This window comes from Sceloporus occidentalis, unplaced genomic scaffold (genome assembly GCF_023333645.1).
Source record: "Sceloporus occidentalis isolate IW3139 unplaced genomic scaffold, rSceOcc1.0.p SCAF_5, whole genome shotgun sequence".
Lineage (NCBI taxonomy): Eukaryota > Metazoa > Chordata > Lepidosauria > Squamata > Phrynosomatidae > Sceloporus > Sceloporus occidentalis.
In genome coordinates, this window is record NW_028316985.1 from 155,996,203 (window position 1) to 156,140,080 (window position 143,878).

The 143,878-nt window shown below is 39.4% G+C and overlaps 2 protein-coding genes and 1 long non-coding RNA gene across 3 annotated transcripts; all 3 read left to right on the forward strand.

Moving 5' to 3' along the window:
• The first annotated feature begins 1,661 nt into the window (after window positions 1-1,661).
• On the forward strand, window positions 1,662-26,318 carry TNIP3 (TNFAIP3 interacting protein 3). The gene is made up of 9 exons (XM_089527061.1): window positions 1,662-1,758; window positions 6,932-7,006; window positions 9,515-9,580; window positions 11,339-11,470; window positions 12,233-12,340; window positions 17,165-17,287; window positions 21,428-21,553; window positions 24,080-24,133; window positions 25,895-26,318. The coding sequence occupies exons 1-9, from the start codon at window positions 1,711-1,713 to the stop codon at window positions 26,075-26,077; spliced, it is 915 nt and encodes a 304-aa protein (XP_089383187.1). The 5' UTR covers window positions 1,662-1,710; the 3' UTR covers window positions 26,078-26,318.
• A 13,583-nt stretch (window positions 26,319-39,901) lies between these two features.
• Window positions 39,902-70,816, forward strand: LOC149313011 (uncharacterized). The gene is made up of 4 exons (XR_016281450.1): window positions 39,902-40,119; window positions 61,471-61,530; window positions 69,704-69,738; window positions 70,549-70,816. It is a non-coding gene; the product is annotated as an uncharacterized LOC149313011 (long non-coding RNA).
• An 8,064-nt stretch (window positions 70,817-78,880) lies between these two features.
• Window positions 78,881-121,005, forward strand: NDNF (neuron derived neurotrophic factor). The gene is made up of 4 exons (XM_089527062.1): window positions 78,881-79,439; window positions 114,983-115,177; window positions 117,511-117,635; window positions 119,032-121,005. The coding sequence occupies exons 2-4, from the start codon at window positions 114,984-114,986 to the stop codon at window positions 120,423-120,425; spliced, it is 1,713 nt and encodes a 570-aa protein (XP_089383188.1). The 5' UTR covers window positions 78,881-79,439; window position 114,983; the 3' UTR covers window positions 120,426-121,005.
• The last annotated feature ends 22,873 nt before the right edge of the window (window positions 121,006-143,878 follow it).

The following is a 143,878-nucleotide window of genomic DNA, read 5'->3' on the forward strand; positions in this document are numbered from 1 at the left end:
AGAGGTATCCAGTGACTCTGTGGACTGTATTAAACTGGATCATTTTGAGTTTGTAAATACCGATGCTGTGGACAAGCTTCTTGGGAATATAAGGAAGATGACGTGCCCTCTTGATCCTTGCCCATCATGGTTGACCTCTCAGGGAGGGGATGTAATGAAAATATTATTAGAACTTATAATTAATGCATCCTTTCAGGATGGAATATTTCCATCTAAATTAAAACAAGCAGTAGTAAGACCACTTAAAAAAAAACACCTCTCTATATCCCCTGGTAAGAAACAATTATAGACTGGTCTCCTTCTTACCATTCTTGGGCAAAATGATTGAGAGGGAAGTTGCCTCTCAACTCCAAGCTGTCTTGGATGACGCTGATTGTCTGGATCCATTTCAAACCGGCTTCAGGGCAGGATACAGAATTGAGACGGTCATGGTCGCCTTAGTCAATGATCTCTGTTTGGGCATTCTACACAGAGGATATGATGGCCAGGAGTACATGGTACCAACTTCGGTTGATATGCCAACTGCGTCCCTACCTGGACCAAAAGGACCTTGAAGCAGTGGTACATGAACTGGTAATCTCTCGTTTAGATTTCTGTAATGCGGGCTACATGGGGCTACCTATGTACCAAGTTTGGAAGCTTCAAATTGTGCAGATTGCGGCAGCCGCATTGGTCACTGGAACATCTAGACCAGACCACATAACACCAGTATTAAAAGCTACCAATTAGCTTCTGGGTGCAGTACAAAGTGGCTATATGGCTTGGGCCCCAAGTTACTTGAGGGAATGCCTCTCCCTACACAATCTGCCCTGCACTCTCAGAACACAAAAAAAGATAATTAGAACAAAAAGAGGGGACACCTAACTAAAATAAAGGCCCTTTCTAGCTACCAAATTAGGTAAAAGTAAAGCTTTTAAATTCATAACCTAGCCAGTGATTTATGAGCTGCTAATTATTGCCATCTTGTCTTTTCATTAACAAATCAAGATCCAGTCATGTACACAAGCTCACATTTGTGTACTCAGATCCCATGTCAGTAACATTTCAGCAAATAATTGTAAGACACCTAATCTACTAGTTATGTCCCAACTTTCACTGGGAAAAAAATCCAAGCTGTAAATGTAACACAGTGTTCCTCAGGCTAGACATTTCCTTCCCCATTGTTTTTACAAGCATTCTTATTCTATATGAAGCATGACTCACTCGTTCCTCAGTCATGCGTAAAATGTACAGTATGTGTAAACATTCTTGTCAGAAAAGTTCAATGTTCATGCAAGGGAAAAGCAGCAGAGGGTGGAATCCAATAGGAAATGGTGAACTAGGGCTGTGGTGGTGGGGAATAAGTTTACTCTTCCTTTTCTTGTCTGTACCGCTTCCCCTCCCAGAAGAGAACTGGTTGACAACAGGGAAATTGCAGTTTACATACCACACCAAGTAGGCTGTTATCTTTTCATGTTACTCACGCAGCCATGTACTTGGGACATACTGGGAAGCCCCTTGGATGAATAATTCAAATACAAGTTCCATCACCTCCTATAGTCTACATGCAGAAAGAGCTGGATACATTAGTAGTGAAGTTTCAGGTGCCCAGCTCTTACCCTGCTGTTTCTTCTCTTGGATAAATTCTCACTCACAATATATGTGGTTTCTGTCCTTTTGTCTACTTTAAAGGCTTTTGGTAAACACAACACCCTTGTATGTTCTGAAGAGATGGAAGCAGACACGGAGAGCAAGAAAACCTCAGACAATCTCTTGGAGGTAAGTGAGTGCATTCCTTGGACAACCATTTCAGTTCAGTTCATCTTGGACAGTGATGCTGGTGGCAATTCACTCCTTTTATTTCAAGGTAGAATGACAAGTATTATAAATGCGAATGTGTCAGCATATGTTACTGTACTGAAGAAAATAGTTTCAAATATTTTATTGTAACATTAAAAAAAACCAATTGCATACTATAGAAGGGAAATCACAGAAGGCCTATTTCTATTATTTTAAATGACATATGCTACCCTAAAAGCATGTTAATAGGTTTAGTTTAATCATGAATAACATTTGTTGTTTCTCAACAGGAAAAATAATTCAATGTATTTCAAATATGTGATTTCAGTTATAGTTTCTGCTTCATGTTCAGTGAAGTCAAATCATATTGTCTTAAATTCAAGAATCCTGTAGTTTGTCTATCATTTTGTTTTAAGTAAGTAATATTACTCTTTCATCACACCATTTTTTAAAAAAGGGTAAGCCTGTTAACAAAAACAATAAAAAGCAAAAACAAAAAAAGTAGGTGGGCATTGCATGAAGTGGTTAAATGTATCATGATGTTGTTACTTTTTTCTTTTTTTTCTAACAGATTAACATAACTACATGTATCCCCTCTACCCCAATTTTAATTTTGTATTTGATAGACCAATGTTTCTATTTCCTATATATGTACAATATTTTAAATTGACATTCTGTAAGTTCATATATCTAGAGCACATCCTTCATTTTTGTGGGAATATATGTGTTGTATGTGTGTCTGTGGTTAGCATTTCATGCCCTGAACATTTAATATAGGTCACACAGTGAGCCCTCCATGCCCATAGATTCTGCATCCATGGATTCTACCATCCATGGCTTGAAAATATTCCCAAAAACAAAATCCCATAAGCAAACCTTGATTTTTCCATTGTATATAAGGAACACCATTTTACTACCCCATTATACATCATGGGGCTCGAGCACCCATGGATTTTTGTATCCATGGGAGGTCCTGGAACCAAACCCCAGCGGATATCAAGGGACCACTGTGCTATATATTGAAATTAGGAAAGAAGATCCAATGGAATATATTACATTACATAACTGTTTAATTTTAATTGATTTTTAAAAAGGATATGAGTACGCCAACCCAGTTCCTTTCTTTCAATGTAGCATTAAATCATCATTTAGAAATATGAGAATAAGCCACAGAAAGTCCTGTTAGGTAATGGAAGAAGAAATATGCAAACCCACAGCTCATTACAGCTTCTTCTTGAAATGCCATATTATCATTTAGCATTGGAACACAGTCAGTATAAGAGCTCTTACATTGCAGTTTATTGTAAATCTCTGCATGTGATTACCCATTGATTCTGCTGTGTGATCTTTGTCTTGAATGGCAATGTTGAATAACCAAACAACCAAATGTACAGCTAAAGGAACACAATCACCAATTTGAGTAGAGTGAACAAATTTACACCAGTGGAGCATATGCATCCACATGCACAGTGATAATATATATGCGACTTCACTCTTGTGGACTTGAATTGAATGCAGACATTGGACAAAAGATGTCCAGCTGCTTCAGTAGGGGGACTTATGCATGTGTAAGGCACTGACAGAAATAAAGTCAAGATAGCTACTTTGTTCCCAATTAATTCTATGCTAGAGGAAAGCAGCAAGGGAAAATAATAGTGTGTCATGGGGTGTGACAATGTGGGACTATGCCATGATCAAGGGAACTGGTAATGCTGGTTCTCTGTCTGCAGTTTGGTCTAACTGAGATTGTTAAAGTCTCTTTACAATTTTGGTCACACTGGCCCACTGGATAGCTTCTGATATACAAAATGACATTGAAAATAGCAACCGGAGTTCATCTTGCTAATGGTCCAATCCTATAGATATCTAGTCCTGAATGTAGTCCTGAAACTACAATAGATCCATTAAATCACTGGTGACTTTGGTAAGTCAGCACTTATATAAATTCTCTTGATTCTAGCTGGAGATAGCAATAAGACAGATCCTGTTCAGAAGTCAGTCCCACTGTGTGCAATCGGGGGCGGGTTATAGACCGCCACTTTGAGGCGGTCTGCTGCCGCCGCCGTTTGCTCCATAAGGGAGCTGTCGCAGCCACACCGCGCGGCTCCCTTACGGAGCAAAAAAGAAGCACCAAAATGGAGCTTCTTTCTGCGGCGCCTCTGTGACGTTGCGAGGCACCAGGGGTGCATTTGCGACGTCACAGGCGCCGCGACACGTTCGGACGCACAGCATCCGATACGTAAAGATGGCGCCGGCCGTATGGAACGGCCGGCGCCATATTGTACGGACAGAGTCCGTATTAGACCCAGGGGCATCTAGAAGAGACGCCCCTTTTTTAAAATGGGATGTCCTATGGACGTCCCAAGTGCCGGTTTGTAACTGGCCATAGTTACTTCAAGATAAGGTCTTATAGGGATACAGCCTAGCAAATATTGCTCAATTGCTATTTAGAGTTGTGGTTTGCAGCTGATTCATATACAATTTAAGTACAGTTAAGCCACACTTCCTGGATTTGACTCACTTTTTATTCATGTAATTCCCACTGGCTGGGAATTGCCAAGTAGTAAGTTATCTTGTGGTTGCAACCTCAGGGCAACAGGATTGTTGCCAATGTGTAAACCCTTAATTGAAATTAATGAAAGCTTTAGAATAGTTACTATCCACTGAATGAATTCCTGGAAAGCAGCATTGTCCAGAACAAGGCATTGGCAATCACTAATGAGAGCTTAATAATGACCACTTAATGGGTTGAAATGGCTTGCTAAGAATGAATAGCATTACAGTTGGCCCTCCATATCAGTGGATATGGATTCAAACTTCCACAGCTTGAAAATATTCAAAAATAAAGAAATTCCAAACAGGAAACCTTGATTATACAAGATTTACAAAGCCATATTACACAAGGGACACAATTTTACTATCCCATTATATTTAATGGGCCTTGAACATCCATGTTGGTATCCACAGGGGGTCCTAGAACCAAACCCCAGCGATATCAAGGGCCCACTGTATAACATTCTAAACACTTTAAAAGGTGTCCTTTTCTGATGTTACTTTTCATTTTATTTTATTGCCATGAGATGTTTAACTAGCTGGATCATTACTTAAGTCTTGAGATTGTTACTGAATACTCTGGAAATGTTATTTTGTATTGTGTAACTTTTTTCTGTTGGTAGATGGGAAGATAGACAAATGCAACTCAAAATAATGGCACTTACAACATTGCTTTTAAAGGTCCATTAAATTTGACAACATAGATAGTTTATTTCAAACTTTGGTCTGAATCAAAATAATAATCCAACTAGAATAGACCCACTGAATCAATGGGATGTTGAGTTACCATGTAGCAGTTAATGCAATAGGTTTGGTCTAGTTTGTGCTAGCAATTGGATTTTGGCCTGTTTTGTATTCAGATGCAGGCAAGCCAAAGCCAATTAAGTACTTTTTTGAATGAAAGTCAGATTTTGAATTGTGAAGAGATGACATATAACAGAAGTGGGCAAAGCACATCCATCTGGAGGTTGTTGGACTGCAGTTCCCAGCATTCCTCAGCATTGGCTGTGTTGGTTAGGGCTGATGGAACTTGCAATCCAGCAAGATCTGGAAGGCCAATCCTTATCATAGAATATTGGGAGAATGAAGTTATCTGTTTATCAAATTTTAATTGGACATTTGTCAGCCAACACAAGGAAATTAATTTTAAGGGCAAAAAGAGGGGAAAGGGAGCACAAATGCCTCACTCTGTGGAACTCTTTAAATTTACAGTAGTCACAGAGGAGAGCAATGTGTCCCCTGGTGGATCTGGCATAGTTAAAAAAAACCAGGACAAGTAGGCAGTTCAGTTATAAACAGGGCCAGATTATTAGTGGTTCAGTTGGTGCAATTGCTCCAACTCTGTCCCTGGCTGGGATCCCAATGCTGAAGGTATAAATTCCAGCTTGCTTTTCTTCTCCAGTCACTTTCTAAATCTCTCAATGCTTGTATTAATTATTCAAGTAACATATAAAATATTGATGATGCAGGAGAACAAACTGTTGGTTTCATAGAATTTGCAGGGTTGATTAGAGATTGTTGTGATGCTAAATATTGTGTTTCACATTTTATTATTTATCAGTGCCACCACTCCTCATATAAACCACACATGAACACCAAGGGGCCCCCAGTCACCTTATTCTGGCTTTGGCTAGACAGCTGTTTATCAAGCTCCCATCACTCTGTGGGTTTGGCTGGTAGTAAGGATCTGTACAATTTGCCCCCACCCCATATGGCCATAAGTCAGCCTGTGGGGGTTCCATTGCCAGTGGGGCAGTGAATCTTCCAGGCTTCCATCCATATACCAAAGAAATTACTGAAGATGTGTGACCATTCCCCCAAAATAGCTTCAGCTTGTTGAACAGCTCGTATAAGGGTCAGACTAACTTCTGATCTTATTGCTATTGGAATGAGGAACATCCATTTTCTTTAGGATTCACAGCAAGGCCATGGGATGGTCCCATAGACAAATGCTGCTGCTGTATTGTCTTAAGCATAGAAAAGTGCTTGGACTCTGGGATAGATAGATATTATGGTCACAGATCAGCATAAGAACAACAACAACAACAACAACAACAACAGCATACAAACACAATATACAATTTAAAAACTCATAAAAGAAATAAAAAATACACATAAATATACCTAAAAATACAGATACAGATTCTGGGACTTACAAACCAAAAAAGGAACTTTGGAAAACTCTACTCATAAGGGAACCTTTGCCTCCCTACTTCTATGCAGAGTCTGGGAAAGTTCCTTTCTGAAAAGAAAAAAAAACACAGCTCTGTTTATGCTGTGACTTCTTTTCTTTAAAAAGCCCCAGGTTTTGAAAATACAAAGTATAAAATGTTGCTAACATTGGAGACGTTTTATAGGGTTTTCTTTTTCTTTTGTGTAACTGCTGTTGAGTACTGTACCTATTTTTCTATGTTTAGTCATGCTTTTCAGGGACTACTAATTACAATGAATGCGTACCTAGACTTAAATACTGTAAGTTTTAGTTTCATACAAGTTTTGCATTTGTTCACTTGCAGCAAGCAGGTTAGCAACTGTCTTTTTTGATAGTATATGTTTCAGAATGGATTTTTGTTTGACAGAATTAATGTTTATTTTGTAGCATATGTTGTCAAAGAAGATACCAAGAGATGTGCTGGAACAACAAATTGTTTCACTGGAAAAGCAGAAGCAGGAGGTAATTTTAAGTAACCCATTTTTCCAACTCTCTGACTTTCCTGAATCTGTTAGTCCCAACTAATGTAGACCCATTGAATTAATGGGAATTTGGTAAGTTAGCACTTGTCCATTGATTCAGTGTGTCAATGAAGAGCATTGCAATCCAACCCCATGTTGCCCATTGCTGCTATAAATGGATTGGTTGGTATATTCCTAAATCCAGTTTCCCCTATATAGCAAATTGTTTGCCAGTGTGGAAGGATAATTTCACATTGGAATTGCTGTTCAGCACATGCTGGTCTTTGGATGCTACTACCAGCCATCCTGACTACAAACAAACCAGGCTGTTGACTGAGATAACAACACCTTTACAAATGCCAAGGAAAGCAACTTGCCATCCAGCACATACACTCTAGAATAATTTTCACAATGATCATAGACATTTCTAAGGAATAATGGTGGATTGCATCTATCTGTTAGCACTGTATCACTCCTAGCATTTTCTGTGATACTGTACGCATTTTACGAAGTTACCTAGTTGACAGTAAGAGGAAACCACTTTGGGAAGCAAAATATCTTGGACAAGTTGGCCGAGATAATTTTCATCTTTATGAACGTATAATGACAGTACACATGACTGTTCCAAATTATTAAAAGCAGTAGAGACTGATCAACCCAGAGAATGCCACATTTAGCTTTTTTCTGTCTGGCAGTTGTACTACTAAGATAAATAAATATCTGAATATTTCAAGAATGTTATGCAAATACATCTGTTTTGCTGTGTTACTACTGAATAGAGGAAAGTTTTTTTCCCCCAAGCTCTGATTTTAAATAACCTAAGTTAAGATTAATTTTTAAAAGCAAGATTCATAAGAAACAAACAAGCACCTTACTATTATTCAGAGGATAATCTAATGCTACATTTATGCAAATAATCAGCAACATGCATTGCCAATTGGTTTGCCTGGCCTTTGGATTTGTTTTTGCTCCTTTGTGTGTTTTTTTAAAACTTTGTTTTTGGTTCTGCCCTGACACTTCAATTTTTGATTTCATGCGTTGGCAGATTTAGTCACTTGCTTGAGCCCCCTGTTGCTATGCCTATTATTTCCACTGGAGGTGGGCATTCCTCACACTATTAAAAAAAGGCAAAAACAGAAGAATATGTGGGAATGGAGGCAGTCACTGGATGTACTATCAGTTATCTGCAGGGTAACCTATGTCTTAGTTAGATAGCTCTGTCCAATACTTCAGTCTGGTTGTGTTTTTTAAAAATTATTTAAATACCAGTCTCCACATTGACCAAAAAAAGACATAGGCATGAGGCTGGCTTATGCCTGTGTGTGCCACCAATAAGATGCCAGCCTACATGTGTTAATTTGTTTACCTAGAGCCAGAGTGTTCGTGTTCTCACCAGCAATTTGTAGATTCAGCAACATTATTAATAATCATGTTAATAGTGTAATTTTCACACTATTCTCTGCATTTAATTTCCCAATGCCTACATTTCTACCTGTAACCAAATATACCCTCTCTATCGTTGAGTTTATGGATAATAATTCATATAGCTGATGAAGTGTCCACAGTCCATGATTAGGAGACATTATTTTTGAATGCCTATGCGAAACCACAAGAATGGAGGAAAAAACCACATATAACACATGTGGGAACTAAATGGGCTTTCAGGACTGCAAGGGGACTCTGTACATCTTAGAATTCCCTGTGGGGGATTTTGACTTTAACTTTTACATTTGCACCAGTATTACGGATGAGTCACCTCATCTGCCACTTCCTAATTCATTCCTAGCTAAGACTGATGTCCTGCAAATGAGATAAAATGCTTTATGCTTTTTATGCATCAACACAGAACAGTATAGACAATATAAGGAAGAGGTTGAAAGCAGACAAAACTCACAAAGCTCTAAATGGCCAAGTGCCTGCACACTTCAATTACAACCTTTTTTCTGTGTCTGTTCCAGATGCTGGCAAGTATAGACCATCTAGGTAACTGCTCACACTGCCTTGAAACTTGTTCAGTCCAAGAGTCTGTTAAACAAAAAACAAACAAACCACCCCCCTTCAATATCTTCTTCAAATGCCAAAACATCTTATTCAGCATTTCATCATTACAGTGGCTATGACTAAGGACTTGATCACACGGTTTAAAAAAACGGCCAACACCGCTGGGTGGGTGCATCCCTGGTAACCTCTGGCAGGAATCTGAGTTCAGCTGGCCAGTTTGAAAAGAGGCTGGATGAACTTCGATTCTGGCCACATGATACCATCGTCGGTGGCAAAACATGTGCAATAAAATCTGGATGTATCCAGAATTCAAATTGAATTTGGCAGTGGTAATTCGGTTTTTCAAAACTGTGCGACAATCTCCTAAAAGAAAAATATTTATAGTTCTAGATTAATCTTAATTTAAATTATTTCTGCCCTGGGTGTTAAGAAGATAGGATAGGGTAAAATAAGATTTTAAGATTAATGTGAGAATGGTGTAGCTAAGATTTCTGACTATCCATTTTAGCTTTTGGCAGTAAACAACCAATGGGATCAACAGTTCAGGCACATGAAGCAGCGGTATGAGAAAAAGGTAAATAACTGAAACCATTTTAGTAGAACAAATGTTTTCTACCTATGTTTATATTGTGAAGTCGAAAGCTTTCATGGCCGGCATCCATATTTTTGGTGGGTTTTTTGGGCTACATGGCCATGTGCTAGAAGAGTTTATTCCTGATGTTTCGCCAGCCACAGATGCTGGTGAAACATCAGGAATAAACTCTTCTAGAACATGGCCACGTAACCCCCAAAACCCACAAAAAACCTATGTTTATATTGCTTTGCTATAAGACACAGAAAATACTGGAACTTGGATATGCTGTCCTGAGGATTCTGTGAACTGTCGTCCAAATGTATTTCATAGAATCACATATTCATAGAGTTGGAAGAGACCACAAAAGTCTAAGAGCTGTTGGCTGCCAATCTGTGGTGAATTTTCAATAAAGAAAGAAAAAGTTGTAGTCTTGGGACAAATATGGTGCTGGTCCTTAGTGCATTGAGGGAAAAAAAAAACCCTTGCCAGTTTCTAGCTTCAGATAGCTTAACCACTGCACTAGATAGATTAAGCATGGCACTAGAATTTATTATTATTATTATTAACCTTTATTTATAAAGAGCTGTAAATTTACACAGCACTGTACATACAATCTTTTTAATTGGACGGTTCCCTGCCCTCAGGCTTACAATCTAGAATGCTCTGTAGTGTTTTATCAGGGCCCATGTACACATAAATTGCTCAATTTGAGTTGGCACTCAATGCAATGAGGCTGACAATTCAAGGACAGGTATATGGACAGAGGAAAACAATTTGAAAATATTATTTTTCGAACTATAGTACCCAGTATCCTGTAGGGATGTGGTGGCAAAATAGTTAAGACACTCACTCTGATGATCGCAAGGTTGGCAGATCAGCTGTTCGAGACTCAGTTCAAGGGTGACACAGAATATACACAGAGTGCAAGGGTGTATGCCAGCTGTGTGTGCAGGGGTTAGGCTTATTCCTAAAATCTGTCCCCAAGGGATGGGCTATCTTGTCAGTTAACAAAGACTGGATGTCCTTTTCCAGGAACTGACAATGCGATTCCAGACTGGTTGATGGTGTTAACTTTATTATGACCAAAACAGCGATTGGCTCAGGTTATCCCCAGGAGGGATTGACAGGGAAGTTTGGATGGGAATGCAACAGATGACCTGAAAGAAGGAAAGAATAACTGATACACCCATCTAGATTTGATTGTCCCATTACCTGGATGTACACATGCCTTGGGACACACTCCTTTTCTCTTGAGAACCTGATCTAGTGTTCCTGGAAGGTAACTGAACTCTCACAAACATGCCAGCTGCAGATATGAGATATGAAAATATGGGGACCCCAAAATACAGCTCAGGGATGTACAGGGTGTGCTAAAAAGGTGGGACTTAAGGTGAGGATGAGAAGCAGGGTATCACATTACATTGAGACAATATTGGGAAAATAAAAGTGGCACCACTGAAAGAAAAAGATTGACTTTGCTACAATAGCCCTCCCTGGACTGTGTCAGTCTGGGGAGTTTTGTGACTTGAGGTGAGGGTTTTTCTCCTCACACAGTACATTATACAATCTCTGCTCATGATCCACTGGACAGCTCAACACATACGTCTGAGCATCCTGGTTATGAAATCTGCCAGCTCCAGTCACTTAGCTTATTATTATTATTATTATTCCTATGTGGACCATTGTTTTACCGATCTCCTGCATCCTGGGGATTTATTTTTGAAAACTTGCTCTGGTTTGATATATGTGACATTTCAGGTCACAGATGTAAAAGGGAAACTGGAAGCAACGCTGAAGACTATCAAGGAACTTGAACAAGAGAGGCACCAACTGCAGGAAGAATGCAAAAGGCTGGAAGCCCTGACTTCAAAGAGGCTAGCACAGGAAATGGTAGGAGACCTGTGTATTTTCTTGTGTCTGTGTGGTGTGTCTTTGCAATTGTAGGTCTGTATTGTAATATTCATTTGTCTGGTTTATATATTGAAAGTCTATCCCGTGGAAGTGGATAGTATTCGGTGGAATTCAGTATTCAACTGAAAAATAACAGAGCACTATAAATAGCAAGCTCTGATGTAGACCTACAAAAAACCAACAATCTGGTTTCCCAGGAAGATCTTCAGAACAGAACAGTGTCTAGAATCCTGAATCTTCAACCCTACTATTTTTCTCAGTGCAGTCTGCCTTGAAATTGAACTATGGTGCAATTTTCAAATGAAATGCAATAAAATGATGGTCTGTGATTTCCCACAAGATGTCATTGCTTTGGCTGGGGATTATGGGACCACTCAAACTGACTAGCTGTGACCTCTGCTGGCTGTTAGAGAGACACGTCATCCAACAACAAGGCCTTCAGGGTGGTATTTATAGATGTGGTGGGGTAAGCGCTATATTTCCTCAGCTACCTCATGCAGTTTCATGGTTTATATGTGTCACTAGAGAGTCCACAAGATAGTCAATAGAATTTCATCAGACTTTAGAGTATCTGGGCAGAGCCATCCATCAGTTTTGGTGCTGTTTTCTTTTGGAGGAGTTTGGTATACTTACTTGGAATCATAATAATGATAATAAAAAGGAACACATCTGTCAGGCTGGGGGAAAAAAGGCAACCATCTGTACTTTATCAAGATATCTATGTGGTTTTTTACATTCCAGAGAGAGAGAAAAAGCCTAAAGGAAGAGAATAGGCTTCTGAGAGAAGAAACTGCCTTAGCAAACACAAAGAAGATGCATTATGAACGTGAAATAAGTCGACTCAACAAGGTGCAGATTATACTTTTTCAGCATTTTTACAACTTTGTTTAGAAATCCAGAAACATCTGCACATAATCTTAGTGGGCAGTTGCTTAATGTGTGTCTGAACTATCCACTGTGTCAAAACATGTATTTACTAAAAGAATGTTTTCTTTAGCCATTTTAATTTTGAAGAGAAAGCATCTATGGTCTGAGAAAGTTTGCCACCAAACGTGAACTTAAACTGTCATTTAAAGTAAACAAAACCTTCAGTGGCAAATGGACTTCCATCTCCCACACCAAGTGTCTACTTTAGTCTGTGGTGGGCCCAGACAGACTCCATCTAGTTTTGGACTATAGAGACCCACAGATGTACCTACTGAGCTTGTGCACTATCCATTCTGTTTCATATCAGCTTTTAACTTAGTGGGGTGATCTTAAAACAGTGCTTCATAAACTGGATGATGTAGGGGACTGTCAGGGTAACCCCCGCCAATGTGCCAGGGCCATTTACTTGTGGCCATTGACTACAACTGTTTATTCCCCCCCCCTGGAAACTTGCCATGGACTGTCAACCATAAGCTCATGGGCTGGCACTGGTCCATAGAACACCACTTTGAGTAGCATTGGTCTAAAATATGATGCTGGGGAACCATTTGGAGTTTACATAAAGTACATTTAGTTTGGGAAAGTATTTGGGGCTTTTTAAAATTTTAAAAAATGAAACACAACACTTCCCCCCCCTGCAAATAACAACCCCCCCCAGACCTGAAATATGAACAATCATTAAAAAAATTGCAATTTTAGCCAGTGGAGAGAAAACTGGAAATTTATTGTATATGAGTACAAAATAAGTGCATATTGACATCCTGGATTTATATTCTGACCTGAGCTTCAGCCTAGGCTGCATCCACATCTACAGAAATGGTGTAGTTTGACATTGCTTTAACTGCCATGGCTCACTGCTATGGAATTCTGGGATTTGCAGTTTTGTGAGCTAGTTAGTCTTTGTGAGAGAACGCTGTTGCCACAACAAACTACAAATTCCAGAATTCCATATGGTGAAGTCATGGCAGTTAAAGCAGTGTCAAATGGTATTATTTCTTCAGTGTGGATGCAGCCCTTGATCTGCCAGAAGAGCATTATTATAATGGAGTCCCATTTTTAATTTTGATGAAATGCTATTTTTGGTTTACTCACCTGCTTCACACTTTAAGTAGTCATTGTGAATTCATGTGGTGTGCTCAAGAATGTAAACATTTTAGGAAGATATGAATATTTGTAAGCGTTTAATGATCGTACAACAAATAGATGCAAGCAACTGCCTTCAGTGTCTCAGTCTATTTCCACTACATATTTACAGACAGACATCTCCACTTAAAATAACTGTATTATTTATTTGTTTATATATTTCTCCCAACATGGAACCCATCTATGGGATCACAGCATAGATTAAAATAAAGTTTAAAAGCAACGACGATAATTTTGATAATAATTTTAAAAGCTTTGAAGTGATTAAATCCTATTAAAACACTAATTAAAATGGCATTTAAAACATAACAGTGTGCACAGCACATGCTCTCTCATATTTTTAAAAAGCATTGCAGAAATAATGCCATTTGACACCACTTTAACTGCCATGGCTCAATGCTATGGTATTCTGAGATTTGTAGTTTTCTGAGCTATTTAGCCTTCTCTCTCAGAGAACTCTTGTGCCACAACAAACTAGAATCCCAGGATTTTATAGGATGGAGCCATGGCAAGTATCAAAGTACATTATTTCTGTAGTGTAGATGCCGCCTCAGATAGTCAGATCACCTCCAGTCATTTGTTTGGAAAGAGGGGAGCAAAATATATATCCAAACCGTTTCTTCTGCTGGAAATATCATTGGCAGTATATTTAAAACATACAAAAAGGATTATTAATACACAACCTTGGAGCAGAGAAGAGTGCAATGCAGAACCCCCTTGTGCACTGAAATCCTCAGCCAGATTCTGGTCACAAATGGCCCCTAGCTAAAAATGAGCATAGGAGAGACAGAAATATATTTCCATTAAGAGAGGCTGCATAAACCAATGTGTGTGTGAGAGAGAGTATATGTATTTAAATAATGTCTCCTGGTAAACCACAAGCACTTCCTGAGGAAATGCATTTCTTTGAGAAATTGCACTATTGGGCTAGAAGGTAAGAGGCAAGACAAAAAACTTCGAGCAAGCAAAGTACCAAGTCACTGGTAGTAAAATAACATGCTTGCTCTTCTCTTAATTAACTATGAATGGGAAAACAAAATTAAATTTTAAGTGGTAGAATAGAAAAAAAAGAGACATACAGAAAATATTAACATTATTTGGTCTTTAATTAACTACATATGAGAAAACAAAATTAAACTTTAAGTGGCAGAATAAAAATGAGAGACACAGAAAAATTAATATTTCCAATCAAACGTTTTGTAGCATGACTCATACGTTATGAAAATCTGAGGATGGCAAAATTGCTGACAATTTTTGGGGGGAACGTGAAAGCAAAATATACTATAGACACTTTACTACTTTGGTGAGTTCTCTAAGGGAAACCTAATGCTAATAAAAAGGGCAGCCTGATACAAAGCAAGGGAAGAATGACAATTCAGGTGGAATTTGCAGAAACAGCAAAGATCTAATCTGCACAGCAGAAATAATGTCATTTAACTGTCATGGCTCAATACAATGGAAGTCTGGGATTTGTAGTTTCTTGTACCTGAGCGCTCTGATAGAGAAGGCAAAATATCTCACAAAACTACAGATCCCAGAATCCCATAGCATTGAGCCATGGCAGTTAAAGCAGTATCAAACAGCATTATTTCTGCAGTGCAGATTAGACCAAAATCAAGACTGAGCAGTTTTTATATCCTTATTCAAAACTCTAACTGATAATAAAGTCTGTTCAATATAGCAGGACCTATACAATGGTCTGAATCCTATTATTAATTACAAACAGACTTAGACCCACGGAATCAGTGGGATTTGGCTAAGTGTTGACACACCATTCAGCAATGGCTTCAATAGGTCTATTAAGGTTGGGTCTTGCAAACTGGATTTAAGCCATCCTTCCAAGCACACATAAATAGGCTTGTGCTTAAGACAGATGTAGACACCTATTTAAAATAGCAAGAAGGATAACATATGGGAAGGAAGGAGCAGGAGAATTCCATCATTGGGGGGGAAAATGACATATGGTCATCTTTGGAGAAGACAGCATTGTGCATAGCACGCAAATGTATTATCATTTTCCCAGGTGTAAGCCACATGGCAAGAAGAGAAGCCAAACCAGTTCTCATACATATTCACAGCAAATGTCTTTGGTTAGCAAAACATATTGAAGTCAGGTCATGAGTTGGAATTGATTTAGAAGCACATTTAAATTTGACTACACTTTCATTTTGTTAGGGCTTAAGTGTTTTATTCTTAATTTCATTTGCAATTCATTAGAATAGATTTACACCCAAATCCAGATCCAGTATTAGACAAATTGTTGCCTCTCAGGAAGCAGGTCTGGGGTGTCATGAATATTTTGTTGTTTCTCTATTATTTACTGGCAAGCAGAAGAAGAAGCACTTTTCAGTATTTCTGTTTTATGTAAAATGATAATATGACAGAAATCAGACATTATTGGATACTTTTCTGCTCTGCCATAGATTGTAAACTATCTTGGACTGCATCCACACTGCAGAAATAATCCAGTTTGACACCACTTTAACTACCATGGCTCAATGCTGTGGAATTCTGGGAATTGGAATCTGTCAGAGGCCCAGAGCTCTCTGACAGAGAAAGCTGAATGTCTCACAAACCTACAATTTCCAGAATTCCATAGCATGGCGCAATGGTAGTGAAAGCGGTGTCAAACTTTCCCTTCTCCTTTTGTGTTGTGTCTTTTTAGATTGTAAGCCTGAGGGCAGGGAACCATCTTATTAAAAAGATTGTATGTACAGCACTGTGTTAATTTACAGCACTATATAAATAAAGCTTAATAATAATAATAATAATAATAATAATAATAATAATAATCTGGATTACATATGCAGCCCTGGATTGGCCTTTCTTACATCTAGAAATAGTAGTTTGGTCAGTAGTAGTACAGGAGTTACAATTAAGTTTGTGACAGGTAAGACAAACACTTTTTAGAATAGATTTCAACTCCAAGTATTTATGTAAGACAGACAAACACTTTTTAGTATAGATTTCAACTCTAAGTATTTATGTTTGCATAAATTAGGTGTAACTGGAACATCAAGGTTATCAGTACCAGATTTGGTGGCGCAGCATAGGCATTACACTTTTTCATTTATTAATTAAAATACTTATATCTGAAGATCTCAATAAAATCAATTTAAAACAATAAACAATAATAAGAGTTTAAAAGAATAAAAATATATTCAATAGTTTATCCATTAAGATCAGATGATTTAAAACTTGTTAAAACAATTTCAGAGGACCAGGATGGGGTAATGGATTGCGTGTTGGACACTGGGAGACTAGGGTTTGAATCCTGGCTAGGACATGGAAACCCACTGGGCAAGTACTTGGGCAAAGAACACTCTCTCAGCTTCAGAGGGAGGCACTGGCAAAACCGCCTCTGAACAAATCTTGCCAAGAAAACCCTTTGATAGGTTTGCCTAAAAAAGAAAAGACATGAAGACACACAACAACAAAAACAGACATTAAGCAGGGGCTGTCACAGTTTGTAGAACTTTCTTATAAAGGCAAAATATTCAAACCTTTACTGATAATTGTAAGAAATTAACTAAGACTGTACTGCTTTAAAATGATTTGATGTAGTGAACTCCACACATAGGATTGTGTTTTTCTTGGTTACAGGCTCTTTTGGGTGCCTTGGAAAATCAAACTACATCTTCACATGTACCATCCCATGTGGATACAGTGGATACAAGCTGCAGTGAAGAGGAGATGAGGTTGCAAATGGAAGTTCTCATGCAACAGGTAAAGCTGGATTAAATTTGAACCAGTACAATAACATAGGTGTGCATTTAATCCTTCAAAGAATAGGTGAGCTCAAGGCCTGTTACAGACTGCCAAAATAAAGATGCTTCGGGTCTCTTTGGAGGTATGCTATTTAAATGATGCATGGGTCCTAAGAGTCCGGAGGTTGCGCCAAAGCCACACTCCATTCCTAAGCACTGGAGTGCAGCTTTGGTGCAGCTTCTGGATTTTTAGGATGCATGCATCATTTAAACAGCATACCTCCAAAGAGACCCAAAGAAGCTTTATTTTGGCAGTCTGTAACAGGCCCAAGACACATATCCATCCCAGGCCTATCAGTCTGGCATCCTTCTGTAGGTTGCTAAAATGAGTATCCAGCTTGTTGGGGGCAATTAGCTTACACTTTGTAAACTGCTTAGTACATCACTAAGTGGTATAGAAATGTACTTGCTGTTGTTATTGCACCCCACTTTTTCCTAACAGGAACATGTCATTACAGGTCCATAAATTTATATGTAGGTCAACATGATTGCAGATGCATTATAAATGAAGTTTAGCAATTTTAGCAGTCATGCAAAGTTGCCTTTTCAAGTATAGCTTATACTAGAAGTCTGTGAGAATGAACAATTGTGCTGAGACAGAAGGCTGGACACCATTTTACAGGTTATAAAATTGGCTACAACTTTAATGCAAATACTGCAATAAACATATAGTTCTAAAATATGCACATGTCAATAAGGAGGAGGTGACACAGGGTCCAATAGTTCAGGACTAGCTACTACTCTACATGGGGGAGGAAACCCATGTAGTTAATTAAACCTTAGGATAGGGAATTCAAATTAGGCAATAAATATATTATGTTCAAAATCTAGGTTGGGGTGTGATCTCCTGCATCTGCACAGACTGAAGGCTCCTCTTCCTTCCTCTATCCACACCCTTGGTTAACTCCCCTCCCCAATTTAATATGGGCCTGATGTCTCTTCCTCCCTCTCATATCTTTCCAGTTGACCTGAACTCGTGGTGACCATGTTAATGAGACATCTCCAAGATTTCCTGTCCTCCACTGCACTGCTTAAGTCTTGCATACTCATGTCTGTGATCTCCTTGAGTGTAGCCATCAAGCATGTCGTCTTCCTCTTTTTCTGCTACCCTCAACCTTTCCCAGCATTATTGTCTTTCCTTATGAGTCATCCCTTCTCATGATGTGGTCAAAGGACAACAACTTCAATTTGATCATCATGGCTTCTAGGGGTATTTCAGGATTAGAATCATAGACTCATAGAATCGTAGAGTTGGAAGAGACCACAAGGGCCATCCAGTCCAACCCCCTGCCATGCAGAAAATCTCAATCAAAGCATCCTCGACAGACGGCCATCCAGCCTCTGCTTAAAGACCTCCAAAGAAGGAGACTCCACCACACTCTGAGAGAATGTGTTCCATTATCAAACAGCCCTTACTGTCAGGAAGTTCCTCCTAATGTTGAGGTGAAATCTCTTTTCCTGGATCTTGCATCCATTGTTCTGGGTCCTGTTCTCTGGAGCAGCAGAAAACAAGCTTGCTCCCTCTTCAATATGACATCCCTTTAAATATTTAAACAGGGTGATCATATCACCTCTTAACCTTCTTTTCTCTAGGCTAAACATCCCCAGCTCCCTAAGTCGTTCCTCATAGGACATGGTTTCCAGACCCGTTACCATTTTAGTCGCCCTCCTTTGGACACGCTCCAGTTTCTCAATGTCCTTTTTGAATTGTGGCGCCCAGAACTGGACACAATATTGTCATCTGGACACAAGGCTTGATCTTTTCAAAGACTCATTTGTTTGTTTTTGGCTGTTCTCCAGCACCACATCTCAAATGTGTTGATTTTCTTCTTATCTGCTGTTTTCACTGTCCAGTTTTCCCATTCATAGTGATACAGAATACCATGGCATCGATGATTCTAACTTAAGTGCTAAATTGTGTATCTTTGCAATACTCCTCTTCCCCTAACAAATGCCAATGATAGGAGTTAATTACCAAGAAGTCATATGTCATTTTTCACAAGACTGTTCCCAGTGAAACATGCTCTTCTATAAGCCAGGTTTTTCTCCATTTCAGTATTTTGACAGGGATACATTCAAAGCAGGGGCAGACCAAGACATTTTGATGCTTGGGGCCTTCTCCCCATTCATATAGAAAATCCAATTAGGGTGGGAGTGGAATCTTACTTTAATACTAGAGATGGGATAGTGTCTATCCACAACACCTGAAGCAGTGAACTAGTTTATGGAGATCATGACATACCATGTGGCATGCTCCACTCTGTCTTCCAACAGAGGAGACCACCTAGAGCAGTGATTTCAAAACTTTAGTCCTCCAGATGTTTTGGACTTCAGCTTCCAGAACTGCTGACTATTGGCCAAGCTGGCTGGGGTTTCTGGGAGCTGAAACCCAAAACACTTGGAGGACCAAAGTTTGGGAATCATTGATCTAGAGTCTCAGTGTAGAGGACAGGGAAGGGGTGACTCTGAAGCAGCTGCCATTAAGCCTCCCTCCTCCTAATGGTAGAACTGGACTGATTAAAAGTCTATCAAGCATCTCCAAAGGCTCAAAAAGCCTGTAATATCTGCAGAACAAAAGGCCAATTTGATCTGTGTTGTACTCCTAAATTTGGGGGAAATATATAGTTTTCTTCTTGGGCTTCCTTTCCTACATGAACCAGCACATTTAAAATTATTTTCCAGTTAACTTTCAGTTTACAGTTTGTAATTCTGGATACTGTTAATAGTCAACTGCTGAAATGCAAATGTTTATGATAGGAAGGCCCATGGACTAAAATACTTGTTTCTGTCACGTTTGAAGGGCTGAGCCAGATTTTTTCTCTCATGTAATGCATGCCACATGCAGAAGGATAAAGCCTTGAAAGTGATTGTACAGTAATTGATTGTAAACACAATAAAACAGAATTTAGCATTCTTTCCCATTTGCCAAAGTCTTCTGAGGGCACTTAAATTTAGGTGCTTTAAAAATGTATTTCCTATTTTGTGCATCCATAGAGATATGGTGCTATATACTGGAGAGCAGAATATTGAAATTCAATCTTAGAAGGACACAAATGAAATGTCTTTTCTAACTGTCAGAGCCATCTTCATGACTTACCTTAAACTTGCAATAATCACAAGAGGGTGTAAGGATGAAATACTAGAATAGAAGGAAGTAATAGTGGGGCTAGTTGATTATTTTGTTTGTTGTTAACTGCCCTTGAGTCAACCTAGACTCATGGCGGCCCTGTGAATGAAATGTTTCCAAGCCCTGCTATCCTCTAATCTCCTGATCATGTCCTGTAGGCTCTTTAGTCTATCCATCTGGCAAGTGTTCACCCTTTCTACTGCCCTCCACCTTTCCTTGCATCATTGTCTTTTCCAGTGATTCATACTTTCTCAGGATGTATTTATAGTCCCTTTCTTCTTTTTAAAACAACTTTATGACATTTCTTTTGTCCTGGATTATTCAGTGGCACCTTCTGGCATCAGAAGAAACATTCCAATCCCTCCCAGAGAATCCCCCCCCCTTGGGGGGGGGGTTACAGGAAAACAAAAAAGCCCCATGGACTAATGTGATTTAATACTTACAGTTCACACTGGGGTCCTTGGCCACTTCTCCTCTTGGACAAATGTTTCTTGTTGTGTGCCTTCAGGGTGCTTCTGATTTATGGTGACTTAAATGTTTATTTATGTGCAATCCAGCACACAGTAACTTAGAAATAAGCTACACTACTTGTATTGGGCTGAACTCGATGGGTTATACTTCTGACAAAACATGCATTGAATTGTACTTTTAAAAGCTTATACCTGTATTAAAACATTTTGACTGGAAACTATAGAACCAAAAATGTCTTCAATTCTGTGACTATTAACTTTTACACCCATTTCTGTGCAATTTTTACAAATGCCCTTCTGTAGTTATATTTAAGTTATACTGGAGAAGAAACATTGCAATAGAATTCAACAGCAAGATTCAGATTCATGCTCATGAAGAGATTTCTTGATAAAGCTTTTTTCATACAAATATACACCATTCAAACAGACAGCTATGTCTATTTTATGGCTTAATTAAAATTTGGAACATTTGCAATGTAATACCAAATAATTTTAATTGTAGGTTCAAATATATGAAGAAGACTTTAAAAAGGAAAGATCTGATAGAGAGAGACTTAATGCAGAGAAAGAAGCACTACAGAAAATTAATGCAAGATCGCAATCTCAGTTGAACAAACTAAATTCCAAGGTATGTGTCAAAACATGTGCAATTACTCTTATGCTTACTTTCTCACTTTCTGTGCAACCCAGACTTCCATTAATTGACACTGGGTTTTATATGAGAATGAAATCATTCTGAAGTAATGTTGCTGGTGGAGTGAGGAATAATTTGATTTCTCCCTGCCCCATGAAGCAAATGGGATAACTTTTGGCTAATGCTCTTCAAACATTTTTTAAAAAGCAGAAGAACAGCTTTTGTTTCTGATTTTCCCTCCATCTCTCCCTGGTTTCCCCACTATTTCAATCTGTTTTGTGGATATGGTGCAATATTTTGACTAGCTCCTATAAATTTCAGAGTAGAACCTGGAGCAAATTCATCAGCCTCATGTCACTGAAGATATCAGCTGCCACTGACTGCAAACATTGGAACTTACTGCTGAATAAACAGAATTACATTGTTAATTAGTTAATGATTTACACTACTAGTTTCCTTGTTTCTTTTCAGAAATAAGTCTCACTGTAGGACATATTCCCAGGCAACTACATATGATTACAATGTTAGGAAATGACAAGTGAGAGCCAGCCAATGAACTGTACTTGGGAGTCTGAATTCAAATCCAGGGTAAACCATGATTTCATCAGTTAAGTTGTAGCTCTTTGTCAGGCAAGGTATTCTTAAAGAGGACTTGTGACAATAACTATATCAATGCTTCCTTGCTGCAAGATAGCTATGATCTACCTGTCTTTGTGTTCTTGTAATACAAGCCTTTGTCTGGCTGTATCAGAATTTGTCAGGCATGGTTATTAAATGCAGCCATTAATGTCAATGTGTAAAATGAGAACATTAATTAGTTACTGTTGTTGAGATGACTTCTTACCATTAATTGTATCTAAGTAATATATGTATCTGAAAAAAAGTTACCTGTGCTTCCTTCCTTCAACTCTTTTATGGTCTAATTTACCTGAAGGAAGAGTAACAGGGGGAAAACACAATGCTAAACTCCTCTCAGTTCTTGGTGTTGTCCTATGGGCTTATTTCAGCCAAGATGTCTTGAGGGAAGGAAGGGGATAGCAAATGTAGTTCTAGAGTACACTTCTTCAATTGTTCTAGATCGCTCAAGGAAACTGTCTACAGAGCCATAGAATGATGTAGGCCATGGATTCCAGTTGTGGCTTAACCTGGATTCCTTGTACGTAAAGCAAACTTGACAAATGTTTGTTCAGCTCTAACCTGAAAACTATGGCAGCTCATGCTATCACTGAACTGCCCAGTGCAACACAGAAAGTTTCCCATCAAATAGTCAACCTAATCTAATTTACCTCCTTTGCTATTCATCTAATCAATGGTGCCATGGTATATTTGGAAGTGCAGGCACTCATAATGGGAGTCTACTAGCCATGCCATCAAAGGGAATTGAAAAATTCAGGTAGCTGTATATCAGCCAAAAATTTCTAGTAGTTTTCAGCTTCACCAAGAGCAGATATTTGATAACACCAATAGGTATTAATTGGAATTCCAAGACAAACATCTCCCCCAAATACTTGGTACTGAACAGGAACAGTTTACAGCTAGATATTGCATTTCATTGGGCACAACTCATAACAATATATTTGTTGCTGGTAAAATTGCAGCCAGTTTCAGAAGAAACAAGGAACTTTGGTGATGGATGGGTTTACGATGATACCATTGTCCCTACTAATCAAAAAGTCCTAGTGTCTTGACACAGTGATCCCTGGTAGTTAACCAATGTGTGGGAATATATGCCCAATGCCTTGTCATTTAAAATAGCATTTAGAATGATCTTTTGGGAATAGCAAGGGATTATAACATTCCTTTTGCAAAATCATGTACTGGCTAGTAACACAGTTATTTTATCCATCTAAGAAGAAACATTTAGTTGTTACTTTTTCTTGTTGCTTTGTGGGAGTGTTGTGGGGAGCATTTTGAGGATTCTTTTTTAAATATAGGCATTTTTTCAACTTTTTAGTGTATTTTTTATTTACAAAGTAATGTAAAAGCAATAAACATCATTGCAAGTAACACAACAGAGCAATGTGTTATCTTTTTGGCATTCTTGCAACAAATAAAGGAATGAATTTATTTTAAAAAAACAAAACCCAAAACAACCAAACTCTGCTTTAAATTTAGCAAGGAAGAATCAGCATGACCCAAACAATTTTCCTCTCACGTCTTGGACTGGTTATTAAATGATGCAACCATACTGCCACAAGAGGGCATGAGTGTTCCTTTTTTCAGTAATTTATGAAGTTATTCACAGTGCTTTTCAAACATTTTTAAAAATACATACAAGTACCTTTTCTATGTGGTTTGTGCTATCTTCCTTTTATGTTACTACAGTAGTGGCATATCTCTCTGCATACTATGGACACACACTATTCTACGATGCATAAAGTTTATTCAGTGTTACCACTTGAGAACTGCCACAAGGGATGCAATATTTATTATTGCTCTCTCTAGATAAACAACTTGGCTTTTCACAGTTGCAAGACTTTCAGTATATAAATATGCCTCATATATAATCTTGTTTCATAGATTAAAGATTTCCAAGATCAAAAAGAACTACTACAGAAGCAAGTAAAGCAACAGGTTTGTGTTTTTCTTGGTTTATATTTACTTCTTGTAACAGACAAAACCTAAGGGTGCTTCAAGATAGAGGACTCACAGTACTACTATTGTATATCCATTTTGCTTTCAAAATGAATAACATGTTATTTATGTACCTACAATTCTTTTGTACTGCTTCATCTGTTCAGCATACAAGTTAAGCAGATAGGTGATAAAATGCAGCCTTGCTCAGTGCCCCTGCCAACTGGAAACCATTCAGTTTCTCCATATTCTGTCCTAAAAGTAGACTCTTGTTCCAAGCACAGGATATGCATCAGGGCAATAAAATGTTGTGGCATGCTCATTTCTTTAGCAACAATCAATAGTTATTCATGATCTATATAATCAAAGACTTTGCTATCAGGTGATTAATTAACCAGAACAATTTGTAAAACAAAGTCAGTATAAAAATTATAATCTGCCTCAATGGAAGGACTGCACACCCTGGTGAAATCACAGCTCTTCAAGGTAATGAAGGTATATGTCATCCACAGCAGAAATGAAACAATAAAAATCAAGAACAAGTTTTCAAACCATAAAAAGCCAAAACTAAAGTACACCCATCCCTCCACATTCACTAGGGTTAGGGACACATGACCCTTGTGAATGTAGAAAAACTGCAATAACCAAAATACTATGTTTTTACCTGAGATAATACCTCTCTAGGAATCTCTATGTTCTCCAGTGCAACTCTGTGGTCAACATCTGCCAGACATTGACCATAAAATTGTGCTGGCTGAGCTACAATTGCCTAGTGGAGTGTTCTCTCTAGGAATCTCTAGGTCCTTCAGTGCAACTTTTGGTTAACGTTGACCACAGAGTTCCACTGAAGGACCTAGAGATTCCTAGAGAGAACATACTAATAAAATCCACAAATAATCAAATCTGCAAAAGTCAAATCTGCAGATATGGAGGGATAAGTGTACTCAAAATCACAACAAGAATATTTGTTCTTGGGACAAGAATGGTTCCCAACTGGCAAGGGGTCAGGCAAGGCTATACTCTTATTACCCTACTTGTTCAACTTGTATGCAGAGAATATCATATGAAGAGCACTTTGGACACTGTTTGGGTGGAAAGGACATTTCTGGAACCACCTCTTTAGGCCTTGCGACATGGGGGCTGGCAGAAAGAAATTGCCCTTAGGTCTGGCTTGAAAGAAAAACTCTGACTTTAATCTTTGCAGATTGGGAAGGGGGCTTTTTCATTAGACTTCCTTATGCAGGCGGCCAACAAACAACCCAGCTTTTGGGTTATCGTTGATGGCTCAAGTGTGATCTTTCTTGATAAGTTGCAGAGGTGGTCTGGGGTAAGACACTGGATGTAGCTTTTACCACACTTGGTTTTTGTTAGGTATTAGTTGCAGTTCCGTTAAGAATTTAATAAATAGGTCAATAAATGGCTCGGTTTTATCCCATCTCTTGTGTCTGATCTCATTATTCCAGGAGCTGGGTAGCAAAATTACCCAGCTCCCTCTTCATAGGGCATAGTTTCCAGAACTTTCATCTTTTTGTTGGCCTCCTCTGGACACATTCCAGCTTGTCAACATACTTTTTGAAGTGTGGTGCCCAGAACTGGGCACAATATTCCAGGTGAGGCCTGACCAAAGCAGAATAGAGTATGCACACTGCAGAATCAAACCAGGAGCACATGATGCTCTAAGATATTACGATGATATCACTCTGCTATACTGTGAAGAGTTGATTTGTATTTTTAATTTGGTTTTTATTCCAATGTTTGTAGGCCCAAGATCTCCAAGCACTTGCAGAAAAGCATGGCTTTCCACATCACTTGGCTTCCAACATTATATGTCATCCTTGTCTGAGTTGTAGGAACTGTGGATTACATCACTCTTATCTTGAACCTCAAATAACATTGGTCTCACGTGGCATTAGCCCAAAGCAACAAGAGCCTCCAGTAAGTTAAGTCTCCTGTTAGCTTTCATTCCACAAAGCAGGAACACTCCAAAATCCAACAGTTTGTAACCATGAAGATTCTGCATACATACTGTAAATCAAAATAAAGTAATAACATAGAAACTGTTGAGGTATAGCATTTTCTACTTGGGAGCTGCTTCCACTGAACAAGGAAACTCACTTAAGCAAGTAACTCTGTACTAGCTTGATCCTCCTCACATGGATGTTCTCAGGAGAAAGTGGGAAAGAAAGTGAACTATGTGCACTGTCTTCAGTTCATTGGGAAAAATTAAGGATATAAATTTATTAAATAAATATTGTGAAACAATGTTTCTGGTTTTATTTTCTAGTTCCACATTTCAGTGCAGATATCATCTATTCCCACTCTTGCCTTTTTACTACTTTTCTCCTGTGATCTTTAAAAAATATTTTAAAAAAATAATGATGGAAATATTCATTTCATCTTGCAACTTGTTTCTTCTCTTGTACAATTATTAAAATGTCCCTTTGTCTTTGACAAAACAAAACAAAACATCCAGGATAATCATATGTATCTCTATGTACAAGTAAGTCTTGTTACATTCAAAGGGATTTATTCATAGCATCACAAGTAGATATGATGGCAGCTTTAATGTATATTTAATCTCTAATCTTATCCGACAGAATGCACTTGCATAGTTTTTTTAAGTGCTTTAACATGTTTTTAAAGGTAGTTGATGGTGAAGTTATTATATTAGAATAAATTATTAAAATAAGTTATTACCATGAAATAAGTATAGGTCCAGCTTATCTGTTTATTGTTTGAACCTTCTGTGATTCAACAGATCTTTGCCATGGCTTGCCTTGGCCTGAAAGTGATTCAGTTAGGAGCTTGAAATGAGAAATTGGTCACATACCAAAAGCAAACATAAAATATATTTACTTGCCTGGTGTTAGAGTCACCTGGAGCCCCCAAATTATTAAACCCAAGGAGTGATTCCAAGGTTGTGAATGTAAGGTGAATTACAGGAGCCTAGGGTTGATGTCTGTGTGAGCAATTTGGAGATGAGGTCCATCACAGATTTCTAATTCCCATCTCTGGCAGCAAGAAGTTATGAGGCAAGCTGATTTAGTTTTATTGCATATTTTATAAAGCAGATTTTCTTGTTGCCATAAAAATGCTATAATCAGTCAAAACAATAGAAAGAAAGCCCAACATACAAAATAAAAATTCCAAAACCCAGAGGAAAAACACAATTACTAGCATAACAGCTAAAACACAAATCACAGACTCTAAAACCACAGAACCAAATAACAGGAGCTAAAACTGTTATCACGTTTAATGGGGCTTGAGGTGAAATGCAGCTGAGTAAGAGTTTGGGGCCTAAATACCCTAAAAGCATCAGATCACATCTGATCTTGGAAGCTAAGTCAGAGTCAGTCCTGGTTAGTACTTTGATGGGAGGTCACTAACAAATAACAGGTGCCTGTAGGCCATATTTCAGAGGAAAGAATTAGCAAAAGCACCTTGGCTAAGAAAATTCCATAAAATTCATACAGTTGCCATAAGTTAATAGGTAGCTTGAACACACATGTGCGCATGCACACACACACATCAAGAGCTTGGAATATTTGTGTCTATATCAGATCTTTTGCTTTCAGAAACTGATTCAATCACTTGTGACTTGGTATGAGATTCCCCCCCCCCCCCCCAACATACATATTTTTTAAAAATACAAAACGGGTTAGGTTAGGCTAGATACTATGGAAGAAAGAGAAAAAGAATCACAACTAAACCTAGAAAGCACTTAACAAATTAAAACTGGTACATGACTAACAAATAGGAGTAGTGCTAACTTCACAAACTAAGTCCAGAACAGAATTCCCTCCACAGTCCACACACCATGTTCAGTAAACATGTGAAGAAGGGGAATGTTAATGTCACCCCTTCTGTCACTGTTGCTTTCTATGTATGAAGATCTTCCTTTGAATTTGGAACTTCAAAACAACCCCCAAAAGAAAATCAGCATTCCAGATGATACAGAGAACTATCTTGCCTAGCTCAAGGACATATAATCTGATCTCTGTTTGCCATGACTCCAGCACTTGTCTGGACAGCCACCAACTGCTGCTGCAGGTAGATTAGGCACATTGCAATAACGAATCTGAAGCTACCCTTAGATGGAGCTCCTGAGGAACATGCTTTGGCCATCAAGGAGGAAGAAGAGGAGACAGTGGCAGCCACCAAGCAGCCACTCAGCTGAGGAAGGCATTGGTGCCAGAAAATACAAGGAGGGATAACACCTCCACCAGTGGATTGCATATTTAAGGGCCAAGAGACATCAGTCTTCTCTAGAGTAAAAGTCACCTCAGGAATAGAATGCATTATTCCCCACTCCCACCCCATCCTTGCCACTGGTGGTGGACTAGGCAACTTAACCTTTCCTTCTAGTATTTCTAATGGTGCAACAATACAGATTCTACTGGTGTATAACCCAGCTGAATCTTGCTTGCTTACACTCCTAGTTCCCATTGCCCTTGGGTCTGTGGAGGTCCCAGGTTATGCTTCTCCTTTGGATAGTTGGGATCTTGATTTCTTCTTCTGCTTTAGACCCTTCCATCTGAGGCATATAATTCCAGTTCCTATCCTCTGGAGAGAAGCCCTCCTGGTAAGGCATGACAGTCCCCCTCCTCATGTACTTACTGACCACAGTTTGCAAAAAGGACTAGAGATGTTGTTAGAAAGGCCAATTATGTTCTCCTCTATAAGAAAAGTCATTGCTTTCACCACATTGCATGTTTCCATAACACTGCTCTACATAATTGGCTGCTATTGGCAGAGGCATCATATACTAGGCTATTTGGATATACTACGGGGGACACCTTGACAGGGAGCTGCTCTCATATTTCAGCAAGGGAAATTAATGATACACAACAAACTGGAGGGCTGCATGGTATGGTGGTTTGAGTGTTAGACTAGGACACTGGGAGACTAGCCCAGCTCTATTCAGTTAAATCATTACATTTCTTTTTTAAAATAATTTTTAAAGTAAAATTATATAATTCAGAATAAAAGTATAATAGACAAAACAGTCTACATACTAGATGGTTACTATCATTATAATAATGATTGCTTCTTGGCCTTTTGGCTAAAATCAAGTATATAGATCATACTACTTATCTTACATAACCTATAAGAGGGAAAAAAGAAAAAAGAAACAATAAAGCAAGAAAAAAGAATAAACAAATAATAAGTAAAAATAGAAGTGACTTCCAGTCTTTTCCTAGTTAAGCCTTTTCCATCTAAAAAAAGACAAAAATATACTTCTTTCTATAACCTACTAATATTTCATTAGGATATACATAAAGTGAGAATTACCATACAACATTCTTGCAAAGAGTTAATTAAAGGTTAGCTTTCCAGTATAAATCCATTCATAATTTATTTATGTGAATATGGGAAAACCGCAAATAACAAAAATACAGCGGGCCCTTACTTTACGCGGGGATCAGTTCCAGACTCCGACACATAAAGCAAATTCTGCCTATGCTCGAGCTCCATTTAAATGAATGGGGCTCGTGCACATGGTGGTATGCCATGGGCGCGCACCCCATTGTTCCCTATGGGACATGTCGCCCCTTCTCCCTGCACAGCTTTCAGCATATGCTGAAAGTCATGTAAAGTGTGGCCGCGTATGATGCGGGCGCACTGTACCATGTTTTTATCTAAGAGGACACCTCTCTAGGAATCTCTAGGTCCTCCAGTGCAACCTTGTGGTCAACATCCAACAGACACTGATCACAGAACTCCACTGGAGGAGCTACAAATGCCTAGTAGAGTATTATCTCTAGGAATCTCTAGGTCTTTCAGTGCAACTTTTAGTTGAAGTTGACCATAGGGTTGCACTGGAGGACCTAGAGATTCCTATATAGAGATTATCCGTGAATAATCAAATCTGCAAATATCAAAGCTTTAAATATGGAGGAATGAGTGTACTGTGTTATTGCTATTCTGAATAACATAAATCACACAATGATTCCAGTTTTTCAATTAGGAAATGGTTCTTAGAAAAGTCACAGGCATTTTTTTTACTGAAATCTTGTATGGCTTTGTAAAACCCAGTGTGTGTGTGTGTGTGTGTGTGTGTTAACAAAATCATTTTTAAGTTGAAACTCTGACCTGTTGCCATCATGCTGGGAGATTCCTTTAAAAGCATTCTAACAAATTGCAAATATGTTTCTTTGGAATACCTTTACCTGTCATGTTGATGCACAGCAGGTTCCTCTTAACAGCTGACGGTGACTGTAGTTAGAGACCTGTTTATGATAGCATCAGATGCATTCCATTTCACTCTGTCTTCTCCTGTTCCTTTTCAATGTTCACGAGGCTTTCAGAAATCTGATTTGTTAACATTAATAAAGTCTGTTTTGATTTGTGGGCTCTAACAGGTTTCACACACACACACATACACACACACACACACACAGTGCCCACCATCAAAAAGACATAGTAATAAAAAAGAAAAGCAGCTGAAAAACTTAATCAGAAGAATTACTTGATCAAAATAAGAGGGAGTAAATTACTTTGGTATGACTAATGAAAAGCTTCACAGCATAATTATATTTACCATGCTGCTATTCTTTTGTTTGAAGTGTCTATGAAGTCCATATTGCTGCAATAATGTTTTATTGTTCTGTGTAGCCAGACTATCAATGGTATGTTCCTGACCGGTTTCCGCCAGATGTGCAGCACAAGGCAAATGGTAAAGCAACAGTTGTATTGAACACACTTTTTAGGAGTTTTCTTTTTAATGGGGGCTTTTTGTGTGTGTTAGCCAGTAAACTTTCATACGCACCCTGTGCGTGATTTGTATACAACTCTATATTGTAAACTCCTATGCGTACATGTGGCCAAGGCTACAGATTCCAAATATGATGCATTTGTCTTAAAGCTGTCAATATTAGCAAGCTACTTTAAATATCTAATATACATTGAAGAACTGCATCAATCTCTTGGTGAAGAATCAAGAGGATTGACTGATCTTGGAAAAGTATTCTTTTTTTTTTTTCCTGAGAATGCACCATGCTCCATTCATACAAGGGCTGACTATAGGGAAAAATGATACTTGCTCTCTAGGTGGGATGATGCAGATGAAGATGAAAATGAAGATAATGTATATCCAGCTTTTGGGAGCTGTTAACAAATTAAAATAAAAGCCACCTTGAGTCCCATTTTGGAGAAAAGCAGGATCTAAATCCAATAAATAAAAATAAAAATACAGTTAAAACTTCAGCTCTGAGAATCCCCCAGCCAACATAGCCAGTGGCCAAAAGATAAGTTTCAAAGTTACTCTCTACCTGAACATCCTTTTTCTCTACTTGTCCATCCTGAAATGACTCCTAGCAAACAATGTCCATTCTCCAAAAGTTAAACCAACAGTTTCTGATGTAGCTACTTGGGTTCTAGAGTTCCTTGCAAAGATGCAATGTTAGGTGGACCTTGAACTGATCTGGGCATGTCTTCTGTTCTTAAACAAGAGTGTGGGCTGTTTGAAAAACATAGAGCATTGATGGTGAATGCTTAAAAAACATGAGTTTTGCCTTAAACATTAAAACAATCCTGACCCAGTTTGGGGTGGTGGTGGTTTTTTAATCCGCCCGTGAAGGCTGATGGAACCCAAAACGTTCCAGGAAGCCCTAGAGCAGTGGTTCCCATCCTGTGGGTCAGAACCCCTTTGGGGGTCGAATTACCCTTTCATGGGGGTCGCCTAAGACCATTGGAAAACACCTATTTCATTACAGTTATGAAGTAGCAACAAAAATAATTTCATGGGTTTGGGTCACCACAACATGAGGAACTGTATTAAAGGGTCGCAGTATTAGGAAGGTTGGGAACCACTGCCCTAGAGGGATATATGGTTGGGAATGACAGCGATTCTGTTGATGCCTTGGTTGATACCTGGAATAAAGATCTTACCAGGGCTATAGACAGCATCATTCCTGAGCGTCCTTTCCAGCCCACTCCTAATAAAAAACCATGGTACAATGAAGATCTTTGTAAAATGAAGCGGACTGCGCAATGACTAGAGCGCCACTGGCAGAAACATCAACCTTTATCTGAGATCCTATTGAAGGCTTATGGAGTGGCAATAGATGCAGCAAAGAATTCCTTCTATGCTGCACATATTGCATCCACTGAGTCTCGTCCAGCAGAGTTGTTTAGGGTGGTCAAAGAGCTAACTCAACCGTCTCCCACCTAAACGTATTATTTGAACCAACTGAAGCCTGCTGTGATGCTTTTAATAACTTTTTCGTGGATAAAATCTCTCGGATAAGGGCTGATCTGGACGCCGGCATAATAGCAGAGATGGGAAGAGAGATATCCAGTGACTCTGTGGACCTTGTTAGACTGGATCATTTTGAGTTTGTAAATACTGATGAAGTGGACAGGATTCTTGGATGTGTCAGGAGGACGACATGCCCTCTCGATCCTTGCCCATCATGGTTGACCGCCCAGGGAGGGGATACAACAAAAATATTACTACAATCTATAATCAATGCATCCCTCAGGGAGGGAAGATTTCCATCACAATTAAAGCAAGCAGTCGTTAGACCACTTTTGAAAACCCCCTCCCTGGATCCCCTGGTGAGAAACAATTATAGACCGGTCTCTCTTTTACCATTTTTGTGCAAGGTGATTGAGAGGGCAGTCGCCTTCCAGCTCCAAGCTGTCTTGGATGAAGCTGATTATCTAGACCCATTTCAAACTGGTTTCAGGGTGGGATATGGAGTTGAGACCACCATGGCCACCTTAGTTGATGATCTCCGTCTGGACATCGACAGGGGAAGTGTGACCCTGCTGGTGCTTTTGGACATCTCAGCAGCATTTGATACCATAGACCATGGTATCCTTCTGGAACGCCTGAGGGAGTTGGGTATTGGGGGCACTGTGCTCCAGTGGTTCTGTTCCTGCCTCTTGGGCAGATTCCAGATGGTGATGCTGGGGAACAGCTGCTCTTCCAAGATGGAGCTGACATCTGGCATCCCTCAGGGTGCCATTCTGTCCCCTATGCTTTTCAACATTTACATGAAGCCACTGGGAAAAATCATCCGGAGACATGGGGCAGGATGTTATCAGTATGCTGATGACACCCAAATATATTTCTCTATGTCTCAAACTGATGCAGTGTCTATGGATGGCATCTCTCCTCTGAATGCCTGTCTTGGGGCGGTAATGGACTGGATGAGGGAAAACCGACTCAAGCTGAATCCAGGTAAGACGGAGGTACTTGTTATAGGAAACCCAAGCCCAGGTATGGAATTATGTCAGCCAGTTCTGGATGGGGTCACACTTCCCCTGAAAGACTCTGTCCGCAGCTTAGGGGTGCTCCTTGACTCGTCGCTTCACCTGACAGCTCAGGTGGATGCGACAGTCAGGAGCACTTGTTATCAGCTTCGGCTGATACGCCAGCTGCGCCCCTTCCTGGAGCAGGGAGACCTTGAAACAGTTGTACATGCGCTGGTCACCTCTCAATTGGACTTCTGTAATGCGCTGTATATGGGGCTACCCTTGTGCCAAGTTCAGAAACTTCAACTTGTACAAAATATGGCAGCCAGGTTAATTACAGGTACTTGTCGTACCGATCACATAACACCGGTTTTGAAATCCCTTCACTGGCTGCCAATTAGTTTCCGGGCAAGGTACAAGGTGTTGGTGATTACCTTCAAAGCCCTACATGGTTTGGGTCCAGAATACTTAAGAGATCGCCTACTTCCATACTGTCCGTCCCGCACTCTAAGGTCCTCGGGGAAGAATCTACTTCAGCCAATAAAATCTAGGCTAACTTCAGTCACCCAGAGGGCCTTTTCCATCGCAGCTCCGAAGCTATGGAATGACCTGCCGAAGAAGATCCGTGACATTTCTACTCTTACAGCCTTTAAGAAGGCTCTTAAAACGGATCTCTTCCGGCAGGCCTTCCCTACCTAGTTCTACTCCCCATTTACTGTGACTTATGTCACTCTGTCCACCAATTCTTCTCTTAAATTTAATGAGAAGAATTAAATTAAAATTAATTAAAATAAAATCCTTGCCTCAAGAAGAAGAGCCCTTGGGTGATTGGGCGGGCTATAAATAAATCATCATCATCATCATTATTATTATTATTATTATTATTATTATTATATTATTGCAGTGACTAGGGATGGCATCTCTCCTCTGGATGCCTGTCTTGGATCGGTAATGAGCTGGATGAGGGAAAACAAACTCAGACTGAATCCAGAGAAAACGGAGGTACTCGCAATAGGTACCCCAAGCCCAGGGATGGAGTTCTGTCACCCAGTCCTGGGTGGGGTCACACTTCCTCTAAAGGACGAGGTTCGCAGTTTGGGAGTACTCCTGGATCCGTCCTTACATTTGACATCCCAAATAGATGCAACGGCCAGGAGTGCTTGGTATTAGCTTCGGTTGATATGCCAACTGCGTCCCTACCTGGACTGAAAGGACCTTGAAGCAGTAGTACTTGCACGGGTAATCTCTCGGTAAGATTTCTGCAATGCGCTCTACTTGGGGCTACCCTTGTACCAAATTTGGAAGCTTCAATTGGTTCAAAACGCAGCAGCCAGATTGGCCACCGGAACATCTAGGTTTGACCATATAATAACAATACTGAAATCTCTTCATTGGCTGCCAATTAGCTTCCGGGTGCAATGCAAAGTTTTGGTTATTACCTTTAAAGCCCTACATGGCTCGTTCCCGAGTTACTTGCGGGAGTGCTTCTCCCCTAAATAATCCACCCCGCACTCTTAGAACATCTGGGAAGTTCTTACTAGAATATTATAATACCAGGTTAATGACAACTTCACATAAGGCAGGGGTAGGCAACCTTTTGGAGCCAGGGGCCGGGTTGGTGTCCCTCAGACAAGTCGGGGGGCCGAAGCCAGGGGGTGGAGCTTCCACCCTCTGGGGCGGAGCCACCCTCTGGGGCGGAGCCACCCTCCGGGGCGGAGCCTCCACCGAAGCCCTGCAAGGAGGAGGAGGCGTGTGCCCGCCCTGTCCTCCTCGGTCCCTTTCTGGGCAAACACCCCCAACCTGCATTCCAAAACACACACAACAGGACAGTTGTGCATGGCTTTACTTAACATGGCCTCTTGCATATTTCAGAGGCTTATTTCATAACCAAACCCCTTGGGTTTAACATGGCTATGCATATTGAACATGTCAAGGTGGTTTCACCGTTCTTGGACCAAGTGTACTTCTCAGAAGTGTGTACTTGGTCAAGGGACTTTGGTTTTTCTTCACTGCGCATGAGTTTGTAAAAATCACAGCAACTTACATTGGCCTTGCCTCAGAGGCTTTCTGATATCAATATCACCATTAAAGAACCAAAAACACACAGAAAAGGCACTTTGGAAAGTCACACTCTCTTGGCTTCAGAAACAGTGCGTGCATGCCTCTCAAGCTGACTCATATCATCATCAACATCATCATCAACATCATCATCATCACCACACTATCATTGTCAAAGCAAGGGAGACTTGTTAGCATTAAAAGCACACAAAACACACTTTGGAAGGTGACACTCTCTTGGCTTCAGAAACAGTGCGTGCATGCCTCTCAAGCTGACTCATATCATCATCAACATCATCATCAACATCATCATCATCACCACACTATCATTGTCAAAGCAAGGGAGACTTGTTAGCATTAAAAGCACACAAAACACACTTTGGAAGGTGACACTCTCTTGGCTTCAGAAACAATGCCTCCATGCCTCTCAAGCTGGCTTATATCATCATCGTCATCATCAATATCATCATCATCATCACACTATCATTGTCAAAGCAGGGAGACTTGTTAGCAATTAAAAAGAATGCAAAATAAAACAACAACAAAAAAAAAACCCATGTGGCCTCTGGCCACTCACCACCTTCTCCTCTTCCTCCTCCTGCTGCCCCCATCTCCTCTTCCTCCTCCTGCTCTTCCTCTCTCCTCTTCCTCCTCCTGCTGCCCCAATCTCCTCTTCCTCTCTCCTCTTCCTCCTCCTGCTGCCCCCATCTCCTCTTCCTCTCTCCTCTTCCTCCTCCTGCTGCCCCCATCTCCTCTTCCTCTCTCCTCTTCCTCCTCCTGCTGCCTCCATCTCCTCTTCCTCCTCTTCCTCCTGCTGCTGCCTCCTCCTGCTCTTCCTCCCTCCTCTTCCTCCTCCTGCTGCCTCCATCTCCTCTTCCTCCTCCTGCTGCCTCCTCCTGCTCTTCCTCCCTCCTCCTCCTCCTGCTGCTGCCCCATCGCCTCTTCCTCCTCTTCCTCCTCCTGCTGCCTCCATCTCCTCTTCCTCCTCTTCCTCCTGCTGCCGCCTCCTCCTGCTCTTCCTCCCTCCTCTTCCTCCTGCTGCTGCCCCATCTCCTCTTCCTCCTCTTCCTCCTCCTGCTGCCCCCATCTCCTCTTCCTCCTCCTGCTGCCCCCATCTCCTCTTCCTCCTCCTGCTGCCCCCATCTCCTCTTCCTCCTCCTGCTGCCTCCATCTCCTCTTCCTCCTCCTGCTGCCTCCTTCTGCTCTTCTTCCCTCCTCTTCCTCCTCCTCCTCCTCCTCCTCCTCCTCTTCTTTCTTCTCCTCCCCCTCCTCCATGTGCCGCACGGCCTGGGGGCAGGACGGAGGAGACAGAGGAGGAGGTGGGCAGCGCGGGGCCGCGCGGAGCCCCGCGGGGAGGCGGGGATGGCCGCGCAGAGCCCCGCTGGGAGGTGAGGATGGCTGCGTGGAGCCCCGCGGGGAGGAGGGGAGGGACGCACCGGTCTTCATCCTTTGCCTCCTCCACCCCAGGCCGCGCGGCCCTCCTCTTCCTCCTCCGCTGCCATTTTGGTTTTTAAAATGGCGGCGAAGTCTCACGCGACCTTTCCCGTCCTGGGAAAGGTCACGCGAGACTTCGGCCACAATTTTGAAAAATAAAATGGCACCCGGAGCGGTGCGGAAACGGCGGCAATCGGCGGCAGGACTGCACGGGGGCCGGCAGAAAGGCCTCGGCGGGCCGGATCCGGCCCGGGGGCCGTAGGTTGCTGACGCCTGACATAAGGCATTCACTGCCGCGGCCCCAAGATTATGGAATGACCTACCAGAAGAGATCCGTCTCATTACTACCTTAGAGGCCTTTAAGAAGGCACTCAAAATGGATCTCTTCCAGCGGGCTTATCCACTGAATTCCATATAAAAAGGTTATGATGACTGCTCTTCTTTGACTCTGATTGTTGGCTAATGGACGAATTGTAATTTTTAGAGAACTAATAGGTATTCTTGGTAAATTCAGTGTTAGTATTTTATTGTTGTATTGATTTGTAAATTGTACTAAGTGTCTTTTAAGGTTGTAATCCCACTTCGATCTGTGGGAGAGGTGGGAGGTATAAATAAACTATATTTTTATTATTATTTAATCAGAATACAGTAAGACTTTTGTGAAAGTAAAAAACTTAATTGTAAGTTAACCCTTTCCTAAACACAGCCATAATCTCCTCACTATCGTTGCCACTACTTATTTTCTTACCCATTTTGGCTCAACTTGTATCACTTCTCAGAGACTTAGGGAAATTCCAGGTTGATATAAAAAGTCTGTGTTTTCGCAGTCTAGTTGCATGGGGTTTACTGTTTGCTGTTGTTCTTTTAGAGGGTGTTTGTAGCAATTTTTTGGGACTGCAGTAGGGATCATCAGGAGAGTTTTGGGTTTTCCTTTTTTAAACCAAGGTGTGTAGTTTGCTGAGGTGCCTTATGCTTTGAAATAAAATTTTATCCTCTCTTGATTTTTTTAAAAAATTCTTGGTGATTTACTGCAAAAATGTTATTTCACTGATGCACTATAACTTCAAAAAAAATTAAAAAGGGAAGGGAGAAGAGGAGAGTTTTCTATGCTTCAGAATTAAAAAGAAATCTACTTAAGGGTGGGAATAAAATGATGCTATTGGTGCTAGGAACTGCAAAAAAAATAGTTCAGAATAACAGAAACATAATTTCGATATGTTAAACACATTTAAGAACTGCAGCAACAAATGCTGCAATTTCCTGACAGGTTTGTCCTCTCAAGCCCTTAGTGAGAGATAAGCAGACAGATGGACAAAGACTGAAAATCATGTAGAGAGATTAGTATTCCTTCTTTCATTGCTTGCTTGAAGAGAACAGGCAGCAACAGTGAGGAGGGTAGCAGCAGAAATATGACCAAGAAACAACAGGGATTGCTAGTGGGCCTCCTATTAGGGTAAGGCCTTGACAGGCTCTTCATAATCTAACCTTGGGTCTAATCTTGCCACTCCTGCTTTATTTATTTGAAAAATGCCAGTGTGTCATGTGGGTAAGAACTGAAAAGAACATGACTGAAATCAACCCACCTGTATTCAACGCTGTGTGGCAAGAACCTTTTTTTTTTTTTTTTGTCCCAGATGCCTCATTGTAGTGATAAAGGAGGAAGATAAAACAATTCAATAGGCCTTACAGCTGCCAAATCTGGTTTTGGCCTTCATAGTTTGCAGTTTAGGTCATTGAGGGCATGCTTAGATCACTTTGAACTGGCAACTGGGGAATGGCAGCAGGAAAGGGTAAGAGGCAGGTGATGAAAGTCAGCTTATAAAGTTAGAAGTGCTTTGGAGAGATGGAAATAGAGTAAAACAAGATTTTGTATCACATATGTTGGTACTGCTAGTTTAAAATTTATTAAAATCATGCACATGGGAAGGGTTTCTGTAAAACTGTTTTGCCTCACTCCCAAAGCTTTTATGAACAATATGGAGTTTATCACACACGACGGCTCCCGTCATGCTCCTGTCACCCAAACGTCACCAAACTGCAATGGGAGCCTCCTGGTGGGATCGCTCATGGCGCTACGCTTCCGTTTTCATCATGGAAGCATCAGTGTATTTGTTAGAAAAAGGGCCCTTTTTAAATAATGGATCAAATCATTATTTAAAAAGGGCCCTTTTCCTAACAATTATGAGAACGCTTCCATGACGAAAATGAAAGTGTAGCCCTTTAATAGCGCCAGGTGCAATCCCACCAGGACACTCCTGTCGCAGATTGGTGATGTTTGGGCAACAGGAGCATGATGGGAGCCCTTGCATGTGATAAACTCCATTGTTTTCACTTGGTGTATGAACAACAGTAATGTTGGTGGTTATCCGGCCTCCAAAGAGAGTGTGTTCCGTTACTATTGTGCTATAGAAGAGAAGGCCCTGTTGTGTGGCAAACAGCATATTGACCTGACTGGGCATAGAGTTATCAGAAGTATGAGAAGTGTTTTCCTTTAAGAAATCCAATTGGGCAGACTGGCCAACTGAAACTTAATTCTGGACACTATCTAGTTTTAGCCCCCCCCCCCCCCCCACTGGTATACATGTATCACATTTGTCTCTGTTTGTGTAATGTAATACTGTATGGTTTTAACCTCCCTTACACATGCAAAGGTATCTTAATCCAGATCAGGGCCCTGCATGCTTTCTTGTAAATAAACAAAAAGCTGCTCAGTTGCACTCCATTTATCTAACAAATTGAGTAGTTTAGCTCTCAGTCACTCAGAATGTTATGTGTAAGAGTTCCTAGCAGATTAATGCACAAAGTGAGCTTGAGAGATCCAGAAAATTGCCTGTTGTTCTTAAAACTAAAGCTCCTTACACCTCATGAATTGTTTATATATAATATCAGCTGGTAAGCTCTCCAACTGAAAGGTCTGCAGCCCTTATAAGTACTTAATAACTTGAATGACTAAAAAGCTTAGTCTTGCTGAGCCCGCTAACCTAGAAGATAAAGCTGGCTGGCTGGCTGCACTTGAAGCCCCTAAATGCTTAAGAGCTTCAGTTCATAAAGTTGTTGTGGCTTTTGGAACCAGCTGTCCCCAAGGAAACACACAGATTTGATAGGGAAAACTAATCTTTATAGCCTTGGAAACTAATATTTGAAAAATGACAAAACTTCCTTCACCCTTTGATTTGTTTACATGCTCAGCTGGTGTATAAGAGATTTTGATGTCAGTTAACACCAAGGCTTGGAGAAGTTATATTTTTTTGGACTGTATTCCCACAGAATACCCCAGCAGACAAGGAGATGAGGTAAGGGATTTTATAAGTTGTAGTACAAAAAGTAACTCTTCCATGCGCTGGTTAAAACCAGAGGAAAAGAAACTCTAGAATAAGTAAACAAGTGTGATTTCAGATTTTATGGGTCAACTGCACAGCCACCTCTACAGAATTTTACGATGGGAGCACCTATAATTTGTAGCCCTTCCACATTTTCCCATTGCGAGTTGCTTTTGTGAAAATCTTTTAAGAGAAAAAAGAAAGAATATCTGCACTATTTGTTTTATTTGTGCAAATAAACAAGGCCACTCACAATAGTGCTCCTTGCTTATTGCCACTACCTTCCAGGCAAAGTACAAAGTGTAGGTTATTACCTTTGAAGATCTACATGGTTTGGGTCTAGGTTACCTATGGGATCACCTCCTCCCATATAATCCGTCCCATACACTCAGGTCCTCTAGGGGATATTTGCTTCAACCGGCTGGGATTAGATTAACAACTATCACCCAGAGGACCATTTTGACAACTGCCCCTGGACTGTGGAATGATCTGCAGAGAGAGATTCAACATTTAAACATGCTGTCTGAATCTGAAACAATATTACAGACCTATCTCTACCAACAGTTGATTTTAAACCTGTTGCTTTTAAACTATGAATTTTAAATTGGTATATTATTAATTTTATGTTTAGTGATTTTTAGTGTATCTTAGGTCTATGTGTTTTAACTTAATGTGTTAAAAGAGTTTTATGTATTTATAACTATGTTGTACCCCATTTTGAGTCATGGGGAGAGGCAGGGAATAACAACAACAATAATAACAACAATAATGCTGTTGTTGTTGCTGCTGCTGCTGGCTGGTCCTCATGGCACAACCTCCACATCCACTCTCAGCATCTCCAGCTTTTTGGTCATTGTAAAAAGTAGCCAGGGTATGTGTGTGAAGTAAACTGTATGACATCTTAAGTAACTTGGCTAATCATTATCTAGATCTCTTAACAGTGTAGGTGATGTGACCGATCATTAGTTGGATTTCTTCAGGGCCTCATCATTATTGGCTCTGGATGGCATGAGATACAGTCTGGGCATACCTTAAAAAAGAAAAGATCAGCAGTCTAGACCCTAACTCCTTGCTGCCGGTTGCATGCTCTCTGCTACTGGGTAGCAATGATGATGATGAGTTAATGGCCATGAGCTGGAAGTACTGAACCACACAAGTCCCATGGGGCTTATTTGTTCTCATATGTCCTTGAACTGAAAAAAACAAAACAAAACAAACCCATCCTTTGAGAGGAAATAAAACATTACTGCTAGTGCCAGGAATTGCAGATTAATAAGCTAGAACAATAAAAACATCTGGTTGTTCCTCCACTCCCAAGAACTACAGTTACGAATACTGCTGCCATCTACAACATTTACTTCTCTGGAGAAACCCCCTGGGGGGGAAAAGACATTGTATATTCAATAACTTCTGAGGAACAGCAACAACAAAAAAGGAATGTGATGTTGATGCACTCAGGGTTGAAGAATAATTCTGTTGGCATTGACAGTCTTCATAAAAGTAATCTTTTGTACCTTTTCACCTCGTGCTGTGAAGAACTGCATTTCATTCTGATCTGCATGCTAGGAGAGTTTACAGAGTGTTTTGGAGAAACAATGGGCCCATTTAAAAATATATAAGCTGAAAATACATGAAAAGTTAGTTTAGTTAAAGGTGGAAACATATTAAGTTAGGTAAAATGTGTAAATGTGCATTTTATGACGAAAGTATAAAGATTATGCATAAATTTCCCTGGTTGGGGAGTAATACAAAGTCTCACAAATCAGTATGAAAGGACTGGAAGAAAATGCAGGTGGCATTTGAGGAAATGCAACAGAATTTGGACTGAAGGATGTTTACTTCTCTAATCTTGCTGCGTGCAGTGTGAGTTTCTTTAAACGGGAAAGCAGATGCCATGGAGGTGAGGAGGATCAGTACTATAGTGTGCATGGAGTTACTCTTTCTCTCCTGCTGGAGCGCATGCTCTTTCAAAGCTTTTGTTAGCCCTAAGAATGAAACTTCCATTGATGGCAAGAAGAGCTTTCTTTCAAGCAGTAGTAGCAGCTTTGGTGCAGTATGTACTGTGGGACCAATGTAAGGGAGGAAAAAGTTTCTTTACCTCTTCTCTTTGTTGCTCTGTCATCCTGATTCTGCTTGGTTCCCTGTACATGCTATTTCTGGTTATAAAATCTCCATTCTAATAACATATTTGGCATTAAATGTAGTTTGCTCTAAAATGGGTTGGAACCAACTAGTCTGAATGTTGTTGGACTGCAACTCCTAGCATTCCTTGCTATTGAGAGTGCTGGCTAAAACTGATGAGAAGTGCTGTTCAGCAACATCTGGAGGGCTACATGATTCCCCTGCTTGCCCCAAAGGGAGGGGGGCAACATTTTTGGCTCCAAAAATCCACATTTGTGGGCACACCAAGGACTACACATAGGGTTACCAGATCTCAAGATGTTGCCCAAAGTCTCCAGTTTTGGTGGGTCACTCCAACAGGCAGGGGTTCATGTTCTCCAGTTTTCATGGATTCGGCTCCAGGCAACAGACAAGGCTGCAAGCAAATCTCCGGTCAGTAGTCATTGGTCATTTTAGCTGCCTGTGTAGTTTGCTGGACTTTGCAAGGGTTAATTGATTTAAATCAGTTCTAGCAATTTGCAAAGACACTTAATTTGCAAAGAGGAAAATAGATTCTGTCTATATCTGTGTTAGCATGGCAACTTTGAATAACTGTGGTTGCTACTTAATGTATAGTATAGAGTCTCAGTCTTCCTGACATCACCAGGGACTGTCTCTAGGGCTGCCTTTGCACTGCAGGAATAATCCAGTTTGATACCACTTTAACTGCCATGGCTTAATGCTATAGAATTCTGGGACTTGTAGTTTTGGGATACATTTAGCCTTCTGTCTCAGAGAGCTCTGGTGCCACAACAAACTACAATTTCTATAACTCCATAGTGTTGAGCCATGGCAGTTAAAGTGGTGTCAAACTGGATTATTTCAACAGTGTGGATGAAGCCTAGGTCTCATGTTTTGGCCTAGAAATTTTCCTTTTTCCTTCTCCCTTTCCCTCTGCTCCTGATCATATTGATCCTATTGGTATGCTTTTATTATAGTCACAGAAACTGTAATTGTCCTGGTGTGGCTAAAGAGATATTCTAATATTGAACATGATTTGTTTTGGGTTTTCCCCCCTGATCAGGCAGCCAGTACAATTTTGAATAGGTTGTTGGTAGCTCAGGGTGCCAGAAAAGTTAAGAGAAGCTTCCTTCTGAGATCAGTATCAGTTATTATTCATGTACCTCAACTTGTGGCCCACTCTGAACAAGTGCTTTAATAAGATCCAGAAATCAAATGCATGCCACCCCAGCAGAAAGTGTAGGAGTGAGGAGACACCACAGGCTGTCTCCAACTTTAAGCTATGGAGACAATTTAACAACCACTTAAAAGTTATGTTTTTTTAAAATAAATGACTCCCCTCCCCTTCTTCTTTAATGATGCATTTAATTCACTCCCTGCCCTGCACATATGCAGAGTATTAACTTAAAGGAGTTTCCATGAGTTTGGGTAGCATAGGACTAAATGCCTGCTGGACTGCATAATGTTAAGAGGTTCTTTAAAGGAAAGACATTGTGTGTGTTGTTGAAATTAAGTCATTAATCTCCTCCCTCTGTCCATCCGTTTATCTTCCCCATGTCTTCTTACTTCAGGCTAATGTGTCATAAAAAGAAAACCTCAAGCACATCCTGGTGTCTGGAATTTGGGGGACTGGGTGTCTGCTTGCGTCTTTCAGTTCACTGTAGCATAGACAGTCTTTCTTGGCTGCCTTCTGGTAGCCATGGGAGTATCTGGAAGAAAACAACACAGTCTGGACACGCACTGAGTCCCGATGTCTGGGTGTCTTCCTTCTATCTAACTCTTACTGGCAATCAGAATGTTTTTAAAGGGCTGTTTAAAAAAAAAAAAAAGAATTAAGGATTTTGTTTTTGTTTTCTTTGCCCAAAGGCCTCTTTTCCCCAGTGGGAACCTGCTGATGGTTGCCCATCAGCAGTGAGCTTGGTCAAACGCAATGTGAGTTAGGCCAGAGCTGGTACTGGGTAAGTTCATTCCTTACACATATTAGAATTGGAAACATCTGAAGGGGGAGGAAGGATGTGTATGTGGCTTCGACTCATCTGTCAACTTATGGCAACCTCATGAATTTCATAGGGTTTTTTTAGGCAAGGACACACAGAGGTGTTTTTGCCAATTCTTTCTTCTGAAATCTAACCCACAGCACCTGGTATTCATTGGCAGTCCCCCATCCAATTACTAACCAGGTCTGACTCTGCTTTTCTTCCAAGGTAAGTCAGGCTCTGGTGTCTTCAGAGTAGAGATGTGGGAGGGATGCAGGGAGCACCACATAACACTTTAAGTAGGAGTGATACTATTGCCACCCAAACATCTGCTTTTTGGTAGAAATGGACTGTGGAATTCGCCTGCATCCCTTTAAAATGCTGAAGAGATGGTGTGAGTGAGGTAAGACTCAGTGGGAAGAGAAAGGAGAGGCCCTGGTTTTTTTTTTTAAATACATTTTTAATTAAAAAGAATTATTTAGAAAAAAAATATTCTTTTTACATTTTCTTTTAAAAAAATCAGATCTCACCAAATTTTCACTTTAACCACATGAAGCTATGGGCATGAAAATACATTTGGGCTGATATTGTAATTTAAATGTATAATTTTAATTTTGCTAGTTGCTTTACATCACAACTATTGCCATTACATTCAGTGATATGTGGAAATTATTATGTATAAGTAACATTAGCACACACACAAAAAAATTACCAAGGATTCTGTATGGTGTGGTGACATCCTGAGTTACTGCACTGGGTGACACCAACCCTAGTGACCCCACTGGGTGTTTTTATGGTAATTGGGAGGACAGTGGGGAGCAAAGGTATTATCGAGTAGAAAGGGTACAGAGCAGAGATAAACACCCTGTGGCTCTCTCACCATCCCTTACCTCTGTGCTAGTTACGACTAATGGGACTTGAAATCCAACAACATATAGAGGCTCATATTAACCAGGCAGTGTTTCTGAAGTTGACTCTTTGAAGAAAAGGTAACAAAATAAGTTGGATTGTTTTGTTGTTTCTTTTTCTGAAAATATTACTACAAAAGTGTGAGATCAAGAAGATTAGATAAATGTAAAGATTAGTCTGAGAACACCACTAAGGGAAAGGAACATGGGGAAGAAAAGAGGCAGTGTTAGAGTAGTTTCTAATCATCCTTACTTCCAGCACTATTTTATTGGCTCTTTTTTCAGCATCTATCCTTTGCGGTGGAAGGATTGAGATGAAAGATTGAGGAAGAAAGATGAGAATTCCAACAAGTGCCATGAATATCTCTATCCTACAAAATCCTAGGATTTATAGTTTGGTGAGGTATTCTTCCTAGTCTGTCAGAGTACCTGGTGCCTCACCAAACTACAAATCCCAGGATTTTGTAGGACAGAATCATGGCAGTTAAAATGGTGCCAAATTCATAGAGTCATAAACTGCTTTACTTCTGCAGTGTGGTTACACCCAGAGGGGAATTAGTTGCCTCCAATCCCCCCACCCCATCCCTTTTAACCAGCTAGAGAACATTTTTGTTTCAATGGCAGGGTTGTCCATTTAAAAATTACATTGTACCGGAGAAATGTCCACTTATTTCCAATAGTTTGAATTAGAGCTAAAGTTCCAAATGCCCAGAACCTTACATTTCTTGTGCAGTGACAAGAAACAAAAAATGGAAACAATAAATATCTCCTTCTTTAGCCCCAGATATGGGATATAGCCCAGAGATCTGTCCAAGGATGTGCAAGGTTATGAAAAAGCCTCAAGAGTTGGAGGCAGCAAAAGACACATTGGCCTGTTACAGACAGCCCAAATAAAGCTGTTTCGAGTCACAGTGGAGGTATGGTGTTTCAATGATGCATGCATCCGAAGAGTCCAGAAGCCACACCAAAGCCACGCTCCAGTCTTTAGGGCTGGAGCATGGCTTTGGTGCGACTTCTGGACTCTTAGGACTCATGCATCATTGAAACACCATACCTCCACTGTGACTCGAAGCAGCTTTATTTTGGCTGTCTGTAACAGGCCATTGAGTGTCTAGAACAGATACAGGTCTGTAGAGGCACAAATGTGAAGCTGAGATTAAAGAGATCTGAAAGGCTTACACAGCTATGACTGACTTGCATTGCCAAAGATTCCTCACACAGAGCACAAATCTCTTGCCATATTGAGTAAAAAAATGTTTGAAAGCTGACTACGCTCTTTGCATAATACCTAACCTATGGCAGTAATACCAGGAACCATATCTTACATGGCCAATTTTCATTAACTTGGACTAATCCATTCTCTAGTATCATCAAACCGAGCCTCCAGCAGCTTCTGTAAAAAGTCAGGAAGAATGGCAAGCCCCAATAGGCAAAGGTGAAAAACCTGAGCTATCCCTTGATATTCTTAGATATCAAAATAGTTTTCCTTAAGCCCTGATAAATTGATAATGTCCTCTAGTCTAATGTTGATTATAGGTTTGCCAGGAAATTCCAGGAGCTGTAGTGCAAAAACAGGTTGACTATTCCAGGTTCTGTGAGATAATTCCATGATGGCCACTGTGGTTTTCCAATAGTATCTGGTAGCACCCATACCAATTGGGTATTAGCCTTAATATTTTATTCTTTGTTATTTTACTGCCATTCTTTCTAATGAAAAATGTACTAGAAGTGTATAATTCAACAGTTTACATGTTTTATGAAGACTGTCCATCTGAAGACAATTCACCAATAATATTTTGAAAAACCAGTATTCAGTGGTCCCTTGTTATACGCTGGGGTTTGGTTCCAAGATCCCCCGTGTATATCAAAACCTGTGTATGCTTAAATCCCATTCAATATAATGACATAGCAAAATGGTGTCCCTTATAAAAAATGGAAAATCAAGGTTTGATATTTGAAATTTATAATTTTTCGGAACATTTTCAAACCATGTATGCTTGAATCCGTGTATAAAAAATCCGTGTATAAGAAGGGCCAACTGTACCTAATTTGAACAGTGTGCATGTGTGTGTGTGTGCATCTGTGCGTGCACGCCTTCAAGTTGCCTGCTGACTTATGGTAACCCCATGACTTTCATAGGGTTTTCTTAGGCAAGGAATCCTCAGGGGTGACTTTGCTATTTCCTTTGCTTAAAATATAGCCCACAACACCTAGTATTCACTGACTGTTTCCCAGCCAAGCACTAACCAGCAATTATGTATTCAAGTCTTTTACTCCAAGTCTCAAGTCAATTCTCAAGTACCTACCTTCAAGTTGAGTCTCATGGTTTTGCAAGATACTTTCAAGTCAAGTTTCAAGTCGAATCTCGAGTCATAAATCAATTTTAACAGAAAAAAAATGGAGGAGGAGGTGTGTGTTTCCAATGGACGTGGGGGATGGAAAGATGGTATCCAAGTTGTTGAAGTAGACCAGTGGCACCAAGGGGGCCGGAGGAGTGCAAAAGTGTGTGATTACTTCATTTGGCTTGGGGAAGAAGCAGGAGGAATGTGAGAACAAATGACAAACTAAACTAGAGGTTGGTGGTTTATGTCTGCTCAGCTGCCTGTGAGAAATGCTTCCCATACTTAGTGGAGTCTTGCCTGATGATTCAAAAAAGCTTTAGATTATCCTACCACCTCAAGCCTATTGCCAAACTTGTTTGCTGTGTTCCCTTCCAAAAAAGGCTTCTTGCACTCTCAAGGGGCTGTTTTGCCTGCTGCTAGGAAAGTTTTTTAATTATTCATTTATTTATTTGCTGTATTTATATACTGCTCTTCAGTCAGAAAAGCTCTCAGAGTGGCTTACAGATAGTTAATTAGACATTTCCCTGCCCCCAGGCTTGCAATCTAAAAAAGAGGTAACACAGAAGGAGAAGGGAATGGCAATGGGAAGGAAAATAATTCCAGCGATTCTTCACTCCCTCCAAGGCATGGATCATGGCAGATGGACTGGAGGGAGGCCTCTTCTTCTTTAATTGAGCCAGGCCTGATTAAGCTGGCTGTCCTTTCTCTCCCTCTGAGGCCAGATGATGTCAGATGGAAATGCTTTAGAAGACTCCTTGTCCTCCATGGCTAGTAAATTGGTAGCTAAGATTATGCAAGTCTTGGGTCAAGTCAAGTTGAGCCAGTGTTTCATTTGTGGCAGAGTCGAGTACAAGTCAATTCATTAAAAATCAAACAACTCAAGTCTTCATCACTGTTAATCCAGGCTGACCCTGCTTCATTTCCAAGATCAGTAAAAATCTGGTGCCTTTTGAGTATTTGCGCTAGCAATGGTTTTATGTTGCCCTAACTAAGCCTTGACAATTGAATGTTCTGAAATGAATTTCATGCTTTACATTTAATTATCAAAGTGACTATAAAAGTTTTAGGAATAGTGATGATCTGGTAGGAGACATAAGATGCATCTGGAAGATATCACAGCATTTTATAGTAACATGTCTATCCATGGTTCACATTGCTGTTGCATATGGCATTGTCAATACTGCCATTCTACTAAGATGCTTTAACTTCCCACATGTTAATGGGCCGTATTCTCTCTTCCTCAACCTGTGCCGCCCCCAGCCCTATTTGCTTCATGAGGCATTCATTTAACATGTGGAAGATCTTTGCCTTCTCATCTATTGTCTGGCAGAGGGATTCAAAATTAGTTCCATGCTATTTGTTTGCTAATATAAATGCCACAGTTTTGAAAGAATTGAGGCTGAGATGTGTTTGATTTCCTTAACTCATGAAATGAAATGATGTAAAGGCTGACTTGTTCCATGTTGTTTTTCTTCTCTCTTCCTTCATCTATTTCTCACTTTGTGAGATTCAAATGTGTTGGTAAATGGATCTGAGGACTACTGTACTAGGCAGAATAGTTATTCCTAAGATCCTAAATTACTATCTCATCAAAGTACATCCCTTTGAATTCAATAGGACTTGCTTCCTAGCCTGATGCAGCTACATGGAAGACAAAATGAGGGCATTGATTTCATCAGAATTCTCTCCCCCACATGAAAATTTCCTTCAGTTCCTAAATTTCTAGCAATACAGAGAGTGGAACATTGAAAATCTAAAAACTAGAACTCATATATTTGCTGTGTTCAGGTGGTACCTTTGCCCACCCCTTTTCTTTGGTTGCCTGAACTCTATTTCTAAATGTTCAACTAATATAAGTTACTCTAATGCTAGAAATTTAGGAACTGAAGGAAAATTTCATTGAGGGGCAGAATTCTTATGAGGGGGGGCAATTCCCTTATTTTCCCCCTTCTCTCCCATAACTACATTTAAGTTTAGGGTGATAGCCATTGCTTACTAGTGAAAATTTCCAGCGATGTTTAAAAACGAAGCACTCCATTGTATTCCAGAGTTTGGAGTTAACTTTTTTTTTTTTAAATTACAACATCCAGAGTTCTTCAGCCAGCAATGCTTTTCCAGTTGTTAAATCTTCAAATTTCCCCTGACTGGGCTGATAGAAATCAGTATCCAAGCATGTTATAAAATAACCAAACTCTGCTGTTGGCTTTTTGAAATGTTGCTTAATCACTGTTCACAATATTCTGGAAATGTGGAGAGGATGTAATTTTTAAACATTACCTACATTTCTCTGAGTTTCTTTCTGTATTGCCTCTGTCGATAGAAACCTGTCAAATGGCCATCTGTACCTTGCATTGTACAGTGGCTTTTTGCCCATGCAGTAATAGTGCAGAATATTATTCATTTCTGTCAGTGTTTCCACATTCAGTACTTGGCTTATATAAAGAACCACAAGATGTGAAATAAATGGACATTACAGCTAGGATTATGCATAAGATTTCTGAATTTCTAGTCCAGGATTTACTGTGGTCTCTAGTGTCCCATGCATCATATTCTGAGAAGAGGGAGAGACAGAAAGCACCAGTAAAGGAAACCTATTTAGCACGTAGATCGTGTTGTATGTTGTAGTGACAGAGAAGTTGTCAGAGGACTTAGTATGCACCAGTTTGGTTCTGTTGAATACTCTGTGTGTGTGTGTGTGTGTGTGTGTGTGTGTGTGTGTGTGTGTGTTAATATTGGGGGGAAGATGTGTGCTTTTTTCAGGGGGAATAGTATAAATTCCTCATCTTATATGAGGGAGGTTATTTTAAAAAGGTGAGTAAAGGAAATATAACAGAAATATACAGACTTATGGTGTGGAGAAAATTGATGGGAGATTTTGCTTCTAGAATACTAAAATCTGGAATTGCCCAATATAGTTGAATGGGACAAGATTCAAGACAGGTGAAAGGAAGTAGTTCTTCATATGGCATATAGTTAAAGCTGTAGAACCCACCATTACAAGATGTAGTGGAAGCTGTCAACCCAGGCCTCATTCCCACTACAAAATAAATAATTTTTAAAGTCGAATCAATGAAGCGATTTAGTGCCAAATAAACATTCACACTATTTGAGCTGTGAATGAACCTACCCGTTTCAATTTAATCCACTTCATGTTCACATTCACCAATGGATCGATTCAACATTGAGTTGCCTCACAAGGGTGACTGCGCTACAGGAACCGAATCAAATAGACTGCGCATTCACACTTGAATCGATTCATTTCAAAAGAAGCGAGGAATTCTGTGGATCCAGAAGAACTGGATAGGTTTAGTGATTCCCCTCGACAAACCGTGCCAGAAATTCAGAGCAAGTGTGAACAAGGGCCATTTAAACCATTTCAGATCGGTTTGCAACCTGTTTGTTATGTAGTGGGAATGAGGCCTCGGATAATTTTCAAAGAGGATTAATCAAATTAACGAGGGAGGAAAAATGCTATCAATAGCTATTAGTTACAACGACAATTTATTATTTCCATTATCACAAGCAGTATTTCTACTAATCTCTTTGTGGTCTGCTTGTACATAGTAAGCATCTTGATTGTTAATGCAGAAACAGAAGGCTAGACTAGATGGTCTTTTGGTCTTTGATCCAGCACATCTCCTCTTAGAAACACTTTCAGTCCTTTTCCCAACCTTCTTCTAATTTTTCGTAAAGGTCATGGTGTTTTCAGCCAATAAAACCCTCAATTAAAAGAATATTCTTTGGGCTTACCCTTAGATTCTTAACATATTGACCAGGGGTGGGGCATATGGCTATCCAGATGTTGTCGGACATCTAGACTGTATCGATATTGGTGAGGGATGATTAGATTTGCAGTACAACTGCATCTGGAGAGCCACACATTTCACCACCTGAAGTTTTGGATTGGCCATTTTATTCCCCTTTTTGTAATGCTATCAATCTGACAGATGCACTGATGTTAAAATAAGAGAGAGTCATTGTAGGCAATTATAGAGACTATAAATCTTACAAAAATAAAAATAAAAATAGATATTAAAAGAGATCTCTCTACCCTATAATTATAATTTTTTCTTGAATAAGAATGATTTCTCAATGGATCATCAAAATATGGTTTCTTTACATTGCATTTAGTCTCTTTTCAAATCTCCCTTCTCAGTTTCAAGCCTATGGGATATTTAAAGTAGTGCATATCATCATGACTATAAATTGAGGTTGAATGACAAGCTTCTATAGATGTCACATTCTGGATACTTAAATTGTACTCTTGGGTCAAACAAGGACTCCTGGAAATATTTCATGTTGCTTGCTTTTAATGCTTTGCTTCCATGAGAGATTCTGTAGAAGGTGATTTCTTGCTTTATCTCTACACTGCTCATAACATCATTTTATGGAAATACTCAGAAGACAACTTCAGTATGGATAATTTGTGCTGACAACATCATAGGGATATTTCTTAGACTAATGAAACTGAAGCTGTCGTGAGCACTTACTTGCAAGTAAGCCCCACTTAATACAGTAGGATTTATTTCTGAGTAGACTCTGGGTATATCCAGACTGATTAAAAAAACCCAGAAAGTCCCCAATTTTATTCCTGCCCTTTCTGATGTTAGTTTGGAGGTCTATATATGTTTTGTTTATTTCAGAATATTTTCTCTCAGCTGCCAGTATGATCAGAAACTTTTGATTCCAGCTTCAAAGGTTGGTTTATTTTAATCCAGTATAAAATCAGAAAAGAACAGGAACAACACCTGGGACTTTTCAATCAGAGACCAAGAAGGTAATTAAACTGAACCAAATCTGTCCAGTTAGTACATACATAGAGACATTGATCTACTCAGTAAATCTGTACAGTGGACCCTTGTTATACGCTGGAGTTTGGTACCAAGATCCCCTGTAAATAAAATCCATGTATGCTCAAGTCCCATTAAATATAATGACATAGCAAAATGGTGCCCCTTATAAAAATGGAAAATCAAGGTTTGATATTTGAAATTTATACTTTTTAAAAAACATTTTCAAACCCTGGATGCTAGAATCTGTGTATAAAATATCCATGTATAAGAAGGGCCGACTGTATATGCATTTATGCCACTATCTTCAACATTCTTCCCATGTGCCTCTTCCAGAGTTGGATGATTACAGGTAGAAGGAGGTAATGGGAAATAGTAGATAAACACTCTAAAAATATTCCTTAATACCAAACACAATCAAATGATAGAAAATGAAGCATAGCCTCATGGATTACAGCAATGCATGTGGTTATAATTTTTTGTTTTAAAAAATGACCCCATCCCAACCCCAGATTCTAATCACCAATCAAAGGCTTGGAAAAGTTAATTCAAAAACTTGGGAAAGTTATTATTATTTTTTTGGAATATAACTCTCAGAATCCCACAACCAGCAAGGCCACTGTCCATGATGACTGAGGAATTCTGGAAGTTATAGTTTAAAATTAACTTTTCCTAGCTCTCAGATTAAGAGAGAAAGAGACAATGCAAGTCGCCAATCAACAGTACTGCCTGTCCTCTGAATGCTGGAGATATTAGCCCCCCCAAAAAGGGTTGGGGGAGAAACGGATTTGCTCCCCAGTGATTTAGTTGATGTTTTCAAACCACCAAATGGTTTATTCTCCATCTGTACTTGCTTACAAATTGTGAAGTAGATGGTAGGGTTTGCATTTTTAACATATTTGCAACATTTTTGCGCTACTTTTTTTTACATCAGTCATCCAAGCAGGTTGCAAGACATAAGCCAGATAAGCCATTTCTTCTGCATAAATTAATACTTAAAACCCTTTTAATCTTGCACTTTGTTTTACTGCTTCTGCCTGCCAGCTTTATGTTTGTTTGTTTTTTTAACGTGGCATTTTATGTTGAAAATGTCTTTTTCCATCATGCCTTGGTCTCAGCAGTTGATGAAAGGAAATCCTGCTACCCCAACTGCCACTGCAGTTTTTCTCTGAAGAAGAGAAAAACAGACAATATCTTCTGGACCTATCTCCTTAATCAAGGGAAGTAATAGTGCCACTCTATTCTGCTCTGGTCAGGCCCTACCTGGAATATTGTGTCCAGTTCTGGACACCACAATTTAAAAAGGACGTTGAGTAGCGTGTCCAAAGGAGGGTGACTAAAATGGTCAAGGGTCTGGAAACCATGCCCAATGAGGAAAGACTTAGGGAGCTGGGGATGTTTATCCTGGAGAAGAGTAGGTTAAGAGGTGATAGGATAGCCCTGTTTAAATACCTGGAGAGATGTCATATTGAGGAGGGAGCTAGCTTGTTTTCTGCTGCTCCAGAGAACAGGACCCAGAACAATGGATGCAAGATCCAGGAAGAGAGATTCCACCTCAACATTAGGAGGAACTTCCTGACAGTAAGGGCTGTTCGACAGTGGAACACACTCCTTTGGATAGTAGTGGAGTCTCCTTCCCTGGAGGTTTTTAAATAGAAGCTGGATGGCCATCTGTCGGGGATGCTTTGATTTAGAGTTCCTGCATGGCAGGGGGTTGGACTGCATGGCCTTTGTGGTTTCTTCCAACTCTATGATTCTGTGATTCCTGTGTGACTACCATCCCATCTTCCTCGCGCATCATGTCCTTTTGAGATTATAAACCTGAGAACAGGGAACTGTGAAATTAATGATTTGCCAGCAGCTCTGGGAGTCCATTTGGATGAAAAGTTATAAATATTCTAAATAAATAAATAATAATAATAAAGAAAAAAAGAACTGCACTCATCAGAAAGGACAAACAGCATGGAATAATACTGTATAAGATCACTAATGAAGCTAAAGCAGCTACTGGTTCTCTGATTATGGTCTTTAGAGTATCATGGATGAGGTTGAAAGACAATGGACATAAACCATGGTCTGACATCAGTAATGGACTGGATAAGGACAAACAAACTGAAACTTAATCCAGACAGGACAAAGGTATGCTCCTGGTTAGTTGGAGGCAGACCAGGGAATAAGGATTCAGCTTGTGACCAATGTGTTTACACTCTCTCTGAAGACACAGATTCACAGTTTTTTAAAGAACAGGTTAGGGGTGCTGTAATGTTTTAGTAGCTATTTTAAGAGCTTTTAAGTTTTTAGTTGCTTTTTATTATTTTATTGTGTGACTTGCTTTAATACTATAATAGTTTAATTCTATTTTAATGTTCACTTTTTGTATGTTTTTATTGTATTTTTCTTTTAAATTGTGAGCTGCTCTGAGTCCCAGTTTTGGGGGGAAAGCAGGATATAAATAAATGTGATAATAAATATTGAATTTTGCATAAAACCATCTAAGGAGATGTACTCTAAAAACTGAAAGAGTTTGGATGGGGCATTATGTAGACAAACCATAGTTAGAAAAAACATGTGCATGTGTATTTGCTTGGAATGAGATCAGAGAAACTTGAATGGCTTAAATGAAACCATGGTGCCATAATATTCATAACATGTCCATAACATGGACTTTCCATAAAAAAAATGAAAGAGTGCTTTTAAGTGCCTGTAGAGACAAGATTTCTGCAAGCAGCTACCTACCAGATGCTGATGGTTAAGAAGGAAGCCCTGCTGACTTAAGAAGGAGGAGTACAGACTAAGAAGATTTTCACATGACATCGTTATATTGTTCCTTTATGGTCCCAAAGTGTAGTGGAATCATCATAACAGATAGACGATCTGTTGTGACGATTCCCCTACACTTTGGGTCGATAAAGGAACGATATAACGATGTCGTGTGAAAATCTTAAGTGTTGTTATTGAAAGTCCAGCTGGTGGGCAAAAATAGGTTCCTGATCTTTTCTTTGGGGGGGGGGGCTCCTAAGAGCAGAAATACAGGTATAGCTTAATCCTAGAATGAAGATTCATGGGGAAATGGGTGAATGATGGAATTGACCAGTGTGTGAGTGGATTACCCCCATGAAAAACATATTGGCAAGAAATGTTGTACATTATGCTGGTTTATTATTATTATTATTATTATTAACCTTTATTTATAAAGCGCTGTAAATTTACACAGCGCTGTACATACAATCTTTTTAATTGGACGGTTCCCTGCCCTCAGGCTTACAATCTAAAAAGACTCGACACAGAAGGAGAAGGGAGTGGTGGCCAGCAAGGTATTGTGGTTTCAATGCTGGACTATGAATCTAGAGACCAGTGTCCAAATCTCCATGGAAACTGCCTGGGTGACTTTGGGCCAGTCACATTCTCTCAGCCTCAGAGGAAGGCAACCACAAATACCTTCTGAACAAATCTTATAAAGAAAACATTATGATAGTTTCACCTTAGGGTTGCCGTAAGTCAGAAACAATTTGGAGACACACAATAAATTGTACTTTCTTAATCACAGAATGATAGAATTGGAAAGGACCAAAAGGGCCATCTTGTCCATGCTCTTCTGTGCAGCTAATCTAGAGCCAAGAGATGGCAATGCAACCTCTGTTTAAAGACCTCCAATGAAGGTCTTCTGAAGCAGTTCATTCTACTTTCAAACATCCTTTATCATCTGTGAGTTCTTCCTGGTGTTTTAGGTGGAATATCTTTTCTTGCAGTTTGAATCCATTGGTTCATGCCCTATGGAGCAGCAACAAACAAGCTTGCTTCATTATCTACATGAACTCTAGGAAGGTTTCTACCTATCCAATGCATCTATGTCAATTCTCAGATTTCTTTAGAAGGACAATTGAAAGTACAAAGTGGCTGTAATTTTAATTCTTGCCAGTATAACCACAGAATCGATATAGATGTAAATATATCACCTGTATCAGTGTTGTGTACGTATATATGTAAATGTCACATTTATAAATAATTATAATATTTTGTGCTGAAATATGAGGCCATAGGCATGCCTAACTCCCATTGATTTAAATTAGTCTTGTATGTGCATAATTGTGCACTGGATTGTGACTGAAGGTTTTGATTTACTGGTTTTAATATTTGACATGTTTGATTCTGGTATTTAGTATGTGAATAAACCTCATGCACTTAAATATAATTGATTTTAAAATGCGGGGGGTGGGGAGATGACAGATGTTTGGAGAAAATACTATGGAATTTAATCTGCTTACAGTGTTACCTAGTTTTCTCTTAATAGGGCTGTCCTTATAGGAATTTATTAGAGTTTAGCCTTGTAGCAGAGTTAATCTCAGATACTGCTGTGGTTAGATAGTGGATGCTCTTACTAAGTCAGTAATTTCTACCTCTCTGAATAACACTAAACAGCAATAGCTTTCTAAATGATTTTCTGCAACAGTAGTCTATCAGGCAATTTTGGAAGAAAAAACCACAGTCAAAGTTACATTCACACTGAATCCATTGAGCTAAACAGAGTTTCTACATTGATAAAAACTCCTTTGGATTCCAGTTCACCAGCAGAGATGGTAGCATTAAATTTGAGCCACAATGTAATATAGTTCATGGTTAGGGATTTCTTTGCAATTAAACTTAACATCTTTTTTTTAACATAAACTTATTAGGGAGACGAAATCACCCTTGCTCTACCCTTCACTGCCTTTCTCCACTTGTACAACTAAATGGAACTCCCCCCCACCCCCAGAATATATCTGTTTTTAAAATAAACTTGTGAAAGTTAGAGCCATGCTGCATTTTAGCCCATGGGAGAATAATATGAGTGGTCTTTAAACTAAGGAAGATGGGAAAAGATCTGTCTCTGTGCGTGGGTAGAAAGTTGGCTTAGGCCTTCAGTATAATAGCAGATAATTTAACTAGCAGACATTGTAACCATGCTACTCCTGATTAGTGATTTGGCTAATAAGGGTGAGATCATGGAAAATGCTAATGCAGTGCCTTAGGAAAATCCAATTACAATGTAACCTAATTCAATTCAAACTCTCAGCAGGTGACCAGTGTTTGTGGGAAGAGCACCCCAGACTTGGGGTTGTAGTGAATGCTGCAAACAGACAGGCGTCTGTGTTTCGGATGCTAGCACCAACAAACCTCATTTCATTCCCTGCAACACTTTGGTTCAGCTAATTGTGGAGGGTACATCTTCAGTTTGTGAAGCTTAACTCATTATCATTGCATTTCATGAAAACAGAGATTAATATATGCTAGCAACACTGCAAATTGAAAAAAGTGTAAAAAGGAACTCCAGGCATTTTGCAGTCTTAATGTGCTCTTTTTTTCTCTTTCTTAGTGTCAGCACCTGGCTTTTAAAACGTTGCTGCCAAACAACCGACCCTTTAAATCCCAGTGAAACAAATTGTGAGAAACTGGAGGAAAACCCCTACCTTTCTTGTACTCAGTTGTGGAATAATATACTAGATCTTCAGCTAAATCAGTGCTAAACTTTTAAAATATGAACACATAATAAATTAAACAGGTATTCCTCTACAGTCACCTTTTAATTTTTATTTTGTTCTTGCAAGCAAGTATTCAGAGTGGCTTATTTTAAGAAATCCCACCAATTTGTCCAGTGACTGCAAAAAAGAAAAAAAATGGGATACAGAGACTGCATATTAAATAAAATGCAACTGGGGTGAAATTCTGCTTGCTACTAGAGAAATGGGGGAAGAGATAGAACTGGGGAACGTGAGAGATTATTATATTGAATGTGGAAAAATGGTAGGTTAAAATTATTATTGTAGGTCTAGCATGTATGGCCATTATAGGATGAGGGAGTCAAGATACAACATAATCCTGTGGGATATTACAAAGGAAACCATTTTATTTGTAACAGCTACATAGTGTTGACACAGCATGATATCTAGTGATACATATAATCCAGTGGCACTCCTTTCCAGCCTGGTTGCAGAAGGAAAACCTAGAGTGACAGGTTTGGAATAGTAGTGGATGTACCACTACTGTATGGTTTCTCTGTCACTTGGGAGCCCAACAGTCACCTAGCTAAAGAGATGTTAAAAAGGCACACCAGCCCTGTAGCCCAAAATTGGAACCAGCCCCATGCCACACTGCTGAAATTGTGACATCCAACTCTACCCCAATATTACACAATGGCCCCATTCCCACTGGCTTATAACACGGATCAGGACGCTAATCATGGGTGCATTGTTCCCATTTGAGCGTGCACTCAGTCCACACTGCTCCGATATCGTTCCCATTGGAATTCGAATCTGACTCCCATGTGATCAAATTATCCTGAAAAAACCCAAATCAGTGGTTCATAAACCAGTTTAATGTAACAGTACATTTTCAGCGAGTTTTCCTGTGCCTCCTGAGTCTGATTCGTGGCATACGAATGGGAACAACAAGGGTGTCTGATTCGGGAACTTGGGGATGGGAGGAGCAGTGCTCAAGGGCCTGGCCTGGGGGTGTCACCCGCTTGTTCTCTTTCCTGCATTACTGGCGCCATTTACCGCGTTCGCATAGCCTTTCCCCCGATGAAGTGAGAATTAGGGTAAGGCGATTGTGCTAAATTGAGCTCCAAACGCAGTAAACACATTACTCCCCCTGCAACCTCTCCCCTACTCCACATTCATAGACCGACGTGTGAGGAGACCCATTGAACACCATTTTTTAACTATTATTTTTTATTTTTTTATTTTTTTGCCTCTGCCTGAGTGCCTGAGCAGCAGATCAGCTTTGCATTACATGCCTGCATGATCGCCCCCCCAGAGAGCCCAGGGAGCAATGGGGGAGGCAAAGGGATTTGGGGTGAATAGAGGCTCCCCTCTTTCCCAGAGGAACTATGGGAAGACACAAGAGAGCCTGGGACCCAAAGGGGTTTGGTGCGAATAGAGGCTCCTCTCTTTCCCAGAGGAACTTTGGGAAGGCACAGAAGAGCCTGGGATGCAAATGGATTTGAGGGGAATAGAGGCTCCCCTTTCCCTTTCCCAGAGGGGAAAAGCGCCTAAGCGACTGCTTGGCTGTGACATCAGGCACTTAGGCACTTGATTGACAGCTGCTTTTTAAAAAAAGAGGTCCCAGAAGGACAATGGGAACGGGGAGCAAAATAACCCGCTTCAAATTACCACAGGGAAAATACCAATGGGAATTAAAACAGGGGTAAAAAAACCTGGGTCTATTTGCACCTGTTTTTAATGGGAACGATGGGTCAGATTCGATTACGACTCGGAAAAAAAATCCGAGTCAGAATAGCAGCAATATACATCGCATTATAAGTCAAGTGGGAATGGGGTCAATATATCATCAATAAACAGTAAGGAAAATAGGGTGAATTGGTGGGAATGCAATGAAAGCCAGAATGCTATAGGAGTGGCAAAGCACAGCTTTTATCCTTCACAGATGGACCTGAATGAAGTCTATACTCCTGGAAGTATGACTTACCTGTCCAATATGTCAACTAGCTACCTGACTGACTGGTCTTACCCAAAGTGTATGAGCTTCTGGGAAGAAGAAAGGCACTCAGCAAAAGAAAGTGGTGACATGCTGTCACTCCAAGCCGCCCTACAGCCCTGCAAACTACCTAATGGTAAACTGGGGGCCATAACTTAAAAATTAAAAAGCAGAATATTCTGAAAGAGCCATGTAAAATCATGATCACAAATAGAATACAATATATTAAATACATCCAAAGCATAGAAACCTAGAAAAACAAAACTTGTAATAATAATAATAATAGTAATAATAGTAATAAAATTTATTCATATCCCACTTCTCTGTGTAGCACAACTGGGGCAGCTTATATGTTAAAACATACAATCCCCAACCCCAATATCGCCCCCCCCAAAATACAATGAAACAATTCATAATTTAAAACATACATTAAAATAACAACAAACCAATAAACAAATAAGGCAGTAGCTATGGCAAAAATCGTAGATATAGTGGGTTTAACTGTATCGGTGACCGATAGGTGGGCTTGGAAAAATTACTTTTTCAGAATATAACTCTTAGGAATTGTCCTACATATCCTGGCCATGGCTATGATGGCTACATGATTTTGGAAGCAGTATTCCAAAAAAGCTTTTCCAAACTCTGCATGAGAAGGAGGAGGAGCATCAGGCTGCGGAAGACCACATTGCAGTCCCCATAGTTGGAGAACTGGTACAAGAGCCTTTATTGAAGATCTCAGCATACAGACAAGCACATGAAATCATGTACTCTTCTCTGAATTACAGGCTGCATCATTTTGTCTTGTTAATGTGAATGTGGAATTCACAGGGCAGTGCTTATTGTAGAATATGCATTTTTGTAGTTTTATTATGTGTCTTCAGATCTGCAAAACAGAAATTGTACTTGCGAATTTTCCAGATTTAAAGATAGTTGCATATCCATGTTTGACTAAAGAACAGTTTCTAATTTAATATTGCTGTTGCATTTTGCAAGCCTATGAGACAACTAAGACAAAATAATATTTTTCCTCAATTATTAAAAAAAAACTATCCTTAATGTGAGTTGCTGATTGCTTGTGTTGTCCCCATTCATATTATCCATAGCCCCAGGGTCACTTTTGCTGTTTTATAAATGGGCAACATACAGGTGCTTCCTGCTGAAGCAATGCATGTCTGAGCCAGGAACCCACAGTCTAAATATGTAGTGAACTGAGGAAGAAGGGATCATTTTAATAAAAGGGGAAGAAAAGAAAGTAGGTTTGACTTCTTTTATATTAGCTGCTGGCTAAGAAAGTGGACAGGTATAGTATGTGATAAAACACCTTTTATTAATGAAAGCTGTCTATTGGAACATGAGACTAAGTTTTGAAGAACTGAAAATACAGTGCAGGTTTCTAAAAACATTTCAGATCTCCATTTTAAGAAGTGACTACACTGATGTCATATCCTTTCAGAGATTCTTTAATGAGGCTGGTATGTTTTTGGTCTGATGTTGGCGCAATCTGCTAACATGGCAGATGAAATCACTGAAGGAAATATACAGTTTATGAAGTATCCTGTGTTATTTTTTAAATTATAAGCAGTGATTCAAATCAAGTGATTATGATGCCCATAAAAATGTCTGTGTTAATGGTCCATTGTTGAAATCCAAGCAGTTCTTAGATGTCTTGCATAAAAGTCTAAAATCTTGTTCTTTTGTTTTTCTTTGGCTGTAGTTGGAATGAAAAGAAGTTAAGGGTAAATATCAAGACAACCTTCTGCTATAGGTATGAAAGGTAATCATAATCCCCAATTGTATTTCTAACACATCATTCTCATGTGTTCTTTAGTCTAGTCAAGCTTGGAGTAATTACTGTTTTGGACAAAAAATTGGAGAAACCTCTGGTTAGCACAGCTACTGTCCATAGTGCTGAGGTACACTGTGAGTTGTAGTCTAAAAGAATAGCTTTTCCAATTTCTAGGTCTACCATTCAAATAGCAATGCAGTGCTTAGTGTCAATGTCCAACAATCTCTTTCAAATTACAGCTGGCTGACGCACATATTCAAGATCATATACTTCTATACAGAAGCTATACAAAAATCAAGTTATGATTTGATTATTCTTTTATACATAGCAATAAAAAGAGGTCTTGTTTCAGTTATATTTGTTATCCAGGAGGCCCATTTACATTACAAATGAGTCTTTCCCATTTTTCTTTCTTACACAAAATGATTAAACTTGTTAGAGTGGTCATATGTGAAAATATCCAATAGGTCCAATGTAAAATGTTAACTGACTTTTTTTGTCATAAATCCACTAGATGGAGGTGTTGTTTTAAATGATGATGCAATCTAAATCAACTGTTGAAACGAATGAGTTCTCAAAAACTCAGTTTCTCCCCCATCCTTCATGTAAAAGCACTAAACCAAATTACAGTTTTTGATCATTTGACTGTGTTGTCAATTTTCTACAGCCAGCATTGCTTATCTTACAGTTTGGGATCAGAAAAAATAAATACATTGTCACATTTCCTAAGTGACACTTTCAACCTTTCTTGATCCTTTAATCTCTATTTTGTACAGCTTTGAGTTTTGCCAAATGTTTCCAGAGGTCATTCGCTTTCCTTGAATGTTTTTCCTCAGCTCTTTATGCATCACAGATGTAAAGTTAAACACACCTTAATTATGAAAGCTGACAGAAGTCAGAGCACTTGCTTAATGGGTGAAAGAGGAAAATGTACAATTTGCAAGGAGGGAAATACCCCCCTCCTAAACCTGCAGCATCTGACAGAAAGCTAATAAAACCTTCAAGTGTGGCAAAGAAAACAAGGTTTAGGGCAGGGTGACTTTTAGGCCTGCCTGTCAGCTTTTTCACAGATGCTGACACACTACTACCACCATATATCTTACTAGGTCCCCTGACATTATGTAGTTCGTTTTACAAAATTTTGTCTCTGAAATGTATTCAAGGGCACAATTGTAAACTGTGTAGTTATACAAATATGTTAATGTATTGCAAGCTACATTACAAAAGAAGTGAGTGCCCTGCATCAATATGAGTAGCATGGCATTGAGAATGCACACCATGTACATGTAGTAAAATCTAGAATGCCACTTAATATAGGCAAAGAAATGTCATAAAAAGATACCTTGTCTTGGGATTTACTTATTAAACAAGCATCCATATACCATACTAACTAAAGTTAATTACCACACTATCAAGTTAAAAACAGGGTGGAATAGTGCTGTTCAAATATTCTGCAGTATTCTTTTAATAAAGGGGAATCACTTTCAACTTGAATATACTTCTTTCTGCAGTTATGTGGGCTGATTTATTTGTTTTCCTTTCAGAATATAATCTTTAAAAGATTATAAATTTCCTTTTATTTTCCAGCACTAATCTCAATGTTTCTTACATTTTGATGCTTACAGAAGTGATATTATCATGGGAAAATCTAGGGAAAGAAATCAAAATAACAGTCACATTAGTTCCCTGACAGAATGATGCAATGCAAGTCAGCACCTCAGAGAGATATTAAAGGGTGCAGCCATCTGGTAAACTCAGTAACAAACACAAGGGCTTCAAAGGAGCTTGCTGGTCACCCATTGTGCTTGTGATGCTCTGTTTTTCATTTGTATGTTTCTTGCTAACTTTAGCTTGTCAAGAAGTTCACATCACATGTTGTTCATAATTAATGCTATATGTTGTTTCCTAGATCTACACACATATAGCACGTCCTTGAATGTTATGCTCAATGATAACATTTTTTAGTTTCTTAAGAAAATGCCAACTTGGAACCAAAAAAATCTACATTTGTTTCTTTCAATAAGAGTGTGACTACTTATGTCTTCTATAGTTTAAATTTTGAAACTTTTGCAAGATTTAATCAGTTCATCTTGATAACAATCGTATGTATTATTGTCTTCAGCTGAATTTTCCTCTAGGCTAGTTAATAGTTGCTGTCTGCTTTGAAAGTGCACATTGCTCATTCAGAAGTGTAGAAAACTAGAATGTAAGCAATCTTTGCTAGGGATTATAAATGCAAGTATTAATTAAGTATGGTTCCCAAATTGTGACAAAGATGAAAACATCAACCAATATTCTGTAATGTTCATGCAGTTCCAGATCCAGTCCTGGACACCATACAAACATTCTCCCCCATAATAGAAGCGGAGATTCTTGGGGATCATGTGTGCATTCCCATGTCACTCATAAGGTTTCCAGTACAAAAGATGTGCCTATGTGGAGTCTATGAGTGTTAAAGACAACAACTGCACCCACATAGAACTGGAGGAGTACATGTTTTAATTAAAGGGTCTCATGACACAGCTGAAAGTAATATCTTCCTGAGACCTTTAACAGCTTATTCCAATTCTAATAATCAGTGGGGACAATACTGAAGTAGATGAAGCCAAAGTTTCACTCTGGCATGATTTCATATTTTCATATGTAACAGGTTCCCCTTCTGGCCAAGGTCACAAGAAGAGCCACAACATTGAAAAAGGGGGGTTGTTCATTTCTATGCCAGCAGCCAGGTCTTTGGGACTCCAAGTCTTTTTAAGGCCTTTAAGTCAGTAAAATTTATAGTAAATGGGTGGGGGGTGGAAGGTTTGAGAGTGTTGTCATTTCCTCTGGGAGGAGAAAGTGCTATGCAATTCAAACAATTCAATCGTTTTTTGAATGCAAGTGGGTTTTGATTTACTATATCCTTACCATTGTACATTAAAGAACAGAGAAGGACAAGATAAAAAATCAAAACAAAATCTCTTGAGAGGGACAGAGAGGGTCACATCACTCCTGGGTTAGAGTCCTACTTCCTCCCTATTTTTGAAGCAGCACATTGACATTCATTGTCTCCTCATTTGAAGAGTAGTAAGTTCATGACTGATTCATTTTAATTACTTTTAAAAATATAAAAAATCCCTAAATCCCCCAAAGCAGAATTTTAGGAATTACACATAAATATTACTTTTGGTTATCCTTAAAAGGTAGCATGAACAGTGCATTGTTAATGCATCGTTTTGCTCTTATTACCCACAAAAGTTATATGCTGCTTATAAAGTACTGTTACACATCGGTTCTAAGTATTCTCTCTACAGAAGGAGTAAACAAGCTTCATATGTTGCTGGAGTGCAATTCTTGTCTGTCCTTGTATACCCTGTCTGCCTAAAAGAAGTGCAAGGAAGTTTAGAAATCATATAAATATTTAACTGCAAAAAATGCATACTAAAATAAGTTGCACGAAAAATCTAAAACACAGTAGCAGAGAAATTTTAAGCTTAAAAATACAGCAAAATTAAAATGTTTCATATTCATTTAATAGCAACTAGAATTTCATACTTCTCCCTGTATCTCTTCTCCATTCTCCTACGCTCTGCATATATGAATAGGCACCACATAAAATTAGTCTTTAACACCTTACTTTGCAGGGTTGCTTAGATATTCATAATGAAGAATCACACCTGAAGCTTCATTCACACTGAAAAAGATGAGCTGCATTACAAATTCAGAAGAGAACAGAATCTACCACTAAACTGGTAAATGCTGGCACATACATAAAAGGAAATGTTGAGCGTGTGTGTGCATGTGCATGCCTTCAAATTCCCTGTTGAGTTGTGGCAACCCCAAGAGTATCATACAGTTTTCTTAGGTGTGTGTATCCCTTCTGAATGCATTTTACTTTGACTTATGACTACCTTAATACAGATACAGATATTAACAGACCTTGTTAAACTGTTTAAAATGTTTGAAAGTGTTTAAATTGTTTCTGATGAGGAAGTTGGAATTAGGCTGCCTTCCAGATGATATTGGACTACAATGCCCGGGATTCTTCACTATAAAGTATGCTGGATAGGGCTACTGGGACTTGTAGTTCAACAATATCTGGACAGCTGCGTGGTCCCACATCTTTCTTTCAAAAAAGTTGGCTTTATTGGCAGCATCCCACTAAGAACTGCTTCTATACACAAAGTTAGGAATAATTTCATGGGTAAATAAATGTCTACTCAAAGAAGTAAGCCTCACTGAATTCTAATCTATTCAAACATAGCCTAATTATAGCCTAAATTGTTTTAACTTGTTTGGACAGTGATTGCCAGATCTACATATTCTTTCCCTCTCCCTCAAAAAGGAACTTTAATCAATTAGTTCTGGAACTGCAGTTCTGAGAAGCACCTCCAGCCAGCATACCTATTGAAAGTGAAATCTGGGGGGATTCTGAGAGTTGTAGTCCAACAAAGTAACTTTAAAGAGCTAGCTGTCAGATTAATTTTTTTTTAAAAAAATTACTTTTGATTTTCCATTCTGATATAATGTGTACCGGATAAAATTCACAAGAGCATGGCTTTTCTTTGATTGGTTTTGCAATCGTGTGCAAGCTAAACAACTTGCCAACACTGTTACACTTACCAGGGATGTTCCATATTCAAGGAACTATTTACACAACCTTATTTCTTGTTAGTGAAGTAATAGTACAGAATTTTGCACAGATAAAAGAACACAATGCTAATGCTCTGAAGTATACATATGTTGCTTCTAATAACAAGACAGACCTACATTCCATGAAGTCTTTGTTCTTCAAGCTAGCCTTTCTAACCTCAGATACAACAGATGATGATATATTGTCCTGACATAGAAACATGAGTCTACTGCCAATCTTTCTGTCATGACTCCTGCCCAATTTGACTGAACATCTCACACAAATAACAACTTTTCCTCCTCCCTCTACTAACAGCAAGAAACCACATTCCTGCTTCCAACTTCTCTGTGATGATCTTAGCCTTAAAACCATGTGTCAATTGTAGATTGACAATCCACTGTCCTAGACATGCTTACCATATGTACCTGACTATAAGCCGACCTCATGTATAAGTTGAGGGCAGGTTTTGGTTCTAGAATGATAGATTTTGATATGATCCATGAATAAATCATGGGTAAAACTTAGTGGCATGAAACAAAAGATATAAAAGACGAAGCACAGGAAAGATGAAGCACAGGAAAATGTCAAAGAATTTACAAAATTCCAGCAGACATAACTGTTTGTGATCCCCTAAAGGCTGGCTAGATGAGAAGAACTACAATGAATGGCAGTTATGTGTTGGGGAGGAGACTAGGCACAAGAAAATGCACACATGTCAGAAAGGATAAAAAGGCAAAGCAAAGAAAATTGTAACTACATTACCAGTGATTATAGCCTTATTAGGGCTGCCATAATTGTCCACTTTTACCAGGGACAAAATGTAGGACAAATTCAAGACCAAACTGTAGGGCAACTGCAGGACAAAACTCAGCTCAAAATGTAGGACATTTAAGGTCCACCATTTTTCTTCAATGTCCTACATTTTGGGCTGAGTTTTGTCCTGCAGTTGTCCTACAGTTTCGTCTTGAATTTGTTCCACATTTTGTCCCTGGTAAAAGTGGACAATTATGGCAACCCTACTTAAACTTTAATGTGATAACTTTGCATGATTTTAATCCAGAAAAGCTGACAAACATATACAAATGTCTTCTTCAAATCCTTCAAAGCCCAGTTCCTCTAGGCACTCTTTTGAGGGGGAAGCACCAAAGGCCTGCCACCGCCCCCATTTTCCTGGTCAGGCATTCAAAAATGTCAGAAGTACTTATACAGCACAGTAGAGGGGCTTGGTCCTTCTTTCAGGTGTTCTCCGGACAAACTAAAACTCTTGCCTTTCACCACTTTACTCAGAAAATGGGGTGGTTTCTTTCTTTCTTTCTTTCTTTCTTTCTTTCTTTCTTTCTTTTTTCATAAGAGACAAAGTATAACACATTGACAATAACTTTTTAAATAAAGAGTTAAAGTACAATACATTAACAGTAAAGTACAATACATTGATCTGTGGATAAACTGACCCAGGTCTTTTGGGTTAATATTTTGACTGAAATTTCTAGACTTCTACATCAGTATACATAAATAGTACTTGTGAACGAGCACCACTGAAGGCAATGAAATGTCCTCTGATTAGACATATGAAAAGCTCCTGCTGCATGGGAATGTCCCATAGAACTCAATGGGATTTACAGGTGAGTAAGCATGTGTGAGTCTGACTATAAAAGTAGTCTCAAGGCATGCTTAAATTGTCCATAATAATGCAATTTTTCTCTTCCCTCTATTTTCTCCTCCTTACAACAGAGTGTAATTAGAGCTTGAGAAACTGTATGGAGCAAGGAACCCTGTTTCTCATTATTCTACACATGCAGTTTGGGGACTTTTACAGTATAGCCCTTCATCTTTGATCTAATTTTATAACATTATAATCAGATTTGGCACACTAAAACAAATGCTAGCACATTTCTTTGTGACAGGCACTTTTCAATAGTAATGTGACAAGCTTCCCTGTTTATTGACTCCAATTCAATCAAAATTCATCAACGTTATTAGAATAAAAATTCCATAAAGCAAGGGTTGGCTTCATGTCCAGTAAAACAACAATAGCAGTAGTAGCAGCAGCAACAACAGTGATAACAAAAATGGCACTGCTTTAGGGCACATTCATCATAAATTTAAAGCAGGAACTTACGTATTGAGTAAAGGATAATACAAACAGATTAGACAGCAAATAAACACATCCTTGATGCAACTTAAGTAAATTTGCGACAGAGGGGGGAGGAATGTTTAATGATCACGAGAAATAATAAACTAATTGTAGATAGAGTTTGCAAGATCCAAGACCTTTGAAAGATTACTTTTTAGACAAGAACTCCCAAAACATCTCAGTCAGAATTGCCAAAGTTTGTTGAGGGACCTCTGGTAGTTGTAGTCCCATCCCCAATAAATCTTTTCCTACCCCTGCAGAAAAACTCACTAATATGCAGTTCCCGGGGCAATGGCTCTCTTTGCTCCATACCTATCCAGCCTGGTGGGTCTTCATATAAAATGAACTAAAGTTTTTACAATGTACAAGAAGCTGTCAAGAAGATGAACTTGATATTTGAAATTTATACTTTTTTTGAACAATTTGAAATCATGTATGCCTGAATCCTTGTATAAAAAATCAGTGTATAAGAAGGGCTGACTGTATGTGTCCCTATTTTCAACTGTGAAATTTTAGAAGATATGCTGTAAGAGAGCCAGCATGGTATAGTGGTTTAAGCATTGAACTGGAAACTGGGGTTCAAATCCCTGTTCACCCATGGAAACCCACCAGATGACCTTGGCAAGTCACACTCTCTCAGCCTCATAGGATTGCTATGGCAAACCCTCTCTAAATAAATCTTGCCAAGAAAACCCCATGATAGGTTCACCTTAGGGTCTCAATAAGTCCAAAATGACTTGAAGGCACACACCACCACCACCAACAACAACATGCTATAAGTGTTGTCATTTTGCAGGTACTTTAATATGGGTATTGGTAATAACAGAATGCTAAGAACATGGTTGTTGTGTTTCTTTGCAAACAGTCAGGAAGAAGTGTGTGTGCTCTGATTTGGGGAAAACTGAACATGTCAATAGCTGGTGCAGCATGAAGAACCAACTGTCTCTACTACCCATGTCACAACAGAGTTTTCAGAATGAAGTTTAAGGGAATTGGAAGAGTGTGTTTCTATGTCTGTGCATGGCTTGTTGTACATTCATGCATATGTGGTGTATCCATCACACATAGATAAACTTAAGCTGCCTAAAAGATGTTTTCATTTAAGCAGGCCTTTCACTATTAATTGGTTTCTGTGAAAGAGTTTTTTTTTAATGGGGAGGGGGTGTCGTCCAATATTTTCTCCTTAATTTTATGTTGTAAATCCTTTTAAACTGCATTTTATCCAATGTTGTTTTTAATAGGTTACTTATTTGTTTCCAATCATTCTTTAATATAATGATTTCCCCCTTTTACTATGTTTTAATCTATACTGTAAGCTGCATTTGGGCCCCAAGAGGAAAAAAAGGTGGGGTAATAAATAAATAAATAAATAATCAGTAATATCTTTTATTTTCTATTTCTGGAAATGCATTTAGGACTAAATGAAAATATTGAGACAGAAAAAGAACAGGTGAGTGGGAGTGACTGAATGTGTATTGTATTTTGCTAATGGCCAGGAATATCAACAGAAGCATGAGAGGAATGGATAAGAGTTTTGTTTGGTTTTTAATATGAACTTTCTAACATTTGAAAAGTTCTACATAAATTTGAGGGAAATTTATTTTTAAAGAGATTCAGAGAAAGAACAACACTGAACTAGTTGGCTCATCTAGACAGAAGAATCCAAGGGCTTAATTCTTAAATTCTGGCTTTGAATCTCTGTGTATTAAACCATATTTGTGGTGATAGGTTAAGATTCCCAACTCTTATTATTTTTCCTGATAGTCTCCAGACTTTTAATAGCTATATTGCAGACAGGTATGATAGGGTCCTCCCTATACTGAACAAAGTTTTACCAATTGAATTTGTCCATTGTGTTGCTGAATTTACACTGCTAAATTTCATTAAGTTTCACTTTGAAAAAAGCATCCCAAAATCCACCTCATCCATTCCCCTAAATTAGACAGAAAGAACTTGACTTTTTAAAAAATGAAATATGGGAGAAGCCAAAAACTGACAGATTCACTTATCTCATACCCAGAAAAACCTCCTAACTCATATTCCAAGATTTATACATACACACACACACACACACTGGAATAAAAATGAGTTCTGGAGAGAGATTTTATGTGAGAGACGGATAAAATGGCTTGTGGATATTTTCAGTTACCACTGTTTTTCAAGGAAGGTTTCCCAAGATTATAATCTTCTAATTAGTGAGCTTTGTGAAATTGTTTCCAGCTGCTCTCATTCTGGTGTCTTGTTTGATTTCTTTTCACAGAAGCAGAGGAACATGGCTGGCTGTCTTCAGTAAGAGACACAGAGAGGAGTTTTAGTATTTTGATTTTTCTTGTTCTAGACCTTCCAAATACTTTATAGTAGCCAAATGAGGCTTTGTACATTTTGAAAGAAATAGATAGTGGCAGGTGTGGTATGCTTTATGTCTGGAGGAGAAAATCTGGAATATTAATTAAAACTGCTGTGGTCAAATACTTTACAATGAGTTGAATTTTTAATCAACTGTGGCTTTTACCTGTTTCTAGAAAATCTAAAAGAGATTGATATTGTGTTTTATTTAATAGATATAATTATTAAGACTCTTGACACTTTTACTCTTCCTATAATTATGTATGACAGCATAAATAAAATAAAATTAATGTCTTATAGCCAAAACCAAGACACGTATAACTTGAATTACTGTCCTGTTTGAGTAGATATAGCACAAGAAACAGTTTCATTGGCTCAAATGGTTTTGTTAGCAGAGACAGGTCAAATGAGGCCATTTTTATTTCATGTTTCTTCTCTGTATGTTTGTATGGTTCAAAACACAGTCTGAAAGGCAGCCCCAAAACATTTTACTACCTATTGTGAAGAACAAATTGACACTTCTATGCTGTCCATGGATTTAAATATTATTGGACTAGTGACTGACTCTTCTTCAGTGTTGACAGTGGCATGACCTTCCACCACATTTGAAGGTAGCATTAGATTACTTTACACGTTGCTGTTACAGGCCAGCTCTGAGGCCTGGAAACATACATGTAGAATACAGAGTATAATCAGTAAAGTATGTGTATTAGAATGTGTTTGTGTGTTATTGGGACCAAGGAGATAGGCTAATGCTGGGCAGAATGCCTATTCAAATGTGAACAAAGAGATGAAATGCCTACATTTGTATCAGTATTGAGATGCATAGTTCCTCAACAGAAAGATAGTATTTTTAATTAATAAATTACTAAGCTATTATATTTATGTTGTTAATGGTCCTCTGTGTGTTAACTATTAAGAATCCTGTTAAAGAGATGCAGAGTGATAGAGATTCACTCCCTATGTGGAGTGTACATGTTTGTATATCTATGATTAAATATAACAAATAACCTAAACGATTATCAAAGAGCCACTGGGTGACCTTGGGTGAGTCACACATTCTCAGCTCCAGAAAATCCTGTCATAGGTTTGTCTTAGGGTTGCCATAACTTAGAGGCAGTGCAATGTCCTTGTGTGGATGTAAAAGGGGGGGGGGGGGTCCCCCAAAGGGAAAAGTTTGAGTGCCACTGAGATTAAAAAACCCCAAAAACCTTCCACTTTGTTTTCAATCCAGCCTAGTGTGTGCAGGTAAAGAAAATTATGGCGGGTTATTTGGGGCGGGCTGTACCCGCCTCTTTCCCTGGTGTATCGGGGCCTCAGCGGTCAGAACGGCAGCCGCTGAGGCCCCGATCCGCCGCTTTTCAGGCTGTGGGGAAGTGGCAAAACGCCGCTTCCCCGCAGCCTGAAAAGGGGTATCCTTGGGACTTCAAGCCCCAAGGACATCCCGCGGTGGCGGGGAGGGGGAGAAAGGGGCCGCTTGGTCCCTTTCTCCCTTGCTTCGCTGGGCACAGCCATCTGAAGGCTGCGCCCAACGAAGCAAAGTGGCGCCTCAAACCAGGAAGGAGCTCTGAAACGGAGCTCCTTCCTGGTTCGCGCAAAGGGCACCCTAGGCACCCTGGCGCGGAGCGAGGACGTCACGTCTGCGCCGCCCCGTGTAGAGGCGGTGCGGCCGTGATGTCCTCATGACGGCGGCCATCTGGAACGGCTGCTGTCATTTTTTACACGCTCCGCGCGTACTTTAATGGCAGTCTATAACCCGCCTAAGAGAACAAAGATTTTATGTGCTGAATAGGAATTTTACTAGTTTTTGTGCAAATTTCATCACCACTAGCAAAACAAGAATCTCTTCTGAAAGATTTATGAAATATGAATGCTTAAAGGAGTTATAAATAACACGCTGAAACTGCATTTCCTGATAGCTTAAACAAAAACAATGCAGCATATGTTCAAAAGGATCCTGATTTGGACTAGGTGGCCTAACACCAGGGGATGGATGAACTGATAAGGCAAAGGGTGTAATGCTTCTTGGGGCAGGACATACTGTTAGGCAGAGTGAGACAGTTACTTCCAGTGATGGCAGAAGCTAGGGATCACAAAAGTAAAATGCTGAGAGAGATGTGTAGTTCACATGGCCTGCTCTGTACCCTCTAAGTTACTGTAGCCTGAAAGACATTGTCCCACTGTCAATGTAGAAGAAAGTGTCATCTGTTACTCTAGTTAAACTTTTGTATATTGTAAAGAAGGGGAATCCATCCTCTTCTCCTCCCCTCCAGCATAAAACTCCATTTGCTAAGGTTTTACTATTTTAAGAAAAGGTGCATATTTTCCCACATCAGCAGAATTAATTGCAATACTGGAGGAAAGGAGAGACACTGGGAAGACGATGCAGGGATAAACATTCCCTTTCCCAGCAGCACTGTCTTGACCCAATCCTCCACCCTCAAATGTTTTTCATTTGAAAACAAACATGGGGAAATTTGACCATATCGCATCGAATCTGGCATTTCGGCAGTGGGAGAAATATTTATGAACCAGCTTGCTGCAAAGTAATAACTAGGACCGTGGCAAAGAAGATCTTTGTTAAATAATGTTTTGATAGTCTTGTCTTTAAAAACAGCAGCAGCAGCAGCAGCAGCAGCAACAGCAGCAACAACAACAGAATCTTCAGCAATAGGATTATTGTCATTTTGAACCTGTTCAATGTAATTGCATAGCTATTACAGGATCTTGAAAAGGTATGTATTAAAATTTCAAAAAACCGAGGAGACATATTAATACATTGCATTCATAGTGGTCAATATTGTTAAATAGTGCATGTAACTGCAGAAACAGATAGAGAGAAAAAGAGGGAGAGGTTGAGAGAGAGAATAAGTAAACTAGTGGCTAGATGTATGATGGGTTTTGTATTATTAAGTGTTGCCATCAAGACAGGACTTCGGAACAGAGATCCAGAGGCCCATGCAGTAGGATGCATGGGAGTACAGCAGGGCTAGTTCACAGTATTTTGAAATAGGGAATACACACACACACACACACACACACACACACACACACACACACACGCCCTGCTGTACTCCCATGCATCCTACTGCATGGGCCTCTGGATCTCTATTAAAGAGCCTTCTCTTTCACCTAAGAACTTTAAGACCTTTGCTGCACCTAATATCACACTGAACTGATAATCTGAGGACCAGTTCACAAACATGTTTCAATACCTGATGAGCTTCACAAACGACATGATTTTGGCCTCAAAGGAAGGCAGTGACAAACCCCCTTTGAACATATCTTGCCATGAAAACTCTGTGATAGCATCTCCTTGAGGTGGCCATAACTTGGAAACAACTTGAAGGCACACAGCAACAACAAACAGAAGGAATTTCAGCAAGTATTGCTTATTACTTCCTTGCATGATAACAACTGGAAATTCCATCTTCTCCACAGCCATTAAAGATACAACAGTTCTTCTCTAGTTTTCACTCTGATGACTCAAGCCTCAAGTTAACTGATGTGCTTTAGAGTTGGGGGAAAAAAACCTTTGATGGTTATGCATAAGGGGGAATTTCAGCAGGTGGTTGCTTTTTGGGCTATCTGATAACAGGCAACACCTGGCAAAATTACCTACTGACACAACTATTTTAGGCCTGGAACAAATGGGTCAAATAATGTGGCTTCTGGCCACTTTAGGGGCATGGAATTTAGACGATGCACACCCCCAAAGCAGCCTTTTCAGGAGCAGATTAAATCTGCTTCTGCCAGCTGGGACCACAGTGGTGGCCCACTTTGAGAGTGGGCCGTGCAATTACTGCAGTCCCAGGCTGATCATGGCAGAGGTCCTTTTTGACTGTCTGCTTCACCCCAAAGTTAAAGGAGCTGTCTCTAGATCTCATTCTGGCAACCCTAGCTCTTACCAGAGATGCTTTCAATTGGCTCGGACTCAAGTTGGACTCAAGTCACTTCAATCAGTCAACTTGGACTCAACTCAGCAATAAATGGTACCCTAACTCAACTTAACTTGTGACTTGTATATTTTTAGCAATCAACTTTCTGGTGTCATTCACTCTGAGCACCAGGCAAGATTCACCCACAGAATGAAGGACACATGTCTCAGGGGGAAACAGCAAATGCACTAGGAAACAGCCTTGAAGCAGGAAGATCCTTGTAAAGCTCCTTGAAAATGCAGTGGGGACAGGCTGCCAAGCAAACCTCATCTCTTTGCTTATGCCCATTGCCTACCATCTTTACAGTTCCCCTCCAAGAAATACACCCATCTCCTTATTTCTATTAAAAGTTGGCTTTCAGACTTGAGACTCAACTTGAAACTTGACTTCAGAGTACCTTGCAAGTACTTCCTAGAAACCTAGAATTGGAAGAAACCACAAAGGCCATCCTGCACAAGCTCCTACCATGCAGGAATACACAATCAATGTACTCCTGACAGATGGCCATCCAGCCTCTGCTTATAAACCTCCAAAGAAGGAAACTCTACCACTCTCCCAGGCAGCATGATCCACTGTCAAACAGCCCTTACTGTCATGCAGTTCTTCCTCTTCTTTATGTGGAAACTTTTCCTGTAGCTTGAATCCATTGCTCCCTATCCATCAGAAAACAAGCTGGCACCATCTTCAGTATGACATCTCTTCAAATATTTAAACATGGCTATCATGTCACCTCTTAACCTTCTCTTCTCCAGGCTAAACATACCCAGCTCCCTAAGCTACTCCTCATGGGTATGGTTTTGGGATTTGACTTGAAGGAAGGGACTTGAGACTTGGAGTAAAAGACTTCAGTACATCATTGGATTTTACCAGTTTCTGCCATGAGATACACAGTTTACTGCTTGCAACTGTGTATCTCAGACACCTGCTGGTGATTTCCCTTGCCCCAGGGTTGAACCCTGTCACTGACAGTTTAAGCAGCCCTAAGATTTATTAAATGAGAGCCAGCAGGTGTAGTGGTTTGATTGTTAGACTAGAACTCTGGAGACCAGGGTTCAAATCTCAGTTTGGCCATGGAAACCCAGTGAGTGATCTTGGGCAAGTCACATTCTCTTCAGCCTCAAAGGATGGGAATGCTGAAGAAACTTGCTGAGAAAGCCCCCATGATTGTTTGACTCCCTTTTAGGGTTGCCATGAGTCAGAAATAACTTGAAGGCACATGACAATAATATCAACAAAGAAATTCATTGGAGCCAGCGTGACATAGTGATTTGAGCACTGGATTACAATTCTTGAAACCAGGCTTTAAAAATTCCATTCAGAAAATGACTTGAAAGCACACAGGAACAACAATTAATTACTTAATTTGTAAAATTTTGAGTGGATGATGTGAGGAATGAAGAACAACAACTGAAATCTTGAATGAGATTATTATTGTAGTAGTAGTAGTAGTAGTAGTAGTAGTTATTATTATTATTATTATTGTTGTTGTTGTTGTTGTTACAGTCCTTTTCCCTCCTACTGAGCCTCACCCCACTTACCTCATCACTTCAGCATTTTAATGGGACACAAGTGAATGCCACAGCCTATTTCTGCCCAGAGGTAGATGTCAGGGAGCAATGGCATCACACACCCTCCAGGGTGCACCCTAGCGACATCCCTCCCAAAGTGAGGTATATTTTGGTTGATGTTTTCCCAGTTGGTATCCATAGTTATTTGTGGGTCAGGAATAAACTCTTTCAGAAAATGGCCACATAGCCCCAAAAACCCACAAAAAACTATATTTTGTTTCTGTATACTCATGTATAAGTCTAGAAATTTTAGTCAAAAAATTGACCCCAAAGCCCTGAGTCAACTTATCTATGGGTCAATATATATTTTACTTCAACTCTTATTTAAAAAGGAGTCATCCCCTGGTGAAAAGTCAAACATGTAGTCTATCCTGGAAGCACTGATCCTTTTCTGTTTTCTCAGCTATCCAGCCTTTAGGGTGCACACAAGCAGTTATACTTGTTGGATTTTTGTCAGTCCTTTGGCATAGTTTTCCCCTGCTTCATCCTTAAGATCCTTTGTTACATGCCCATTCTCATGTTACCCTCGACTTACCCATGGGTCATATAAAAATCCATAATTTTGGCCCCAAAACATGCCCTCAACTTATACATGAAGGTGACTTATAGTCAAGTATATACAGGTAGTTTAGCTATGGCTTGTCTGAAAAAAAAGCTAACTTCACCTAGTGTGTTAGGATATTGGTTTTTTTTGGTAAAGCAGATGCTTGGGGAGTAGTGGGGTCACCCCTGTTTAGGGTGTCACCTGGTGCAGCAGGAACCCACAGCACTCCTCTTGTGACACCACTGTGGGGGAACTGGCTCAACTGAGGGAATAAGAAGAATCCATCAGTGATGCCTTTATTGGCCAACTGAAAATCACAATATACTTGTTGCAAGCTTTTGAAGCTCCATGGGCTTCTTCATCAGGCAAGATGTTACAAACCAAACAAAAGAGAGAAAAAAACAACAATTGGAGATGTTAGTCAGATGCCTGCATGTTTGTCTAGTCTTTAGTAAAGATGTTGTGATGGGGAGGATATCTTTTGCAGACAGGCTTCCCATCATAACGTGAGTCAACAATGTGATTCTGCAGCTAAAAAGGCCAATGCTATTTTAGGCTGCATCAATAGAAGTATAGTGCCTAAATCCAGGGAAGTAATAGTGCCATTATATTCTGCCTTGGTCAGGCCTCACCTGGAATACTGTGTCCAGTTCTGGGCACCACAATTAAAAAAGGATGTTGAAAATTGGAGTGTGTCCAAAGGAAGGCAACCAAAATGGTGAAGGGCCTGGAAACCATGCCTTATGAGAAATGTAAGGAGCTGGGTATGTCTAGCCTGGAGAAGAGATGGTTAAGAGGTGATATGATAGCCCTGTTTAAATATTGTTTTGTTTACTGTATAGTGGACCAAGAGAACGATATGTGGCATCCTTACTTGAAACTAGCCCTTAACAAGTCCACAAGAAGTAGGTTGGTTTTTTTAAAAAAACCTTTGACAAATATGTGACCTGGAGAGTAGCTTTGCACGCTCTAGCAGCCCCCCCCCCAAAAAAAAAAAAAAAATCAGGAAGAAATACACACCAGAGATAGTCATAAGTTGTAAAGGTGATGATTTTATATATATGTGTGTGTGTGTGTGTGTGTGTGTGTGTGTGTTACATTTTTAAATGTTCAGTTTTGTAAATCATAAATTGCTGTATACTATATATACATTAAACAGAGGCTGGATGGCCATCTGTCGGGGATGCTTTGATTGTGATTTCCTGCATGGCAGAATGGGGTTGGACTGGATGGCCCTTGGGTCTCTTCCAACTCTATTATTCTATGATTCTATGATTCTACTCATGTATAATTCTAGAAATTTTAGTCAAAAATTGATCCCCAAAACCTGAGTCGACTTATCTATGGGTCAATGTTAGTACTGTACTTTAGCTCTTATGAAAAAAGGAACCATCCCCTGACGAAAGGCAAGAGTGCCATGTCTCTTGAAGCACTGACCTCCTTCTTCTCTCTCATCCATCCAGTCTTTAGTGTGGGCACATACAGTGATGCCTGCTGGGATTTTGTAAGCCTTTTGACATTGTTTTCCTTTCTAATTTAAATCCTTTGTCACATGCCCCTATGTTTTACCCTCGACTTATCCATGGGTCATATCAAAAGCCATCATTTTGGCCCTTAAACCTGCCCTCAACTAATATGTGAGTTATAGTTGAGTATATACGGTAATCATATATGTAAATGACAGATGTGCAAATATGATATGTATATAGTTTTGTGTGGGTTTTTCGGGGTATGTGGCCATGTTCTAGCAGAGTTTCTTCCTGACGTTTCGCCAGCATCTCTGAAGATGCCATCCACAGATGCTGGCAAAACGTCAGGAAGGAACTCTTCTGGAACATGGCCACATAACCCAAAAAACCCCACAAAAAACTAGGGATGCTGGCCATGAAAGCCTTCGACTTCACGATATGTATATATTTTGCTGTTATTGTGATATTGTTTTAGGCAAAGGCCACTGGCCAAAAGAAATACAATTTGACTGACTGACTTGACTGTTTGGAGTTGTTCAATGGCCAACCCAGCTACTCTCTGAATGTGAGGGAAGGAGAGCTAGGCTTTGGTTTGTGTGTGTGGCAGCAGCAGGGCCAGGGCAGGAGGGTGTGTATATATGGCTTTGTATGTGTGTGTGTTTGTGTGGTGCGGTGGGGGGCGGCTCTTCATTCCCAGCTCCACTCAAGTGACACACAGACACACACACAGAGGGCGAACACCAGGCTCCCTAACTCTCTGCAGGCAGTGAGGGAGTGAGCCTCTGAGGCGCACAGAGAGAGGCGCCCTCCCTCCTCCTCCTCCAGCTCCTGCTCCTTGCCTTGCCTTCCCCAGGACCAAGAAAGCCATTTTTCCCGAGGACCCTGGAGACCCTGGCCTCCCTTTCCCCTCTTCTTTGCCAGCCTCTCCGAGAGCCCTGTGGAGAAGGAAGGACACTTCTTCTTATTCCTAAGAGAGAGGCTTTCCCTCGCGCCTTTTCTGGAAGACTATGGGAAGGAGCTGCTGCTGCTCCCACTACTAGCCTCCTGCTGCTGCGCCTAAAACTCGGACTCGCGTGGCTCCCACTTGGAGGGAAGTTGTTTTGGGGGGAGGTGGTTGGCTTTCCCCAAACTTGCCTCAAAAGAGGAGGGAAAAAAGTCCTCAGAGAGAGAGAGAGAGAGGAAGAGAAGGACTGGGCGCCAGGGCTCTTCGCTGCTTCCTTCCTGCCTTCAGTGAGTGGCCACCCGCGTTTTGGTCTCGGAGGACGCGCGTGGCCAAGCAAGTTCAGGTAAGAGAGGGACTCGCGGGACGAATCAGGCTGCGTCCGCACTGGAGCACTAATCCGTTTTCATACCGCTTTGACTGCCTTGGCTCCGTGCGATGGGAATTCTGAGGAGGGGAGTCTGGCTGCATCCACACTGGAGACATAACCCGGTTTGGCACCGCTTTGACTCTAAGTCTGGCTGAAGGCTATGGAATTCTGGGAGTTGAAGTTTGTTGTGGGTCCACGAGCGGAGCTCCACTCGGGGCCCACAACAAACTCCAACTCCCAGAATTCCATAGCCTTCAGCCAGGGCAGTTAAAGCGGTACCCAACCGGGTTACGTCTCCAGTGTGGATGCAGCCAGACTGATTCTGAGAGAGATTCCGACCTTGGACTCGCGCCCTGCTCTCCAGAGTCGTAGTCTAACGCTCGAACCGCTATTTATGGGGCTGCACTGCAGGTAGTTGGGGGTTTCTGCTTGTTTTGGTCCAGACTTTTGGCTCCAACCGGAGTGAGCCAATGTCCTAAAAACGCAAAGGAGGAACAGGAGGAGGCATTGCCAAAGGTAGGACGCTTCCGAAAATGTGGAGGATGTGCCCGACCCACCCCCGCCTCGAAATGTAGAACCAAAGAGTTGGAAGAGACCCCAAGGGCCATCCAGTCCAACCCCATTCGGCCATGCAGGAACTCTCAGTCAAAGCATACCTGCCAGATAGCCATCCAGCCTCTGCTTAAAGACCTCCAAGGAAGGAGACTCCACTACACTCCGAGGAAGGAGTGGGTTCCACTTACTGTCAGGAAGTTCCTCCTAATGCTGAGCTGGAATCTCTTTTCCTGTAGTTTGAATCCATTGCTCCGGGTCCTGTTCTCTGGAGCAACAGAAAACAAGCTTGCTTCCTCCTCAGTGTGACACCCCTTCAAATATTGAAACAGGGCTATGTGGAGAAAGGGCATGCCAGAATGTTAAAACCACTCCGATAGAAATGGAAACCCGTGCTTCTTGCAACGCCATCATCCACACTGCAAAAAGCATCCGCTTGGCTCGATGCGAGGGAATTGTGGGCATTGCAGTTGGTTGTGTGGCCCCAGAGAGCTTTGCTCCAGAATTTCCAAGCATTGGAGCCATGGCACTTCAAGGGGGTTCTCAGACAAGTCGAAAATGGGAGAACTTATACAATGAGGGCAGGTGGAGATGGAGGACACGTCCTGGAAAAGGAGGACGCCTGGTTACCTTTGCCTTCAACATCCTAGAGGAGAAACCCCCCCCCCCCCCATGCTTCCTTAGTTTCAGCCAGTCTCTTGGGCTTCTTGCTTCTGCCAGCTTTGAAAGAACTGCCTCCAAGTTGACCATCCATTCTGCTGGGATGGTGGAGGGGAGAGATTAGATCCCTGAGCCGCCTGGGGCTAATAGGATCGGAGAACCGACCTAGGGAAGACCAGGAAAGGCGGATTAGTTACCTCTCCGCACCTTTTAAACCCCGCTCTTGGCTTTACTCTGTCTTCCTCTTCTTCTCATCTCAGCGCAGGCTTTTGTGACTTCCATGGAAAGTTCCTCTTTAACTGAAGGATGCTTAGTGAGGCTGCAACTCAAGCTGCATTAATGAACACTTTGTATAAAGCTGCGTCCACCCTGCAGAACTGATCCGGGTTGACACTGTCTCAAGGGTATGGAATTCTGGGAATTGTAGTATGTTGTGGCCCCATTGAGACAGGGCACTTAAAGCGGTGTCAACCCGGATTAGTTCTGCAGGGTGGATGTAGCCTTGGAGAGGAGCATACTTTCCTTAACAGACTGAGCTCTGGCTGTAGAGTTTATATATGATTCTGTTCTACATTTCCTTTCTTTTTTTAAAAAAAGTACATGTTTGGTTCTAGGATCAAAACCTATGGATGCTCAAGTCCTCTTCTATCCAATGGCAGAGTAAATGGTGTCTCTATACAATGGCAAAATCAAGGCTTGCTTTTTGGATTATATATATATTCTTTGAATATTTTCAAGACATGGAATCCCTGGATACAGAGGGCTGGCTGTACATGCAAGTCACATTTTCTAGTAAATGATATGTTTACAAGGAGAAGGTTGTTGGCAGAAGGGGAAATTTTCCCCCCTCTCCAAGTGAAAAGGATAAGGAAGGTCAGATTTAGGGAAGGCACACCATCTGAAACAAGGGAAGAGACTGAGGAAGAAAGAGGTTGCTCTTTCCTTGGGGGTCCCAGGCTGCTTTTAGAGGAATCTAAGGGAAGCCTAGCTTCTGGAGGGGACAGAGATGAAGCAGAGTTCCTCTTCTGTTGTTCTGGAAGAGGTGGAAGGTGTCTTCAGTGAGGCACATCTTCAACGTTTGGCTCCTTTCTCCCTGGGGCTCCAGTGGTGCCCTCTTTCACATCCCATGCTGCCCCTGCTTCCTTAATGCAAGAAGGCGAGAGACTGAGCAGGACTCCATGGCTGGCACTTGGCAGATGCCCAGCAGATGGAGAAGGGAGCCAGTTGCAATGTGTTTTCAGAGGGGTCCTGCCTGGAAAGAGAGTGTGCAGGTGGCTGGGTGCTTTGCTTATCAGGTTCTTTCTCTTCCTTGCATTAGCAGTCTCTTTCATTGCTTATTAAATACTCTGCCTGCCACTTTTCTTTTTAAAACAGGAAAGTTGTTCAGCATTTCATGCCACAGGAGAGGGTGATTTGGAGAGAGAGAGAGAGAAAAGGAAGGGGGAAGAAAAAGAAAATCTAAAGAGGTTAGCCAGAGGCAGCCTATTATTTTAATATAGCTTCTTTTCCTCGTCTTTTTCCTCCTGCAAAGTTTTCCTGCAGCCTAAACCACTTGCAGAGCCAGAGTGTTGGACTGACATTGGAGACCAGGGTTCAAATCCTGGCTGGGTGATGTAAACCTACTGGGTGATCTTGGGCAGGTCACACTCTCTCAGCCCAGAAGATGGCAATGGCAAACCCCCTCTGAACAAATGTTGCCAAGAAAACCCCGCAATAGGTTTGCCTTAGGGTCACCATAAGTCACGAAGGACTTGATGGCACAGAACAACAACAAAACCACTTGCAAGATATAGGACCACATCACCGCCACAGTTCGACCAAAGCAAAATCCAAACAAGCTCTTTCAGACTGGGGTTTAAACAGTCCTTTAAAATGTTGCCAGAAGATTTGCACAGATCTTAAATGTTCACATTCTTTTCATTGCTTTGGCCTCTTTTCCCAATTCAGTGACAGTTGGTGTTAAAGATGAGGCTCAATTTCTGTGTTAGTTTCTTTCATTCTTGCTAAAAAAAAAGTGTATATATTATATATATAAGGGCCAGAAGGAGAGGAAGAAAGAAAATCAACTTTTTTTTTTTAAAAAAAGAAGCTGCTTGTAGTTAATGGTATTTTATTGTTGAGTTATACAAAGTTACATTTTTTTATCCTTCCAAAAGGTTAAACCCTCTAAAACCAGTCATTTCCCCCCCCAAAAAACCCAATCTTCTTGTAACAACAAATGTACTTTTTAAGATCTTTTTAATATTTGTTTTCACTTCTGTGTCTTTTGGAAAATTCCTTGAATTATTTTAGCTATTGAGTTTGGCAGTTGCCCTGTTTTAATCCGTAGTAATTCTAAAGCAAAGGAAGATTTTACTGGGTGGAAGGCGTATGAAATACGTGTGGGTTGTATTACAGAGTTGAAAGTATGTCACTATAAAGTATCGCTTAATCACTTGCAGATACAGCTTTATTATCTCCCAAGGAGTATATAATTGAAGGTTATTCCTGCTCTTTTAAAAAAAGCTCTCACCACCAGTTTATTTGTTCTGAACCTATTTAATGCTTGTTTGGGAAAGTATCATGCCTCCTTCAAGCTTGTTAGTTTATTGTGTTATGTAAACACAATATCCTTGCCACTGCCACAAAGAGCAAGGATACTGACTTTGAAACAACCATCATGGGTCACTTTGAGGAGAGGGGCTTAACTACTGACTCTAGGGATTAGATGATTCTGTTCTTGGTTTCTCAGCCTCCCTTCAATCCTGTTGTAGTGGTGCTATTTTTTTTTTAAAGAAAAGTATATACACGCAAGTGGCAATTTCTAGTAAAGTATATGTTTACAATGAGAAGGTCATTGGAAATGATCCTGCAAAACCACAGCTTTCATATGATTTGTTTACTGTACTCTGCTGGAATGTCAGTTGCTTTATGAGAAGCCAGAAAGTTCCAATTTCTACTTGTAAGAGGACTTTTTTAAATGAATGGATCAGCACTAGACAAAGAGCTTGTGATGTTAATCTAGGATCAAGTCCTAACTGGGGGTTTTCTTTAGGGGTTTGATTCACTGCGGCTTGAGTCTCGACTCTGTCCTGACTGGTTTCAGAATCAATTAAAATATTTTAGAGTTTCTTTGATTTAACTTGGTATGAAACCTGGGCCAAAATTTCCAGTAGCGCACTCACAGAATCAGATTTGTATCTGATGGAAATATTATTATAATCTTTTCTTCCCCAGTGCATGTAACCTAATCATGTTTATGCTACTCAGACATAAACTTTAGGCTGTTAACCTTTGAACATATCATCCCCAGCCAGCAGAACATGTATCTGTGTTAACTGGAAATGTGTTATTTGGGGTTTTTTTAATGAATATTTGGATTTCATGCAGTGCTGATTTAGTTAATTTGGTAGCCCACACCTATTTAACAATTACCCAGTATGGTTTACACCAGTTTTCCTCAAATTGGAACCCTCTGGAGATACTGGTCTGAAATTGCTATCATCCCACTCATCATAGCATAAGATGTGCTGGTTCAGGGGATAATGGGACATATAGTAATCAGTTTGTTTAATACTGGAAGGCATGAGAATGTGAATGACTCTAGAGAGGCTGTCCAACATGTATTTTAATATATAATGTAGACAAGACTCTCCAAGATGTTTACAGTATTTAGGGATGTTTACGGTAATTTAGGGATGCTGAATTTAGTTTATTAGTTTGAGCAGACTATATAGATGAAACATTGCTACCTATCCTTTCTGTAGGAATAATTTCTATAAGAATCCTTTCCAAAACTACAGTATAATAATCCATTGCAATCCAACAGCTGTTGCTACCAGTCTTGACAATTATTGGAAGAAGCCTCCTCATATCTTTGGGCATATACATAAAAACTTTATAGGAATGAGTAATCACCAGCCACTTTTTATATCAAGAACATTATTTTGAACCAATTCACCCAGCAATTTTAGTTTTAGGGAAGAATGAAAAATGCTGGTTGGAGATTACTTGTGAGGACCTTTTTTCCTTCAGTCAAACAAAAACACCACCACCCCCAGTAAACTGAATTTAGATATGGAACTGTGTAGACATTTCATTATTTGCAAAGCAAATAAGAATGTTAACATTGAGTGCTGATGTTGACAACAGATTATTCTTGCTTTGTAATCTCATTTTATTTCAAAATCAGTAGAAACATGGAACAGAAAATATTATATATCAGTTATTTTGATATGATCTATCTATCTATCTATCTATCTATCTATCTATCTATCTATCTATCTTTATATATGCTTCTATTTCTTTTGCAATAGTGAAGTCTATCATTTCTCTTGTACTTGTAATATCCTGACATTATAGAATTATTTCCTACATTGAACTGTTTTGTGTGTTTGTGTATGTGTGTGTGAGTGAGGGAGAGAGACTGAGAGAGAATATTTGGTGGCATAAATAATTTGTCAGGTTTCTCTGAAGAACATGATGGGTACAATGTTCTTGTCACTGTCTGGATTAAAAATACACTCAAGCAAAGCATGCAACATAAAAAAAATTCTAGTCTAAGAGTCTGAATTTGTCGCATATGTGTAATGCAGATATTTGATAGCTTGTGGTTGGCTATGATTTAAAATCTAGAGCAGTATTAGTAGCAGCCTTTGACAGTGCTTTGTTGCTGTTGTGTGCCTTCAAGTCATTTCTGATTTATGACAACCCTAAGGTGACTCTATCATGGGGTTTTTCTGGCAAAATTTGTTCAGAGAGGGTTTGCCCTTGCCTTCTTCTGAGACCGAGACAATGAACCTTGTTGAAAGTAGCACAGTGGGTTTCCATAGCTGAGCAGGGATTCAAACCCTGCTCTCCAGATTTTTAGTACAGCCAATTAAACCACTTCACATTGCTGGCTCTGCATTTCAGAGTGCTATGTAGGCATTATTTTACAGGTAGTTGGTACATAGCTTAGCGGAGCTGAATGAAGTGCCTTGTTCTGTATAGCCTGATGTTCCCCGTTGTTATGTGACACAGGTGTGTCCTGCCAATTCTAAACATACATAAAACTATTTTCCCTATTTATATTCCTCCTAGTCAAATAGGGACAGTCAAACCTGTGATTCTGTATTAGTTAAATCTGAGACAGTTTTTGAAATTAACTTTAAAACCTAATCCATTTACTGCTGGTATTTCCCAAGCACATTGAATTTTTGTTTTAAAAAAATTGCTTTAGAATGCACATATATGAACTGATATTAATAAAATAACATCTGCTTCAGTCTGTGGACAGATTTATAATCTTCGGAATACTGTCATTTGAAAACTGTAATAGTGTAAGTGCACAATTTTCAAATGGTGTCCTTTCAAAAACAGTAGTCACTAAGCACTTAACACACCAACCCAACACTTTTTTACACATGCATTTGCCTGCCAAGCTAATAAGAGCTGGCGTAATATCATGATGATGTCCGCATATGAACAATGTAAATGCTAGTGCAGTAAAACTGTAGTGTTTGGATTTAAGCTATTTCTAATCTGCTTAATTTTGTGGGGTATTGAAAATGAGGTTAAATATTTAATTCAACTGCGCTATTGAACTTTCACTCAGTTTTATTATGAAATTGGTTGTCTGCTATTAACATCACTTTAAGTTGTGTTTACACTGTTGTGTGGAAAAAAGCACAGTGATGTTCCATAGTACATGGATACACTCAGTATAGAATTTCTGTGGTGATATTATCTAAAAACTGCTGCCAAAGAATGGCACTACAGGTGAATCTTTTTCTATGCTGCTGCTGTGCATGTTGTGTTTCTCCATGTATGGCAAAGCTGGACATTGTCAAGAATGGTTTTCTAAAGAAAAGGTGCCAAGAAAATGCATTTTGAACAGCACTATATATACAGCCATATTTGGTTTTGGTAACTTGGAATTGAAAAAAATTTTTTTAGAACAATTGAGTAAAAGTGGGTTATCATTGAAAAGTTGCATTTAAAAAAAAATCTTAGTTACATTTACCAGGGAAATATGGTTTGGCCCCTGTACTATAAAAATGTTAAAGGGGAGCAATGTTCAATGTTGAGAAATGACAGGCACCAGGAAGGTTAAGCACCCCCTTCTGCAATACTTCTATACTCTAAACCCTGTCTGGTGATATTCTCATTCTCACTCTTAGTATATATTAGGAGTTTTGTTTTTACATGTTATTGCAGTTAGTCCAGTTCACATTTACTGGTAGAATAACATGGATAAATTAAAGCTGCTTTATTTTGAAAATCCACCATAGTGACAGGACTCCAAGAGCCCTGGTCATCAACAGCCCAGTTCAGATTCTGTAAACTCAGGGATGTCGTTTCCTTTATTATATTGGTCTGTATGTAAAGTGGTCTTCCTCTTTTCCTACGGCCATCAACTTTACCAGTCATTATCATCTTTTCCAGTGAACATGTTATTTTATGCTATGTCTAAAGTGTGATAGCTTCAGTTTTGACATTCTGGCTTCTAGTTAAAGTTTAGACTTGATTTGTTCTTAGACCCATTCATTAGTCTTTTGACAGTACATGTTATCCATAGAGCATTTCTGCAGCACCAAATTTGAAATGTTTTAATTCCTTCCCCCTCAGCTTTCTTCACTTCCACAACCATATGAAGAAATCAGAAATACACATATGATTCTGACTGCTATTAAGTGATTCTAACCTTTCATAAACTAGTTCAAGTTTCCTTTAGGTTTCTAAGATGTCTTTCAACATTTGACTTGATGACACTGTTTGTAGCAACACATTTAATTGCCAGCAGTCCTTGTGAGGACTCCTGTAAACTGTGGCTTCAACGTAAGTTTCTTCGGTATAGAAAAGTGTTGGACCATTGGCTTCCTTGAAAGTTCAAGTCTGCTCAACCACCTTTTTAAAAATCAATATATTCTGAAAAATAGTGAACATATATCAACAGAAATATCATTTTGTAAAAGGATATATTTGGTGATGACGCAGAAGACAAACATTTAGTCTTTGCCTGTCAGCTAATTGTTTTCCCCTAGGAAAATAACCAAAAATGTCAAAACTGAAGTTTAGAGGAAGGAGCACCACTACTACATTCCACTCTTGTGGTACTTCAGGCAGCAAAAGTGACAGCTTTAACCACAGAGCATCTGGGGCCTAGTTACTGTTACAGCAGAAGCTTTTCAAGGGGAAACCCTTCTCTGTTGACTGTGCATTCATTTAACGCTATTACATTTTGCCATCATTCTAAAAATCATTTAAAGGGATCAAAAGGATCAGCTGTTTTCAAGCTTCTTCCTTTTTATCTTGCCACTTTGATAATATGAGATTCTAGTCTGTTTATTAAATAAGTATTTGTGACTGTATTTCTCAGATTTTTTTTGAAAAATGTAAATAATTTAATTCATTTTAACCTTTATAAATGGCATCTCATACTTTTGTTATTTTCATAGCTTTGACAACTTCTTATGCTGACAGTAAGATAATAGAAATATATTTAACTTAGCCCAGAAAACAATAGAACCAGAAAGCTGGAAGAGATCCCCAAGGGTCATCCAGTCCAACCTCCTGCCATGTTGGAAACACAAAGCACCCTCAACAGATGGCCGTCCAGCCTCTGCTTAAAAACCTCCAAAGAAGGAGACTCCACCACACTCCAAGGGAGTGTTTTCCACTGTCAAACAGATCTTACTGTCAGCTAATGTTTAGATGGAATCTCTTTTCCTGTAGTTTGCATCCACTGGTCCAGCCAGAAAACTAGCTTGCTCCTTCCTCAACACGACAGGAATACTGTTTTGGGTCTTCTGAAAACATTGGTCTGCATTTGCTCTGTCAGTTTTCTTTAAACCCACATTCATAAAATGAACTATAGAATGCATAGGAGTCATAACTAGGAGTAAGTAAAGAAAAAACTTGTATTTTCATACACAAACTCTTGACCTAGATAAGTTCAAGACAGGTTCTTGCATGTTATTATCTTCATTAACTTTTTTTTAAAAGGTAAGAATTTGAGTGAGTTATTTCATGCTGGCAATAGTACATTATCCTTACCTCCCTCCTCCTGCCCACTTACCATCCCATTGGATGCCCCATGTGGCCAGCCACACAGTTGCATGAGTGATACACTACCCATACAGTGCATTGGTGTGTCCAGTGATACATTGGGAAAGCACAATCATGGGGATTCCCCCTTCACACCATGCCCCCCTGTTGGACTGTCTGGTTTCTGTATGTTTTAATTACATCAATTACATTATTGGTGACCTGCTGCAGTTGCTGTACTTTTGCATCATGGTGTGAGACAGCTCGCTGGTGCAATAAGTCAATAGTCTTGCTGGCCACACATGCACCTATATATATACGCGCGTGCACACACACACACACACACAGGCACACATATGTTATGATGAGCAATGGCACCGGTGGCTGCATCTCACCAGTCCCAGGGTTCATGCTCGATTCCTTCCATATGCCTCCTGGGCTTTCTCACATCCCTGCACTTGTGCCATGTTAATGTGATGATGTGCATTTTCTGTGTTAAAATGGAAGAGTGACCGAGCTTCTTTTGGCTCTGGTTTTTAGCCTGGTTTCGTGTTGGTTTCCACCTGGTTTTGCACCATACATCATCTGAATAGGCTGGCTTTTAGTTGATTTGAATCTATTTCATTTTGCCAGTGCAGACAACCCCTCAATTTGCCCAATGAAAATGTACAGAATAAAGCAGCCTATAAAACTCACTGGCTTCTTCAACATGCAGAGATGGTTTAAACAGTCATGTGAGGGGGAAAAAGTGATGGTGTCAGGAGTCTTGACTGAGATTTTTGTTTAAGATGGTGTTTAATGTGGTCAGTGGAGATAGAGGCTACATACTTTCTTGGCCATAAGAGAACTTGGAACAAAAGTAATAAAAGAATTGGAATACAATCTTCTTATTATTATTTTTAAACTATCTTTGCCTGATAAAGGAGCCAGTGGAATCTGACAGCTAGCATCATGTATTTTGTGCCTTGGCTAAATAAAGATGTCTGATGTAAACTAGAGAAACAGAATCTGTTTTGAGAAATAAAAATATTATTTTACCCATCTTGAGGCTCTGTCTCCCTTTTTTACATTCATTTTATTGGATGTTTCCAGCCCTTTTGGCTTTTGTTCTGCTTTACTATGAATAAAGGTACCACCACAAAGTATACTTTGGATTTGTGTGTATTTTGCTTTATGGCCAATGTGGCTGCCTCTACAATTTTAAACATATTTAGTTTGTTCTAGACAAAGCTATTATTGAGCAATCATCGTGCCTGATTTTGGGGCGTTTGCTGCAGTCTTCCACTGCAACTTTCTTGTGTTTTCATACCTCTTTATCCAGTCTCCCCACCACCATTACCACCACCACCACAGCAAATCCATTAAAAAGAAAAAGAGTAGCTGTAAGATGTCTTTTGGTGGGCAAAGGCAGGAGCACTCCATCTGGCTACTTAAGTTCAGTTGGGTTTATTTTCAAATAAGGACCAAACTACACATTTCATTAGTCACGTGGTTAACTTGGCTGCTTCTATTCTGAAGAAAAAGCAGCTGCAAGGCTGCAATTGGGTATCTCCTCCCGTTTCCAAATCTAGAGTGTGGTCTTGTGCTGCTTTACTGCTGAATATTGCCCCCACTGCTGAATATTGCCCCCTGAGTGTTAACTGTTTGCCCCCAAAGGTGTTGTTTGCAATAAATAGCAACTACTCACACCCATAAAAAAGGTGGAGTCATGGAGGGACAGTGCGTATTTGATGCCCTCCACGAATGAGGCCTGAGATTTAAAAATAAGCATGGCCCAATGGGCCAAGCTTAGGCATGTGATGTGGGGTGGAGCTCACATATTTTAAGTTGAGCTGCCCCTCATCTTGCCTCATTTTCTTTGAAAACAACCCTAAATTGCAGTGTGAACCTAGTTGGTTGCTTTGGGGCCAGGTGGGAATTTTCTCCCCTTTTCCCATCCGCCCCCCCCCCCCCCTCGCCTATCCTATACTGTGTGCAGGGATTGGTAATTGGCTTTTGGTGGCTGCTTAATAGGTTTCATTGGCCCATACGGGGGATAAAGAACTATTTTGTGCACACCAGTGGCACCCCTTTGTGGTGAAAGGTTAGGCTGTGGAACAGCTTAGACAGGTTAAGGGACCTGGAGGTTGTGAAAGATCCTGCCTTTGGGGTGGACATGGGGGTTTTGAAGGTCAAGAGTCTGCATTAAATAGGTTATAGGTCAAATAAATGGCCCTTTATTCATCCAATTTATGTGTCTGATCTCTTTATTTCTTGGATGGGTATCAAATGGTGGATGTGGAAGAGACAGAAAAGCAGCCGTAGAATTGGAGGAGCGGGTTAAATAAAAGTTCCCATGAGTTCTCTCCCCCCCCCAAAAAAATAAAATAATTTTTTTATTATTATTAAAATCACACACACGAAACATGCTTTTTTAAAAAAAACATTACTAATGTCATCTGTTCTTTGGACCTAAGCTTGCATGTTTTTGTACACTTGTATGTGTAAATGTTCCACTGAGTTCAGCAGTGCTTATTTCTGAATAAATATGCATAAGCTCAGGCTGCATGTGGGCTACCAGTTATAACTTTAAAGGAGAGACCCCCCCTCCCTCTACTCTTGTTTATATTTGAAAAACAATTACTGGAGCAGCAATTGGTAGACTCACAAATATCATGTTTTCCCTTGAATGGAATAGTTTTTTTCCTCCCTTCTCGGCAGGCAGTTTTTGCTTGTGACCATAAAAAGACAACCTGCTTTCAAGATCTTTTGAGACAAAAATGTTTATATGCATAAATAATTCCATTTAATGAATTCTAAATGGTCAGAACTTGAGTAGGCAAGAATCAAACTCAGCAAATGTAATGTGAAACATGAGGAGATGGTTTATTATTTTTGAAAAACTGCAGTGGGGTATCACCACAGGGACCAGTATTTGCTCTTAGACTTGATGAACAGCCCAAGAGAGAGAATCAAAACTACAGGATGGAGAGGGGAAGTCAGATGTTGAAGCTACAGGGAAGAAAACCAAGAAAAACAACAACTGCAAAGTCTGTTGCTTAAGGGATTAGTGTATTAAGTGTTGAAGTATTATTATGACTTTAAAAAAAAATTAAACAGTTGGCCAGGATTCATACTAAAATGCAATCCCATCCCCATCCCCATCCTGATGGCTGGATAGGGTAAGGATGGCCTGTGAATGCTTCTCTGCCACTAGAGAAATGCTAATGGTGGAAGGGGTGGACTGTGTATCTGCCATAACAGAGGACTCTGGTGCATCCAGGTGGGTGAAAAGCTGCCTCTAAGCAGTTGTCTCACTAGTGGTAGTAAAGAGAAAGCCCTGAAATAGGAATGAGGCAACTGAACACCATTTCCCCCCAGAATCAAGGACTGCTCTACCCACCAAACCAAAAGTGACTGGAATCCAGATTTGAAATTTGCACTTTCTGAAATGTTATATTCAAGAATATATGCATTCAGAATTATACACAGGACTATGTTTAATCCTATGGAGGGAAACTGCACATTTTTAAAAAATGCTCTGCCTTCAAGTTAACTCCAATTTATAGTTTTCTTTGCAAGATTTCTTCAGAGGAGGTTTGCCATTGTTTTTGTCTTAGAATCAAAGAGTGCAACTTCCAAAGTCATCCAGTAAGTTTCATGGCTGAGTAGGGATATGAGGCCATGGTAGCCTGGTGTTCTAGTCTGGCACTCAGACCAGTACAGTCGGCCCTTCTTATACATGGATTTTTTATACACGGATTCAAACATCCACGGTTCAAAAAAAGTATAAATTTTAAATATCAAACCTTGATTTTTCATTTTTTGTAAGGGACACCATTTTGCTATTTCATTATATTTAATGTAACTTGGGCATCCACAGATTTTGTTATCTACGGGGGATCTTGGAACCAAACCCAGCGTATAACAAGGGTTCACTGTATACTAGTGTGGCTCTCTAGAGTAGATGCCAGACGTTTGTTTCTTTTGTTGTTATGTGTCTTCAGGTCAATTCAACAACCTTACTGTAGGGTTGTCTGGGTAACTTTTATTTGTAAGATGTTTGCTATTACCTTCCTGTAAGACTTAGAGAATGTGATTTTCTTAAGACCACGAATTGGATTTCTGAGGCTGAATGTTGATTGAAGCATGGTCTCCCAGGGTCTTCAGAGGCTGCATCTGCACTGCAGAAATAATTCAGGCAGGGACATAGCCAAGGGGGGGGGGGGTCCTTGGGGTCTGGACCCCCTCCTTCCATTAGATAAAATGAATGGTGCATGCCACTGCGCCGCCGCACCCAAGCCCCTTTATAATGGTGGCACTTAGTCTGGACCCCCCCCCTTCCCAAAATCCTGCCTACGTCCCTGATTCAGGTTGACATCACTTTAACTGCCATGGCTCCATGCTGTGGAATTCTGGGCATTGTAGTTGTGTGAGAATTTAGCCTTCTTTGTCAGAGATCTCTGGTGCCACAACAAAGTACAGTTCCCAGAATTCCATAGCACTGACCCATACCAGTTAAAATGGATTATTGCTGCAGTGTGGATATAGCCTGAGTTAAACCAATACATCCCACTGTCTCTCTGCACACAAAAAGAAGTGTGTGTGCGGAGGAGAGATCTGTTAATGGATTGGAATGATTTTTTTAATGTGCAGATCTGTAAATATGTGAGCAGAGTCATGAATTCTTAATCCCATGACATCACAAGCTTTAACTTTTTACATATATTGGAGGCAGTATGCTTCCCTTGTCCTGTGTAGACACACATAATTTGACAGTTTAGTGACCATGCCTTGCCCCCTGAGATGAAAATCTGTCATGGTGTGTTTGGTATGCTAGGTAGAGTTTACAAATGGCTTCATTAATTATCTGCATTTCCTATGGACTCTGAATATATTTAGCAAATCATAAGTAATTAATAGTTTCAAAGTAAGGTGATATTTATATTAATGCCTGTTTATCCTAATTGAAGTTGAAACATACAGTGCTGTGTTCTAGATCACAGAATCCAGTAATCTTCCTACAGAGCACAAAAACCCTGATTATTCATTTTTGGTATAATTGTTATGTGCCAATACCAACCAATTGTGGAAACAGTAGCACCTGAAAATAAAAATATAAGTGGTTCTAATTTCTATAAGCTTTCCCCATTTCCTACAGACTCTAGCAGTTCGAGTTTGTCCTTTAGTGAAACAAAGCAATTAATTAGCATAATAGAGTGCCAGCTCAATATAGATGCTCATATTATGTCACCATCCTGCAAAATTTCCATGTCACTATAAAGATGAGAGCACTTAGCTCAGATGTGTTTTATAGCACTTATTAGTAATCAGATTGTACAAATTTTCCTTTGCATTTTGAAATCTAGGAACCTGATACAAATAAGCTGTTTGCATCTGAAGAGATGGAATTATCTATGTCTCTGTCACATAGAAAATACTGTAGCCCTTCACAGCCACAAGGGTGTGCATTTGATCCCAGGCAGGGTTCCAGGGTCCACTCAGCCTTGTATCCTTCCTAGGTTGCTAAAATGACTACCCAGCTTGTTGGGGGAAATTGGCTTACACATTGCAAACCGCTTAAGGAGTGCTTAAGTACACTGATAAGCGGTATAGAAACATACTTGCTATTGATATAAAAACAGACATGGGAATCATGATGTACTCCAACTATTGTTGGACTGCATCTCCCAGCATTCCTCATTATTGCCTATTTTGGCTATAGGTGTTGGGACAACTGCATGATCAGGAGGCTGCATGATTCTCACCCTGTTTTAAGATATGTTGACCAATTGTAACCAAATGAAAGGAAGGAAGGAAGGAAGGAAGGAAGGAAGGAAGGGAAAAGAAAGGAGAGGAAAGGAAAGGAAAGGAAGGGAAAGAGAACCAATTGTATTTACAAACCTATGGCACATGTGCCGGAGATGGCATATGAAACTATTTTGCAGGGCACATAGAGGGTGAGGAAAAGGAGGAACAGGCGCATGTCTTTCTCCTCTTCCTGGCTGCCCCAGGCCTCCAGCTGTCTCTGGAGAGACAGCTGAAGACCCAGGACAGTGTGGGGGCAGGAAGAGAAACAGTTGTGTGCCTGTTCCTCCTGTTCTGGAGAGGCAGCTGAAGGCCCAGGCAGGTGGGGGAAGACAAGGAACAGGTGCCCCTCCCCCCTCCCCCCACGGCTTCAACTGTCTCTGGAGAGGCAGCTGAAGACCCAGGTGGGTGGGAGGAAGAAATCCTGCCTTGGAAGTCCTGACCTGGAGGGTAGAAGTCTTGCCCCCAGAGGGCAGAAGTCTCATCTTGGAAGCCCCCCCCCCCCCCCCCGGCACCAGGTAACACCCAGGGCTGGAAAGCCTTTTAGTTTGGGCACTCGGTCCCTAAAAGGTTTGCCATCACTGGTATATTGTATTGAGCAAATCCATCAGTTTTGCTTTATGTCACACTTTCATTTTGCAAATTTTGGTACCTTCTGCTGCAGAACAGAGACAAAATCATCATCCATCTTTAAGAACTGGAAAAACTTTTGATTTAATTATTTTCATATTAAGATTTTAGGAATCCTTGTACATTCTGATTAAAAAAATGAACAGCATCAAAATCCCCATTTATTCCTAGTTACAAGATGCTCTAGCATTTTTGTTGTCCTTGTAGTTCAGTCTAAGGCATTGTCCACTGGGTTCCTTCTGGCCTTATATCATCTAATTTAGTCAACACAGGACAAACCCTCAAGGGCAGGATTGGGTCCAATCGTGCCAAACCAAAAGCAGATCTGGAGGATCTGGCTCAATCCTGAGGTAATCAGCCAATGCCCCTTCCCCATCTGCACCAGTGCCCAGTCTGCACACCTGTAAAATAGTTCACAGTTTCTGGCTTGATCTGGAGCAAACCAGGGGTTATTTTGCTCCAGTTTTTAGCCTTGGAGTGTGACGTCATCCCAGATTCCTCCCATGTTGGCCATATGTGTGCTCATTTATTGCCAATAGGCAGAGCTATAAGTGATGTTTGAGTGTGTATGCTGATTGCTCACAAAAAGTAAACCAAGACACCTCTCATTGAAAACAGAGTATTTGTTTCTTGTAGTCTTCGACAAAAAGGCAGAAATGTTTCTAGATATGCAAAACTAGACTGTCTTTAGTTGAAAAAGACCAAAAGACCTAAGTTCAGGGCCTGGTGTGCAATACATTTGAAAACATACAAACAATAAAATAATGACTTAAGTGAGTGTATAATAAAACCCAAAGAAGCCAGCAGCAAAGAAGAAATATACCACCACATATAAAGTCAAATTAAAACCAGTAGCAAACAAAATGAGAATTGTTATTAAAATGTAGTATATCCTTTTTCTTCACTGCCTTACTTGAAAGAGAATGCTTATCTAGATTAGCATCCCAGTAGGTGTGAGCATCAGTTAACATAAAAAGAATAACATGCTTCCTCTTTCCCCAATACTTGTGGGTATGAAAATGTTTGAGAAAAGCATCCCATTCCACATGTAACCCAGCACAAGAATATTGTAAGTCATCTGTTATAGTAGCTGTTATGTGGAGGGGAGAATTGTTTTAATTAGTACACATTTTTCTGTGCACTTCCTGTCATACATATAGTTTTCTATTTTTTGCCTTGTATATACATACAGTTGGCCCTCCTCTTCCATGGTTTTTTTATCCACAGATTCAAGCATCCACGGTTTGAAAATATTTTTAAAAAGTATAAATTCCAAATGGCAAACCTTGATTTTGACATTTTATATAAGGGACACCATTTTGCTATGCCCTTGCATTTAATGGACTTGATCATCCACAGATTTTGTTATCCATGGGGGGTCCTGGAACAAAACTCCAGTGGATATCAAGGGCTCACTGTATATATTTTTTTAAAATCTGGGATGCAGTGGTTCAAGTGGTTAAGACGCTGACTCTATTGACTGCAAGATTGGCAGGTTGGCAGTTTGAGGCCCAGGTGCTGCATGATGGGGTGAGCTTCTGCCAACCTCGCAGTTGGAAAGCATGCAAATGCAAGTAGATAAATAGGTACCACTGTGGTGTTAAGGTAAACAGTGTTCTGTGCAATCATGCTGATTCGCTGGCTCTTCAGCTTAGTAACGGAGATGAGCACCGCTCCCTACAGCTGGACACGACTTGACAACCTTGTCAATGGGGAATACCTTTACCTTTACTTTTATACACATTTTTGCAAGCAATTTTTCTAATGCAATGCATTTCTGAGTATTATTTCCCCCAATGTATACATCTTTGGGTAAATCTTTACCTAATATACATTTTTTAAATTTGCGTGCTTGTTTTTTGTGAACTTCATTTCAAAGTATGGAGAAGCGTGACTTCAGTTTGCATATTGTTTTGAATTCCAAAATTAGGTAAGGTCACATTAAAATTAGACATTAAAATGTGAACCAAATTCCTGACACATGAGGAAACCAGTAGAAAATTCTTATTTTATGTTTAAACAAATGTAGAAATAATGTGTGTGAACTAGTTCATAGTAGTATATGCTTGTTTTTAATTGTGTAGCTCAAAACTCTACATAATTAATTTATCTTTCAGATTTCTCCATAACACAGACTTAGGGTAACTTAAGGTACCGTGGTTAAGACTAAATTGTAAGATAAGCAATTACACCATATCATGATAGATATCATTTTATCAATTTCTAATTAGAATTCTGAAGTAAATGGGGAATTATTTGACAAAATGTAATTAGCTGATTCCTGTCAGCTATATATTATACATGATTCAGAGAACTGAAATCATCCATCTGCATGCTCAAGTGTCAAGATAAAATAATGGACAGATAATGGGCAGCAAGAAAATATGTTTGCTTTTGTTTGTGCAATGCCTGGACTCATATGTGAATAATATTCATTTAAAGTTAATAGTTAAATCTTTGCTAACCCGCATAATTCTCAGATGTAGGCAACTGGGCCTTCAACACAATTAAGTCTAACTTCTTCTTTTGAGAAATGGAATTCCCTTGATATAAATTCCAGGTTCCTCCTAATCTGGAAATAATAATGTACAACAGCAAAACAACTGAAGGAGTTTTCCCACCACCTAGTCTCTACATATGTCCTCCAAATCCCCCAGCAGCTCCAGAAGCAAGAAGATCCTGAACTTTGAACTAATTACTGCCCCCACCTCTGAAACATTGTTTTGTTTAACTTCCCTTTAAAAGTCATCTCTAAGTCTCCCATGTGAAGTGGAAAAGCTAATGTAGAAGGCTTGAAGGTTTCCAGATTGTTGTCATGGTTGCTCATCTGTGGCACTCTGACCTGTGTGCCTGTTTATATGCCCTCTTTCTTTCTTTTTCAGGGTAGCTAGTTAAAAGACTAACCTTTCCCCTTACCACAGACAAGTAAACTTTGAACAAGGAGCCACACAAGTTTAAATCTTTTGATCATTTTATTTTGATCATTCTTATCACAGTTTTTATGCAAGTCCACAAGTATGCTTTTTAGTTGTCAGTGTAAATTATCACCTAGCCGAAAGAGATTTCGAAGACTGCTTTTCTTAAAACATGATTAGAATAATTATTTAGAACCCAAACATCTCAGAGAATATCAACACTAATATTAGTTTTTTAAATAATGTTTTACCTGTTCATGTGGTCATTTAAAAATAAAATTTAAATAAATCACTGAGAATTAACAGCTAGATTAGTTCTTAGAAATAAAACGAATAGAGCAACTGAAATTATACCTTGACTGAATATAATTTCTAGTGCAGACTCAAACATTGCAAAAAGTTCTGCAATAGAAAGATTTGACCAATGAAGTCAGTGTCATGTTTGGCACTAAAGAATTTATCAGCCTGAATTCCACTTAGCTTTTCAAATGTCTTAATGTATTAATTTCATTACTGGAAAGTATCTTTCATTATAAAATGTTACAATTGTTACACACCCTGTTTGTAACCTAATATACCACAAAGTAGTTATTATCTCAAGAGTTATCATAACAGTTGGTCCTCCACATTTGTGGCTTTGACTTTTGCAGATTTGGTTACTGTATTTATATATGAGGTTGACTTATAGTCGAGTATATATGGTATTTGCAGTTTTGATTAATACGTTATCTCTAGGAATCACTATGTCCTCCATAGAGGTGTGCTGAAGAACCTAGAAGTTCCTAGAGAACACACTTCTCTAGGCATTTGTAGGTCCTCTGGCATAATTCTATGATGATTAACTTCTAGGAGATGTTGACCATAGAGTTGTACTAGAGGACGTGGAGATTACTAGAGAGGTGTTATCTTAGGTAAAAAGAATCATGTTTTTTTTATTTGCAGTTTTTCCAATTTCACAAGCGTATTTCACCCCTAACCCCAGTGAATTTGGAGAGACCACTGTACTATGATCCAAAACAATATAGAAATAATCCAGTTTGATAACGCTTTAACTGTCCTGGCTCACTGCTAGAGAATTCTGGGAACCGTAGTTTTGTGAGACATTTAGCCTTCTCTGTCAGAGAGCTCTGGGGCCACAATAAGCTACAATTCCCATGCTTTCCTAGCACTGAGCCAGGCAGTTAAACTGGATCTCAAACCAGAATATTTCTGCTTGTGTTTTGGATCTATGATGATTAAATTATAGATAATTTAGTAGGATCAAAAGAGTGATTAAAAAAACATAAGATAAATCTTAAAAGTAAATTGTAAGATTTGTTTTCAAGCTAAATGATGTCTCATGATACTTTACTGGCCTAAACAGCATTGCCTTGATACTGAAATTGTTGACTCCACACTTATGTATTCAACACTTATTCACTTTTCCTACATGTATTTAGTCCTTCCTTTGTAGAGGAAATGTGCCAGACCCTAACATTAATGATAGCTGTAAAGATGAGTATCTGTAACCTGAAATAAAAATTTATACTACTTAAATACCCTAACGGCACCAGATCCTGTCTGATCATGAAAACTAAGCAGGGTCAGCCCTGGTTACTTGGATGGGAGACTGCCTAGCAATGCCAGGTGCTGTAGGCTATATTTCATAGGAAGGAACTGGCACTCCTTGCTGAAGAAAACCCTATGAAATTCATGGGGTTACCACAAGCTGTCAAGCAACTTGAAGGCAAACAGATTGAGAGGCGGGGGGGGGGGGGGGGAGCCAGAGAAAATGAAATTGTAAGAGAGTAAAATAATAATAATAAGAAGAAGATGAAGAAAAAGAAAAATTATTTATATCCTGCCTCTCTACAAAACGCAATTGGGGATTTTTTTCCTATTACCAGGAAGCATTAAGACAAAAGAAAAGTTGTGATATATGGTTCTTCCAGGAGAATAAATGCAAGCAAACACATTGAAGCTAACGCCTTTTGAATGTGTCCTAATCAGAGCTGCTCTTCTCTTATGGATGTGTTCAGCCTGTCTATGTATTCATTTTCCTTAAAAGTAACTTTCCAAGTTATAGAATTCATTAGCAAAACATGGAGTAATGGGATCCTGATTGGATGCTAGTGGACCATAATAGATGTACTATTAGCTTTGGGGAAACTTCTTTTCTCCCCCTCTGACTACTCCAGGCAGGATCATACCCCAATGTTCAATTGCAATATCCACAAGAAACAGAACAGAAAAGAACCATCTCTGTTTCCTTTTCAATCAGTGTCTTTGCAGCTGCTTATCCAAAGGCTCATTTTCATTTTGCTTCAGCCTTTGATTAACCCCATTAAATGAGTAAACAAGTTAGCTTGTTTACAAAATTGATTGTGCAAACAGATTAGTTGAAGCAAGATAAGATGTTTGTAATCAAGATAAATAAGACTTAACCAGTTTAGTTTGAGCCACAATACGTCTTTTCATCTTTGAATTGTAAACTCATTTGACTACTCTTGCGCAGGAATGTCATACTCATACAGGCCATCTAAGGATGGGCCAAACTAGACAGCAATAGACCTGTAAATGTAATCTGTAACCTACCAGATCAGAAAAGGAGGAGGATCCAAATATAGTCGGCCCTTCTTATACACTGATTTTTTTATACATGGATTCAAGCATCCATGGTTTGAAAATGTTCAAAAAAAGTATAAATTTCAAATATCAAACTTTGATTTTCCATTTTTTATAACGGACACCATTTTGCTATGTCATTATGTTTAATGGGACTTGAACATCCACAGATTTTGTAATCCATAGGGGATCCTGGAACCAAACCCCAGCATATAACAAGGGTCCACTGTATAGCAGCAAATGATGTATGTAAATGACATGCTATGAATTCTTCTTCAGTGGAAATTCAATATCAGCATCAATTTTGTTGAGAGAAAACCTATGGTTATTTTTTGGAAGACTATCTGAAACTAACATTTCCACTAAGTAAAACACACAGAAGACTAGTTTCAATTATATATTGGATTGCAAAAGAGGGGTCCCTGTTGAGATACAAATGGGCTATAAATTTCCTGGACTTTGAAAATCTCCCTATTGCCTAATGGCCAGAAGGAGGAGGAGCCTGCCTGCAAAAGATATCCTCCCCAGCATAACATCTTTACAAAGAACTGAAACATCTTCAATTGTTTTTTTTTTTCCTTCTTCTCCTGTTTCAGTTTGGCCATAATGGTGTCACTGATGGATTTTTGTTTGTATATGTCATGGGTGAGAATTTAACATTGATCACCCATTTAACTCTTTTGCTGTTGAAATTAGGCCACTTCCCCCTCCTCCAGTTTTCATGTTTTTGGCAGATCCAGGTTTAAAAACAAGGATCTTGCTATGACATATAGTCTGGGATTAAATGAACCTATTTTTGCACATGGCTAGAAAAACTGATAAGCTTCCCCAATACCATATTTTTTTGCTAAAGAAGAAAAAATAAAATTTCACCTTGGGAACTAAATATTTCTTTTCAAGATAATCTGATCCTTAGGACCAAACCAAAAAGGAGATAGGATACCCAACTCCTGGTGAGGCCAGTGAGGCCCTGCATGCATGATCCGCATTGGGAGCCGGTCATGTGAATAGCATGGTTCCGACGCGCATCCGGCTGAAGCAGACTCTGGCCACTCTTTTGTGCCTGTCTGCTCTGGCCCTTAGTCATATTTTGAATTTGTTCCATATTCTTAAATATTTTCTGATATACTGCATTCACCTTGTTACTGCACCCTGCCTGGGTCTATTGACTTGAAAATATGGCACCCTGTTCTCTGTTCTTCATAAGTCACTTCCTCATGCTCTTTTAGCCCAATCAGTTTCTTTGGTGGGTTAAGTGAGCATGCTCTTTTAGCCTAATAAGTTTCCTTGGTGGGTAAATTTAGGCCACTATGTGGTAGGGATTACTTGCCTAAATATTCTTGCTTTTCTGAAATGCTTCCCTTTAACCTAGACAGAATAATATGTATTAGTAGTGACAGGCTGATTATAGAGGTTAGGGGACAAGATTCATTAAGGATATATGTTGAGTTATGAAATGTGTGGCTATAGGCTGCATTCAGTATCTGAGGGGCCATTCAGACTACCTTTTGTACCGAATTGTAACCTGGATTAAAAGTTGGAAGTTCCCATTGAACACATCAGAATTAGGGTCTTGCACACCCAATCCAGGGCAAATCCCCCTTAGAGCGGTTTTTCCGAAAGTGGATTATTTCCCGTGTCTTTTAGGAAAATCCGTTTCTTCCCTGCTTCCGGCAAATGTGAACTTGGCCCTGGTCATGATCGGGTCAAGTTCAGGGGAGGGATTTAGGTCAGAGGGAGGGCAGAGGCGGAACATGCCTCCCTCTCGCAGGCAGCTTTCTCTCTTTTTTTTGTGTAATTTTATTTTTGACAGATTATGCAAATGCTTGTTCTACAGGTTGATACATATTGATAGAATGTGTCTGCTGGCATTGGCACTTCACTTTGCAAGTGGCATTTAAAAAAAATTGTGTGTGTGTGACAGAATATGCAACTGCTTGTGTTTCATTTTTGGCAAATTGATACAATGTGTGAATGCTTTTGCTACATATGTGTATGTAAGGAGAGATGGCATTCTGGGGTGGCAATTGGAGGGAAAGCAAAGAAAGAGGATGCAGAGATCTCATTCTGAGGTGAGGTATTATTATTATTATTATTATTATTAATATTAATATTGTGACAGATTATGCTCATGCTTTGGGCTGGAAGGGAAGGGAAGAGGCTGGCATGGGGGGGGGGGAGGAGGCAAGGGCTTTGGAAGTGGCATTGGGCTGGAAGCAAAGGGAAGGGAAGAGGTTCCAAAGAGGAGGAAATGCTGGGCTGGAAGTGAAGGGGAAGCTAGAGGCTGGCATTCACAGGGAAGGCTGTGGAAACCCATGACTTTGGGGGAGTCACACTCTCTCAGTCTCAGGGGAAAGGCAATGGCAAATCTCCTTGGAACCAATCTTGCCAAGAAAACCCCAGGATGGGGTCATTTTTAGGGTTGCCATAATCTGTAATGACCCAAATACACACAACACACACATGCCTGGAGGTTTTTAAATTTGACAAGTTGACAGAATATGAGCACACTGCTACCAGTTTTTTTTTAAAGTGGGGGGAGAACCAATTCTGTTGGTCAATGACTGTAAGATATGTCACCTTTGATGAAAGTGGAAGTGAATTTGATTGACAACAAAGGAGGCTCCATTTTAAAGTGGTACTGCAAATGTGAACTTCAGAGGGGCAAATTGCATCGATCAAGGTAAAAGGTAGTCAGAAATTCTCCCCGGGGAGATTAGATATGGGGGCAACCGGATCTGCAAAGTTCTATCCAGAGCAAATGGGCTAGTGTTAATGGGGCCTGAATCTCCCTTTTTCAGCTCCTGAACATCCTCTGGTACCCTCACCAAGGCCCACAGCTCCTCTAAATTTTAAAAAAATAATCAGATTTTTGGGTAACATTGCTGCTTCATGTCTGTATCGTGAGGGGTAAGGCACAAGTCAACAAGAGACAGGTGGGCCTGAGTCCTGCATTTATCAGTAAAACACATAGGGTTTGATTTTGCAGCAGGTTGGCATAGTTTAAAATAAATTAATGACATATTTACAATATTTGAATTGAAGTTGATGTAGTAGTTTGAGTGTTAGACAATGACTCTGGAAACCATGAATCTCATTGGGTGACTTTGGGTAAGTCACATGCTCTCAGCCTTAAAGAAGGGAAATGGCAAACCTTCTCTGAACAAATCTTGCCAAGAAAAACACATGATAGGTTTGCCTTATGGTCACCATAATTTGGAAATTGCTTGAAAGCAAACAACAACAACAACAATATTTGCTTGTATTAAAGTTCAGCATGCTATGCTACTGTTTAGGATTATCTTGACTGCCAGAATTAGGAATGAAGAAATTAAAGCATATGTTGCCTCAAAGTTTGGCATACCATGTGCACCAGCTTCAGTGTTGCTTTTCACCAGTCTACTGAGAAAGAGGACCATATCTAAGAACCTTAGCACATGTCAAAAGCAAGCTGAGATGAGCAAGAGAAAAATGGGTTTCTGCTTACCTCTCTGCATGATGTTGCAGCATTTCCATTCTCCTTCCAGAGGGTAAAGATCATAAATAAATCTCTTCTAAAATTAGATGATTTTTTTCTCAAGCTCATTACATATTTCCACTCCACTTCTTGATGATGGGCTTGTTCTCTACAACTGCTTTCAAACAAACACCAAATTAAGTAATGAGAGTTGCGATCTTTAAGATAAAATGCTTCACTTCTGGTTATGATGTATGTTTTATAAATGTTTTAGATGTATTTTATTGAATTAATAATGTCAGTGTTTTATTGATTGTATTTTATATCTGTACTGTGTTAATTTGTTGATGTAATCCCACCTCGATTTGCAGGGAGAGGCGGGAAAATACAAATAAACAATTATTATTATTCTTATAAGAGATTTGGTAAATTTATAAGTGGACATTATAATTTGAAAGCTATATAATTTCTAAAGCAACATACTGTTGAAGCTCAGTCCTTTTCAGTATTTCAAAACCTCTCTGTAGACATGCTTAGTATTTCATAATGGCATATTAAATTGGAATATGAGGTACACACTTCTTTAGTATGGCTATTCCCAAGTGGACTAACTTCTGGTTGTTAGATGTGGAACCTCTTGGCAAAATTTTGGGCTACCAATGAGAAAGTGTTGGAGACAATTTCCCACAAGTGAAAAAAGGACATTTCACTTTTAGGTCCTGAACAAAGGTAAAGTTATATTTGTGAATTCAATTTATGTAAATAGTCAAATATTTTAAAAGTAGACTAGCTGCTTTGTTTCAAATACATATACAGCAGAGAATCAGTTCTAAGAGCCTTTTTGTAAAAGATTTTACTATTGTAAGGGCCAGAGCAGAAAGCGGTTGCCCGACTCGGCGGGCTGACCGCTTTGCCACTAGACGCAGCGAACGACTACAAGCCCCAGAGTGCTCTGGGGCTTGCCCCAGCTCCCTATTGGTGCGTGGGGCGAAAGGGAGGGCCTTCCGTCCTGTGACGCTCTGGGAGCTGGGCTTGGTGACCGGGAGTTCCGGTCCTCCAGGGCAGATGATTGGTTCAGCTGCCCTGGAGGAGGAGTCTCCTGGTCAGGTGGTACTGAGGGCGGGGCTTAGGCCTATATAGGCCGTGCTGCCAGTCCCAGCCCTCAGTCGGTGCTTGGCTCCGGTTGGTTAGGAGCCAAGCAGGAAGGGAGGAGGAGCTGAGCCTTCTCCCACCCACCCACCGCTTGGGTTTGGGTTTTTTGTCACAACTTTGGGGCGGCAGCATAGGCCAGGATCTGCACGGTGTGGTACCAGGGCTACAGAGCTCTGGTTTGGGAGTCAGTCGGGACCCGGGGGCGAATAGGGCAGGCGTATGGCCATTGCGGGGGCCATAACGTGAGAGCGCCTCCCCGTGACTAGGGGCTTAGCAAATATGTGAACGCATGGCAGAGATGCGGTCATACGGTGGTCCTTAGCCCCTAGGTCATCCCAATGCCTGGTGGGTGCCAGGTTGTGGTTAATCAGACAAACGTGGGGTTGTTTGATTTCGCAGATCCTGACCTCATGCTTTGTGCCAACCCTACCAATGGTTTGCTTAATAAAGTTGTGGCCTTTCCTCCAGCACGGTCTCCTGTGGTTATTCGGCAGCAGCATCTGAGGCAAATGGCTCTTTTAAGCCATCATGCAGGTGGCTTCAGAATGCCACATGTTGGAAACTGTCTTGAAGCTGCCCGGAAGTCGGATAGCTGCCCAGACTTGGGGGCTTCAAGGCACTGGCGGTGCAGCGTTTATATGCTGCACACTGCTGTAGCATCTTGAAGCCACCATGGGGCCACAGTGGGGCAGGAAAAGCCACCTTTTCCCTGGTCAAAAAACCAGAGCAGACGCTTGACGCTCCTTTTTCAGCTGGCTTCAAGGCAGATTGGGATTGTGGCGTGTGTTCACCGTGGCCTCAATCCATTTTTGGAAGGGATGTATTCAAGCTGTCCCTTCCACCCATCTGTTTCACCCCAAGACACCCTTTTAAGCAGGTATGTAGCCAGGACTTTGGGAAGGGGTAATGCCATCATCTTTTTGGTGGGGGTGGGGGCAAACATGTTGCAAATACATCAGGATATTAAAGTAATAAACACAATTTTAACTAAATCCACTGGGGAAAACATATCTTTTGTGATTAGATTAGGTTTGGTTGATATCATTTTTAACATTAATTAACAGAGGGGGGACGGACCCCATGGACCCCCTTCTTGGCTACGTCACTGTTTTAAGACCAGTTTCTACATCTCAAATGTTCAGACCAGAGGTTGTTTGATGGAACTGTGTAATCCCTAAAGTCTAATTTTAACAATAGATTACCTTGTTCACATGCCCCCCTATAATTTCAATAAGGTTCTAGTTAAAGTGTGTCTTATAAGTTTATTATCAAATGTAGCAATGGGAAATTCATGCACAACTGAATACCCTTTGACTTAAAAATAGAATTTGAAAGATACAAAAGCATTCCCGGCTACAGAAAGAAATACAATACAGAAATGCCTGTGGCAGGCGGTTCTTTGAAATTATCCTTACTAAATTACAATCATGCACTTTCAACTCTCTGTAATTAAACGTTTAGTTTTATTTATTCCAGATGTATTTGCTTCAAGTAAATCCAGGGTTTTTGTTGAAGTAGTAGCTCTTTTACAGTTCTCAAGGACCTAAAATCTGACAGAAAATAAAGTGAATTGTCTCCTCAACTTTAGTTTGCAACACATCAACAGCAGACTGCTTCTTCAGGTGTTTTGGAAGCGAATAAAATGGTTTATATAACTATAACGATTATAAAGTCAATTGTTTCTTTAGGCTCAGTTTGCAACATATCCGTTGTTGAATACTTCATGATATCTTGGAAAGAAACAAAATGGCTGATGTAACTATTAGTTTCTTTTACAACAACTTTACAAATCTTGAAAGGGGAAAGGACTTAAACCAGAACATCAGGCATGATGCACATATTTGTTGCCCCATTTAAAATATATATATATATATATATATATATATATATCATTTAATTGTTCATGTTTCAATTGAACCTGAAGGGGTATTCTCTTTAGAATTTCTCACAAATGTAGCTTAAAGATGCAGTGGGTAACTGTACCTTGTAAAAGTATAGGGGAAGAAGTAGTTGCTCCCATGACTACACTTATTTATATCTAAATAAGAGTGTTTTGTGGTCAATTCGATATGTTAAGCACCAGAGTCATGCTTTTATTTTTAGTATGTAGGTGCTGTAAAATAAAGCAAGCCCTGGATGTTTTTATTTTTTAAAAAGATATAATGGTGAGTAGGTTTCTCTTCACATGGCCTTTCCTTTACAGATTTCTTAAAAGCATTCAGATTTTGATTGCGTTTTTACATGTTGACTCTGCATTTATTATTAATGCAGAAAAACTCAAACTTGTTTAATTGGGATTGTTGTTCTCATACACTCTAGACTTACACACCTATTACCAGTTTGGATTGCTGAAGTATCAGCATAAGCCAGAATTGCTAGTGCAAAAAGGACATTTAGTAATTTGCATAGGTTTTTATTTTGTGTAGTATAAGGTAAAAATCTTGTAAATAGCATTCTGGACTTTTTCCCTTTTAGATGTGTTTATTGAAAAGCTTGCTTCATTGGGGCATGTGTTTACACGAACAACTTCTGTAGATGGTCAAGTAAAAGAACAATTTGTTTTATTTATATTATTTTCATAATCCTTCTCTGTAAATTAAGCAGACTGTTATGAGAAATTCTTAAAGCAACAGTGTCAATTCTCTGACATAACACAATCAAAAGAATAAGTCTTGTTTTTCCAATGTAACTTTCCTTACAGTTCTAATTATCCAAAGCCTATAGACCATAATTATAGTGTGACCAGACATTCAAAGTGATGCTTGAATTTATATTATGACACAGATAACAGCTGGAAAGCAAGAGCTGGGGTGGGAGGGAAATACAGAGATTGGAATGAAACACCATTAGAGGACACTTTGAAATCTCAAATATAAAATCTGTGTTTGCTATTTCATTTTGGGCTGTTTGTTTTGGCTATCTCTTTAAAGTCAGTAAAGTCAAAATTAGACGACTGTTATGTAGAAGCAGTCCTCCTGGGAGTATACAGCTCACATCTTTTTCTTGAATTTTAGAGGTGGGCAACTTGCAGATTTTGCTATACTACAATTCACATCACTCTTATCCCTGTTTTTTAATGAATGTTAAATGTAGATCACTTTCCAAATCTGAGATTAGAAGAAGTATAATTACGATGTGGATATCTTCATGATATAACTGAATGCAATTACCATTAGCCATGACTGATACTAGTGGATCAGATACTTGCAGGATGTGAGCCTAAAGACTGGCTAGTATGTTGCTTCTAGCATCACATAGGCCGGTTACAGACCGGCACTTTAGTGCGTGACGAGCACGCACTAGGGTTACAAAAGGGCAGTGCTTCCACACCGCCCTAACCCTAGTGCGTGCTCGTCACGCACTAAACGGCGGCGGCCCTTCCATACGGCCGCCGCCGTGAGGACGTGACGTCCGTGCCGCCTCTAGACGGGGCGGCGCGGACGTGACGTCCTTGCTCCGTGCCAGGGCGCTTAGTGCACCCTGAACACGGAGCAGGAAGGAGCTCCGTTTCGGAGCTCCTTCCTGGTTTAGTCCGCTGGGCGCAGCCTTCAGACGGCTGCGCCCAGTGGACTAAAAGAGAAAGGGGCCAAGCGTCCCCTTTCTCCTTCTCCCCGCCGCCGCGGGGTGTCCTTGGGGCTTGAAGCCTCAAGGACACCCCTTTTCAGGCTGCGGGGAAGCGGCGTTTTGCTGCTTCCCCGTAGCCTGAAAAGCGGCAGATTGGGGCCTCAGCGGCTGCCGCTCTACACACTGAAGCCCCGATACACCGGGGAAAGGGGCGGGTGCAGACCGCCCCAAGTGGGTGGTCTATAACCCGCCATAGAATTGTTAGATTGGCAACCCAGACCTGCTGCTGTTGCAAGTGAAATAAGGCCATAGGCAGAATTCAGCCACTGCTGGGGAATGTGGCCAAAGGTATTCATGCTGTAGAGTGGTCAGGGTGACCAGATGTCCTCTTTTTCTAAGACATGTCCTACATTTCTTTTCTTGGACAGGAAAAGAACAGCAAACATGTTAGGCAGTGGGTTGCTTGAGGATGCAGTGCCAAGGATGAAATGGTCCCCCCCCCCCCCTAATTTCAGCACAATGGAGAAATGAAAGGAATAATTTATATGTAGATTCAGTCAAGGGTTTGTTGCTAGTCAAGTACACTTTTAAGCATTTCTCTTGTCCAGAGTTATATCGCAAACCAACAAGGTATTTTAACGAAGATAAATTCATTGGGAAAATATGGTTGAGGCCATAATAAAATACAGTATCTATAATATAGCTGTAAATAAACAATATGAAATGAATTTATATTTATATTAGTGCTTTTAACTTTTTTTGTAATGTACTGCATTTTTCTTGAATATCCTACATTTTATGGGGCTCTGTCCTCCTTTGCAGTGATGACATGTGGTCATCCAAGGTGTATTCACCCAACTACTGCATACAAAGGCCAGTCAATGACTAATGTTACTGCAACAGCACCTGTACAATACATCTGATTGGGCTGAAGTATCCTGCACTGATGCAAGTTGCTGATACAAGTAGTGGTCAAGCTGCAGCCATATTACACTAACATAGGCATCCCTTGTGTCTGCTGCTTACTTCAATGTCTGAGCAAGTCTCAGTCTCTGAGACTCCTCAGCTATCTGAGTGGCTTTGAAAAGAAGAGACTATCCAGCCCAACATTATCTATCCTGTCTATTTTTAATTTTATCCCTTCCCCCTCCCCCCCATTTTACTTAGATTGATATTTTAATTTTTCAGTTTAAAAGGTCTCTGGAAAGATGTAAACAATAAACAAAAGAAATAAAATTATTTAAGATATTAGGAAATAAAGATCAGGATTCATGTAAAACAGAACAAAAACCTAATCAGTAAAAAACCCAAGCTGCCCCCCCCTCAGCCCTTTCGCTTGTTCATTTCTCTGTGTTTGCATTAAGCCATTTCCTCTGTTGTCACTATGCAGTGTTCACAGTACTGTACTGTTTTGTTCTGGGCAGCAGATGCGTTCTGATATAACACTCAACCATGTTTTAGCACACATCAGAATTGGCAGCCTTTGAGGGCAATGAATATATTTGTACTTTTGAGAAAGTGTTACAAACATAATAAAAGAACTGCAGTGTATGGAAAGAGGTAAAAGTCATATCTCTTGGTGACTGGGGAAGTTGGAATTTTTTTTTATTCATAGGGCTGCTGTACTTCAAAGCAACCTTGATGGCAAATAACAACAACATAAGTAGTGATAGTAAGGGCTAGCCTTTGTATGACTTATTTGATGCCTCCTACATTTTCTGTCATGTCCTCACTTTTTAGTTGTGCTTTTATGTATTACATATATTTCTTTTTTGTACCTTGCAAATGACAAGGATATCATTTATAAAAAAGCTTTAAACAAGTAATTTTGAACAAAATAATTTTAGCACAGAGCTTTCTCCCCGATCAACACTATAGCTGCTTTAAAAAATAGAAAGACACAGAAAAAAGGTAATCTGATGATGAAGCACCAATGTATTTGTTTTCTGTTCTCTGAAAAACAGTGAAAGCAGACCACTTACTGTATATATTCATATATAAGTCTAGTAATTTTACTCAAAAAAATCGACCCCCCCAAAACTGGGTTGGCTTATCCATGGGTCAATATAGATAAATACATAATTTTTATACACACACACATGTAAATACTGTATTTTAACTCATATTTCAAAAAGGAGCCATCCCGTTCTCTGAACAGAGTGGCAAAAGGCAAAAGCTTAGTCTCTTCTGGAAGCACCTAAAGGAAGCACTGAGACCCCCAACCCTCTCATCCATCAAGCCTTTAGGATGAGCACAAACAGAATGCCTTCCAGAACTTTGTAAGTTCATTGACATCATTTTCCTTTGCCTCATGCTTTTCATCCTTTGTTACGTGCCCCTAAGTTTTACCCTCGACTTATGCATGACTTGTATCAAAATCCATAATTTTGGCACCAAAACCTGCCCTTGACTAATACATGAGGTTGACTTATAGATTATATATAGTAGTTTATATTTTCACCTTTTTCTTCCCAACACTTAAAACTCTACATTTGCATTAAAAGAAAAAGGAGAGAGAAAGGATTATGGGGATTTCAGGAACAAGCACGATCTACCCCCCCCCCCCCCCTAGAAATTTGCAATGATTATGAAACTGCTTGCATTTTAGGTGAACATCTTTGGATAGTCTTCTTTTCTAGGAAAATAAAATGCTAGGCATGATTTTGTGTTATGGAAAGTACATAGGAGTATAATGAAAAAGAAAGTTCTGGAATTCTAGAGTGAAAGCAGTGCTTAACAAGGTATTGCAATTTAGGATTAATGAATGACTGGATATTTTAGTTGTGCAGTATGCAACCTTGGAAAAGTTGTGTGTACATACATGCTCACACATAAAGAAATAGGAGGAAAGCTTGGACTATTTCAGGTGACTCTATATTTAAAATGTAAATGTTAAATTTGCATGTATAATATTGGAGAGAAAAGAAGAAAGAACCCAGCAAAAACGCTTTCTTGCTTTCTTACTCAGGCAAATTCCATGTGTCTTCTTATAGGTCATGACTAGCTAATCAGTGATGGCTGAATGTTATATAAGACTTGTGTTGCTGTTAGGTGAAGGATTAATCTGATAAGTAGCTATAATAAATTAAGACTAGATCCTATCTACTTACATTCTACTTGTTAATGTGAACCAAACGTCTGTCTACAAGTTGGATCATGTGGTTAAAAAATGTAATAAATGAAACTTAATCAGGATAATCCTATCATCAGGAGTGATTTCTTTTTAAATAAAAATAAGATGTATTGGAAACCAGAACTCAAAATCTCATACTGGTTCACTTAAGGGACACTATGATCAGAAGAATTTAGGGCAGCCAAGATTCAGGAGTAATTGTTCTGATTAGCTCAAGACACAAAATACAAGCTGACAGTATCTGAAAAATTAAAAAAAAAGATATCTTGTTTTAGTCATGAAATAAGATTTAAAAATATTTCTGGTAAGTGTGGTAGAGTAAGCTATCATGTATGTTGACATACATATGAAATCTGTGTCAAAATTACTGTTATTTGCAACTGTTTTGCTGTAATCTGGTTGGTGAGCAACATATAGCCCAATGATGGCATGCAGCCTTTCCTGATTTTGTCCTCTTTGATTCAACTTTATAAAAAGGCTTGTGCTCAAAACAAAAAATGCTGCTGTCCCACTGTGGCATCATTTATTTATTTTTATATATTTGTTGAATTTATACCCTGCCTTTCTCCTGAGGGTGTGTGTGTGTTTTGTGTTTGTGTGTGTATGCCTTCTTGTAATTTAAAACAAGATTAAGTTTACATCTTATTGTACAAAAATTAAAAAAAAGAATTAAATGTCATTTTTATTTACAAAACCATGTTTGAAACATAATTTAAAACATAATTACTAATAAAAGAAAAGAAGTACACTAACTCTACTGTATTTATTTCTTTATTTATCACTGTGTTTGTAGTGTGATAATTATATCTGGCATCAGCAGGGGTTAGCTGTAGCCTGGCAGGTTTGTGGAGACAGTGTGTCCCCCAATCAGCCACCAGAATTTGTCCACCACTACTTTAAGTGTATCAGTAACATGAATGTGAAACCTAGTACAGTACAGTCACCACGACACTAAGCTGTGCAGTCCCTTCATCAAATTCAGCTTTTACCTGCCAGGAGCTCAGTCTGTCATTTTAGCTAAGCTACTTTCACTTCCCAGTACTCCCTCCCTCCCAGCACACTGAATTATGGTGATAATATTTTTTTATCCTGTCTATCCTCCAGAGAGCTCAAGGCATCATATATAGCTCTGTTTCCTCATAACAACACTGTGAGGTCAGGCTGAGAGGAAGCAACCAGTATAAGGTCATGCAATGAGTTTCATGGCTGATTGAGGACTTCAATCTGTTTCTCCCAAGTCGTACTACAACACTTTAAGTAGTAAAATGCATTGACTCACCTTACAGCGGGATGTAAATTGTATGGCTCTACAGATACTGTTGCATAGTATTTGTATAGGAAGGAATAAACAAGAAAGGTGGCATACATTTGCATACTGTAGTTATGGGATTTTCAGACAGATGTATGTGTAATCTGTCTTTGACCCACATACACTAGCTAGTTAAAAATATGGAAGCATCTACAATAACAGAATATATTCAGCTACATGTAGGGTGGAAATCCAGTGAAAATTGTAAGGGCCCTTTAAGATTTGTAGCTTCCTGTGTTAAATTTTTTGAAGATCAGGTATACTTATGTTGCATTGATTTAGTATGGTATGATTTGAGATGACAGCAGAAGCTTAATTCTGTTTTATTTATTTATTATTTTATGTACAACTTTTGGATTTTCTTACTAATAATTCTAACAAATTTTATATTTCTTGTTCACTTAATTTAATTTACTTTGTCTTTAGTAGAATATGTGTATTAAAAGCCTGAACTGTCATAGTGAAATTTATGCAAGCAGAAGGGATTATGGAACAGAAACAAACAACTTAATTCTTGTTAAAAGTCATGCGGAAACTGATAAATTTCATATGTTTTCTGACAAAAGAAGGATGGCAATAAAGAGAAAAAGGATTAAAATGGTAATAAAGAAAAGATGCAAAAAATACTGATGGAATACTATAATACAAAACATAAAAAATAAAAGTAATTCATATTATTTTTACTCTGTTTTGTATTGTAGTATTCCATCAGTACCTTCCATATGGTTTTCCAAGGGTCCATCATAAGAGAAAGATTCATGTCACAAGCAAAAGCAAAATATATCTGTAATGCTGCCCACCTTGGACATCCCTGACCTTGGGAAAGAAAAGAGAAAAGTCTTATTGTTTGTGTTCTAGGAAAAGATGAGTTTTTATGTAATTTTTAAATAAAGTTTTTCTGATCTAGATTATATTACACTGGTGCCCATAGTCCTGTAGTTACTGTACACAGATCATTTAGTGATGGGAAAATAAAAATATACACTTTGTGAAATACGATCGAAAGAATAAGATTTTGTAATGAGGGCATACTGTAGCATACCAGAATATTGTAAACCACTATAACTGCCTCTTACAGTATCAAAGAAAACAAAGTTCAAATACACTTTAATAAGTTCCCTTTTTGTGCTTTCCCATGTAGACCCTCTCAGCAGGTTACAGGATAGCTGTCTTTTAATGTTCTATAATATCACTGAATGTCTGTCAATATGCCTGTCCCACTTCTTTTTCTGAATTAGTTTATGTTTTCCCACATGAGCAGTAGAAGTATCCATTGGAAAACTAAAATGAAGGAAAAAAAATAATAGGGATCTGATGTTCTGTACCCATTTACCTGGGAGAAAAATTCCCACATTCCCCCTTTCTCCCCCCCCCCCCCAGTTGCTATTGCTCAGAAAATCCCTAACAGGATCTTTTAAAGAACTTTGTACATTTCAGATAATGTTGGCAATGGCAATGATGAGGTTGCTTTTAAGATGGATTACAACCAAATGTTCTATATTTGATAGGTGGCCAGTTATAAAATGGTTATAATATGTGAACTGGATCAAGAGTAGGTTATAGTGAGAAGGTCACTTTTCCTCCTCTTACCTGGTGGATACCCTCCCCCATAAAGCCTCTCCCATAGAGGGGGTTTGCCATTGCCATCCTTGAATCCCATCCTGGGAGAAAGGCAGGATTCAGTAAATGAGTAAATAAAATTTCTAGTTGTCATGTCACTTACAATGCATCCCTTTCATATCATTCTAGGATGTTCTTGCTGCATTGTTCCATGTCCTATCTCCTCCTGCTGCTACCGTTAAGCTCCTGGACACAGAAACTGCCCACTAGAGATGAAGAACTTTTTCAGATGCAGATACAGGACAAAAGCTTTTTTCATCATTCATCCGTACTTCCAGATGGAGCTGAAATCAGCAGCTATCTATTCAGAGAAACACCCAAAAGGTATGTGATAAAAGCTCAGGGAGAAGAGCTGGAAAGTTATAGAGATTTTACCTTTCCTGCACCAGGGGCCCTTTCACACAGCAAAATTATAGCACTATGATTCCAGTTTAAGGTTAGCGTTACATGTACAACCTACTGATCTCTGTGTCATAATTTTGTGAAAAAAATAGTATGGGTTATTTTTAGTTCCCATATATTATGTTAGACAAAATACATCCATACCAAAAAGCTACTGATAATGTTTGCTTTTTTTGCCTGTTTTTTTGTTTGTTGAAATGATACCATTTAGAACTGTTCAAGTGAAAAAATGCTAGAAAGCCTATTAGATTGTAGATCATTGCAGATCCTGTGTAGATTCTACAACAAAATATGATGGGGAAGAGAGAGCCTGGGTTAACAGTTCCCATCCTGGTGATTAATTTACAGTGGCATCTGTTACATATCTGTTCAGAAGGGATTTCAGCTGAGTTTAGGGAGGCTTATACTTAGGTAAGCATGTGCAGGATTACATTAATTACATTTGGATTCAGGTATGGTTTTTCTGCCTAAAATCAACTTTTCTGTGTCTTATGTAAATTTCAAAAATGAACAATACAGAAAACTAGAAAACAAAACTGAGTAGAGAAAAATATCTTCATATCATACCTCACTGCAATGGACCTCTGTCACATTAAAGTTTCAACCTTAAATACCAAATTTCAATAAACACTCGGCGAAAGATATAGTCAGATTTCCAGTAGCAAACTTGCATGTTGAAAAGAAATATCCTCTCAGTCAGACAAATTTCTTTTATCAAACCTTTCAGTGGAACCTGATCCTGTAACACAAGACATGAAGTATTTGGCAAAGTAAGGGCGGGGGGGGGGGGTTCACTTATTTCAGGACAGCTACAGAATAGAATATTCCTTACCTTGAGAAGGAAAAAAACAGAGAGACAGGGATTACAAGAGATTACTGTGAGCAAATTAACAGGCAGGAAGAGGAATAACAAAATACCTTGTTTTAAAACAGTGCCGTTTACTAAAGCTGAACTGAACTCATACACACAGACACTTACGTGTCACCATTTATTCCATGCAAAAGGAAAGAGACATTTGGAAAAATGTTGGGTGTGAATATTAGCCTTTTGAAAACATGACATGGCCAAAGGTTTTCTTCATTTTTGTGGAGGGAAAGAAGCCCTTGTTAGTGCTTCAAGATGAACTACTATGTGGAAAAGGTGTTTGGGAATAAACCATAGCTATTTCTTGGGTGTATTCTTTTCTCTGAATAATGGCAAAGATTGTGTGCGTGTGCACACATGTTTGTGTGTATATGCAGGGAAGGGGAGGAGTGAAGTAAGGAAATGCTTTCAGCCACTCTGTCTCTTATCCCAAAATACAGATGCAACTCAGTACTGAGACAGAGTGCATTTCCACCCTACCACCAAATGTTAAAAAATGTGTCACCAGATTCTCCAGTCCAGCATTAGTAATTTCTCATTCAATACCACGTCCTGTTCTTCAAGTGTACATTTCACAGTGGAGGGCAAATAAAAGTACATTATCTCTGTGCAAAATATATTAATAGCAGAATGGATTGTTGCTTAACAAACAAAGTTTAATTTAAAAAGTGATGGTGATGGGAAAGCCAACATAGTGCATTATGTAAAGGAGCTCTGATTTTTTTAAAAGTTGCTTTTAAGACATGCAAATGTTTGTCTTTTGCATACTCAAGAAATATGCATTCTAGTAAGATAAAACTTGTCCTTATTTTTAATATCTCAAGAAAACAAAATACTAATAAATTGTTAATGGCATACAAAGGTAAAGAGTTGGTACCCTGAATAGGATGTAAGGAAATATAAAATACTGCAGGATTTCTAATTAACCAATTAATTAGACAATGGGTGAATTGCTCACTTGCAATTCAATGATATTTACTTCTGGGTAGACTTTTTAGGAATGTGTTGTAAACAAAAGTGGTCAGAAAACAGCATTCTCTATTTTATTCCTTTCAAACTGGAGTTGTCTTTTTGTGGCCCTGAGGGCCCTCCCTAACCCCTGCACCCCCAACCATTTTCAGATGAAAATTCATCCCCAATCACTCAAAACTACTGCAAAAATGCTCTGGAATGCAAGAGTTTGGTTTTATTTGCTCTCCACAACTCTCCCAATCAGATAAGCCAACAGCAAAATGAAATCAAAACTAGAAGTGACTAGGCCTTCTGGGTTTGGGGTGGGACAAAAATTGTGCCTTCCCCAGCACAATGGCCCAGCATTCTTTAAGTTTATTTTATTTGTTTTGAAAAGTGTGCCATGAAGAATGTAATACAGTTCTTAATCTTTCCATAGATATTTTTTCGTGGTTGAGGAAGACAACACGCCTTTAGCAGTTACTGTAACTCCCTGCGATGCTCCTTTGGAATGGAAGTTGAGTTTGCAGGAGCTCCCAGAAGAGTCCAGTGGAGAAGGCTCAGGTAAACAACCTGAGAACCTCAAAAAGGTTCTAGTGTTATGACCAATATGAATCTGCAGTGGTGACAGCAGTTTAAGCAGAGTTCCATCTGTAATTTCAAAAAGAAATTAACAGTACAGTCGCCCCTCCATTTTTGCAGACCTGGGATCTGTATAAGCAAGGAATATGGATTTAGATGTTAACTTTCAAAACAGAGTTTTCTTAAGGTGGCACAGTCACTCTAAAACATTTTAAAATATATCAATATTTAAAATATTACACATAAAACACTTCCGACCATCAATTCCATCAGTAAATTTGAAAAACATTGTACACAAAGACCTATAACAATTTTTAAAAAGATAAATGGAACAGAAGGATCTGAGGGCTGGCTAAAAGAAAGAAGTAAACATACCTCTTGGAGTGTGTTTACATCTAATAAAAAAGTCAAAAAAGGGGCTTTGCAGATTGGCGCTTTGCGTCGGCCTGGATATGTGCTAGGATTGCCTGAGGGCGGCGCCACCACACACCCTGCAACCCTAGCACGTCGCGGCAGCGTGATAATGGCGGCACCCTGTATACATGGACGCTGCCATTGTGAAGTCATGGCTGTGGCACAGCCAAACGGCACGGCACGGGCGTGATGTCCCCACGACACTATAGGGCACTTGGGACACCCTTTCAGGGTCGTGGGAAGGAGCTCTGAAACGGAGCTCCTTTTTGCCGCACGCATCACTGGCGTGGCCTTTACACAGCCATGCCAGTGATGTGGAAGAGAAAGGGGCTGAGCTATCAGGGTGTCCTTGGGGCATGAAGCCCCAAGGACACCTCTTTCCAGGCCACGGGGGAGCGGTGTTTTGCCGCTTCCCCGAGGCCTAGAGAAGCAGCAGATTGGGGCCTCTGGGGCTGCTGCTGTGGATGCTCAGGCCCCAATCCAGAGGGGAAAGGGGCTGGTGCAGGCCGCCTCAAAGTGGCGGTCTGTATACTGCCAAAATCACTGAATTAGAGCAGGTTATGGTTGTTATTCAAAGAAAGGAGGGACTGTCTGTGATAAAAATGGAACCTATTACATAGGCACTGAAATAAAATGCTAAAATATGTACTGATCTCTGGAATCAGGCCACATTTGATACATTAGAAGAGTTGCAACGTTTTTCATTTCAAAAGTCAGTGCTATAATAACATTGTTCATAAAACCTCCATCATGAACATATGATGTCCCACAAACTCCTTTTTCCAGTTTTCAGTGTATCTGGAGTGGAGGACACAGAATGGGGCAGGGGATATAGTAAGGGGGGGGGGGGAATTGACAGAAGGAATGAGTTCCTTTCAGACTCATTAGGCAGCAGGTTATTAGGATGTATTTCTTCTGAGAACCTCTAAACCCTTTGCTAACAACCTCTTTGTGTGTCCTCTAGGCGAGCCAGAGCCACTTGAGCAACAGAAACAACAGATTATCAGTGAAGAAGGTACAGAGCTTTTCTCATACAGAGGAAATGATGTTGAATATTTTGTGTCCTCTAGTTCGCCCTCTGGCCTATACCAGTTAGAACTTCTGTCAACAGAGAAAGATTCAAACTTTAAAGTTTATGCCACTACAACTCCAGAGTCAGATCAACCATATCCTGAATTACCTTATGATCCAAGAGTTGATGTCACTTCTCTTAGTCGTACAACTGTCACTTTGGCATGGAAACCTAGCCCTACAGCTTCGTTGCTGAAACAACCAATACAATATTGTGTGGTCATTAATAAAGAACACAATTTTAAAAGTCTCTGTGCAGTGGAAGCTAAACAGAGTGCTGATGATACATTTATGAGGGCCCCCAAACCTGGCCTGGACTTTAGTCCTTTTGACTTTGCCCATTTTGGATTTTCTTCCAATAGTAACTCTGGGAAAGAGCGCAGCTTCTTAAAATCATCATCAAAGTTTGGGCGACAGATTTATTCAAAGCCACGAGTTGACTTGGAAAAGATATGCATTGGGAACAAGAACATCTTTACAGTGTCTGAACTGAAACCTGACACACAGTATTACTTTGACATATTTGCTGTAAATATTAACTCAAATATGAGTACTGCATATGTTGGCACTTTTGCAAGAACCAAAGAGGAGGCCAAACAGAAGACTGTTGACCTAAAAGATGGTAAAGTTACAGATGTGTTTGTCAAGAGAAAAGGCTCTAAATTTTTACGCTTTGCTCCAGTTTCATCACACCAGAAGGTTACATTTTTTGTTCATTCATGCCTTGATGCTGTACAGATCCAAGTCAGACGAGATGGAAAACTTCTCTTATCTCAAAATGTTGAAGGCATCCGGCAGTTCCAACTCAGGGGAAAGCCAAAAGCTAAATATCTAATTCGACTGAAAGGAAATAAAAGAGGAGCTTCTATGTTGAAGATTTTGGCTACCACAAGGCCAAATAAGCAGTCGTTTCCATCTCTTCCTGAAGACACAAGAATTAAAGCCTTTGATAAACTTCGTACATGTTCTTCTGTCACAGTGGCATGGTTGGGTACACAGGAAAGAAACAAATTTTGCATATACAGAAAGGAGGTAGATGATAACTATAATGAGGAGCAGAAGAAAAGAGAACAAAATCAGTGCCTGGGGCCAGACTTGAGGAAAAAATCAGAAAAAGTCCTTTGTAAATATTTTCATAGTCAGAATCTACAAAAGGCAGTTACTACAGAGACAATTAAAGGTCTACAGCCTGGCAAATCCTACCTTCTGGATGTTTATGTGATTGGACATGGAGGACACTCTGTCAAGTATCAAAGCAAATTGGTGAAAACGAGGAAATTCTGTTAATACATCCTGGACTGACATACAGCAGAGGAGTTGTGAACTTATTGGTACTATGTAGGGAAGATATTAACAATAACAATTATATATTTATGTTTACAAAAGTAAGTGAAGGGACTGAAACTGGTGCTCTCAGTTGGTATCTGACAGTTACATTGTCATGTGTCTGGTGGTCCACGTTTGATGCTCAGTAGATAATCCAGGCAGAAGGAAATTTTGATTACCGCCTTTTTGCTTCCATATTGCATGAAGTGCTCCTAAATTATTTTGTTACTTCAGAGGCTAAAATAAGTAATTCAGTTATCTTGTTATCCTTGTGCGCAGACACATAAACTTCCCACACAACCTCTATCTCTATGTAGACTACAGAGTTATGTAAATTATTTTATAAAGTCTTGTTTGAAATGTCTGTGTTTTCATGATTGTAAACTATAAAAATTCTTTCTCTGTTAAACACAATTCTACACTAAATATTAACTGGACTGTCCCAGAGTCACTTTTATTGTAATGTAAATTCCTATCTGTCTAATTTTTAAATGTTTAAAATCTTTTATGTATTTCATGTACAAAATTGTCAGACGTTATATTCCTGTACATAAATTAAAATATTAGATTATATGTTTCCTTCACATTAATATTTTCATATATGTAGTTGTTTACTCTGACATATTTGAGCATTGTTCATTAGTAAGCATGTTATATCCAAAGATCACTACAACTACCAGCAGCTTGGAAACATTTTGCTATCTGTTAATAAAACTCAACAGTCATTGAACTAGCGGATACAGCTGAAATACAACTTTTAGCTATGGTGAACTGGGAATTATCTAGCAATCAAATATTTAATTTAAAAATTAGCAGCACATCCTGGGCTACTGCTCTTAGCTCTCAGTGAAAAGTAGAAGTTATCTAGATAGTCTACTCCTGTTTCACGATACATTTAAGCATGATGATGCAGTGTTGAGCACTCCAGTGTTCCATGATTTCAGTGGGAGTATTACGTTAATCTTTATATAGTTCCCAATGATTTAAAAGTTTTATTTTTTTACTAAAACATACTTTTTGTTATTAACATCTCATATGGATTTTATCTTGGGTCCAACAAATCCTAGTGCAAGTGCACAAGGCATTTCCATCTATGCAAGGAGAAAGCTCTTCCATGAGGAACTTATTTTTGCTATATCTCACTGTGATAAAAAAAATTATTGAATAACATAGAGGACTAAAGTCAGAAGGACATCATGTAACAACTGTTTTCTATGCTTGGAAGTCTGGACTTGGTTCAAATAAAACTTAAAATATAAATTAATGCCAGAGAGCAAAAATATGTCATGCAAAGAAATTTACACAGAGAGATATGTGAAATAAATAGGGTGACTCTTAGAATATTTTCTAATGTCACTTAGAACCCCTTTGCCTGTAAATTACTATGGAATTAGAGCAGTTGACTTTTGTATTAGAGGAAAGGACAGGTAGGACTTTGTAGTAAAGTGGAAAAACAGTTATGGAAGGAAAGGATTCATGAAATTAGGATTTTTTTTTTTAAATTCAGTAATGCATGAACATACATTTTCAAAAACAAAACCTTAAATAATGTGAACTGTTAACGTTTTTCATTTTCCTGATAGGCTCTTGTTTTGGAGCTTAGGTAACTAGGAGCACATTTCTTTCATAGTCACTGAGGATCAATATTATAGTAAATCCAGTCCAGATAGGCTGTATGAACAATTGCAGAGGACTATAAGTGCCACCATAGTTTTAGCTATCAACACTTTTGCAGTTTAAACTGTAGTCACAATAACAGTCCACCCCCACCCCACACACTTGCTGGCTGTAATTTTATTCTACTCAGTTTGAACTTCAGAAGTTATTATTTGCTGGGAAGGAAGAGTCCCTTGGTTTTCAGAATCCACCCTCGGTGCCAAAGTAGCAAGCTTTTCACTTTATCACATCACTTAATATTATCTCTGGCTGCTGTGGTTATCATGTGTGACATCTGGTGTAAATACAGAATCATGTAAATGGAATTTCAGTCCCTTGAAGTCAATGGCAAAATTCCCATAAGTTTTCAAAGAGCCAATGTTTTACCCATGGACTTCATCTTTGGGAATAAGTTCAGTATCTGAACAGACTCCAGTTCAATCTTTGGGAATGAGTTCAGTGTCTGAACATGCACACTGCAGTCAGGATGTAACATATTGATTTTATAAAGTATACAATATTCACTAGGACACTTTTCAAAATGAAACAAAAAAAATGACTGTGAGGTTTAACAGTTTGTGAAGCAATCTTGCCTATGGAAGTTTCTAGAGTTCTACAACTGTATTGATTAATATGATTTTACATGACAAACTGTCTGATAGGCTTATCATATGAGAAAAGAAAGCAGAAATGGAGCAGGAGATTCATATGCTGTTGTTGCACATCTTTTCTCCTCAAGGGAGATGGTCAGAAAAACGTGTTTTGCTGAAAGGATTTTTGCAACATGACAAAAGGCATACATTTATGATGGTCTCCCTCAGGAAAAGAACAGAAGTTTTCCGGTGGTATGTAGATAGGCATAGGGAAAGCCACTACTCTCCCATTCCATTTTGACTTTCTTTTCACATGAAATAAGATTGTGAGTTGTGTTAAAAGTCCCTCCTTAGCTTCTGAGTGAGATGGTTAAGATAATTTCTCATCTACAACCAATGGTAAATAAGGCAGCAAAGTGATCAGTATCAGGCTTGTTTACCTTTTATTTTGTAATATAATTACATTATGGATACACAGTTACAACAGGCATTGCTGAAACTGTGTTAAGCTTAGACACATGAAACAAATTTATGTTCATTCATCACAGAGACTAGCAGCCACATGGCTTTCCAACAACATCACCAATTCTTCTGTGTGCTGGTGTTCTGAAGCACACCAATCACTTCCTGTGAGAACCAACCAAACTTCTCTTCTCTGTTCCATCTTTGCCATTGTTTAGGGAACATGCCCTATTGAGTTACTCCACAGCTATGAACTGCATGTGATCTGGTACCCATGTACTTTCTAGCCTCTGTTAGAGTAAGCAGGCCATGGAGATAAAAACAAATCTCAATTGCTGTAAAGCAATACAAAGCCATTCATGAGGTTTCCAGAGGTGAAGTGTTTGGTGCCAGTCACTCAAGAGCAGGCCAGTTGGAAGATAGAGGAATGCACCATGATATCTGTGGAGGAAAAGAAGAGAAAGTAAAGGAGCAACATGCCATTTTCAGTTTCCTTCTCTAGTGGCCTGCCAGGTGTAGGTATTATGCCACTTGTTTGTTCCAAGAATATGACATAATGTGGAAATGTTACTATTTTACTACATATTTCAGAATTCTACAATTGAGCCATGTTTCTCCCATCATTCTTGGAAACCACAGAGATTTTGAACACTCCTGACCCTGTTACTGCAAATAACTAGATAAGAGCAGAGAAATGCTATGAAAAAGGTGGTATCTTTCTTCTGCGTTACTTCCATAAAGCCCTATTGAAGAAACAGAAGTCATTCCTTGCTTGGAAGGGAGAGTCAGTCGCAGAAAAAAAATCCCTTTCCTTTGCTTTTCCACTGGCCATTTGCCATTTTTACAGCGTTTGAGGAGAGAAAAAGTAACCGCTCATGTTGCCTCAGACCAGGTAAGGGAAAAGTGAGGCTTGAGAACCATATGTTTCTGACAAGGATAATGCTCTGGCCTTTGACATTTCCAGAATCCCCAGATTGATGTCTTTCTGGCTAAAAAAGAGAAGTCTCTAGGTGCCAATCCCCCCCAATAGGTTTCAAAAGCTTCCATCACTGTTTATTATTTTAAAAAATGCCAGTTTATGAGAAACAGAAGTGGTGATTTATTTGCTTTATTTTTTTCAAAAGTCCATGTGACCTCCAGGAGTTCTGGGCCATAAGATTGTTACTCATACCAGGCACAGTTTCCCACCTTTGCCTTCACCACCAGAGACCCCTCTGTCCCCTTGGATTCCAAAATAGTCTGAATAGCACCAAGGTGACACTATTTACCTCAGAGGTGTACATGGTCCCAGGAAAATGCATGGGCCTGATGGATATATTTGATGTTCTTATCTGCTTTCAAGTCAACTCAAGCTTATGGTGACCCTATTATGGGATTTTCTTAACAAGATTTATTCAGAGGAAGTTTGGCATCTTCCTTTTTGACTAAAAAAGTGTGACTTGCCCAATGTCACCTACCAGGTTTCCATGGGGTTTGAACTCTGGTATCACATATACATAGAGGCTATATCCTAACTTAGTTAAGGAATAGTTCAGGTTAAGAAGAAATATTTATCTCACCATCTTTCCAAAGAAAGTTGCTGGAGGACCCAATAGGTCAAGAGAAAATATTTGAAAGTCAGTCCAAAAAGGGGGAGTGTTTTAATGAAAGGAAGGAGAGAATGAGAGGGAGGGGGGCTTGCATGCAGGAAATCCCTATCTATATAGGAGGGGGAAGGAGAATGCAAAATATTTCCACAAACTCAAGATGTGTTCTGCACCATAGTGGCTCTAAATCATTATGGAGAATGAACTAGTCTTAAGACAAGTAGCTGTTTCTGTTACTGAGACATCCCTTTCTTCCAACACTTAAGCCACAATAGTTTTATTGATGGGAAAATCTGTCAGTGTTCACTGCACAAAAACCAAATGTTGTTACCAAAGTGACAATTACAAAGACCTATAACTCATATCTAGACTACAGCCCTGCATGTTTTTCTGACTTGTCTCTTAAATGAACATTAAGAGAATAAAACTTTCAGCACTCCGTTTTTGGACTGGATAGCCAACTGAAAGAGAGTATGGCATGAACGCCATGAAGAAAGAGACGAGTAAGACAGCGCACTGCCATTTTGGTTTACTTCCTCTAACTGGTGGCCTGCCCAATTTAGGGAATGAGTATCTTCACTGGACATCTGAAGTTGGACAGAGTTTGGAAAAGTTCCTTTTTTATCTGAATTCACAGCACTCCACTGACAGCATGACCACTGCTCATATTGTCAGAGTAATTCTTTCTGTTGTAGTAGAGCAGGGGCAGGCAAAGAGGGGGCCCACAGGCCACATGTAGCCCTCAGGGCCAACCCTTCCTAGATTCAAAAACAGTTAAAAAAAACCCATTAAAAAGATTGCCTTGAAGTGCTCCAAAATATCCACTGAGGATGTGGGGTGTATTTCCACTACATTTTATGTCTAAAAAGGCCTCTCCTGGGCCAGAGACTGGGTTACCCTTGTCTGAGGATTCAGACTATTCTTGGAGGTCTGGCAACTGTACAGTGGGAAATGATCAAGACTCCATATCCAATGGTTACATTTGAATCAAACAGACGGGTCATGACCACGTTAGCATGACTATCTTAACCATTATACAGACTGAGGCTGCTGCTTCACATATGAGATCACATTCATATGAGATTATGAATGGCAAGAAAAGGCAGAAATTTGCCAGGTTTTTTAATTTTATTGTCATGGATTTGCAAAAGGTACATGTGGGCTTTTGCCAAAACAACATGGTCATCTTTGATTACTATGCACTTTGATTTGGCTTCCATGTGGCTTCCAGGATGACAATTACTTCTGGGTTTTATTCCCAGCTTTAAAGGGACTATCCAAATTGCTATGTTATATCCCCAAATAGGTTCAGCCCCTTGGAAAGTTCTTTTAAAGTTCAGATTAAAGCTTGGGTGTCACCAGCCACCACTATAGTTGCAGTCAGTTGCAACATACAGTCTCTTTATTACTATGTTATTAATAGTTTTTCATAGGCACAATTTTTCTGTGGAAAATGTTATTAATCTCCCCTGCACAACAATGCTCCACTTTTAATAAATGCAGAAGGATGTGTGAAATGTATACTGCCTTTCCCAAGAATGCACTGAATTGTTAAACATTATTTTAAAACATCAATTAATTGCTTTCTTTGTGATAAAAGCAGTTTCTGCACACTGTTTCTCTTCTTCTAAATTTACAGTGGAAGCATTCTTGTAGGTCTAGGTTCAAATGCAGAGAGAAATTCCTGGGGCTTGCAAAGAAAATATTTGATAAAGCCTTAGGGTGCCACTGTTTACAGAAGGTGCACTGAACACTTTGGAAAGTTAGGAAGGACAGAAGTACCTCAGAGGGATTAACTTCTTCTTTTATGCCTTATTTGATTTCACAATGTTTGCTATTGCTTTGTATATTGTTTCAAGACTGGTTAATATTGAAATAAGGTTGGGAAATGTGAAGTCCCCTTGTGGTTAGCATACCATTCCAGTAATTTGACTATAATTCTGATACTGTTGTTTAAAATGAATGTGGTTATGAGTATAAAATGAAGTCCCAAGTGGCACAGGGATTCTGGAATATCCATAGACTTCTTTTTAAAGGAAGAGAAAATAAATGGTCATAGAACCAGAATGTAAGTTAGAAAACAGGAAAAATGAGCCATCTTTTTCAAGGAGCTTGTTCTTTCTTTAAACGTTGTGACTAGAGTCCTTCTGGTGACTTACACTGGTGTAATCAAAAATTATGCCACTATAAGCACTTTTTGAGACATTGCACATGTAGGGATCCAATAGCTTCACAACAGTTTTTTCCTAGTTATTCAGTGATTGCTGTATGGTGCTAAAGTGAGGTCCATAGCTATCACAAATTACCATTTCTTGGCTGGAGGAATATGCAGGGAGAATTCTTCTCTGGTGTCACTGGCTGACAGTTGTAGCTGGGTGTTGCAAAAGCAGCCTTGGGAGGGCACCGGTGGTCTCAGTGTCTGACTTTGCCTGTCTCAATCTAAATACACATTAGGGATGAAACGTTTTTGCTAATTCCATTCTCAAGGGAAGCAATGGGCAATTTTAGCAATTTCCTTCTACTGAAAAAAGTCTTTAAATACTGTGCTTTTCAAGATTTATTCTCCACAAAATTCACCCTAGAATTTTTTGTGCAAACAGCACTTTCTGTTCATTTTCTGTACAAGATTTACATTTCCATTTTGCTTGTGAATTGACTCCTCTCACATAATGGCTGCTGTGTGAAAATGCAAGCCTCCAGATGCGTCCGGTTTCCTGATTTCCCAAGCTGCCTTGCTGTCCCTGGGAGAGACTTCTTAAAGGGATACATATAGACTTCCCTTGTTGCCCCGTTCTCTCCTCCTCTAATGGAGCCTCTCATTAAGGGCAGGGCAGTTGGGGAGAAGAAGGCAGAGGGAGGGTGCTTTGGAAGTCCTCCTGGACAGGAGGGAGAAAGGGAGGATATGCCCTGGAGAAGGAGGGCATCAGGGAGGATCAGCCCTCACTGGAACCAGACAGGTTTATGGAACCAGACCCCTCCTTTCTCTCTCTCTCTCTTGTGTGCATGCATGTGTATGTGTCTTTGTGTGTGATTTTAGGAGTTTGCAAAGGGCAGCCTCATTCTGTCTTTCTCTGAAACACCTTTTGGGGCTTCTGTGGCAAGGAGGATTTCACCCCCATATCCCCTCCCCTCCCTGGACTGTGTGTGTGTGTGCGTGCACTTGTGGAAATGACACTTTGTAGCATGCTCAGAGAAGGTATTTCTAAGCAGGCAATGAGGATTTGTCTCCTTTTGATAGCCAATTTCATATTGGACCCACTTTAATGTGCTTTTAATCCCTTGTTGTGCTCTGTGTATGATAACCAATAGCAAATGGACTTGCTTTTCTGGGATGCCACCACTTTAACCATTTTTGGGATGGGAGCACATAGGACCTACGTGTGATAAGGTCCACTGAGAACAATAGTCTGAAGAGCCAGTTCTCTCTGTGTTCCCCCTGGTCCAAAGAGACTCTTTGGCTCTTTGCATGATCAAGAGCACAGACTCTGTGGCTCTGCATGATCAGGAACATTGCAAATAAGGCTTCTGGATTTTGTGTACAGCCGCCCCCTCCATGTGTATTGAAGTTGGTGTGATCCCTGTGTTTCCTTTATCTATATTGCAGAATGCTGAATAGGGCATCTGACTCTCTATTATCTTTCTATCTAATTCAGAGATGTGCATTTATGGTAGGTTTGAGGGCCCATTTTCTGCATACAAAGTTTATTTTGAGAGCAGTTTACTTCTGTTTACTTGTTCCTTCAAGCTGTTTTGTTCTCTGCTCTCCAGTGCAAACACCACCAGCAGACATTTTTGGCTAAGTATTTTAATTCTAGTTATAGGCTGTATTTCTGCAAAATAGCTTTACTAATTTTTTCCAGTAGTCTGCCGTTTATAGTTGTTATTGGGGGAAAGCCTTTCATTACTCTTTCTTGGCTGCAATAGAAATTTTACAGGACATTTAATAGCTCAGGACAAAAGCAAATGTCTGCTTCAGTTACCAAGTGGTACAACTTGGAAACAATTCCGCCTACTCCACAAAGTCATCTTTAAAGTGGTTTATAAACATTCAGCGGCAGTCCACTTCTTGATGGAAATTCATGCTTTGCATGAAATAATAAACTACGTTGGGCCCAGATTGTCACTCCACATTTCATGTTGGCATCAACTGTCCACTGTCACGCTTATGGACACATCTGGCCCCGAGTTTACGTAAGCAATTTGTGCTGAGATCTATGATTCAAGCAAAAAGAAAAAAGGTTACTTTTATTCAACAACTCTATATTAATACCAAACAATTCTGGAAGACAAATGACTGTGGCTCTCCAGTGCATGGAATAGGATTTCACAGGATGAACTGATGTAAGAGAAACTGAAATGAATTTAATAAAGTGTAGAAGTTGATAAAGCACCACTGTTATCTAGAAAAGACCAAACATCTCAATGTCTTATAAAATGGCAATAAGCCTTGATGTGATGGAAAGAAAGTAAGTATAATTCTAGAACCTTGGGTCTTCCAGATGTTTTGATGTTCAAGTCACAGATGCCTCTGGCAGCTTGGTCAACTGTAAAGGATTATGAGAGTTGCAGTTTAAAATAAGCCACATTTTCCTGATCCCCAAAACTAATATGACACTACAAATGGCACCTTGGTAGTCATTCCTTAATGAATCCCATACCTTCTAATATTTCACAGATGAAAACCTGGGAATGTGTGGCCAAGCAATATCAGAGTGTGGTCAAGATATGACAAATGTTATAAATGATAAAAAACAAACAAGCTAGGAGAGGCTGCAAAAGTTTGCTTTTGCCTTACCATACTGGGAAGGGCAAAATTCTGCCTCCTTCTCTCTGCCCTCTGCCTTCTCTCCTGCTGAGTTAGCTGAATACAACATTTGCCCTTCAAACTTAGTTTGTGACAACTGAAGTAAGTTGAGAACAAAAAGGAAAAATGGGAAGAGGAGACAGATACAGGTACATTTTTAAAACAGCTCGGAAAGTGGGACAGCAAAGGATCAATCAGGGCTGTTCTTGCCAAAATGTGACATTTGAAGGATATTGTTTTCTGTCCCCATCTGTCTCCATATTACTTGTGGACTTTTATTTCCTGTACTATTTCTTTTGCTACTACCTCATAGCAGTGGTAATTTCTTCTTTGTTCCAGTCCCAAAACTTATATTTATACTATTAAAAATATGCATGTATTTATACTCCTAGCTATATGGGCATAAACTTAGTTTTCATATGGCTGTCTTCTGGGACATGTTTTATATGTTCTTGCTATAGGTCAAAAAGTGTGTTAGTCAGTCTCTTTCCTTTCAGCCCTTTTCCTGTGTAATAAAATTTTCTCTGCTTTTCAGAAGGTAGAAATGGGCAATTAAGATAACAACAGAATGAACATCTATACAATCTGTTTCTATCTTTCTTCTGCTGCACTGCAGTGAGTCTGAGGAGATATTATTTCTGCACCAGTTCTGCTTACTTCACATAGTTTCTGTTTAATTATCCATTCTATGTTAAATTCTCTAGTTCAAGAGCCATATTTCTAAAAATGGGAGTATTTTCATGCATGAGAAAAAAAAGAGAAATCAAGTGTAATTTATCTCTTTTTTTTAATTCAAATGTTTCTTTAGCCTTCCTACCTCTATTTAATGCTTGATCCATCTCTCAGTGTACAAACTCTCACACTTTAAAAGGGCTTGAGCTACTGATGAAGGAGCATGAAAGTTCATGGCCTGAATTTTTCTTTAATTTTTTTTATCTAACAGATATTAAAAAGCCCTCAAGTAGGTCTGATCATCTTAAGCATTAATACTCATCACCACAATCACAGACACCTTTTCCCTCAGGAAAGGAGAGAATATAATCCCTTTGCAATTATATATATATATATATATATATATATATATATATATATATATATATCTCCAACAATGAGTTCACCATCCCCTCAGGATATTGTAAATATATGCATGCAAACCTATGCTATTTAGCTGAGTTAGAGCAAGAGGAGTGTGAGATACAGTGTGGTGTTTTTAATGTAATAAATAAATCTGTTGTGCTACATTTAACTTAATATAAACATTTGTTTTTGTTTTTAATATACTTTTGGCCTTCAGAAATGCTGTCTGTCTGAGAACTTGGATTCAGACAAGGTGTTTTTAGTGGCAGCATTGCATATAAAGGAGTTATATCCGTTGAAGACTAAAGCTGCATAACTCCTCATCGGTACCTAGAAGGCATTTAGATAGTCCCCAAAGTGGGTGTCACTGGGGTAGGGATAGGGAAATCCCTCACCCGTGAGCACCATGGAAGTCTTCACTTGGCTGCTAGATTCAGTTGGTGAATTAAAGGATAGGCACCCTACATTTGGCCACAATCCTCCCAGTTGGCGGCATTGATGGGATTGTTGAAGAATAAACCCCACAGTTAGTTGGATGAAGATTGGAAAACCCACACATTTAGTGATCACAACAGTGGGATAAATGGTGGAACTTTCATATAAAGGTAGAAACCACACAGAAGTAGTGGGACTTTCCAGACATTTCTCTGATCTTGACTGCTCACCTTGAAGCATGGAAAAGCCATGTGAGGTGGCTTTGGGGCTTTGCACTAAGTCAGGAGGAATACTTTAGGCACTGCAAAAAGAGGAAGAAAATATCAACTCTCGCAATACCCTAGAACCATATCTGCATACATAAGGAACACATATGCATGAAAATATCTCCACCTCATTTCTGGCCACAGGGCAAAAATGTTTAAACTTTCAGGAAGTGATAACAGAGAGCTAGAGCAGGACACAAACTTCTTCACTGATTGGAAGAAATACTACAGTAGAAGCATTCTTCCCTACAATGGATTATGGTGCCTGATTCAGGGGTGTAGCTGTGTGGAGGGGTGGGGCATTGCACCTCCAATGAGAAGTCTGCTTCAATACAATTTTGCTTCACTCCCCAAATTTCTAGCCTTGCAGAGTGATATATCTATTTGCTGTGTTCACATTCCCTTGAGAACTTTCCATTCTCCTTTTCTCTGGATGACTAAACTGTATTTCTAAATTCTCAACTGAAGTTTTATTTTGCTGAAATGATAGAAATTTGGGAATTTAAGTAAAATTTAAATTGTGAAGGAAGCATTTGGATAGCTGCATCCCTGGCTTTACTACAAGACTCACTCATCTTTCCCCCCATTTTAAAAAAGATAGTGTTAAAAATGTACAACTTCAGGTGGTTGAGGCTTTCAGATGACCATCTCAACAACTTTCAGCACAATCTTGTCAAGGGACAAAAACATTAACTGGTTCAATAAAATTCCTAGACTGCTTATCCTAAAATGATGTCTAGCGGTAAAACAACACTGAACTCAAGACTGCAAAACAGGAAACAGTATGAAATATAAAGAAGTAGGAAAACTGTGCATAAAAAAGTGGGCCTTGAGGAGGATCTAAAATTCATAGATAGGGTTTAGGTGCATATTCTAAAATACAGGTGCTACAGCGGATAGGTAACATGTACAGTGTTCCCTCCTCTGAACCCACTGTTGCTGTTGTTTTGATTGTGACTTCTTAAAAGTGTTCTTGTTAACTTTCTGAAAAGAAACATGTCTCTCAAAACCATGTTTTTCTGCACGTGAAATAACTAAAGTTCCCTTCAAAGAGGCCACAACCAGCTGTCTATGACCTTATTAAAATCATGTAACAGTTCATGTGTGCGTGCATTATACGTGTGTTCTTTATTAGTACACAGATTAAACTGACAAAACAGCTTGTGCTTTGTGGAGTTTGAAATGCACAAACAATACTTCAAATGTTTCCCATTTCTCAAACATATTTTCATGGAATCTATCCTATGTTGCACTTCACGATATCACACAGCAGCACGCCATGAGCAAGACAACTCCTTAGCCATGAGCACTGCATATGGCAGGAGCGCAATAGGAGTACTGCCTGCTAAGCCATTTAAAGCCAGCTAAGGAATTTATCATCTATTAATAAAAACACAAAGCCAGCAATGGGTTAAATGGATTACTCGGCTGACAGGCTGACACTTCACTTCATTTGGCACTGGGAAGGTTAAATTGTGAGTTTCCATAAATCAAAGCATGGGCAGTGATTTCCATAAAGGTCTCAACAAACATGATATAGTTGCTGTGAAACTTGCCAAACCAGGCTTTTGCTTTGGGGTAGATTTTGAACACGGCATCTTGAGTGTTTTTGCTCAAGCTATATGCCATATGTCTGCGTGAGCTATTAACAGTCGAGAAAAAGCCAACTGCTTTTATAGTTAATTCTCTGCATGCACCTGGATGTAACACTTGTACTAATAGGAGAATTGAAATATTAACAATTCTAGCAGACAGTCATATTTGGCACAATAACATTTCCCCTTGCAAAGGGGAATCTCCAGGATTTTTCCAATGCAACAGTCCACATTCTGTCCTTAAGAAACATTGTAACTAGGGCGTGCCTCTTGTGTTTGGATCTCACAACACAGTTTGCTTCACCATGGGATTTCATTTTTTTTAAAGAACATTAAGCCGTATCTATAGCAATCCATTTGGCTAAATCCTTAGCCCCTCTTTTCTATCCCCCACTAAAATGGAAGCTGAGCCAATGGTAGGCAGACTCTGGAGTGTAGCTGGAAGGGCATTGAACTCTTAAATAAGAATTCTTCCCCTTCGCCCTTTCCTAAGTTTCTAGCATTGGAAAGAGTGAGATACTCTTCTTCACACCTAGAACTCTTATCTATGCTGTGACTGCATTTTCCTGGGAACTTTGTCTGCCCCTTTCTTGATAGCTCCATCGTATTTATAAATGGTCAAGGGAGATTTTAAGTTACTACAATGGTAGAAATTTAGGTACCTTGGGGCAATATCATGAGGGGCAGGATTCTTATCTTACCCCACACACACACATAGTTTCATTCCTGGGCAAACTTCAGGCCTGCAGGATCTCTATGGTCTTTCTTCTATTACAACTAAGATCTACTATGACAGCCAAGTACAAAATAGTAGAACAACTAGTGGACCACACTCATAGAATTAAATTACAAGGCATCTCTGAATAGATATTCAGCTGAAGAATTTGGTTACTGTTCTACAACTGAGTTCTTGGCCCTGTTGAATAAACATCAACCTCTAGTTCTCTCTCAAGGTTAGTTAATGTCACCTGACTTAATTTTCTTTAAAGAAAAAAAAAAGAGGTCTTTTTAAGGCCCAAACAGACAGGCCAAAATAAAGCTGCTTCGGGTCACTTTGGAGGTATGCTCTTTAAATGACACATGCATCTTAAGAGGCCAGAAGCTGTGCCAAATCTGTGTACCTGTCCTTAGGACTAGAGAATGGCTTTGGCATGGCTTCCAGCTTCTTAGGATGCATGCATCATTTAAACAGCATATCTCCAAAGTGACCCAAAGCTGCTTTATTTTGGCCTGTCTGTTCGGGCCCTTAATTGTTGCTGTTATTAAACACCAGGGAGCCAGGAACTCAAGTAGCAGAAAATTCTCCAAAGATGTATGAGTAGATTCTGATTTACTTTTTGCTCACACCCAGTCTAAATAACATATAATTGCTTGTGTGCACAATAAAGCTGGATCTCTAATAGTCTGCATGGGAGCAGCCATGGGATAGGTTATTTTCCCCTCTGAAAAATGCAAATCACAGGATCCTATAGGATGGAACCATGACAGTTAAAGTGGAATCATAGTGCTGTAAACTGTATAGTGTGAAAGGGTCCCACTCCCCCCCTGTTGTTACATTGCAAGCCCCACCATATGGTCTGGAATGATGGAAAGTGTAGAACAACACTTGGGAAAGGCTGTATTAAAATGACATGAATTATACATTGATGGTAATAGCAACTACCACCGTATACTGTCATGATTATAACAAAAAGTTAAGAGTATTACTTAACGCCTTGTGGTTTGGGCGCTGAACTATGACTCTGGAGACCAGGATTCAATTCCCAGCTCAGCTATGAAACCCACTGGGAGACATTGGGCAAATCATATGCTCTCAGTGTCAGGGAAAGGCAACAGCAAGCCTCCTCTGAACAAAACATGCCAAGAAAACCCCATGATAGGTTCACCTTAGGGTCACCATAAGTCAGAAACAACTTTAATTCTTTAATAATTAACATTCCACTTAATGTATTTTAAACTGAAGTTTTATAGGCATTGTTATATATTATCAGCATTTTATTATTATTAACCATCTTGAGCACTATTTTTAGTAGAAACAAAGAATATTGATTTATAATAAATAATTAAATATTTGCACACCATGATTGTGAGAACTTTACAGCAGGAATGGGAAACCTTTGGCTTTTCACGCTACAAAATTATAACACAGTTATTCCACTTCAATTGTCATTATCCCATCCCATGGGATCATAGGGTTTGCAGTTTAGGGGAGGGCATGTAGAATTCTCTTTAATGCCTCCCCAAACTATAACACCAGGATTTCACCATGACATGAATAGAATATACTTTATTATGGTCGAAGACCAGCATAAAAGAAACAAAAAACATTAAAACAGTAAGGTTAAAACAATGCATTAATATTAATACATTAGTATTACATTAAAAAGCAATGCATTAAAATCATGCAAACTATGACAGTTAAATTAGAATCATAGTGCTATAACTGTGCAATGTGAAAATGGGTGAGGGATAAATATTCCATATCCTTTTTACAGACTCTGATGGAAAGCAAGTGTGAATCATATTTCATGTTTTTGCTCTGAAGGAATATTTACACACATTTTATTTTATTTTAAAGACAACTCACTTTGGTCAGTAGAACAAAGAAATCTCCTATAATTTTTGAGTGAGTACATCATTTAAAAAACAAACAAACCTTAATAGTATTGCTTCCAGCAAAAGGGAAATATGACTCCACAATTCATTTTAATCTGAGTTTGATTTAACCAATCAACTCACAGTTTGAGCAAAATTTTGCCATGAGTTTGAAATAATATGATAATCAGAAAGTGGAACAAATATTCACACTATGTAAACAGAACACAAAATTTATAATAAAATATGATGAGTTTAATGTTGGTACACATTTTTAAACAAATGTTAAAAAGGAAAAAAATGTTGTTCATCAATCGGAATGCCCAAATTATTTCCTTTCTGGAATTAAGGGAGTTGTCACAAGGGATTGTAAAACTCGTTTTTGAGCTTCTAAATCTGTAAACAAATTGAGAAACATCATTGATCAGAGACTTTCAGCTTCAAAACAGTTTCCTCCAGTTTTATGTAGACCATTAATAATCTTCAAAATGATGTTTTCCAGATTAAAAGTAATTGTGAAAGCAGTTGAAAAGTTTCAAGCCACTGACAATATAATATTGTTCATTTATGGCAGTACTCTCATATTAGCTAGTTCTGAAATTTCTCTCATGATATTTAGTGGATGTAAAGATAGAATTCATAGCACCTGGAAGTCAATACCAATACTAATGGGATTTCTTTCAAAATCAACAGGCAATGCATGCAGTATAAACCTACTTAAAGACTAGTATGCCTTCTCAGTACAGGTTTTTTTATTAATGGTAATCTCATAAAAAGATGAGAGAACCCTTTATGAACTTACTATTAATTTTAATAATGCTGCTTGTCTTAACTAAGATGAATAGCAACTCCAGGATATTGACAAATATTAATTGTAATAAGTGTCAGTTCAAAAGAGGTAGTTATGACTGAATATTACACATCAGAATTCATCTTGAATTGTGTTGACTTGAACGAAGGTATTTTTCCACTTTTTTTTTAATGTGACATTTCTAAAACCTGTTAACCATGCTGGCTGAGGAATTCTGGGAGTTATAGTACACACACACACACACACACACACACACACACACACATATAATTTCCAGATTCCAAAAATGCTTTAGTCAGCCTTCTGTCACACTTGATTTTACGGGTGCAACAGCAGCAACAGCTCATCAGATTAGGCGACAAATATTGACATTTCTTTCTTCATTTTGATTTATATATATATATATATATATATATATATATATATATATATATAGTGAGTTGTGCAATTGAAAATAAACAAGCAATCTGGTTCTAAATTCCCTTGAGGTAAACAGTGACACATGTAATAGCTTGTTAAATTCTCCCTAACAAAGCAATTGTATTATTTATTGGTGGCAAGGGGAAAGATTTTTAGAGTGACAGCCTAAATGGAAATGTTAATTAATGCCAAAAAGAGCTACTTTCATGTAACAAATGCTACTCCTTTTAAAATTTCATTGTAAAAAAAAAAAAGACCACTTCCAGCGAATCAGAGTATATTCAAGGATGAGTAACATATGTTTCCAAAATCACCAGAACTGTAGACAAAGCAAATAACATGATAGGTCCAGAGGAAAAAAATAATTACAACACACGTCTCTCTGGGGTGAAGGATGGAGGGTTTAATATGTCAAAAGGGCCGCTTAATTGTTTAAGCAAGTAGATCATGCCTTTGATTTCTTGTAAAGAATTTAAAGTTCACATTCAGTAGTACATCTGTTTTGTATTGAACAGGGTTGAATGTAATTTGTTCTGGGTATTCTGCTTCCAACTGTCCTGGGCCCTATCAACACAAGCTAAGATTGAAAGAAATTAACAGATACACAGTTTTAACTTTAAGGTGTGTGGGGTAGTCCGAAAGAAACTGGCATCACTTTCTCTGATTTTTGCAGAAAATTTCATATCCTTTTGAAATATTTAATTCTCATATGTCTTCATCCTTCTTATGATTGCTTTAATATAGGCGTGAGAAAGATGAGGCCTTCCAGATGTTGCTAGATTGCAGTTCCCAACACTCCCTATCATCGGATATGCTGGCTAGGGCTGCTGGGAATTATAGTCCAACAACATATAGACAGCAACATGATTCCTACTCCTGCAGTTTAAATATCTTGAGGAATCAAACCTGTCAAACCTGCCATCTCACGAGAGGTGGACAAATGGGACAGGTGCATGATTGGAGTTCTTGTGTAGGTATTTGTCCATGTGTGTAGGTTCTCTGTATATTGTGTGCCCAGTTTGCAGATGTCCAAGACATCCAAGAATAGTAATGTTCCTTCCTTTTCTTTTTCCATCATGAATTGGATGTTCAGGTGGGTATTCTTCAGATGGTTCAAAAACACGATCAGATCTTGTCTGTGGCAAATGGTGAAAGTGTCCTTCACATATCAGAACCATGTTGTGGGTTTTTTTTGGGGGGGGAGGGTGCTGTTTCCAGGGCTTGCTTTTCAAAGTGTTCCATGTAAAAGTTTGCTATCATGGGACTCAGAGGGATTCCCATGGCTATCCCATATCTCTGCTCATAGAATCCATTGTCCCACTGAAAGTGGCTTATGGTGAGGCAATGTTCAAACAGGGCTGTGATGTCTTTTGGGGAAAGAATTTTGTTGGATGAGTGCCATAGTGTCCATTATGAGACTTTGGTGAACAGGGAGACCACATCAAAGCTGATTAATTTGCCTCCAGATTTGAGTTCGAGGTTGTTGATTTTTTCTATGAAGTGAGCTGAGTCCTTGTAGTGGAGGGTTTGCCCTATATGGATTTGTAATTGTATGTGGCCAGAAACATGACCAGGTCATACTAGCCTGGGGGATCCAAAGCAAGTTTTACATCCATAGGTGCACCCTGAAAACCAACTCTTGTTGGGCAATCCTATCTGCCACTACAGAGAGCTCTGACATTGGAGCTTTCAAAGCTTCAAAAGCCTTTTTGGTGAAAGCCCAGCACAGAAGATGAGAAGCATATGTTGATTTCTTTTCACTCTCCCTCTTGGTGTTTTAATTTTTTAAAAGTATTTTCTTCCTCTTGCACACACTGTCAGTTGGTGTAACTATTTCCTGCAACTCCCCAAATAATGGCAAGATGTCTTAGGAGGCTTTGGATCTGTGATTTTGCATCCTTTTCCCTCTTCTAATATTTGAGTTCTCATATTGGGGTGGTAGAGAGTGCAGCTATGTCTAGGGAGTTGAAAGGGAAGAATCTAAGATCAAATCTTCATGAAAGGCAGACCTCCCAAGAAAGATTATGTCCCCTAGGATGTCCTTCTCATGTATCTCTGTTGACAGAATGAAGAAACAAGGATATCAGTGGTTCCAATTCTCCACCCTAGAAAATCTCATCTGAAGCTACAGAACTGGGAACCTCTTGTTTCATACTTAAGGCTCTACTTAATACAGAACATACTAAAGTGGAATGTTGCAATATAAATTGGGCACAGCTTTTATTGGTTACAGCAACAATAGATTTGGGTCACTGGCCAATTCAACTGCCATTCATTGAATCTTGCTACTCAGCCTGCTTGCTGAATGTTACTCTGAGAAGGCAGATTCATGGTTCCACATGGACAGATGCCACTACATGGTTCTCCTGGCACCACTCCAGCTGAACACAACCATTTGCCTGTGTTCCCAAGGTTCCTTCTTTTTCTGCCATGCAGTACCAATCCTGTCACCTTCCTCCCAAGTTTGAATCACATGCATAGACTGACTACTGAGGTTGCAAAAAAAGGTACAGAGATAGAATCACTGAGCAAAAATGGATGGACAAAGCTGAGAGGAGGATAAAGGGATTAAGCTCCAAAGCTAACTGACGCCTTGAGTGATCAGAGATCCATTTTATGACTGACTACATCATCTTAGTGAAGACTTTCTTAAGCATCTGTCCTGTCTACCAGCCAAAGGATGTGAATTGTATTGACTGACATTTCTTATTGATCATCCATGTCACAACATGGAGCCCCATTGCTTTGCCTTACCAAAAGCAGCAAAAGTGTCGGCCCAGGAAATTCCTTGGTAATTTCTGAAATTTACACACAATATATTCTGTATAAAACTCCTGTCTCTGTGCAAAAATAGTGGGCTTCTCCAGATGGATTGTCTGTATTGCGAAGGTCTACTGTTTGTTGTTCTTGGCTTTTTAAGAAAACATATGTAAATCAAATTTCTGTTGTCCAGAACTATTTTCTGGCAATTCCTGGCAGGAGCTGCAATGTTTTACTCTCACTCTTCAGTGTATTTTTGAGACATATTGGAACAAAAAAGTCTCTTCTCCTGTATTTTATCCGACCACTCCACCCCCCACCCCTCAGAGTTGTAGTGCAACATTGATTCAGTGAAATGGTATTTTGCACAATTACACTACAACTTTAAAAAGAAAAGAAAAGATAAAAGAAAAGAAGATCATCTAAGCAAGCCATGACTCCAGGCTGTTGTTACTGTTTATACCCTTCAGAACTGTCATAGTGCAGATTCTAGAAATTATTACAAATAGCTCTGCAAAAGAATAGAGTAAACTAACATGGAAGTAACAGCAACTAAATAAACCCAACAAATTATATTACAAGAATTAATGCTTCTTTTGATTAGTTTGGAAAAGCCCAGCTTCTTTCTTCCTTTGTGAAACAAAGCATACACAGACACACACATGCACATACACAAACAGCAACCACAACAAGAACACAAAGAACCCATGCAATGTTACTTTGTTGTGTGCTCTCAAGTCATTTCCAACTTATAGTTACCCACATCCCTAAACTCAACACACAAGGATTACTTTCACATTCACTGGGCCAATTACATAGAGAATAACCAGGAACGCTCCATAATATTAAATGCTGTCACACATGCTGGCAGTAAGGTAATGCTGACATGAATACTATTGAGATTCCATTTTTCTCATTTTTAGAAAAAAAAAAATAGTTGGAAAAGGATTATCTATGTTTGCCTTTCCTTGCCAAAGCAAATATAATTTATCCAGATAGATTCAGTTTTGTATAAAGTAAAACACATTTAGAAAGTTAAAACTGGAAAATCTACTACAAAGTTTGGAAGTAACTGGTTATGTATAACTTGTAATTAATTCCTTTCCCTCTAAATGAATGCATTACCAATTTACATTATGACTGACGTAATAAGGGACTTGCTTTTGTCTACTAATTTTATTTGCTTCTCATTTTTACTCCAAAACTCATGGTCTGTTCCGTCATCTTGATGTAATTCTCTTCAGCATGAGCTTTTGTTGAGTTTCCCTTTCTTGCTCCATACACATATTTTTCTTTTTCCGTTTTCTTTTTTCCCCATTTTAGTTAACTGCATTTTAAACATCTGAAAACCCTTTATTACTACTATTTCTCATTTTGCAATTACCTTTTGACTGTTGTAGCTGAAATTTCAACTCTTCCCCCTCCCGCATTGTTGTTGTTGTTATATTTATTTATTATCATAAGCATGATTGTCCACATGCTGACATAACATTATGAGGATGGGAATATGCTTGAAAAGAATGCCCACTTTATAGATTAGAAACCAATACTTTCAGGACTAATGCAAGCATGTATTCTCCTGGTGTGCTGTTCTCATGATATGAATGTAAAGTGGTTCTACAGAATGATTTTTGTTGTTTTTAATGGGATAATTCCATAATAGGGACCTTCTCAGAGAAGTGTCCTCACTAAATGGAGCAAGCTTGTTTTCTGCTGCTCCGGAAACTAGGATATGGAGCAATAGATTCAAACTACAGGAAAAGAGATTCCATCTCAACATTAGGAAGAACATCCTGACAGTAGGAGCTGTGTAACAGTGGAACACACTCCCTTGGAGTGTGGAGGAGTCTCCTTCTTTGGAGGTTTTTAAGCAGAGCATGTATGGCCATCTGTCGGAAGTGGTTTAACATTTTAAACCCCAACTACTTTAGTTACTTTAAGAAAATGGTAATGTATTGCTACTCTTTAACTGTGCAACTGTAAAACTAACGATGGGAGAGAGGGTGAGTGAATTGTAACTACACCAATTAATTATTCTTAAAAGTAATTTCCCAAGCTCTGGTCTAGCTGTTACTGCTTTTACTGTGCTAATTGACAACAGAACTGTGTTTTTGCTTTGCACTGTAGTCTCTGAAGTTGAAGACACATGCAAATTTGTATTTATTGAGTTGGCAACCTGTTTATAATTATTGATGTGCACTGTTCCTTTTTCTTTTTAATGGATGACAATTCTAGTATTTTGAGGCTGACATGTGTGGCACTATTTCTTGGAATAGGACCTTTAAGAAAAAACACATCCTGAGACTCTGCCTTCCCGTCATGTCAGGTTTTATTAGTTGTTCCCATTTTCATCTGGCCAGCTACATTTTGCTTTGTACATCAGAGGAAAACTGCAGTTATCGTATATACTGTCAAAGAGCACAAATCAGGCATAAGGACAGCCCACCTGGACTCAAGTCCATAGACTGACATCTTTGGACAGTGGATACAACAGGATATATATTATAGTACAGTGGCAACTAGATTCCTTTGGCAAAAGCTCACAAGAAGAACCAGAGTGCAACAGTGCAGCATTATGTTCCTTTCGACATGACCATCTAGTAAGGACATGAACCAGATTTATAAAATTGTATGTGAATTTTTTTCCATGACAATTTTGCAGACAAAGTGCATTGAGATGAAGTTATCTTCTTGTCCTGTAATATTAAAAACATGCGACAATACGGGAGTTGAGAATCTTACTCTTCCCCCCTCCTTTACCCCTTTCCTTTCCTTTTTTTTGGGGGGAGGGGAGGGGAACTATGTTTCTCAGAATTGCTCAGGCATCATGGCCACGACATGGGAGTTTTAGTTCAAAAACGTAATTAGCTGCCACAAGAAGTAATGATGGCCACCAACCTGAAGGACTTGAAGAGAAAATTAGACAAATTAGTAGATGATAAAGGTTGCTATCATTAGTGATACATGCCACCTGTCAGTTCAAAAGCAACTTGTCTCTGAAAGACTAATTGCTAGGAAAGAGCTTTCCTCTCATACTCAGTTTCCACCAGTGCCAATCCAGAGAGAAAAAGTGTTTGGACTGCTACTTTTAAAAATAATAGTAAGTTGAAGCAAGTCCATTGTGGAATAAATGGAAAGTGCACTTTGGAATAGATCCTGCTTGAGACTCCTGTGCAGGACAGAATATTGCATGTAAACTGAGAGAATCTACTCTGCAGCAGGAAGTAAACTTTCAACAGTATGTCATAAAGATCCTTATATGGTGGTTGTTATAGGAAGAACAGGCATGTTATAAGCACAGATGAGCCTCCTTGCTTTTGTCTTTGGAGTGCTAGACATGACGTTATGGTCATCTTGCCTCTCTTTGGGGAACAATATGGAGATTTCTCAAGTCTGAACTTCACATATTTGGTCTTCACAGATCCTTAGTTGTCTCTGCTCTTTGTATTGTGATTGTGGAACCTTTAGCTCACTAGGTTTTTGGATTACAAACTAGCATATTTATGTATTTATTCATTTAGAGCATTTATTCTCTGCTTTTTAGCCAGAAGAACTCTCAGAGTGGCTTACAAGTTGTTAACTTGACAGGTTTAGAATCTAAAAAGACAAGAAACAAAAGGAAAAGGGAATAGCAGTGCAGAAGGGCACTGAGTCCAGCAACTGCCGGCTGCTCTTCTTTCCCTCAGAGGTCAGAGCAATGGCAGTTTAATATGGAGAGCAGGCCTTTCTTCAGCTGCTGGAATCAAGGCATGGTGGTCCTGTGCCTGGCTGCTCTTCAAAGGTCAGATCAATGGGAGCTGGTATGGACTATTTTGTCATTGATCATACTGGTTGAGGATTATAGAAGCTCAAAATATCTGGAGGGTCAATGGTTCTCCACCTCTGCTTCAAATGAGTATATACTTACTCATCTGGGAGTAAGCCCTACTGAACTGAATGGGAGTTCAGATCAGCAATTGTACTGTAATACATTATTGTTAATAATTGAAAAAGATCAGATGTATGAACCAAGAATTAAACATTATGACATGTAGGAGAAAACTCAGTGTCCTCTTTTAATTACCATTCTTAAAAGAGTGTGCTGTTTTAATTACCATTCTTTCAACTTGTCTGGCCACAGTGTCTAGAGCTGCAGCTGGAAGAAATGTATAATTTCTTCTAATGGCACATTAATGCTGAATTAAACCCCCTTTTTGCATAAGTCTCAGAAAAGATGACTTGGGGATTTCCAAATGTTCTTTTATAATATTAAGCTAAATTATTAGAGTGACCCTTTCAAATACATTGGCTATGAGCCAATGGTCTTTTATGTTTTCCACATAAAAGAGTTTCTCAGTTTTGAAACAAATCAGCA

Excerpts from the sequence above, each read along its gene's own strand:
- NDNF (XM_089527062.1), top strand. The coding sequence starts at position 114,984 with ATGTTCTTGCTGCATTGTTCCATGTCCTATCTCCTCCTGCTGCTACCG. Across the intron at positions 115,178-117,510 it reads TTCAGAGAAACACCCAAAAG|ATATTTTTTCGTGGTTGAGG; the intron begins GTATGTGATAAA and ends ATCTTTCCATAG. Across the intron at positions 117,636-119,031 it reads GTCCAGTGGAGAAGGCTCAG|GCGAGCCAGAGCCACTTGAG; the intron begins GTAAACAACCTG and ends TGTGTCCTCTAG.
- TNIP3 (XM_089527061.1), top strand. The coding sequence starts at position 1,711 with ATGGAAGCAGACACGGAGAGCAAGAAAACCTCAGACAATCTCTTGGAG. Across the intron at positions 17,288-21,427 it reads TGGAAGTTCTCATGCAACAG|GTTCAAATATATGAAGAAGA; the intron begins GTAAAGCTGGAT and ends TTTTAATTGTAG. Across the intron at positions 24,134-25,894 it reads AGAAGCAAGTAAAGCAACAG|GCCCAAGATCTCCAAGCACT; the intron begins GTTTGTGTTTTT and ends CAATGTTTGTAG.